Source organism: Scyliorhinus canicula, chromosome 31 (assembly GCF_902713615.1).
Source record: "Scyliorhinus canicula chromosome 31, sScyCan1.1, whole genome shotgun sequence".
Lineage (NCBI taxonomy): Eukaryota > Metazoa > Chordata > Chondrichthyes > Carcharhiniformes > Scyliorhinidae > Scyliorhinus > Scyliorhinus canicula.
The window spans coordinates 6,161,970-6,289,975 of record NC_052176.1 but is presented as its reverse complement, the minus strand read 5'-3'; the positions used below and the strand labels follow the sequence as shown (position 1 = coordinate 6,289,975).

At 52.2% G+C, this 128,006-nt stretch overlaps 1 protein-coding gene across 3 annotated transcripts; it reads left to right on the top strand.

Moving 5' to 3' along the window:
* Nucleotides 1-15,278: 15,278 nt before the first annotated feature.
* nxf1b (nuclear RNA export factor 1b) lies at nt 15,279-96,722 on the top strand. 3 transcript variants are annotated; one of them, XM_038787530.1, is made up of 21 exons: nt 15,279-15,391; nt 23,940-24,135; nt 45,174-45,318; nt 49,706-49,789; nt 54,911-55,015; nt 56,004-56,084; nt 58,720-58,789; nt 59,810-59,898; nt 60,224-60,331; nt 64,619-64,728; nt 69,269-69,305; nt 71,836-71,904; nt 74,790-74,845; nt 76,942-77,049; nt 77,816-77,874; nt 85,044-85,159; nt 89,223-89,265; nt 89,365-89,437; nt 90,243-90,425; nt 94,650-94,710; nt 96,552-96,722. In XM_038787530.1, exons 2-21 carry the CDS (start codon nt 24,011-24,013, stop codon nt 96,594-96,596), a joined length of 1,767 nt encoding a protein of 588 aa, XP_038643458.1. In that variant the 5' UTR covers nt 15,279-15,391; nt 23,940-24,010; the 3' UTR covers nt 96,597-96,722. The 3 variants fall into 3 exon arrangements, with proteins under 3 accessions (XP_038643458.1, XP_038643457.1, XP_038643459.1); XM_038787529.1 differs by lacking the exon at nt 96,552-96,722 and having other exon boundaries at nt 94,650-95,819; XM_038787531.1 differs by lacking the exons at nt 15,279-15,391; nt 23,940-24,135; nt 96,552-96,722 and adding an exon at nt 32,706-33,165 and having other exon boundaries at nt 94,650-95,819.
* The last annotated feature ends 31,284 nt before the right edge of the window (nt 96,723-128,006 follow it).

Genomic DNA, 128,006 nt, shown 5'->3' with positions numbered 1-128,006 from the left:
GCAACTTCAAACAAAAGGAAAGAACAGAAACAAAGAAAAAGAAAAAAAACAAAAAAGAGAGAGATAGCACCCTCCACAAACCCATGTGCACAGTTCTCCCTCCCCCCAATCCTTACCCCCCTCCCCCCCTCGGGCTGCTGCTGCTATCGGCCTATTTCCCTACCTTTCCGCCAGGAAGTCCAGAAAAGGCTGCCACCGCCTGAAAAACCCTTGTACTGATCCCCTCAGGGCAAATTTCACCCTCTCCAATTTAATGAACCCCGCCATATCAGAGATCCAGGCCTCCACGCTTGGGGGCCTCGCATCCTTCCATTGGAGCAAGATCCTCCGCCGGGCTACTAGGGACGCAAAGGCCAGAACACCGGCCTCTATCGCCTCCTGCACTCCCGGCTCCACTGCAACCCCAAAAATTGCGAGTCCCCAGCCTGGCTCGACCCTGGATCCCACCACCCTCGACACCGTCCTTGCTACCCCCTTCCAAAACTCCCCCAGCGCTGGGCACGCCCAAAACATATGGGCGTGGTTCGCTGGGCTCCCTGAGCACCTAGCACACCTGTCCTCGCCCCTGAAAAACCTACTCATCCTCGACCCAGTCATGTGGGCCCTATGCAGCACCTTAAACTGTATGAGACTAAGCCTCGCACAGGAAGAGGAGGAATTCACTCTCTCCAGGGCGACCGCCCACGTCCCCTCCTCAATCTCTTCACCCAGCTCCTCTTCCCATTTCCCCTTCAGTTCCTCCACCGAGGCCTCGTCTACCTCCTGCATCACCCGGTATATGTCTGAAATCCTCCCTCCTCCAACCCACACCCCCGAGAGGACCCTATCCCGCACCCCCCGTGGGGGCAGCAAGGGGAACCCCTCCACCCCTATTTCCCTACCTTTCCGCCAGGAAGTCCAGAAAAGGCTGCCACCGCCTGAAAAACCCTGCTGCCTGGCAAACGCCCTCACCTGCATGTACCTAAACATGTTCCTCGGGGGGAGCCCAAACTTCCCCTCTAACTCCGCCAAGCTCGCGAACCTCCACTCCACAAACAGGTCCCTCAACCTCCTAACCCCTGCCCTGTGCCAGCCCAGAAATCCGGCATCAATGCTCCCTGGGACAAACCGATGGTTCCCCCGTATTGGGGCCTCCATCGAGCCCCCCATTTCTCCCCTGTGCCGTCTCCATTGCCCCCAAATTTTGAGGGTAGCCGCCACCACCGGGCTCGTGGTGTACCTCGTTGGAGGGAGCGGCAATGGCGCTGTGACTAGCGCCTCCAAGCTCGTGCCCACACAAGACGCCGCCTCCATCCTCATCCATGCTGCCCCTTCCTCGTCCATTACCCACTTACGCAGCATCGCTGCGTTGGCAGCCCAATAGTACCCACAGAGGTTGGGCAACGCCATCCCCCCCTTATCCCTGCCTCGTTCCAGGAACACTCTTTGAACCCTCGGAGTCCCATGCTCCCACACAAATCCCGTGATACTCCTGTTGACCCTCCTAAAAAAGGCCTTCGGGATAAGGATGGGGAGGCACTGGAACAGGAACAAAAACCTCGGGAGCACCGTTATCTTAACGGACTGCACCCTCCCTGCCAGTGATAGCGGTAACATATCCCACCTCTTAAACTCCTCTTCCATCTGCTCCACCAACCTTGTGAGGTTGAGCTTGTGCAGGGCCCCCCAGCTCCCCGCCACCTGGACCCCTAGGTACCTGAAGCTCTTCCCTGCCTGTTTCAATGGTAGCCTACCAATCCCCTCCTCTTGATCCCCTGGATGCACCACAAACACCTCACTCTTGCCCAGGTTCAACTTATACCCCGAGAAACCCCCGAATTCCCTAAGAATCATCATCACCTCCGGCATTCCCCCCACCGGGTCCGCCACATACAGCAACAGGTCGTCCGCGTACAGCGACACTCGATGCTCCTCCCCACCCCGCACCAGGCCCCTCCAGTTCCCTGACTCCCTCAGTGCCATGGCCAGGGGCTCAATCGCCAACGCGAAGAGCAAGGGGGACAGGGGGCACCCTTGTCTCGTCCCCCGGTACAGCCGAAAGTACTCCAACCTCCTCCTATTTGTGGCTACACTTGCCATCGGGGCCTCGTAGAGCAGCCTCACCCACCGGATAAACCCCTCCCCAAACCCAAACCTCTCCAACAAGTACTCCCACTCAACCCTATCAAAGGCCTTCTCCGCATCTAATGCCACCACTATCTCTGCCTCCCCTTCCACAGCCGGCATCATAATGACATTGAGGAGCCTTCGTACATTTGTGTTCAGCTGCCTTCCCTTCACAAACCCCGTCTGGTCCTCATGTATGACCCCAGGCACACAATCCTCTATTCTAGTGGCCAGGATCTTTGCCAGCAGCTTAGCATCGGCGTTCAGCAGCGAAATCGGCCTATATGACCCACACTGCAGAGGGTCCTTGTCCCACTTCAGGATCAAGGAAATCAGCGCCCGTGACATAGTTGGGGGCAGAGCCCCCCCCCCCCCCCCCTCCTCCCTTGCGTTAAAGGGGCCCGGACCAACAGGGGGCCCAACAGGTCCAAATACTTTTTATAGAATTCAGCCGGAAACCTGTCTGGCCCTGGCGCCTTCCCCGACTGCATGCTCCCTATCCCTTTGACCACCTCCTCCAGCTCGATCGGTGCCCCTAGTCCCTCCACCTGCTCCTCTTCCACCCTCGGGAATCGCAACTTGTCCAAGAAGCGCCCCATTCTACCCCCCTCCACCGGGGGTTCAGACCGGTACAGTTCCCCATAGAAGTCCCTGAAGACCCCATTAACATCTACCCCCCTCCGCACCACCTTCCCAGCTCTATCCATCACTCCCCCAATCTCCCTGGCCGCATCTCGCTTCCGGAGCTGGTGCGCCAGCATCCTGCTCGCCTTCTCCCCGTATTCATACACCGCCCCCTGTGCTTTCCTCCACTGAGCTTCCGCCTTTCTGGTCGTCAGTAGGTCAAATCTGGCCTGAAGGCTACGCCTCTCCCCCAGCAATCCCTCCTCTGGGGCCTCCGCATATCTCCTATCCACCTGCACCATCTCCCCTATCAGTCTTTCCCTTTCCCTCTGCTCCCCCCTCTCCCTATGGGTTCGGATGGAGATCAATTCCCCCCTCATCACCGCCTTCAATGCCTCCCAGACCGTCCCCACCCGAACCTCCCCGTTATCATTGGCCTCGAGGTATCTCTCGATGCACCCCCGGACCCTCCCGGCCACCTCCTCATCTGCCAGCAGCCCCACCTCCATGCACCAGAGCGGACATTGGTCCCTCTCTTCCTCCAGCCTGAGGTCCATCCAGTGCGGGGCATGATCCAAAATGGCAATGGCGGAGTATTCCACTTCCTCCACCCTCGACACCAGCCCCCTGCTCAGGACAAAAAAAATCAATCCTCAAGTAGGCCTTATGTACATGGGAGAAAAACGAGTATTCCCTGGCCCTTGGCCTCGCAAACCTCCAAGGGTCCACCCCCCCCCAATCTGGTCCATGAATCCCCTCAACACCTTAGCCGCCGCCGACCTCCTACCCATCCGGGGCTTGGATCGATCCAATGGGGGATCCAGTACGGTGTTAAAGTCCCCCCCCCATGATCAGGCCCCCCCGCCTCCAGGTCCGGAATGCGGCCCATAAACCCCGCATCGTCCCAATTTGGGGCATAAACATTCACCAACACTACCCGCTCCCCCTGCAGCTTGCCACTCACCATCACGTACCTCCCGCCACTGTCAGCCACCACCTTGAACGCCTCAAACGACACCTTCTTCCCCACCAGGATCGCCACTCCCTTACTTTTCTCATCCAGCCCTGAGTGGAATACTTGGCCCACCCACCCTTTCTCAGCCGGACCTGGTCCACCACTCTCAGGTGTGTCTCCTGGAGCATGGCCACATCCGCCTTCAGTCCCTTCAGGTGCGCAAATACTTGGGCCCTTTTGACCGGCCCATTCAGCCCCCTCACATTCCAAGTTATCAGCCGGATCCGAGGGCTCCCTGCCCCCTTCCCCTGCCGATTAGCCATACCCCATCCCTTGCCCACCCCCGGCCAGCGTCCCACGCTCTGCCAGTTTCCCACGGCTGCAACTCTTCTCTCTTCCCCCCCCCCCCCCCCCCCCCCCCGCCCCCCTCCTCCAGCACCCCAGGCGTCCTGCAGCTCCTTCCTGACCGTTTCAGCAGCAACCCGGTACCCACCCCCACCCCCAAGGCTAGGACCCCTCCTAGCTGCGCCCCCTCCTCTACAGCACTTCCGTGAGCCAGCTAACTTCTGCTGACCCTGCCCTACTTTCGGCTCCTCCCAACGTGGGACTGCCCCATCTCCATTGTGCCCGTCAACCAGTCCACCCTCCCCCGCTCCTACGCGGGAAAAGAAAACACGCCCCCTCCCTCTCCCAGCGCAGGAACCCCGCAGAAAGCCCGCGCTTTCGCCCTGCCGGGCCCCGCTTCCTCCAGGGCCACTCCCATTGTCAGTCCCCCCCCACCAGCTCCCCGAACACCCCGTTTACCCCTCTGCCCGAACCCATCCACCCAACCCCTGCTTGAAGACCCATAAAGAAAAAACCCGTACGACATCACCCCACCCACCCTAAAACCACCCCACATCTTACCCTAAACCCAACAAATACAAATACAGTATAAATAAATACAGTATTATACAGCATCCCCCATCAGGGGGACCCTCAGTTTGAGTCCAACTTCTCGGCTTGCACGGAGGCCCACGCCTCCTCCGGGGACTCAAAATAGTGGTGTCGATCCTTATAGGTGACCCACAGACGCGCCGGCTGCAACATTCCAAACTTCACCTTCCGTCTGTGGAGCACCGCCTTTGTCCGGTTAAACCCGGCCCTCCGCCTCGCCACTTCCGCACTCCAGTCCTGGAAGATCCGCACCTCCGTGTTCTCCCATTTGCTGCTCCGCTCCTTCTTGGCCCACCGGAGCACACACTCACGATCCACGAACCGGTGGAACCTCACCAACACCGCCCGCGGCGGCTCGTTCAGCTTGGGCCTCCTAGCCAGAATTCTGTGGGCCCCCTCCAACTCCAGGGGCCCCTGGAAGGACCCAGCCCCCATCAGCGAGTTTAGCATCATCACCACATAGGCCGCTAGGTCCGACCCCTCCAGCCCCTCCGTGAGGCCCAGGATCCGTAGATTCTTCCTCCTCGACCGGTTGTCCAGCTCCTCGAACCGCTCCTGCCATCTTTTATTGAGCGCCTCGTGCATCTCCACCTTCCCCGCCACGGCCACGACCTCGTCTTGCCTTTCGGCGGCCTGCTGCTGCAGCTCCCGGATCGCAGCCCCCTGGGCTGTCTGGGTCTCCATCAGTTTCCTGTTGGTTACCTTCAGGGACTCCAGCAGCTCCAACTTCAGCTCCTGGAAGCAGCGCAGCAGAGTCGTCTGCTGCTCCTGGACCCACTTCCTCGGCTCCTCAAAGCTTTCGCCGGCCGCCATTTTGTTTTCCTGGCCCCGATTTTTCCTGGGTGTTTTTGTCGATTTTCTCACTGCCCCACTCCTGGTCCGGACCATGGGACCACTGGGGCGACTCCTGGCCTCTTTCCCCCATCGGGATTTGCCTCCTCAGCTCCTTTGGGGGCCCTTAAAAAAGCTTCGAAGTCCGTTGATTGCGGGAGCCGCCGAATGTGCGGCTCAACTGCGCATTGCCGCCACCGGAAGTCCGCATCAGATCTTGTTTGATAACATTCCTGTACAATGGCCTGGGATGTTTTTTAATTGTGTGAAAGGCACTATACAAATGCAATGTCATGGGCTGGCTAATAACGTGAGAGAGAAAGCTGGTTGGTTAAGTGCTTTCTGTTGTGTTGGGTGGGGTTACTGGGTTGTGGGGATAGGGTGGAGGTGTTGACCTTGGGTAGGGTGCTCTTTCCAAGAGCCGGTGCAGACTCTATGGGCCGAATGGCCTCCTTCTGCAGTGTAAATTCTATGATCTATGATGCAAGCTTCAGATCAGTTTGGTTGCATATGTTGGTGCAAGATGAGAAGGATAAACTGAGGTCAGAGAGAAAGAGCTTCATTCTAAACTGGGTCGGAGTGGGCTCTATTTTTCCAGCTATGTGGAAGTTCTACGTCATGTATCGCTGGTATTTGTCCTTCTTGCCTGCAGTGTTCACACTCCAGTAAGCGACCAGTATCATCAATACCCTTGTGTTAAAAATTTATAAGGCACTGCAAAACTGTTCATTGCACTACAGCGCTTCCTGCAGTTGACTTAAACATCAGAGCTTGGCACCCTATAGAAGTCCTCCACTGAGGACAGTGTCATCTCTGCCCCGCTTGGCAAACCTCTGCAGGTTATACAAAAAACGATCGCCCAGCTTCACTGACGTTTCGTAGGCATTTTGTCAAATGTTCACGTTCATTACCTCCGCTGTAAACATTTTGTCTCCTCTCTCTCTTTCAACCTCGATTTATATAATAATTCATTGCCCACTCTTTGTACCACAACGCAAACATTTTGAAGCTTCCTGAGGTAAATAATTCCTGTAAACTACAGGATATAGTAACCTAAAGGTCATGTCACTGGGTGAATAATCCAGGGGCCTGAGCTAAAGACCCAGAGACACGAGTTCAAATCCCATGGAAGCTGGGGAATTTAAATTTCGTTAGTTGAACAGATCTGCAATAAAAGTTAGTAACCTCCGTAATACTAGGGAGGTGATGGCGGAGTGGTATTGGCACTCGACTAGTTAGCCAGGATAATGCTCCGGGGAACGAGGTTCAAAACCCACCATGAAAACGAAATGAAAATCGCTTATTGTCACGAGTAGGCTTCAAACGAAGTTACTGTGAAAGGCCCCTAGTCGCCACATTCCGGCGCCTGTTCGGGGAGGCCGGTACGGGAATTGAACCCTGCTGCTGGCCTGCTTTGGTCTGCTTTCAAAGCCAGCGATTTAGCCCAGTGTGCTAAACCAGCCCCTTCACCACTGCAGATGGTGAAATTTGGATTCAATAAAATACCTGGAAGTAAAAGTCTAACAATGACCATGAAACCATTGTCGATTGTCGTAAAAACCCATCTGGTCCACTAATATCCTTTAGGGAAGGAAATCTGCTGTTCTTACCCGGTCTGGCCTACATGTGACTCCAGACCCACAGTGGTTGACTCTGAACTGTCCCCTCAAGGGCAGTTAGGGGTGGGCATCAGCCTGCGACCCCCACCTCACATGAATGAATAAAAAAAAGAGGTTTCCGCATCCTGTGAATATGGAAAAATATGGGGGCTGGTTTGTGCTAGTCAGCCCTGGGGAGACGGTGCAGGTATTACATTTTTTAATTTTTAAATAAATTTAGAGTACCCAATTGTTATTTTTTTTCCAATTAAGGGGCAAGTTAGCGTCACCAATCCATCTAACCTGCACATCTTTGGGTTGTGGGGGTGAAACCCACGCAGACACGGGGAGAATGTGCAAACTCCACACGGACAGGGGGAGAATGTGAAAACTCCACACGGACAGTGACCCAGAGCCGGGATCGAACCCGGGTCCTCAGCGCCGCAGTCCCAGTGCTAACCACTGCGCCACATGCCGCCCCGAGACGGTGCAGTGTTGACAAGTGGGTTTAGGATAGGGGCAGTTACGTTCCCCAACCTTGCAGTTTCCGTAATCCTCGAGAAAAATTGGTTGTGTGATTGAATAAAGGGAAGAAAGCTATCGACTGCAGGAGATATCAACTGGACTAGTCTGCTAGGTGTTTTATAGGGCCTGCTCTTGTATTCTAATCATTGGTTAATAACTTCAAGGATAGTATCTTGTATGACTTCGTAACCATCTTACCGATCTCTGGTCACGTGCATCTGGAACTTTCTGTTCCTCTAGACTTTCCAAAATCCTTCCATTTATTGTGTATTCCCTTGCCTTGTTTGCCTTCCCCAAATGTGTTTGAATCCATAGAATTTGCAGTGCAGAAGGAGGCCATTCGGCCCATCGAGTCTGCACCGGCCCTTGGAAAGAGCACCCTACTTAAGCCCACGCCCCCCCATAACCCAGTAACCTCACCTAACATTTTGGACACCAAGGGGCAATTTAGTACGGCCAATTCACCTAACCGGCACATCTGCGGGGAGGAAACCGGAGTACCCGGTGGAAACCCACGCAGATACAAGGGAGAAAGTGTAAACTCCGCACAGACAGTCACCTGAGGCCGGAATTGAACCCGGTTCCCTGGCGCTGTGAGGCAACGGTGCTAGCCACTGTGCCACCGTGCCACCCTGTGTTACCTCCCACCTCTCCAGAAGGAACTCAATTTGTCACTGTTCTGCCCACCTGACCCCTCCAGTTGATATATCCCTGCAGTCTATACAGCTTATTTCCTCATTGTCAAATCACACAATCAATTTTTATTTAATCTGCAACTTCTTAACTGTGCCTCCTACCTTTAAGTCTGCATCACTGATATCGAAGCACAAAAGCAAGGGACCTTGTACTGAGTTCTAGAAACCCCACTGGAAACAGCCTCCAGTCACGCACACCTTTGTCTCCTGCCACTGAGCCAATACCAGGAATATTGGACCCAAGCAACTCTCCCTGGCATCCAATGGACTTTTAACCTTTCTCACCAGGCTGCTATGTGGGACCTTGTCAAAAAGCCTTGCTAAAATCCATGAAGAGTACACCAGACATGTCATGCTCATTGACCCTCCATGTTCATCCTCAAAAAGTACAGGCATGACGTTTCCCTTAAGTCCAAGCTGACTGTCCCTGATAATCAATGCCTTTCTAAGGAACGATTTGCGCCGTCCCTCGCTGGGATTGCAGCATTGGGGATCGGCTGACCTGCCTGTAATTATTCGTTCTATCCCTTTCTCCCTTTCTAAGCAGTACAGTGTTGGCAGTCCTCTCGTACCACGTCTGTAGCCAGGGAAGATTGGAACAAGGTGGTCAGAGCTGTTCCCTTCTCTGAGTACTCCGCAGTATATTTCGTACAGGTCTGGCGATTTATCCACTTTAATGAGAATAATGTCGCTTCCAAGTTCCACGCCATCCATAAGACCAAAAGACATAAGCGCAGAATTAGGCCACTCGGCCCATTGAGTCTGCTCTGCCATTCAATCCTGGCTGATATTTTTCTCATCCCCAGTCTCCTACCTTCTCCTCATAACCCCTGACCCCCTTATTAGTCAGGAACCTCTCTATCTCTGTCTTCAAGACACTCAGTGACTTGGCCTGTCATCTATTCATTCACGTTGGGTCAAACATCTTGAAATGACAGAGTCGAGTGGAAATACCTCTTTGAAGTACTGGAGCGGTTTGGGCTAGGAGCAGGGTTCATCTCCTGGGTGCAAATTCTGTACAACGCTCCCAAGGCGAGCGTTCGAACCAACACCACCAGCTCTGAACACTTCCAGCTGCACAGAGGCACACAGCCGGGATGCCCACTGTCCCCTCTCCTGTTTGCCCTAGCAATCGAACCTCTGGGCATCGCACTGCAATACGCAAAAAGCTGGAAGGGTATCCAAAGGGGAAGCAGAGAGCACAGAGTCTCACTCTATGCTGACCTCCTCTACGTCTCGGAACCACAGGAAGGCTTGCGAGCAATCGTGCAGCTCCTGAAAGAGTTCGGATCCTTCTTGGGTTACAAACGTAACCTGGGCAAGAGCGAGGCAATCCCGGTGAACCCAGACGGAGGAGGGACCGAGCTGGAGGGACTCCCATTCAAACTAGCCAAAAACAAATTCCGCTACCTGGGGATCCAGATAGCCGGGCACTGGACACGGATCCACAAGTGGAATCTGACCAGCCTGGCGGAGGAAGTCGAAAAGGACCCACAGAGATGGGACACGCTCCTGCTCTCCGTGGCAGAGAGGGTGTAGACGATGGAGCAAGGGAACGACCCTCCGGGCCCTCGCCACAGCAGCGCTCCCATCAAATACACATCCTGCCCAGTGCTGGTAGCCACACTAAAGACATGGAACCAGATGAGGCAACAGTTTGGTCTGACCGAGATGTCCCCCATGGCTCCCATCTTTGGAACCACAAATTCCCACCAGCCATGCTCGACGCCACTTTCAAATCATGGTGATAGGACAGGGGGGGGATGGGTGTGGCTGCTGACAGTTAGGGACTTCTACATGGCGGGGGGGGGGGGGGGGGCTGCTGACAGTTAGGGACTTCTACATGGGAGACAGGCGGGCGACACTGAGCGAGCTGATGGAAGACGCAGAACTACCAACAGGACAGGAACTTGGGCACCTTCAGGTAAAGCACTTTCTCCGCAAGGAGACGGTAGGATGCCCCGGGAACCACATTACTAGAGGACCTGATAAACACGGACAGGAAGGAAGGAAGGGTTAACTGCGGGAAAATCTACGGACAGCTACTGGACAGAGTAAGGCGAACACTGGATGAAGCCAGACGAAATGGGGCGGGGGGGGGGGGGGGGGGGGGGGGGGGGGGGGGATGAACTGGGGGCAGAAGTGGGGTGGGGACTGTGTAGCGAAGCACTGAGCAGGGGCACAGAGCACACCTAACCAGAACCCAAATGAACAGGTTCTTAATGGAGGTGGAAGATAAATGTGATCGGTGCCAGCGGGGCCAGGCCAGGCCAACCACACCCACATGTTTTGGGCTTGCCCCAGACTTGTAGGGTTCTGGGCAGCCGCCTTCGAGGCGATGTCCAAGGTTGTGGGTGTGAGGGTGGAGCTGTGCCCGAGAGTGGCAATCTTCGGGGTTTCCGAACAGTCAGAGCGACACATGGGGAACGGAGCAGACGCCCTCGCTTTCGCTTCCCTGACCGCACTCCGGAGAATCCTGCTCGGCTGGCGATCAACAGCAGCACCCACAGCTGCAGACTGGCTGGCAGATCTGGCAGAATTTCTCCATCTGGAAGAAGACCATCCGAGGGTCGGAAGAAGGCTTCCTCAAAGCATGGGGGCAATTTGTCGGCCTGTTCCAAGACCTGTTCGAAGCCAACAGCGACTAGGGAAAGAGGGAGAGATGGGGAAACAGCAGACAATGCTAAGAGGTACGAAAATGGAAGGGGGGAGGAAATGAGGAGGAAACTGAGGGGAACTACAAGAAGAACATGGAGGGAGGGGGGGGGGTCGAATGTGGCAGGAAGGCCTCCCCTCCCTCTCCAGCCTGTGCTGTCATTCAATGAAATCTGCCACCAAACTCCACACCCTAGCCGCTACCCCATGCCCTCTGAGACCTTTAATGAATTAAATCAGTGATTGATAAATTTTTGTTTATAATTTTTTGAGCTCATACCACTTTAAAGAGAGTTCCAAACTACCTTTGTGTGCGGAAAGGGCAGCACGGTGGCACAGTGGGTTAGCATTGCTGCCTCACGCCGTCGAGGTCCCAGGTTCGATCCCGGCTCTGGGTCTCTGTCGTGTGGAGTTTGCACATGATGGGTGAGATTAATTTGTTCTTAATCTGGGACAAAAGTTCGGCACAACATCGTGAGCCGAAGGGCCTGTTCTGTGCTGTATTTTTCTATGTTCCATGTTCTATTCTCCCCGTGTTTGCGTGGATTTTGCCCCCACAACCCAAAGATGTGCAGGGTAGGTGGATTGGCCACGCTAAATTGCCCCTTAATTGGAAAAAAATGAATTGGGTACTCTAAATTTCAAAAGAAAACCTGTGTGTGTGGAAGTGTTTCCTGGTATCACCCCTTGAAAGGCTTGGCGGTAATTTTTGACTGCCCTCCTTGTCCTAGACTCCCCAGTCTGTGCAAATAGTTTCTCTATATCTACCTTATCTGTTCACATAATATCTGAGAAACTTTAACCAAATCATCCTGTAACTGCCAAAATTCCAGGGATTTCATTGAATCATTGAATTTACAGTGCAGAAGGAGGCTATTCGGCCCATCGGGCCCTTGAAAAGAGCACCCTACTTAAGCCCACACATCCACCCTATCCCCATAACCCCAGCTAACCTTTTGGAAACTAAGGGGCAACTGAACACAGCCAATCCACCTAACCTGCACATCTTTGGACACTAAGGGGCAATTTAGCACGGCCAATCCACCGAACCTGCACATCTTTGGACTGTGGGAGGAAACCGGAGCACCCGGACGAAACCCACGCAGACACGGGGGAGATCGTGCAGACTCCCCACAGACAGGGCTGGAATTGAACCCGGGGTTCCTGGAGATGTGCGGCAGCAGTGCTAACTCACCGTGCCGCACGTTTTGAAAAAGTTTATTCTTCTTAAATAAGGGGTAATTTAGCGTGGCCAGTCCACCTACCCTGCACACCTTTTGGGTTGTGGGGGGGAGACCCACGCAGACACGGGGAGAATGTGCAAACTCCGCACGGGCAGTGACCCAGAGCCGGCTTTGGACCCAGGTCTTCAGCGGCTAATGTTGCTAATGTTTACAGTGGTAAACACTACTACCTCTGTCATTGCCAGAAGGACTAGCAGTTTGAAAAGAAGGGCTTACTTCCACTTTGAGGCACATGGGGAATAGACAATAAAGGATTTTTATCTGTTAGTCATATTCCAACCGTTTATTTTTATGGTCTGTAAACATTAGCAACCTGAGAGGCTTGAGAATAAACTGCTGTCTTGTATATAAGCTGTAGAATAAGTTAACAGATAAATATTGGAAAATTATATGAACTGCAGTGATTCCCTCCTCCCAGTTGAGGGGTATAGATTATAAGAGCTCCAAACAATGCTCAGGAGGCGTCTTTTAAGCCTGCGTACTGAATTGCAGCATGAATTTGCTGGTATGGGGAAATATTGGACGAATCATCTAGCACTAAAGCCTTTTCCCGTTCAAGCTGCCATGTGGACTGGAAGCAATATTGGATTACGCGTGGGATTAAAATAATCTAGCGCTTGTAATTTAAGACATTGGAGGAGTAGGGTCTGGAAAGAGACCCAGAATTGAACTTGTACTCTTTTCCAAAGAAATGTGTTGCTTAGGATCTGCATGCGCGTTCCACGGAGATCAGGGATGAAATCTAGGAGTTTCCATGTCTGTGTGCCAACTCCGTTGGACCAACCCCGTGCTTCATTTTATGAATTATAGATGTCAGAAATGGACCAAGGTAAATTGAAGGTTCCTTTTATCGAGCCTAGATATTGAAACATAGTTTGGGAAATGATAGGAGGTTGCTGGCAGAATCTGCTGATGTTTTGAGGGCAGTTGACCTCTTCCCAGATCTGGTTTCATGTACGTTATGCCATTCCTGTATTTCACGTAAACTCACGGTTGAGAAGTTCTCCATGAGAGTCGATAGTTCCGTTTTCCTCCATGTGCACACTCTAAGTAACCCAGATAAATGCTGGGATGGCTCAGCAGGTCGGCCAGCATCTGTAGAGAGAGTAACTAATGTTTCGAGTCCAATACAGAATTGAGGGGCAGCAGGGTAGCATGGTGGTTAGCATAAATGCTTCACAGCTCCAGGGTCCCAGGTTCGATTCCCGGCTGGGTCACTGTCTGTGTGGAGTCTGCACGTCCTCCCCCTGTGTGCGTGGGTTTCCTCCGGGTGCTCCGGTTTCCTCCCACAGTCCAAAGATGTGCGGATTAGGTGGATTGGCCATGCTAAATTGCCCGTAGTGTCCTAATAAAAGTAGGGTTAAGGGGGAGGTTGTTGGGTTACGGGTATAGGGTGGATACGTGGGTTTGAGTAGGGTGATCATGGCTCGGCACAACATTGAGGGCCGAAGGGCCTGTTCTGTGCTGTACTGTTCTATGTTCTATGTTCTAATACGAGACTTCCTCCCCACTGATGTACCTACGCTTTGGTGTGAGATGGAAGCCTAATCCTTGGGGGCAGGGACCTTTAGGTATACATATGGCTGCCACTAGAATTTAGCCAGTTAAATGATAAATATAGGCTGGTCGCACAAACCATTGATCAGCTTCTTTGATCCTATCTTACTATCAGAGAGAGGATGAACGTTCTCCTGACATTCACCATCTTACGGCATTGAGGTTCCATGTTGCTGCAGCTTTAGAGTTTGGGAGATAATGTCAGCCTTGTGTACTTTTCAACTTTTATACTACATCTGGCCCTACTGTACTCAGTAGCAGGGTCTCTCTAGTTGCGTTTTGTTCGGAGAGTTGCTGATTTAGCTCCAATTTCTTCACAGAGGTAAGGGTTCTGTGCTGCAGTGGGAGAGCGTGACCCCCTGGTCTCAATTGTGCTCAGACACCAACCCGAGGCGACATGGGGAGGTGGGTGGGGGGGATCAGTCCATTTTCTTTTTCCTCTCTTTCCCATGGATAACTGGCAGTCTGCAGTTTTGGATCGATGTTTAGCTGTTGACCTAAGCCTGTCTTTCCTTTAAGGCTACGGTGGGAGGTGCCTGCGTGGGGTTAATAGCTGTAGAAGCGTCTAAAAGGGCAGCTGCTTTCCTGCAAAGAAACTTACCTGTTCAAGGTGGAGGGAAGCAGGAAGAGGCTGGACAGGGTGATTTGGTGTTTCAGACGGTGTGTGCTGGACCCATTAACTACAAGATGTAGAGATTAAATGTTCCAGAATGGGAGTGCAAACACTTATTAGGCAGCTAGATACTCCCCTCCTTGCTATGCTCCCTTGGTAGTTATTTTATTTTCATATACTCAGCTTGACCGGTTCCATGTGTTTGTTCAAAGCAGGATTTTCTATGTCTGATTGAACGAATAGAGAAAGCTGACAAAGGAAGCTGTTTCTGCTGTTCCTAATTTATATTGGGAGATTTCGCTGCAGCTTGTTGTGGACACTAGGTGATGACATTTGTGGAGACGTGTTCCATTGCCCAGCACTGACATCCTGCAGTTCATTGGAGGAACGTTGGCTATGTGAGAATTGCACATTTTCATTTTATTTCCAAGAATGGTCAGCGGGATAGTATGGAAATGAAATGAAAATCGCTTATTGTCACAAGTAGGCTTCAAATGAAGTTACTGTGAAAAGCCCCTAGTCGCCACATTCCGGCGCCTGTTCGGGGAGGCTGCTTGCGGCCATAGAGAAGAATCTTTCCCTTTACTAAGCTGATTCAAAGGTTTTTACCGTGCCCCGATCTTTTACGTTTCTGCGTGGGGAAATCATTGTGCGTCACGTTGGATTCTAATCTCGTCCGAGTTGGTCTGAAGTGGGGTTCGTTGTAACGTGTGTCCACAGAGGTGACATTGTAAGGCGCAATGTAACCACTGCAACAATCTCCCTCATAGCCTGTCATTCAAAGTTAAAGGTGGTTATTTCTACACACACATCTCCGCTCCAGGTCAGATAGTTTATTTTAAAATTAGCGCCGGGGGACCGCATTAAAGCCATCCTTCATTAATCAAGAACCCCATTCAAGCCTGAAAGCAAAGCTGAATTATTTGACACTAAATTGCTTCCCTGACTCTGTTCAGCCCCCCAGAGATCAGGGATCGTGCATAATGGTGGATTCCGGGGGGAAGGACGAAAGCCAGCAAGACGGCGGCCGCGAAAAAGAGACAAAAATAAAGGTAAGAGGGAGAGAGAGAGGCAGAAAAACGACGTGAAAGCCGGTTCGGCGGGGTTGTCAACCCTGTACGTTTCCACCACTTGCCTGCCACCTCTAGCTCTAATTCTTCACTTGAGGGTTGAACTGTGAGGCTGCAGAATTCCAGTGTCTGGCAGGAAAGAACGGCGCGGCCACTCCCTGAGAGCTGCGATGCACTTCCTTCTCAGCTCCAAACTTTACCTACATCTTAACTCTGCTTTAATGGTGCGCCTCTTACTTCAAAGCCAGCCTATCTGCCAAACCTGCTCTCATCTTGTCTACACTAAATGTGTATTTAATTTTGCGCACCGATTCCTTCAAGACGCCTTTTCTGTCCAAGGAACCTTGATTACTTTTTTTTAAACAAGTTCTTCTCGGCAAGGGGCACAAAGCCTTTACGATGGTGCGGTGTGATTAACACCGATTGCCGCGCAATCTTGCATGCCGCTGGATTCAGCCTGAAGCGGTTTTAAACTCGGCGGGGCTCTGTCCGCGATCTTGCTCCTGCTTGTTGCTGATGAACTGTACCGTTGGCTCTCTTCCTGCCCCTCCGGCAAGCACTCCTGGCACCTTGCCAAAGTTTGTGTCTCGACTTTGGGAATGTTCCTCTCCAGCCCCAGTTCCGGCTGATGCGGAAAGGGACCGACCTTTCCGGTTCACCGTTCTCTAATTTTGATCTCCATGTTGAAGCATGAAATTAAATGGCCTCCTTCCAAACCTGGTCTTGGTCCAGAGCTTCCTTCTGTGGCTTGGTTCTATCTGGCCAGGATTATTTTATTATTCCTGCCAAGTTTGTTGGGTCCCGCTGGACGTCCCTAGTGGTACTTCTTCCCAGTACCACCTTTCCTTCTCGGATAACAGCTCACTCTCATCCATGCCTGAACAGGGCAATCCCTCTCTACATCTCGGCTCCTTTGCCCTATTGCCTTTAGATGTGTAGTTCTCAAGTCGTGGAAGCTTCTGTCAACTCTTGCGTTAACCATCACCTTGAAAGCTGCAACGTAATCCATGATTGGCGATACCCATACCTCACTGCCAGTTGTGTTGTGCAGCTCTAGCATTTTGGTCACGAGACAGCAGCACCAATCTCTCCCACATCTTTGATCTGATCCTACTCTTTCTACTATCTTATGGGCTCTCCCATTTCTAGTCTGCATTTCCCTTTACTTGCTCGGTCTGTTTTAAAAAAAAAAAACAAAACGTTTTTATAAATGACCTGGAGGAGGGCGTAGAAGCATGGGTGAGTAAATTTGCAGATGACACTAAAGTCGGTGGAGTTGTGGACAGTGCAGAAGGATGTTACAGGTTACAGAGGGACATAGATAAGCTGCAGAGCTGGGCTGACAGGTGGCAAATGGAGTTTAAGGCAGAAAAGTGTGAGGTGATTCATTTTGGAAGGAGTAACAGGAAGACAGAGTACTGGGCTAATGGGAAGATTCTTGGTAGTGTGGATGAGCAGAGAGGTCTCGGTGTCCATGTACATAGATCCCTGAAAGTTGCCACCCAGGTTGAGAGGGTTGTTAAGAAGGCGTACGGTGTGTTAGCTTTTATTGGTAGAGGGATTGAGTTTCGGAGCCATGAGGTCATGTTGCAGCTGTACAAAACTCTGGTGCGGCTGCATTTGGAGTATTGCGTGCAATTCTGGTCGCCGCATTATAGGAAGGAAGTGGAAGCATTGGAAAGGGTGCAGAGGAGATTTACCAGGATGTTGCCTGGTATGGAGGGAAGATCAGATGAGGAAAGGCTGAAGGACTTGAGGCTGTTTTCGTTAGACAGAAGAAGGTTAAGAGGTGACTTAATTGAGGCATACAAGATGATCAGAGGATTAGATAGGGTGGACAGTGAGAGCCTTCTCCCGCGGATGGTGATGTCCAGCACGAGGGGACATAGCTTTAAATTGAGGGGAGATAGATATAGGACAGATGTCAGAGGTAAGTTCTTTACTCAGAGTAGTAAGGGTGTGGAATGCCCTGACTGCAACAGTAGTGGACTCGCCAACGTTAAGGGCATTCAAATGGTCATTGGATAGACATATGGATGATAAGGGAATAGTGTAGATGGGCTTTAGAGGGGTTTCACAGGACGGCGCAACATCGAGGGCCGAAGGGCCTGTACTGCGCTGTAATGTTCTATGTTCTAATAATCTTTTTTTCTGCGCATGCACACGTATTCCTCTGAATCATATCCTTCGATGCTCTCAAATTACAAGTGCACTACCGCCCTTTCTAAATGCCGATGTCTCACTGCACTTTCCCAGCTGGCATTAAAATCTCGATGGTGGCCAGGCTTCAGCGGCTTGTAAAACCTAAGCTTTGATTCCTCTTGGTGACTTCTGGCTGATCTGCTGTTTCTGGACATACAGATCAGGAATGGATAAACAGGATGGCTCTTTTTTTTCCCCCCCTTGGGAGGGTGAAAGGAAGGCTGAGGGGTGACCTATTTGAAATTGTGGAAGAGTTTGGGGCCAGATTGCCTGTTTCAGGGCTGTATTGGGCAGCACGGTGGCACATTGGTCAGCACCGCTGCCTCATTCTGCCAGGGACCCGGGTTCGATTCCGACCGTGGGTGACCGTCTGTGTGGAGTTTGCACTTTCTCCCCCCCGTGTCTGCGTGGGTTTCCTCCGGGGTGCTCTGGTTTCCTCTCACAGTCCAGAGAGGTGCAGGTTAGGTGGATTAGCCGTGCTAAATTGCCCCTTAGTGTCCAAAGATGTGCAGGTTCGGTGAAGTGGCCGTGCTAAATTGCCCCTTAGGGTGGAGTTGCAGGAATAGAGTGGAAGATGGGGCCTTTCGATAAGGTGGTCTTTCGAAGGGTCAGTGCAGACTCGATGGGCCAAATGGATTCCTACACTGTTGGGATTCTGTGATTCTATATATCCTGTGTAAAAACATTGGTGCCTTCCACTTCCACACAGTGTGTGTATGTGAAGCTGAGGGGCGTGTGATTGTTCTAGCAAAGAGCTGGCACCGGCCTAATGGGCTGTTTCTGTGCTCAGCTTCGATGATGAAAATTCTTGCAGCGGTGATCCAACAGTTGCTGATCCATCATATAGTATTAAACTAACTCTCGTTACCATTGGCAGCGCACAGAATTTGGCCGTCCGCGGCCCAGTTGTTGCAGGTGGCATGTAACCAGGTCATAGATTGCAAAAGTTCCCTGGTTATAGGTTAAAAGATGAAAGCAATGTGCCTGATTCCACCCAGCAATCTCTACTGGAAAGTTATATTTCTGGATGTTGTGGGGGGGGGGGGGGGCGCAGCACGATGACATCCCCAGCACCAACCTGCACTTCTGCAGTGCTTTTCATGGGAGTATGGTTCACGAGCAATTATCAAGCTAAGTTTGACACTCGATCCTGAGATGATCTTAGGGCTGCTGCTCAGAAACCTGGTCTAAAGGCAGCACGGTGGCACAGTGGGTTAGCCCTGCTGCCTCACGCCGCCGAGGTCCCAGGTTCGATCCCGGCTCTGGGTCACTGTCCTTGTGGAGTTTGTACATTCTCCCCGTGTTTCGTCCCCAGAGATGTGCAGGGTAGGTGGATTGGACGCGCTAAATCGCCCCTTAATTGGAAAAAATAATTGGGTATTCTAAATTTTTTTAAAAACCTGGTCGAAGAAGGAAGGGCTGGTGTAAAAGACAGAGATATATAGGCAGGGGACTCCAGAACTTAGGGTCCCAGGCAGCTAAATTCACTGCCGCCAACTGTTTAGTGATTAAAATTGGGGGGCGCAAGAGGCCAGTTAGGAGTTGCGCAGAGATCTGAGGTTTGGGGGGGGCTGGAGAAGGTTACAGAGATCGGGAGTGATGTTGGAAGTGTGGTCATGTGAGGGAATGCAAAACGACTGTGAAACTGTATCCCAGCCAAGCAGGAGAGAGAGGAAAACTGGCCAGAATACCAAACAATGCTTAAAGCTCAAATTCTAATCAAACCACAGCTCCCAGCTGTACGTAAATACTTGTGTATATATTTGGGCATCTGTGCTTGAAACAAAACTTTAAACAAATACAACCATTGGCAGAATTGGCACAGCAGGCGAAAGGTTGTTGCTCTCAAACTGAGGAGCATGCTTTTTCTGTCCAGAGTAATTCAGCTTTCTAAATACCGGGCCCGGGCCCAGCTTTAGTGTTTTTTTTAATTGCCTCTTAAGAATAACTCTGTGTGTATATGTTTGAGCACCTTCTGGCTCCTTTTCTATGACACCAGAGTTTGTTTTGCTTCAGTTTTGTCCCTTGCTCCATCTCTTTCTGGCATGCTGAGGCATGCTGAATGCTCCTTAGGCCCTGGCAAGCCTCATGAGTTTAGACAGCAGCTGTTGACTAGTTATCACCTGTGTTTGGGGTGGAGGGGGGGGGCGGGAGGGGACACGCATCTCACAAATGTGCCAACTGTGCCGCAGACACCCTTCCAATATGGTCCGATGGGCGGTAAGAGGATCGCTCGCCATTCTGTCCTTTCACCATGAAGTTGATCCAGGAATTCGTGCAGTGCAGAAGGAGGCCACTCGGCCAACCGAGTCTGTACCTACCCTCCCAAAGCTCATCCGCCTAGGCCCCCCCCAAGCAATCCCATGCATTGATCACGGTCAGTCCACCTAACCTGCCCAGATTCGTCCGTCTGCAAAAAATTATATGGGGCACAGACAGCGTGGATAGTCAGAGACTTTTCCCCAGGGTAGAGGGGTCAATTACCAGGGGGCATAGGTTTAAGGTGCGAGGGGCAAGGTTTGGAGGAGATCTACGAGGCAAGTTATTTTACACAGAGGGTAGTGGGTGCCTGGAACTCGCTGCCGGAGGAGGTAGTGGAAGCAGGGACGATAGTGACGTTTAAGGGGCTTCTTGACAAATACATGAATAGGATGGGAATAGAGGGATACGGACCCAGGAAGTGTAGAAGATTTTAGTTTAGACGGGCAGCATGGTCGGCGCAGGCTTGGAGGGCTGAAGGGCCTGTTCCTGTGCTGTACTTTTCTTTGTTCTTTGTTGTTATTTGGACACTAAGGGGCAATTTATCGCGGCCAATCCACCTAACCTGCACATTTTGGCCTTAGTAAATGTGGCATTAAAAGCCAATAAGAATGTTTTGTAATTGACCAGACTGCAGTTCATTCCTACATTATCCAGCTGTTTCTGTTGCAATTCTTCTTGTTCTTCTTTCACCTTCAAGGAATTGCTGCCACTGTCACTATCTTGCAAATTGTAGTTATTCCTCATTGTCCCACTTGATGCAGGCAGTGCGGATTGGATTGGATTTGTTTATTGTCACATGTAACGTGGTACAGTGAAAAGTATTTTTCTGCGAGCAGCTCAAACAGGTCGCCAGGTCACAGAGTAAAAGGGGTGGCGCAGTGGTTAGCATTGATCCCGGTCCCGAGTCACTGTCCGTGTGGAATTTGCACATTCTCCCTGTGTCTGTGTGGGTCTCACCCCCACAACCCAAAAAGATGTGCAGGGTAGGTGGATTGGACATGCTAAATTGTCCCTTAATTGGGGGGGGAAAAAAGAATTGGGTACTCTAAATTTATTTATTTTTTAAATAGAGCACAAAAGTTCCCTGACTGAATTTTCTATCATGTCTACTTGGCTGAGCCACGAAGCACTGGTTACCAGTTAGGGAAGGAAGAGCTGCTCCTGATTCCATCTTGCCATCTCTGCTGGAAAGCTGCATTTCTGGATGTTACGAGCTCAGAACCGAGTGTCGCTGTGCTGTGTCCACAGCTCTACAGCAGGCATTCACTTTTCTTTTTAAACGCATTTTATTCAAACTTGTTTCAAAGTAGGTTACAGCAAATAAACACCCTGGGAAACATTCTTCCCAGCAATCAACTATACAGTTTGTACAGATTTTTCCCCTTTTTCGCCCCCCACCCCACCCCACCCTGCGACGAACAGCTCCTCAAATATGGTCACAAACATCCCCCACCTTTTCTCAAACTCCCCTGCTGAGCCCCTTAACTCATACTTTATCTTCTCTAACCGCAGGAAGCCGTACAGGTCATCCAGCCATGCCGCAACCCCCGGGGCGATGCCGACCGCCACTCCAGCAGAATTCGTCGCTGTGCAATCAAAGGCCAAGCCATCGGCCTTCCTCCTCTCCATGAGCTCCGGCTTCTCTGAAACCCCAAATATCGCCACCAAAGGGTCCGGGTCCACTCCATCCTCCAGTATCCTGGCTAAGACCGCGAACACTCCCGCCCAGAATCTTCCCAATTTTTCACAACCCCAAAACAAATGCGTGTGATTCGCTGGCCCCCGCCCAAACCTCTCTCACTCATCTGCTACCCCCTGAAAGAACCCACTCATTCTCGCCCGAGTCATGCACACCCTGTGCACCACCTTAAACTGTATCAGGCTCATCCTTGCACACGAGGAGGTCCTGTTTACCCTTCGCAGTGCCTCACTCCATACTCCCCAACTGATCTCCATTCCCATACAGCAGGCATTCACAAGAACTACCTGCAGTTGTTGAGTGATAATTTAGCTGTTTCGAAGCAGCAGACCTGAGGAATCTATGTACTGAAAATCCTTTAGTAAAGAAAGGATAAGATTATAGTTGTGTGGCTCCTTTTATGCGCTCCGTTCAGACCAAAGTACTTACAGCTATCAGTACTGCGTTGTGGGGAAATGCGCCAACCAATTTGTGCAATACAATGAATTGACATGTCAGTGATAGAACATAGAACATAGAACAGTACAGCACAGAACAGGCCCTTCGGCCCTTAATGTTGTGCCGAGCCATGATCACCCTACTCAAACCCACGTATCCACCCTATACCTGTAACCCAACAACCTCCCCCTTAACCTTACTTTTATTAGGACACTACGGGCAATTTAGCATGGCCAATCCACCTAACCCGCACATCTTTGGACTGTGGGAGGAAACCGGAGCACCCGGAGGAAACCCACACACACAGGGGGAGGACGTGCAGACTCCACACAGACAGTGACCCAGCCGGGAATCGAACCTGGGACCCTGGAGCTGTGAAGCATTTATGCTAACCACCATGCTACCCTGCTGCCACAGGGTATGTGGTGGCGGAATGAATATTGACTGGAACACGAATAGCTAGTATTATGGGCTCTTTGGGAGTACCCAATTATTTATTTTTTCCAATTAAAGGACAATTTAGCATGGCCAATCTACCTAACATGCACATCTTTGGGATGTGGGGGGTGAAACCCACGCAGACATGGTATGGGCTCTTTAATGTCGACCTGATGAAGATAAAAGCCACGGCTTTGATTTAACATCTCACTTGATTGGCAAGTGGCACTCCCAGGAGTGCAGCACTCCCTCAGTGCTGCCCAGGTCACGTGTTTCTATCTCCGGAGTGGGCCCTCATCCCGCAGATGGATATTGAGTGTTCCGGCGGAACCCTGGCTGACTAGACGAACAGTCCGTTGACGGACTCTAATCTTGCGAATGTGTGTCTTGAAAGGAATGGTATGGTTTTAATTTTGAGGATGGACTTTAATAGTGTGAATGGAGGTAATCAACTGGGCTTAATTTGAAAGCTCAGCATTTATAGCAGGTGAAAAATGTTGCAAGATATTTCAACGCCAGCAGTTCTCTTCAAGCAGAATTTTTTTACCATGACACCAGATGATAAATGTCACCTTTTGATAATCTGATACCTTTTGATAAATGGTAGTTCCCATAAATATAAAATACTGACTCTAAATATATGGTTTGCCTCTCGACCTATCCCCTGAGAGAATAGTCTGGATCCACCCGATTAACCGTGGCACTTTTTTCAGACTCTTTCCAGCTGCTAGTCTCGACATTTCTTTCTTTTTAAGTTGCACCAGATCCAGGTGTTGACGGTTGCTGGCACTATCTCCTTCGCTCAGCTTGGAAGCAGTTTCGAACGGGCTGTTGCTGGAGTGCACAAGAGGTGCTTGGAGACACTGGCCTCTGCAGCACTGGGATCTCAAAACCGACTGTGCGCCTCAGCCCCCCCCCCCCCCCTCTGTTGAGGTCATTACAGCTCGGCCCCTTCCCGTTCCCTCGCCATGGCGATGCGAAATGTATTTTCTAGCAGTCGGGTATAACAGGCCAAGAGCAGTGGTCTGCCTGATTTTCCTTCTCCTCCTCCTCAACTTAGAAGCGAGTGCAGCTTCCAGCTGTAGAACCTGCTACACAGCTCCTAGCTGAGATGTGCTATTGAGCGCTCAGTAAATTGCTCAAGCAGAGACCCAGCACAGATGCAATGGGCCAAATGGCCTTCTGTGCTACAATCATTCTGCGATTCGGAGTACAGGTAGAAACTAAGTCCCTGACTTGTCTGGCCTACACTCAAGGGGCCATTGTGGAATCTGCAAGTAAATGGTTTTTAATCAGTGAAGGTCCTGAAATTCTAACGTTTCCTTTTTGAAGCGTTTTCGGAGAAGTTCTATTGATTTAGAAACGCCCAAATAGCTGCTCTTAAAGTGACTTAATTAGAAATCAATAACAACTGAACCCTTCCTGTGACACCGTTTCATGGTTAGTTGCACTTCAAAAAATGAACTTTTTCTTCCCCCCTCCCCATCCCAGAACACGATGACCGAGTTGGGGCTGGTTTTCCGGTTCGGAGAAAGAAAGGACGCGGCCCTTTTCGGGGGAAGATGTACAGCGAGGGGAATCAGAAACCGCGGAATCGAGGCGGCGGAGGATCCAATCTACGGGCGCGGTTCGAGGATGACGATGGCGACGTGACTATGAATGACCACGAGGCGCCAAGATCACGTTTGTGAGTAGCAGCCTGCATTGCCACACTGAATAAGAGGAATTCCCTCCACTCGCCGTGACCGCCAGAAATGTTTCGGCGTGCAAAATTTAACGTGTGTTGTTTTCTTTTCCTCTTCACCTGAAAGCTAAGAAGCTGTGTTTTATTTTTGGTGATTTATCTTTGTAGTCGGTTAGAGTCAGTCATGGAGTCAGAAAGCTTAACAGCACCGAGGGAGAGGCCCTTTGGCCCATGTTATCGGTTTGAGTAATCATTCCGAGGAGACCACCGTCACAACGTCTGTAATAAAACAAGATTGGAGATCAAATTCCAAATCTCCCCCCCCCCCCCCCCACTCGTTCATTTACTCTAACTCTCCTACTATCCATTATCCTATACGCATGCATTACAATTCCATTTACTTCTTTCCCCCCGGTTGTCTTCCTGTCTTTTCTCTCCCGTTGGGTGCTCACTCTCGCTCGGCTATGCAGCACAAGTTCTCCCGTTTCTCACCAGAATAGCTCAAATGGGTTAAGGATGGAGGATCCAAATCAAGCCCAATCCAGACTGATGTTGTTACTTCCATAGATGGGGTGGGGGGGGGGGGGGGGGGGGCAGTTAATGTGGTAGCATAGTGATTAGCACAGTTGCTTCACAGCTCCAGGGTCCCGGGTTCGATTCCCGGCTTGGGTCACTGGCTGTGCGGAGTCTGCACGTTCTCCCTCCTCCTTCCCCCCCCCCTCCGGGTGCTCCAGTTTCCTCCCACAAATCCAAACATGTGCGGGTTAGGTGGATTGGCCGTGATAAATTGACCTTGGTGTCCAAAAAGGTTAAGTGGGGATCACGGGGATATGGTAGAGATGTTGGCTTGAGTAGGGTGCTCTTTGCGAGGGGCTGGTGCAGACTCGATGGGCCGAATGGCCTTCTTCTGCACGGTTGATTCTATGAATATCCTCCGATTGACATAGTCGGGAGAGAAAACTTCGTGACCATCCTTCGGCCGGGGAAGGCGGGGGGGGGGGGGGGGGGGGGGGGGGGGGGGGGGGGGGGCGACAGTGTCGGTAGAATCCCTTTACATTTGTGGATCTCAAATCAGATGGCAAGAGTTGCCTTGCTGTCACCAAATGCAAGCTGCCATCGATGCCGTAGCCAGATAGGAAATGTAGCATCAAGTCTCCGGGTCATTTTCGCATGGGTTGTCCAGCTAAATGCCAACTCTTCAATTATTCAGTCTTATTGATAGTTTTGCCCAAGTTGCATTTATTTATTTATTTATTTATTTATATAAATTTAGGGTGCTCAATTAATTTTTTCCAATTAAGGGGCAATTTAGCGTGGCCAATCCACCTACCCTGCACATCTTTGGTTTGGGGGGGGGGGGGGGGGGGGCGTAACCCACGCAAACACTGGGAGAATGTGCAAAGTCCACACGGACAGTGACCCAGAGCCGGAATCGAACCTGGGACCTCAGTGCCGTGAGGCAGCAGGGCTAACCCACTGCGGCCACCGTGCTGCCCTCCCAAGTCGCATTTATAATGGAAGTGCACACTGGTGTGCAAGGGCAATCCGATTCCAAAATCTTCCTGGCTTCCAGGCTGTTGCGTTAATAATACTTTGGAATGATGACCGATTTTTAATAGCGCAGGATTGTCGGTAAGGAGCTGCTCATGTGAAGAGATAGATTCTTGGATAAGCTGATAAATTGAGAAGATTGGGTGAGCGAGGAGCGGGTCACAAGTGACACACCAGCGCAGCGCATCTTTGGAGATTACTGATTTGGTGGGAAACATGGACAATTTAACAGCAGCTGGACTGTAAGCGATATAATGCTGCTGCTTTGCCACATCAGTGACTGCTAATACACTGGCTGCGAATGCTTGGGGATGGCCTGAGGTACTGTGTGCAGCTGACACAACAATTGGTGGTGTGATGAATAACGAGGAGGAAAGCCTTCGATTACAGGACGATATAGACGGACAGAACAGTGGCAAATGGAATTTAACCCTGAAAAGTGTGAGATAATGCATTTTGGGAGGACTAACAATGCATGGGAATGCACAATGGGCTGTGGAATGCGCAAGGGGCTGTTTAGCACTGGGCTAAATCGCTGGCTTTGAAAGCAGACCAAGGTAGGCCAGCAGCACGGTTCAATTCCCGTACCGGCCTCCCCGGACAGGCGCCGGAATGTGGCGACCAGGAGCTTTTCACAGTAACTTCAGTTGAGGCCTACTTGTGACAATAAGCCATTTTCATTTTCATTCATTTTCATTTCATTTCACAATGAATGGTGGGGCCCCAGTAAGCACAGAGGATCAGAGGGACCTTGGGGTGCATGTCCATAGATACCTGAAAACAGAAGGAAAGGTAGATAAGAAAGCAATATGGGACATTGTCCTTGATAGGTGCCGTGGGTAGCACGGTAGCACAGTGGGTAGCACTGTTGCTTCACAGCTCCTGGATCCCAGGGCAGATTCTTGGCTTGGGTCACTGTCTGTGCGGAGTCTGCACATTCTCCCCGTGTCTGCGTGGGTTTCCTCCGGATGCTCCGGTTTCCTCCCACAAGTCCCGAAAGACATGCGTGTTAGGTGAATTGGACATCCCTGAACTCTTTCGCCGCGTACTAGAACAGGTGCCGGAGTGTGACGACTAGGGGCTTTTCACAGTAACTTCGTTTGTGTTAATGCAAGCCAACTGTGACAATAAAGATTGTTATTATTAGATAGGAAGGAACTTTTTCCCCTTAGTAGAAGGTCAATAACCGGGGGCACCGATTTAAGGTAAGGAGATGTAGAGGGGATGTGGGGAGAAACCTTTGCACCCAGAAGGTGGTGGGAGTCTGGAACACACTGCCTGAAAGGGGAGAGGAGGCTGGAACTCAATAACATTTAAAAAGCTTATGGAAACTGGACTGGACACGAGGCTGTTTTACAACCTGTATTGTGACAGCCTACTCGCCAGTTTTAATCTAAAATGTTATCGCCACCGTTGGAAAGTGTTTTGGGTGGCTTTACACATTGCAGTTGCTTTGTTGGTGTCTAGCGTGGTCAGTGGTGTGTTACCATCTTTTCAGTGAGGTTAGGGTGACTGACGTTGTGGAGCATCTGCTGAATTCAATTAGGCTCAATGTTGGTGTCCAGGCTCTGTGTCATCTGCAAGCTGGAACCGTTCTGTTTTGCAAATCATCTCGTCCCCAACTACCAAATCATTCTAGTAGACGTAGCTGGCCGATGAGAATTGTCATCTTTCGCTTCAAGACGAAGCAACTGTCCAGAGAGCTAGGCCGTGATGTTTACCACAAGGTCTTTCATCTACAAAAGATCTGAGATTCCCTTGGTTCTAAGCATGCAGCTCTTCAGTTTACTTCAGTTAAACTCTCTCGACCCTCACACCCAGGCAGGAACCCTCGCAGCATTAGAGCTTGAAACGCCGCAGCATACAAGGCTAGGGACCAAGTGCTGTAGAATGGGGTTGGAATGGATAGGTGCTTGATTGCCAGCACATGCACCACTTGCTTGTAAAACTCTGGCTGCACGAGTTGAAGTAGCTTGGAGTGCACAAGCCTGGAAAAGTTGGCAGGAATTTGACGACTTGAGAATCATTTGCTCTGCTTTTCCCAATAGGCTTGTCCCCATGTTAGACCATCAGACATAAGAGCAGAATTAGGCCACTCGGTCCATCCAGTCTGTTCTGCCATTCAATCATGGCTGATATTTTTCTCATCCCCATTCTCCTGCCTTCTCCCCATAATCAAGAACCTATCTATCTCTGCCTTAAAGGTACTCTGATTTGGCCCCCACAGCCTTCTGCGGCAAAGAGTTCCACAGATTCACCACCCTCTGGCTGAAGAAATTCCTCCTCATCTCTGTTTTAAAGGATCGTCCCTTTAGTCTGAGATTGTGCCCTCGGATTCTAGTTTTTCCGACAAATAGAAACATTCTCTCCACATCCACTCTATCCAGGCCTCGTATCCTGGAAGTTTCAATAAGATCCCCTCCTCAACCGTTCCTCATACGACAAGCTCTTCATTCCAGGGATCATTCTTGTGAACCTCCTCTGGACCCTCTCCAAGGCCCCAGCACATCCTTCCTTAGATACGGGGTCCAAAACTGCTCACAATACTCCAAATGGGGTCTGACCAGAGCCTTATACAGCCTCAGAAGTACATCCCTGCTCTTGTATTCTAGCCCTCTCGACATGAATGCGAACATTGCATTTGCCTTCCTAACTGCCGACTGAACCTGCACGCTAACTTTAAGAGAATCTTGGGGCGGCACGGTGGCGCAGTGGTTAGCACTGCTCCCTACGGCGCTGAGGACCTGGGTTCGATCCCAGCCCAAAGATGTACAGGTAGGTGGACTGGCCATGCTAAATTGTTCCTTAATTGGGGGGGAAAAAATTGGATACTTTACATTTATAAAAATAAACCTTGGGACTCCCAAGTCCCTTTGTACTTCTGATTTTCGAAGCATTTCCCCATTTAGAAAATAGTCTATGCCTAAATTCCTCCTTCCAAAGTGCATAACCTCACACTGTTCCACATTGTATTCCATCTGCCACTTCATTGCCCACTCTCCTAGCCTGTCCAAGTCCTTCTGCAGCCCCCTTGCTTCCTCAATACTGTCCCTCTACAGATCTTTGTATCATCTGCAAACTTAGCAACAGTGCCTTCAGTTCCTTCTTCCAAATCGTTAATGTGAAAAGTTGTGGTCCCAACACCGACCCCTGAGGCACACCAGTAGTTATCGGCTGCCATCCTGAAAAAGACCGCTTTATCCCCACTCCCTGCCTTCTGTCAATCAGCCAATCCTCTACCCATGTCAGGATCTTGCCCTTAACACCATGGGCTCTTAACCTATTTAACAGTCTCCTATGTGGTACCTTGTGAAAGGCCTTCTGGAAATCTAAATAAATCACGTCCACTGGTTCTCCTTTGTCTAACTTCCTTGTTACCTCCTCAAAGAACTCCGACGTGACCTCCCCTTGACGAAGATGTGCTGACTCAGTCCCAATTTATCATGCCCTTCCAAGTACTCCGCAATCTCATCTTTAATAATGGACTCTCAAATCTTACCAAGGACCAAAGTCAGGCTAACCGGCCTATAATTTCCCATCTTCTGCCTCCCTCTTTTCTTGAACAGCGGTGTTACATTAGCCACTTTCCAATTCTCTGGGACCCCTCCCTGCCTCCAGTGATTCCTGAAAGATCACCATCAATGCCTCCACAATCTCCTCAGCTATCTCTTTTAGCACCCTGGGGTGTAGTCCATCCGGTCCAGGTGACTTATCCACCTTCAGACCTTTCAGTTTCCCCAGAACCTTCTCCTTAGTGATGGCCACTACACTCACCTCTGCCCCCTGGTTCTCCTGGAGCTCTGGCATCCCACTGGTGTCTTCTGCCGTGAAAACTGATGCAAAGTAACTATTCAGTTCCTCTGCCATTTTTGTTTCTTAGTATTACTTCTCCAGCCTCACTTTCCAGTGGTCCAATGTCTATTTTTGCCTCTCTCTTACCTTTTATATATTGAAAAAAACTCTTCCTATCTTTTTTTATATTACTAGCTACGGGCAGCACGGTGGCGCAGTGGGTTAGCACTGCAGCCTCACGGCGCCGAGGTCCCAGATTCGATCCCGGCTCTGGGTCACTGTCCGTGTGGACTTTGCACATTCTCCCTGTGTTTGCGTGGGTTTCGCCCCCACAACCCAAAGATGTGCAGGCTAGGTGGATTGGCCACGCTAAATTGCCCCTTCATTGGAAAACAATGAATTGGGTACACTAAATATATTTAAAAAAAATATTACTAGCTAGCTCACACTTTTATTTCATCTTCTCCCCTCCTTATTGCTTTTTTAGTTGTCCTCTGCTCGCTTTTAAAGGCTTCCCAATCCTCTGGCTTCCCACTAATCCTCGCCACTTTGTATACTTTTTCTTTTGCTTTTTAAAAAATATTTTTATTCTCCTCCTTTTTCACATTTTCTCCCAAGTTTACACCCACCAACAATAAACAATAATCAGTAACAAATATGTCAATCCCCATATCGATAACAACGATCCCATCCTCCCACCAACTCCCAAACATTAGCCCACATGTTCACACAAACAAATGACAAAAAGGAATTAGGGATCACCCAGAGTCGCCATTAACACACACAGCACCCCCCCCCCCCCCCCCCCCCACCCCCCCACCCAACCCGCCCCAACTAATGTTCGATGTTATCCAGTTCTTGAAAGTGCATGGTGAATAATGCCCATGAATTGTAGAACCCCTCTATCCTTCCCCTCAGTTCAAACTTAATCTTCTCAAGGGTCAAGAATTCCAGCAGGTCCCCCCGCCACGCCAGGGCGGAGAGGCTGCTCTCCATCCCAACAGGATCCGCCTTCGGGTGATCAACGAGGCGAAGGCTCCAACATCTGTCTCCGCACCCGTTTCCAACCCTGGCTGGCCCGACACCCCAGATACGGCCTCCCGGGGGCCCGGGTCCAGTTCCACGTGCACCACTTTAGAGATTACCCTAAACACCTCCTTCCAGTTCCCCCAAACAACGCTCACACACATCTTCAACTCCTTCAAGGACTCGGCTCATCCTCGCCCTTGTGAGGTGTGTTCTGTATACCATCTTCAGCTGCAACAGCCCCAACCTCGCGCATGAGGTGGAGGCATTCACTCTCCGGAGCACCTCACACCAGAACCCCCCCTCCATATCCTCTCCCAACTCTTCCTTCCACTTTGCTTTGATCCCTTCCAGTGGTGCCTTCTCCTCTTCCAAAATAGCTCCATAAGTCGCCGACACTACCCCCTTCTCCAGTCTCCCTGCCGTCAGCACCTCCTCCAGCAACGTGGAGGCCGGCTCCTCCGGGAAGCTCTGTATCTCCTTTCTGGCAAAATCTCGAACCTGCATGTATCTAAACATTTCCCCCTGCTCCAGCCCATACTTTGCTTCCAGCTCCTTCAATCCTGCAAACCAACCCCTAAGAAACAAAACTTTTAGTGTCTTAATCCCCATCTCCTCCCATTTCCGAAAATTTCCATCCCACCTCCCCGGCTCAAATCTGTGGTTCCCCCGAATCGGCATTTCCCTTGACCCTGCCCCCAACCCCGAAGTGTTGGCGAAACTGCCTCCAAATTCTCAATGAAGCTATTATTACCGGACTCCCTGAGTATTTCCCCGGAGCCATCAGGAGCGGCGCTGTTGCTAGTGCTTTCAATCCTGACCCTCCGCACAAACTCTCCTCCATTCTGACCCACTGGGAATCAACCCCTCTGACCCAGCTCCGCACCGTCTCCACATTCGCCGCCCAGTAGTAATACATCAGGTTTGGATGACCCTGTCTGCCTTTCCCTCTATAGCAGCATCTTTCTAACTCTGGCCACCTTCCCTCCCCATATGAATGAGGTAACCCTTCCCTCAATCTCTGAAAAAGCCTTTGGCAGGAAAATCGGCAGGCATTGAAAAATAAACAGAAATCGCTGCAACAGGTTCATTTTAACCACCTGTACCCGACCCGCCAGTGACAGAGGGAGACCATCCCACCTTGCCAGATCAGCTTTCACTCTCCCCACCAAACTAGAAATGTTGTACCTGCGGAGCCTCCCCCCACTCCCGGGCAACCTGCACCCCCAGGTACCTAAAGTGAGTCCCTGCCCTACGGAATGGCAGCCCCACCACACCCCTGCCCCCACCCCCACCCCCGGCCGAGACAATTAGCTCGTGGCTCAGGTAGTAACCTAGAGATTATTACCTGTTTTGGTTCTGCTTTTTAATTTATCCCCTAGCTGTTCATACTCACTTAGCAGAACCTCTGTTCCTGTTCTACCTGTGTCGGTGGTACCAAGGTGGACCACGGCAACTGGATCTCGACCCTCCCACTCTCAAGTTCCCCTGCAACCCGTATGAGATATCCCGAACCCGAGCACCAGGCAGGCAACACAACCTTTGTGATTCACAGAGAACTGTGTCAGTGCCCCTAACTACACTACCCCCAATTACGACTACACTTTTTTCTCTTCCTTCCCCCCCCCCCCCCCCCCCCCCCAAACTTAGACGCTCCCTGTACCACGGTGCCGTGGTCAATTTGCTCATCCTCCCTGCAGTCCCCGTTCTCCACCTGCCTCACTCGCAGCCGCAGGCTCCTGTCCCTGACCACTGGCCAAATTCAAGGTATTTAATCTAAGGGGTGTGACTGCCTCCTGGAACACAGCGCCCAGGTATCTCTTTCCCCCCCCCTCCCAGGTGTGTCACAGTGTTCGAAGCTCAGAATCCAGCTCATCAACTCCGAGCCAGAGTTCCACAAGCAACCTGCACTTACTGCAGATGTGCTCACTGGGAACTATAATGGGGTCCACCAGCTCCCACATCATGCAGGAACAGCACATCACCTGACCCTCCATCTTTACTTTAGTTTTTAACTTGGTTTTCAATTTAAACTTTTAAAAATATATATCTCCTTATGACCTCAGTCTCAACGCAATTTCTAACCAATAATTTAAGGGGTATTCAAATGTGGCACAGTTCCCTATTAGCCAGTCAAAACACGGCCCTCTGTGACATCACACTGAAGTTTATTTTAAGTCTGAATTTGCTGTGAGAATCGAGAATAGCCACTGCCTGCCCTCAATGAAGCTCTCTGCTTCTCCTGGTCACTTACCTCCCCTTCACGCAGCTCTCTGATTCTCCTGCTGACTTACCTCCCCTTCACGCAGCTCTCTGATTCTCCTGCTGACTTACCTCCCCTCCACGCAGCTCTCTGCTTCTCCTGCTGACTTACCTCCCCTCCACGCAGCTCTCTGCTTCTCCTGATCACTTACCTCCCCTCCACGCAGCTCTCTGCTTCTCCTGCTCACTTACCTCCCCTCCACGCAGCTCTCTGCTTCTCCTGCTCACTTACCTCCCCTCCACGCAGCTCTCTGCTTCTCCTGCTCACTTACCTCCCCTCCACGCAGCTCTCTGCTTCTCCTGCTCACTGCCTCCCCTCCACGCAGCTCTCTGCTTCTCCTGCTCACTTACCTCCCCTCCACGCAGCTCTCTGCTTCTCCTGGTCACAGCTCCTGAAATGAGGTAGGTCTTTATATCACTTACGAAGATAGATAAATCCCCAGGATCTGATTAAATGTATCCCAGGGCATTGTGGGAGGCTAGGGAGGAAATTGCCAGGCCCCCTAGCTGAGATATTTGAATCATCGACAGCCCCAGGAGAGGTGCGTGAACATTGGAGGATAGCAAATGTTGTGCCCTTGTTTAAGAAAGGCTGTAGGGATAAGCCTGGGAACTACAGACCGATGAGCCTCACATCTGTAGTGGGTAAGTTGTTGGAAGGTATTCTGAGGGACAGGATCGACAGGCATTTAGACAGGCAAGGGCTAATTAGGGAAATTCAGCATGGCTTTGTGAGGGGAAAGTCATGTCTCACAAATTTGTGTTTTTTTGAAGGGGTAACCAAGAAGGTAGATGAGGGCAGTGCGGTCGACATTGTCCAGATGGACTTTAGCAAGGCCTTTGACAAGGTACCGCATGGTAGGTTGTTGCAAAAGGTTCAATCTTACTGAATCCAAGGTGAGGTAGCCAATTGGATACAAAATTGGCTTGGCGACTGAAGCCAAAGGGTGGTTGTGGAGGGCTGTTTTTCAAACTGGATGCCTGTGACCAGCAGCGTGCCTCAGGGATCGGTGCTGGGTCCGCTGTTTGTTTTTGTGTGGAAAGTGAAGAAGGTTATATAAGATTGCAACAGGATCTTGACCAATTGGGCCAGTGGGCTGATGAGTGGAAAAGGAGTATAATTTGGATATATGTGAGGTGATGCATTTTGATAGATCAAATCAGGGCAGGACCTACTCAGTTAATGGTAGGGAGTTGGGGAGAGTAACAACAAAGCGATCTAAGGGTACAGATTCATAGCTCCTTGAAGGTGGAATGGCAGGTGGACAGGGTGATGAAGAAGGCATTCAGCAATGCTGGGTTCTATTGGTCAGAGTATTGAATCCAGGAGTTGGGACGTCTTGTTGAAGTTGTACAAGACATTGATGAGACCACACATGGAATACTGTGTTCAGTTCTGGGCACCCTATTATAGGAAGTTAAACTAGAAAGCGGGCAGAAGAGATTTACGAGGATGCTACCAGGACTTGATGGTCTGAGTTATAAGAAGAGGCTGGATAGGCTGGGACTTTCTTCCCTGGAGCGTAGGAGACTTAGGGTGATTTTATTGAGGTCTATAAAATAATCAGGAGCACAGATAAGGTAGATAGGCAACATCTTCCCAAAGGTAGAGGAGTCCAGAACTAGAGGTTGAAGGTTAGAAGGGAGAGATACAAAAGAGACCAGAGGGGAAATGTCTTCACACAGAGGGTGGGGAGTGTTTGGAACGGGCTGCCAGAGGCAGAGGTAGAGGCGGGTACAATTTTGTCTTTTAAAAAGCAGTTAGTCAGTTACATACAATAATAATCTTTATTGTCACAAGTTGGCTTACATTAACACTGCAATGAAGTTGTGAAAAGCCCCTCGGTGCCACATTCCGGCGCCTGTTGGGGCACACAGAGGGAGAATTCAGAATTACCTAACAGCACGTCTTTCGGGACTTGTGGGAGGAAACCGGAGCACCCGGAGGGAACCCACGCAGACACGGGGGAGTACGTGCAGACTTCGCACAGACGGTGACCCAAGCCCGGGAATCGAACCTGGGATCCTTGGAGCTGTGAAGCCACAGTGCTCCCCGCTGTGCTACCATGCTGCCCAGTGGGCAGGGTGGGTATAGAGGGATGTGGGCAAGTGCAACTACCTTGGTGATAGAAACTGGGCAGCATGGACAAACTGAGCCAAAGGGCTTGTTTCTGTGTTGCAAACATCTGTGACTCTATGACCGTCCCAGGATGCTGTCTGGATCTCTCCCTGCAGATTAACGGTTACAAAGCAAGAAGAAAGAAAACCTTCCTTCAGAGCAGCTGCATCGTCCGCTAATGGATTACAATTCAAAGACGTTTTCTTTCTTGCACCTAAATTCCATGTGGTCTAAATTGTCCCTTGCTAATGTCACTGTGCTGTTAGCCCTGCCCACTCGCAGTCGACCTATTCAACACGAACTGGAATTGAATGTGGGGCCTTTGTTGTCTGGATCAGCTCCTTATCCAGGGGCTGGTTTAGCACAGTGGGCTAGACAGCTGGCTTGTAATGCAGAACAAGGCCAGCAGCGCGGGTTCAATTCCCGTACCGGCCTCCCCGAACAGGCGCCGGAATGTGGCGACTAGGGGCTTTTCACAGTAACTTCATTGAAGCCTACTTGTGACAATAAGTTATTATTATCGGAGCCGTCCATGGAGCCAGAATTCCCGATTACTGTGCTCCATATGTGCTTCGGCAATATAGTCATTCATCACTCCGCGAATGAACTGCTAAGACACTAAAGTCGATGTGGTTAACTCCGTGCTAATTAGAATCACGGGCTCAAAGAAAAGAATGTATGGTGGCCATGGATTACTGCAGGGTGCATTTCGACCGGCTTTGTTTAACTCTTTGTGTTTGCCAGATATCAAATGTTATTTGGTCACTTTTTTATCATAGAACATAGAACGATACAGTTGCAGTACAGGCCCTTCGGCCCTCGATGTTGCACCGACATGGAAAAAAAAACTAAAGGCCATCTAACCTACACTATGCCCTTATCATCCATATGCTTATCCAATAAACTTTTAAATGCCCTCAATGTTGGCGAGTTCACTACTGTTGCAGGTAGGGCATTCCAAGGCCTCACCACTCTTTGCGTAAAAAACCCACCTCTGACCTCTGTCCTATATCTATTATCCCTCAATTTAAGGCTATGTCCCCTCGTGCTAGCCACCTCCATCCGCGGGAGAAGGCTCTCGCTGTCCACCCTATCTAACCCTCTGATCATTTTGTATGCCTCTATTAAGTCACCTCTTAACCTTCTTCTCTCTAACGAAAAAAACCTCAAGTCCATCAGCCTTTCCTCATAAGATTTTCCCTCCATACCAGGCAACATCCTGGTAAATCTCCTCTGCACCCGTTCCAAAGCTTCCACGTCCTTCCTATAATGAGGCGACCAGAACTGTACGCAATACTCCAAATGTGGCCGTACTAGAGTTTTGTACAACTGCAACATGACCTCATGGCTCCGGAACTCAATCCCTCTACCAATAAAGGCCAACACACCATAGGCCTTCTTCACAACCCTATCAACCTGGGTGGCAACTTTCAGGAATCTATGTACATGGACACCGAGATCCCTCTGCTCATCCACACTACCAAGAATTTTACCATTAGCCAAATATCCCGCATTCCTGTTCTTTCCAAAGTGAATCACCTCACACTTCTCCACATTAAACTCCATTTGCCACCTCTCAGCCCAGCTCTGCAGCTTATCTATGTCCCTCTGTAACCTGCAACATCCTTCCGCACTGTCTACAACTCTACCGACTTTAGTGTCGTCTGCAAATTTACTCACCCATCCTTCTGCGCCCTCCTCTAGGTCATTTATAAAAATGACAAACAGCAACGGCCCCAGAACAGATCCCTGTGGTACGCCACTCGTAACCGAACTCCATTCTGAACATTTCCCATCAACTACCACTCTCTGTCTTCTTTCAACTAGCCAATTTATTTTTATTTTTTATTTTTATAAATTTAGAGTACCCAATTATTTTTTTCCAATTAAGGGGCAATTTAGTGTGGCCAATCCACCTATCTTGCACATCTTTGGGTTGTGGGGGTGAAACCCACGCAGACACGGGGAGAATGTGCAAACTCCTCACGGACAGTGACCCAGAGCCGGGATTCGAACCCGGGTCCTCAGCGCCGCAGGCAGCAATGCTAACCACTGTGCCACCGTGCTACCCAACTAGCCAATTTCTGATCCACATCTCTAAATCACCCTCAATCCCCAGCTTCCGTATTTTCTGCAATAGCCGACCGTGGGGAACCTTATCAAACGCTTTACTGAAATCCTTTCACTTTTAACGCTTGTAGTTAATGCGAAGCCCAGGAAATAGTTTTAATTTCCTCATCGGCAGAACACGGCATTTCAGTTGCCTGGAATTTTTTTTAATGCAAAAGAGCGATTCCCAGCTCATTGTTCACACACCACTTCGGACGAATGATCACTGGGGTCGTGGTTTTTGTGTACAATATGAACTGTGAGCCCTCCTGACGTCTTGGCCAACCTTCAGCCAGTGAACTAAAGGGTTGTTTTAACTCGTCATTTGCCCCGTTTATTGTTTATGGGGTTTTCCTGGGCAGGATGGTTGCAGTGTTTTCTCGCAAAGCGGAGGCTGCTTCTCGACAATAGCTGTGTGCCTACGTGCCGTTTGTGAAGCGTATTACTATAGGTTTTTAAAATTCGCTTGTTCAAGGAATCCCGCCGTTACCAGGGGGAAGGATGAGGGAGTGGGACGAGCTGACCTTACATGGACTCGAATGGCCACCTTCCTGCAGTGTCACCATTCTATGATCCTATGACAGATTTCAAGAAGAGTGTCACAGCACCTGATGGCCAATATAAACTACCATGGGTTCAGGAGACTTGGGGGCTCAGCAGTTTAATGGGAACAGGGTAGATAGGCTGGGTCTCATGGACAAGGGGAGGTGGGAGGTGCAATTCTTTTAATTGTCCAATTAAGGGGCAATTTAGCGTGGCCAATCCACCTACCCTGCACATCTTTTGGTTGTGGGGGCGGGGGGGGGAAGCCCACGCAGACACGGGGAGAATGTGCAAACTCCACACGGACCCAGGTAGGGGATTGACCCAGGTCCTCTGCACCGCGAGGCAGCAGTGACTCCACTTGTGCCCCCGTGCTGCCCATAGAAAGACGCGATCCTGAATGTTTGAAGCATATTATTCTCTTTGAGGATCTTTTGTTTCCGTTGCTGAATGAATTGTCATTTTTCTTTGTAATGGTTCACAGTTCCAGATCAGGATACCGATAAGTCACCCAATGATTCAAGACCAATATTCTTGTAGATGAGATTTTTATCAAGCTCACAGTTTACGTACAAAGTAAAGTGAAAGGCAAAACCAATCACTGATATTAGAACATAGAACAGTACAGCACAGAACAGGCCCTCCGGCCCTCAATGTTGTGCCGAACCATGATCACCCTACTCAAACCCACGTATCCACCCTATACCCGTAACCCAACAACCCCCCCTTCACCTTACTTTTTAGGACACTACGGGCAATTTAGCATGGCCAATCACCTAACCCGCACATCTTTGGACTGTGGGAGGAAACCGGAGCACCTGGAGGAAACCCACGCACGCAGGGGGAGGACGTGCAGACTCCACACAGACAGTGACCCAGCTGGGAATCGAACCTGGGACCCTGGAGCTGTGAAGCATTTATGCTAACCACCATGCTACCCTGCTGCCCCTATTGGAAAACCTTAATGTAATTGAACTATTGATCAGATGGATGGATGCTATTTGACTCATAAAGTTATCTGGTATAAACCCACAGTGCTGCCCCTGCCAAAGTCTGCAAAGTTCCTCTTTTATCAAGCACTTCCCGTGGTTTGTAGCAGAACCTTAATTCCGCGTTATAATCAGCCTTGAACGGGCGGCGCAGTGGTTAGCACTGCTGCATCACGGCGGCTGAGGCCCCGGGTTCGAGTGGGTGTGTTCCTGCACAAGACATGCGCAGTTCATATCAAACAGCTGCTCCCCTGGATCTCTTGGTAACCTGGTTTGGAGACCAGGCATGGTTCTGCAAGCTTGGTGACATTGAAGCTTTTGAAGTTGTGGTTGGATAAGGAAGAATCCAGTGAGTGGGACGTACCCTCTCTCCTTTGCCCTCTCCCTCCCACCATGGACTTGGGTCCATGATTATGCTTGGCACAGTGCTGCAGTGCGTTTGCCATTGCCTTCCGTTGTAAGGCTGACCAGGAAACTTTCCGCACTTACCCAGGCTGCTGATCAATCTGTTTGTCCACATCATGAACCATAGAATCATAGAATTTACAGTGCAGAAGGAGGCCATTTGGCCCATCGAGTCCCACCGGCTCTTGGAAAGAGCACCCTACTTAAGCCCACACCTCCACCCTATCCCCGTCGTAACCCAGTAACCCCACCTCACGTTTTTGGATGCTAAGGGCAATTAAGCACGGCCTACCACACAAACCTGCACATCTTTGGACTGTGGGAGGAAACCGGAGCACCCGGAGGAAACCCACGCAGACACGGGGAGAACGTGCAGACTCCGCACAGACAGTCACCCGAGGCCGGAATCGAACCTGGGACCCTGGAGCTGTGAAGCAACCGTGCTAACCACTGTGCTACCGTCAAGCCCTCAAATGGAAGTGTAACCTGCAGCTTCTGCTCAGACAGGGATGCTATTCACTGCGCCACAAGGCCAGAATGTTGCCTTTTGTGCAAAAATGCCAGCTCCCGGGCGAAATTCCAAGACTTCCATACCCAAAAATGCAACTGTTCCCATGTGCAAAGTTCCCAGTTTCCTATTGCCCCAATTACCCCACTTCACCCGCTGTCACGCCTCGGCTCAGTGGGTAGAATTCTTGTCTCTTGAAGGTTGTGGGTTTAAGTGCCATCAGTTACATAGAATTTACAGTGCAGAAGGAGGCCATTCGGCCCATCGAGTCTGCACCGGCTCTTGGAAAGAGCACCCTACCCAAGGTCAACACCTCCACCCAATCCCCATAACCCAGTAACCCCACCTGACACTAAGGGAATTTATCATGGCCAATCCACCTAACCTGCACATCTTTGGACTGTGGGAGGAAACCGGAGCACCCGGAGGAAACCCACGCACACACGGGGAGGACTTGCAGACTCCGCACTGACAGTGACCCAAGCCGGAATCGAACCTGGGACCCTGGAGCTGTGAAGCAATTATGCTATCCACAATGCTACCGTGCTGCCCTGGGAGACTGGAGTGGAGAAATGTAGACTGGCACTTCAATGCAGTGCTCAGAAACCTCTGCAATGTTGGATGAGACGTTAACATCAGGAGCAGGAGTAGACCGTGTGCCCCCCTCGAGCCTGCTCCTCCATTCAACACCTTTGTGGCTGATTTCTGGCTTCAACTTCACTTGATGACTGACCTCGTGAGACCAAGAATTTGACTACCTCAGTCCTGCATATACAAAGAACAACAAAGAAAGAAAAGTACAGCACAGGAACAGGCCCTTCGGCCCTCCAAGCCTGTGCCGACCATGCTGCCCAACTAAACTAAAATCTTCTACACTTCCTGGGTCCGTATCCCTCTATTCTCATCCTATTCATGTATTTGTTAAGATGCCCCTTAAACGTCACTATCATCCCTGCTTCCACCACCTCCTCCGGCAGCGAGTTCCAGGCACCCACTACCCTCTGTGTAAAAAAACTTGCCTCGTCCATCTCCTCCAAACCTTGCCCCTCGAACCTTAAACCTATGCCCCCTGGTAATTGACCCCTCTACCCTGCTCCACAATGGAGCATCCATTACCCTCTGGGTTAGAGAATTTCAAAGATTCACAAGCCTTTGAGTGAAGAAATTATAATCCTTATTACTGGCATAAGTAGACACACATTCACAATGAAGTTACTGTGAAAAGCCCCTAGCCACCACACTCCGGCGCCTGTTCGGATACACGGAGGGAGAATTCAGAATGCCCAATTCACCTAACAGCACGTCTTTCGGGACTTGTGGGAGAAAACTCCGCGGAGCACCTGGAGGAAACCCACGCAGACACTGGGAGAACGTGCAGTCCTTAATGATCAGCTCCTTACCCTGAGACTGTGTCCCCAGCCAGGGGCAACAGCTTTTCAGCATCTACCCTATCAGTCCCCATCAGAATCTTGTATGTTTCAATGAGATCTCATTCTTCTAAACTATGTAGACCCAGTTTACTCAGCCCTCATCCGAGGCAAAAACCCTGTTATCTCGGAGATCATTCTAATGAACCTCTGTTCTACTTTCTCCAGGGCAAGTATATCTTCATTTACTATGGAGACCAACGCTATACACAGTGTTCTTGTGTTTGTTTTTAAATATTCTGCTGAAAATGTTAAGCCACGGCCCCATCTGTCCTCTCGAGGCAGACGTAAAAGATCCCATTGTACTGTTGGGAGCTGACATGGGGAGCCTGTTGCGGAGTCCTGGGACGACTCTTCAGCACCGCACACAGATGATCTGGTCATTATCACATTGCTTGGAGCTTGCTGTGTGAAAACTGGCTGTCACGTTTCCTCAATACACGTCGGAAGTACTTAATCGGCTCTCAGGCATTTGTTTGGGGATAGCGAGATAGTGAAAGGCGCTATAAAAATGTACGTCGATCTTATTCTTCGGCTAATGCCACCGCAAACAGTTTGCCTGGTTATTTATCTCAATTGTATTTGAAATGATTGGCAGCTTTACCACAGATGACAATGCTCCAGAAACAACAGTTCACACCTTGTGGAGCGCATAGGGCTGTTTTGAAGACGTCCAGTGGTGCTAAATACAGTAAATCCCTTCTTGTCTCTGTGTTTAACAACGCTGCAGCTCAATAAGATTCTGCGAAGTGGCATGTGCAGTTTTACACTCTGAGGCCGAATGATCTGAGCTGCAAATGAAGTCGGTCACTGACCGAGAGTAATTATAACTGTCCTCTCCCACTCAGCCTGCTATAAACAGGCAAATCCAGGTAATTGTGGCTATTTAAAGCAGTGGCTTTACGAGCGCAGGTCAGGTTTTACATAGAATTTACAGTGCAGAAGGAGGCCATTTGGCCCATCGAGCCTGCACCGGCCCTTGGAAAGAGCACCCCATTTAAGCCCAGAACTCCGCCCAATACACGCAACCCCTTTGGACACGAAGGGCAATTTAACATGGCCAATCCACCTAACCCGCACATCTTTGGACTGTGGGAGGAAACCGGAGCACCCGGAGGAAACCCACGCACACACTGGGAGGACGTGCAGACTCCGCACAGACAGTGACCCAAGCCGGGAATCGAACCTGGGACCTAGCAGTTAAACATCGCAGCCACGTGGGGGTTAACCATAATCCAGACCCGCTGATCCACGTGTTTACAGGCACAGGAGGCGCGTGCAGGTCGGCAGGTTTGTGAAATGCTTTCCTTTTGGAAGGCAGGAAGTGTCTTCACGGCTGATCTCACCACGCTAGCTGTGATCATTGCAAGTGCGAAGAGCTAAGGCCCCAGAAAATACCCCCCCCCCCCCCCCCCCCCAGCAGTATGGACATAAACCCCGAGGTATTTTACAAAGTGTAGTTGGGGGTGGGTGGGGTGGAAATCGATCCAAAAGGGAAGTGAGTAAAAGCTAGGTTTTTAAGAGTCTTAAAAGGAGGAAGAGGTGGCGAGGCAAAGAGGAAGCTCCACATGAGGCTTGGGCTGATGTGTGGCTGAAATGTTACTTCCCACTTGTGGGTGAGGCAATGAAGGGGCAGCACGGTGGCGCAGTGGTTAGCACTGCCGTCTCACGACGCCGAGGTCCCAGGTTCGATCCCGGCTCTGGGTCACTGTCCGTGTGGAGTTTGCACATTCTCCCCGTGTCTGCGTGGGCTTCACCCCTACAACCCAAAGATGTGCAGGGTAGGTGGATTGGCCACGCTAAATTGCCCCTTAATTGGGAAAAATGAATTGGGTCCTCCAAATTTATTTTTAAAAAAGAGTGAGGCAATGACTATCTCCCAAAGGAGAGAATCTAACCAACTCCCTGGACATTCAGTAGCATTCCCATTGCTGAACCCCCATCATCAGGAGATTGATGGAATATTCTCCACTTGCCTGGCTGAGTGCAGCTTTATCAAGAAGCTCAACATCAACTTAAGACCAGGAGCCTTCTTGATTGGCACCCCATCCACAAACATTCACTCCCTCCACTCCCGACGCACAGCGGCAGCCGTGCACACCGTCTACAAGACGCCCCGCAGCCACTCGCTCCTTCGACAGCACCTTCCAAACCCGCCACCTCTACCGTCTAGAAGGATGGGGGCAGCAGCAGACGCACGGGGAACACCACCACCTGCAAGCCCCCCCTCCCCCCCCCCCCGAGCCGCTCGCCATCCCGACTCTGAAATATATCGGCCGTTCCTTCACTGTGGCTGGGGTCAAAATCCTGGGAACTCCCTCCCTAACAGCACAGTGGGTGTACCTACACCACACCCGACTGCAGTGGGTTCAAGATGGCGGCTCACCCACCACCTTCTGAATGGAAACTAGGAATGGGCAATGATGGTGTCCTTTCCAGTGTTGCTCACATCCCATGAATGAATGAATGAGAGCTGCAGTCAGCGTGGATGTTTGAACAGCTTGGACTGATGTGGCAACAGAACTGCTGGTGCAGATTGAATGCAAGACTTTGTGCCTAGAAATCTGAATACCTTAAATCCATTTAATGGCCACATATTTGTCCCAAATACATATCAATTTCTCCCCCACTGTACCTAAATAACTTCTGTTGAATGTGGCCCACATTATGTGCTCGGATGTCAATCAGGCCGCCCCACAGAAATTGCGTTTGACGCCTGGTTTTAACTTCTCATCAAAAAGACAATGCAGCACTCCCTCAGTGCAGCGCATGGCTTGTTGGCCTGAATTATAAACTCGGATCATTGGTGTAGCACTTGAACTACAATCTTCTGACTCTAGGGCGCAAGTGTGGCAGATGAGGTCCCTCCATAAGAGGTTAATGGACCAAATTAAAGCACACTGGATAGGGAGCAATGTATTGTTCCGGATCGAAAACTGGTTGACCGACAGGAAACAGAGTGGGAATAAACAGGTCTTTTTCCGAGTGGCAGGCAGTGAGTAGTGGGAGGGATCGGTGTTTGGGCCCCGGCTGTTCGCGATATATATAAATGACCTGGATGAGGGAACCAAACAGAACGTTACCAAGTTTGCTCACAGCATAAAGCTGGACAGAATTGGGAGTTGTGAGGAGGATGCGAGGAGGCTTCAAGGTGATTTAGACAATTTGAGTGAGTGAGCAAACACATGGTGGATGCAGTACGGCGCGGCTCGCTGTGAAGTTATCCACTTCGGTGTGAAAAACAGAAGGGTAGAGTATCATCTAAATGGTGATATGAAAAATGAAAATCGCTTATTGTCACGAGTAGGCTTCAATGAAGTTACTGTGAAAAGCCACATTCGCCACATTCCGGCGCCTGTCCGGGGAGGCTGGTACGGGAATCGAACCGTGCTGCTGGCCTGCTTGGTCTGCTTTAAAAGCCAGCGATTTAGCCTGGTGAGCTAAACCCGCCCCTGGTTATTGGGAAGTGTGGATGTACAGAGGGATCTGGGTGTCCTTGTGTCACTGAGAGTGGAGAGGCTGATGCAGGAAGGCAAATGGTATTGCAAGAAGGATTTGAGTTCTGAAGTAGAGCTGGCTTACTGCAGTTATACAGGGCCTTGGGGAGACCACGCCAGCAGTTATTGTGTGCAGTTTTGGTCTCCCGGCCTCAGAAAGGGAGTGCAGCGGAGGTTCCCTTGTCGTAGAGGGAGTGCAGCGGAGGTTCCCTTGTAGAGGGAGTGCAGCGGAGGTTCCCTTGTCGTAGAGGGAGTGCAGCGGAGGTTCACTAGGCCGAGACCAAGGTTGGTGTTATGAGGAGAGATTGATTCGACTGGGCCTGGATTCACCAGAGTTTAGAATGATGAGAGGAGACCTGACTGAAACATATAAAATTCTCACAGAGCCAGGCAGACATCACTGAATGTATTCAAATAAGAGAATTCTTAAGATTATACTGGTATCATTCCCACTGGTAAGTGGGAATATGGCACTGAGATCGAGAAGCAGCCATGATCGTATTGAACAGCAGAGCAGCAGTGATGGGCCAAATGGCCAACTCCTGCTCCTTGTTTCTGAATGGAGAGGAGACCCCATTAACTGTACACGCTGTTCCAGTTTCAGCAGCTGCCTGCCAGTGTTCTAATCCTTACCTGTGTTATCTGCTGTGTAATTGAAATATAATCCAAGCAGCTCAGAGCTCTGCTCAATTTGCGTTCTCTATTCATGTAACGGCATTGCGATGCGGCTAGCAGTCTCCGAAGTTTATTTTAAATGTTTAATCCTGCGTGTTGTGGTTTTTCAATCTTATAAATCCCTCTTTTAATCCTCAGCACACCCTATGGTTCAAGACCTGCTCGTCGCCCAGACAGCTGGCACGATCGTGACGGAGGGCCATCGAGCATCCAAGTTACTGTGAAACCAAACTCTGAGAGAAGTGCAAGTACCAGTCCGCGACGCACCTGGTTTAAGATCACTGTACGTCCTTGTTTTGGGAGTTTCCTGTCCTTCTCTGTTGTACACATTTGATTGTTGACCGCCACACGGGATAGGTGTCTCCAAATATGTGAATCAAGGCAAAGTGATACCTTTCAGTTGCAAATCTCCTTCCTTTGAGAGGGTGGAACTATTTTTATCTTACTTCCTCCATGAATCTTCTTCTAGCCACAATTTTTAAAAAAAGTATTTGTTCAGGGCAGCATTGCAGCATAGCGGTTAGCACTGTTGCTTCACCACGCCAGGGTCCCGGGTTTGATTCCCGGCTTGGGTCACTGTCTGTGCGGAGTCTGCACGTTCTCCCCCGTGTCTGCGTGCGTTTCCTCCGGACGCTCCGGTTGCCTCCCACAAGTCCCCGAAAAGCGTGCTTGTTGGGTGGATTGGACATTCTGAATTAGAACATAGAACAGTACAGCACAGAACAGGCCCTTCGGCCCTCGATGTTGTGCCGAGCAATGATCACCCTACTTAAACCCACGTAACCCGTATACCCGTAACTCAACAATCCCCCCATTAACCTTACACTACGGGCAATTTATCCTGGCCAATCCACCTAACCCGCACATCTTTGGACTGTGGGAGGAAACCGGAGCACCCGGAGGAAACCCACGCACACACGGGGAGGACGTGCAGACTCCACACAGACAGTGACCCAGCCGGGAATCGAACCTGGGACCCTGGAGCTGTGAAGCATTGATGCTAACCACCATGCTACCGTGAGGCCCCTAATTCTCCTGAACAGGCGCCGGAGTGTGGCGATGAGGGGATTTTCACAGTAACTTAATTGCAGTAAGCCTACTTGTGACAATAATAAAGATTATGGGACGTGGGCGTCGCAGGCTGTGCCAGCATTTATTGCCCGTCCCTAATTGCCCTTGAGGGGGCAGTTAAGAGTGAACAACATTGTTGTGGGTCTGGAGTCACATGTAGGCCAGACAGGTAAGGACGGCAGATTTCCTTCCCTAAAGGACATTAGTGAACCAGATGGGTTTTTATGCCAATTGACAATTTTTTCACGGTGATCATTCGCCTTTTAATTCCAGATCGTTATTGAATTCCAATTTCACCATCTGCGGTGGCGGGATTTGAACCTGGGCCCCCAGAGCATTACTCTGGCTCTCTCTGGTTTACTAGTTCAGCGATAATACCACTCCACCACTGCCTCCCCATAATGCTGCAACTGTTTACATCAGATTAGCATGGTCATCTCTCCCTGCTGCCCCTCCCACTCTCGCCAAAGATGGCTCCCCCTCCTCCCCCACCCTGCTAGCCACCTTTCCCACGCGGCCCGACTCGGGCCAGCATGGCTCAGTCCTTCATCTCCTAATTAATGGGCATGTACTGAGAAGCCAGCGCTACTGGACCTGCTGAATTGTATCAAAATATGGGTGAGGGCGGCAGTGTTTGGCGCTGCTGCCTCACGCCGCCAAGAGCCCGGGTCACCATCCGGGTGGAGTTTGCAAGCCCCCCCCCCCCCCCCCCCCCCCCCCCCCCCCCCCCCCCCCGTGTCTGAGTGGGTCCCATCCCCACAAACCCAAAGATGTACAGGTTAGGTGAGTTGACCACGCTAAATTGTCTATTAATTGGGGGGGGGAAAAAGAATTGGGTGGGTGCTCTAAATTTTATAAAACAAATCTGGGTGGTAACTTCTCAATCTCATTCCCTCCTTTCCTCAAGGAATTGTGACTTGCTTTTAGGGTGGTGGGTGGTTCTGCGGTGATTCTGTTACTGGGGTGTAGTAATCCTGAGGCCTGCGCTAATAGTCCAGAGAACGTGAGCACAACTCCCATCCCGGCAGCTTGCGAATTAGAATTCAATTTTTAAAAATCTGGAAGTCAAAAGGCTGGCATCAAGAAAAGTGACCATAAAGCTGTTCTACATCCAGGCTACTTTGGCATTAAATGGCTGTCTTGTCCATGATGCCCGGATCCTGAGAATTAATTGAAATGACATGCAGGCCCAGTCAGTAGCTTTATTGGAGCCTGATTATGCTCTGGCTCCACAGTCGCACTTGGGCGGCTTGAAGTACAGGCCACTCGCCGACGATCAGGAACGGGGGAGGATGCTGCACGATGTCCCCTCCAACCACCCCAAGAAACTTGTGATCCATTGGGGCCACCTTGTGCTGTGTCCAACTTAGAACATAGAACATAGAACAGTACAGCACAGAACAGGCCCTTCGGCCCTCGATGTTGTGCCGAGCAATGATCACCCTACTTAAACCCACGTAACCCGTATACCCGTAACCCAACAATCCCCCCATTAACCTTACACTACGGGCAATTTATCACGGCCAATCCACCTAACCCGCACATCTTTGGACTGTGGGAGGAAACCGGAGCACCCGGAGGAAACCCACGCACACAGGGGGAGGACGTGCAGACTCCACACAGACAGCGACCCAGCCGGGAATCGAACCTGGGACCCTGGAGCTGTGAAGCATTGATGCTAACCACCATGCTATCGTGAGGCCCCCATAATGCAGCACAGACCAGGGACGAAACTGGGCACCTTTGTGCATTATCATTACAGCATGCATGGACCCATTCAGCCAGCAGAAGTCTGCCTCATTCCCTTTCTGTGTTCATTCTGCATTGAAATACAGGTACTGGACTGTGTAGCTGGGAGCTCGGGACCGCACTTGTACCAGATACGGTGATTTACTGGATGATTGGGGGGGGGGGGGTCTGTCAATTATTTTTTTTAAACAAACTCGCTGTTTTTGAGTACAGTTAGAACAAAGAACAAAGAAAAGTACAGCACAGGAACAGGCCCTTCGGCCCTCCAAACCTGCGCCGATCGTGCTGCCCGTCTAAAACTAAAGTCTTCTACACTTCCTGGGTCCGTATCCCTCTGTTCCCATCCTATTCATGTATTTGTCAAGATGCCCCTTAAACGTCACTATCGTCTCTGCTTCCACCACCTCCTCCGGCAGCGAGTTCCAGGCACCCACTACCCTCTGTGTAAAAACATTTGCCTCGTACATCTCCTCTAAACCTTGCCCCTCGCACCTTAAACCTATGCCCCCTAGTAATTGACCCCTCTACCCTGGGGGAAAGCTTCTGACTATCCACTTGGTCTATGCCCCTCATAATTTTGTCGCCCCTCAACCTCCTTCGTTCCAGTGAGAACAAACCGAGTTTATTAACCGCTCCTCACAACTAATGCCCTCCACACCAGGCAACATCCTGGTAATCTCTTCTGCACCCTTTCTAAATCCTCCACATCCTTCTGATAGTGTGGCGACCAGAATTGAACACTATACTCCAAGTGTGGCCTAACTAAGGTTCTATACAGCTGCAACATGACTTGCCAATTTTTATACTCAATGCCCCGGCCAATGAAGGCAAGCATGCCGTCTGCCTTCTTGACTACCTTCTCCACCTGTGTTGCCCCTTTCAGTGACCTGTGGACCTGTACACCTAGATCTCTCTGACTGTCAATACTCTTGAGGGTTCTACCATTCACTGTATATTCCCTACCTGCATTAGACCGTCCAAATTTATTTAGGTAATTTAACATGCTCTCCCCTCGCTGCTCATCATTTTTTCTCGTTTTTTTTCCAGCTGCGTTTTTCCCCCATAAATTTAAAGTACCCAATTTTTTTTTTCCAATTAAGGGGCAATTTAGCATGGCCAATCCACCTAACCACATCTTTGGGTTGTGAGGGTGAGACCTACGCAGACATGAGGAAAATGTGCAAACTCCACACGGATAGTGAGCCAGGGCTGGGACTCGAGCCCAAGTCTTCAGTGCCGTAGGCAGCAGTGCTAACCACTGTGCCAGGTGCCGCCCCTATTCCAGCTGTGTTAATACAAAGCAAGATCATCGGTTTCTGACACTGGACTCGGTGTCTAAGTCTTTTTTTGGATTTTGGGTCGCAAGATCAGGGTTCTGATACGTGTAGTTCATAGAATCGTAGAATTTACAGTGCAGAAGGAGGGCATTCGGCCCATCGAGTGTGTACCGGCCCTTGGAAAGAGCACCCTACTTAAGCCCACACCTCCACCCTATCTCCGTAACCCCACCTCACCTTTTTGGACACTAAGTGGCAATTTAACATGGCCAAACCACCTAACCTGCACAGCTTTGGACTGTGGGAGGAAACCGGAGCACCTGGAGGAAACCCACGCACACACGGGGAGGATGTGCAGACTCTGCACAGACAGTGACCCAAGCCGGGAATCGAACCTGGGCCCTGGTGCTGTGAGACAGCGGCGCTAACTACCGTGCCGCTCGCTGATGTCTTCCATCTTACAAGTGTATATTTGGGAGTAAATGCTGATAAAGTAGGCTTTTGAAATTGAACATTTTAAAATGAAATGTTGGTTGTGACTAATGGCCAAGTATTGTTTTGTTCTCTCACCAGATTCCCTTTGGAAAGAAATACGACAAGTCCTGGCTTATGTCAAACTTGCATAGTATGTGCAGCGTTCCCTTTACTCCTGTTCAGGTAGGACTGGCAGCATCTGTAATTGTGTACAGTAAGAAGTCTTACAACACCAGGTTAAAGTCCAACAGGTTTGTTTCAAACACCAGCTTTCGGAGCACTGCTCCTTCCTCAGGTGACTCCACCTGAGGAAGGAGCTGCGCTCCGAAAGCTCGTGTTTGAAACAAATCTGTTGGACTTTAACCTGGTGTTGTAAGACTTCTTACTGTGCTCACCCCAGTCCAACGCCGGCATCTCCACATCGTGTAATTGTGTAGGACTGGCTGGAATCTCACGAAAATAGTGCCAGCAGAATTATATTTTTCTCCGATTCAATTTGCCACGTTTTAAAAGGTGGACGTTTTTTAAATAACGGGAGGGTGTGGTTTCTGCTTCCCAATCGTTATAGAACATAGAACAGTACAGCACAGAACAGGCCCTTCGGCCCTCAATGTTGTGCCGAACCATGATCACCCTACTCAAACCCACGTATCCACCCTATACCCGTAACCCAACAGCCCCCCCTTAACCTTACTTTTATTAGGACACTACGGGCAATTTAGCATGGCCAATCCACCTAACCTGCACATCTTTGGACTGTGGGAGGAAACCAGAGCACCCGGAGGAAACCCACGCACACACGGGGAGGACGTGCAGACTCTGCACAGACAGTGACCCAGCCGGGAATCGAACCTGGGACTCTTCAGTGATTGTTGTCACAAGTGGATTTGGGGCAGAATGTAGCTTGAATGGCCCTGATTCTGAAGCCAGGTGAGCAGACTGGTGGAATCCTCCTAGCAACAGAGAAAGGGTGGAAGACATGTTGTCCTGGGTTTGATGTAGTGTGAGTGGCGCGGCGTGGATTGCTTGCCAGGTGAATAATTTGTGTGGCATCAACTAGTTAACACTTGTCACTGTCAGAGTGCGTGAGAGCGAATCAGCTGAATTTTGCCTCGATCCACATCCCACCCCTGTGCTGACATAAGTGGAAGGATAAAACAGCGCCACACAATGCAGTAACCCTCTGGGGGAAACCTAATTGGATAGCAGCAAATTGAATGACTTAAAAATAGCTACGAGCTCTACCTTCTTTCCGACAAACAATGGGGGTGGGTTTGGCAAGCAGGGGCACAGAACTTGAGTTCCTCCTGAAGATATTCTCGAGTCGACGAACCACCTATCCCCTGAAGTCAACATGAATGAGTGGTGATCTCATTGGGGCATATAAAATTAATCAAGGGACACGATAGATTTTAAGGATCGATGCTGGGAGACTGTTTTTCGTTTTGGAGAGAATCTAGAATCAGGTTTTGGGGTGGTGGGTGGTCACAATCTCAGGATAAGGGTTCGGTACTGAGATGAGGAGAAATTTCTTCACTTGAGGATTGTTAATCTTTGCAGTTTTGATTTAATGGCGGAGCAGACTTGAGGGACTGAATAACCTACTCCAGCTCCTGTTTCTTTTGGAAAAAATACATTTTGAGTACCCAATGCCCCCCCCCCCCCCCCAATTAAGGAGCTATTTAGCGTGGCCGGGAACGAACCCATGTCCTCGGTGCCGTGAGGCAGCAGTGCTAACCACTGCGCCACTGTGCTGCCCCCACTCCCCACCCCAGCTCCTATTTCTTACGTTCCTGTAAAAGGGGTAGGGTGAAGGCTGGAAATAAGACGAGCCAAGTGTTGATGAGCTAGTACCAACATGTGGACTGAGTGGCCTCCTCTCGCATAATTTCCACGATTTCTACAAGGTCTGTACGTCTGTCGATCAGCATTGTGGGCAGGAGGGTGCGGGAATACTAACTGAACACGCGGCAAAAATATTTGCTTTGGGGCGTTGAATGCTTTAATCTAATATGGTGATGCAAGCTTTTCCAACATGTTTGGTGTGTCTTTGGTTTACTTAACCTGTGTCTCCATAGCTGCTGGCTATTTTTAAAAATGTCTTATTTGCAGCGCCCAATATTTTCCTGTCGGATCGCATTAATGCGGGGATAAAAGGCAAATCATTATTTATGGAGTGTGGGCGTCGCTGGCCTGTTGTTGCCCCTGAGGGAGCATTTCCCGTAACAGCCTCCCCGAACAGGCGCCGGAATGTGGCGACTAGGGGCTTTTCACAGCAACTTCATTTGAAGCCTACTTGTGACAATAAGCCATTTTCGTTTCATTTCATTTCATTGAGAGCCAACCACATTGCTGCGTGTGGGTCTGGAGTCACATGTAGGCCACACCGGGCAGATTTCCTACCCTGAAGGACTGTGATTATCATAGAATTTACAGTGCAGAAGGAGGCCATTCGGCCCATCGAGTCTGCACCGGCTCTTGGAAAGAGCACCCTACCCAAGGTCAACACCTCCTCCCTATCCCCATAACCCAGTAACCCCACCCAACACTAAGGGCAATTTTGGACACTAAGGGCAATTTATCATGGCCAATCCACCCTAACCTGCACATCTTTGGACTGTGGGAGGAAACCGGAGTACCCGGAGGAAACCCACGCACACACGGGGAGGATGTGCAGACTCCGCACAGACAGTGACCCAAGCCGGGAATCGAACCTGGGACCCTGGAGCTGTGAAGCAATTGCGCTATCCACAATGCTACCGTGCTGCCCGTGATGAACCAGATGGTTTTTTTTAACGACAGACTGGTTTCATTGTCATCATTAGGCTTTGCATTCCAGATTCTTTTGTTTCGTTATTGAATTCAAATTCCATCACCTGCCGTAGCGGGTCCTGAACCCAGGTTCCCCAGGGCGTGAGGCAGCGATAACCCCGCCATGTCGCCACATCCCCCATGCTGAGTTTCAAATGAGGACCCTGAGGAGCAGCGCTCCGAAAGCTAATGATTCGAAAACAAACCTGTTGGACTCTAACCTGGTGTTGTAAGACCCCTTACTGAGTTTCAAATGATTCTGTCAAAGGAATACCCCACTGTGCTCTAAATGAACTGGGTTGGGTGGTATAACTAGACTGTTGCTGGAGGTTCTGGTACTGGGAACAGGGTGGTTACGACCATTGATTCTAATATAGCCGAGATGGTGAGTTAGTCTGAACGTTCTTTTCTCACCATGAGAAACAATAGTTGAAAATATTGCCTCAACCTATCTTAAAAGTCAGCCTTTGTTTTGAAGACTACTGACCAAATTCAAGTTTAAAAAAAAAAACCCAACGAGTGTTAATTCCGAATGAGGTCCAATTATTTAAAAAAAAAAAAATTTAGTGCACCCAATTCATTTTTTCCAATTAAGGGCCAATTTAGCGTGGCCAATCCACCTACCCTGCACATAGAACATAGAAAAATACAGCACAGAACCGTCGGCCCACGATGTTGTGCCGAAACTTTGTCCTGGATTAATCATAAGCCGGGCAGCACAAGTGGGTAGCACTGTGGCTTCACAGCTCCAGGGTCCCAGGTTCGATTCCCCGCTGGGTCACTGTCTGTGCGGAGTCTGCACGTTCTCCCCGTGTCTGCGTGGGTTTCCTCCGGGTGCTCCGGTTTCCTCCCACAGTCCAAAGACGCGCAGGTTAGGTGGATTGGCCGTGATTAATTGCCCTTAGTGACCAAAAAGGTTAGATGGGGTTATGGGGATAGGGTGGAAGTGAGGGCTTAAGTGGGTCTGTGCAGACTTGATGGTCCCAATGGCCTCCTTCTGTACTGTATGTTCTATGTCTATTATCATAGAATTTACAGTGCAGAAGGAGGCCATTCGGCCCATCGAGTCTGCACCGGCTCTTGGAAAGAGCACCCGACCCAAGGTCAACACCTCAACCGTATCCCCATAACCCAGTAACCCCACCCAAGGGCAATTTTGGACACTAAGGGCAATTTATCATGGCCAATCCACCTAACCTGCACATCTTTGGGTTGTGGGGGGCAAAACCCACGCAAACACAGGGAGAATGGGCAAACTCCACATGGACAGTGACCCAGAGCCGGGATTCGAACCTGGGACATCAGCACCGTGAGGCAGCAGGGCTAACCCACTGCGCCACCGTGCTGCCCCATTAGGTCCAATTTTAAGTTTTTATTTTGGTAAATTCGATATGTAAATTCAATATTTTATTTATTCGATATGCAAATTGTGCATCTTACCAGGCACACTTGCCCATTTGCCAAGGAATTTGGTTGGGAATTTCCAACTTTCCGCCTCGCAGCTTTTCTGTAGGTTTTGTTTTCTTAAAAAGGCCCTTCAAGCGTGGCTGCTAAACCCTGACCTGATACTTCCACGAAAAATACTATCAATATTATTTTTGCTGCTCGGGCAGCACGGTAGCATGGTGGTTAGCATAAATGCTTCACAGCTCCAGGGTCCCAGGTTCGATTCCCGGCTGGGTCACTGTCTGTGCGGAGTCTGCACGTCCTCCCCGTGTGTGCGTGGGTTTCCTCCGGGTGCTCCGGTTTCCTCCCACAGTCCAAAGATGTGCGGGTTAGGTGGATTGGCCGTGCTAAATTGCCCTTAGTGTCCTAAAAAGTAAGGTTAAGGGGGGGGGGTTGTTGGGTTACGGGTATAGGGTGGATACGTGGGTTTGAGTAGGGTGATCATTGCTCGGCACAACATCGAGGGCCGAAGGGCCTGTTCTGTGCTGTACTGTTCTATGTTCTAGAACATATGTTCTAATGTTCTAATACTTGTTCTAATGTTCTAATACTTTGTTTCTGATCTGTCAGGATCAAGAATAATAACCTGACTTCAGGAGTTCAGTTACGAGGCGAGGGCCGGCACGCGGCCCAGTGGTTAGCACTGGGACTATGGCGCTGAGGACCCGGGTTCGAATCCTGACCCTGGGTCACTCTCCGTGTGGAGATTCCACATTCTCCCCCTGTCCGCGTGGGTTTCACCCCCCACAACCCAAAGATGTGCAGTGTAGGTGGATTGGCCACTCTCAGCTGCCCCTTAATTTGGAAAAAAAGAATTTGGCACCCTAAACTTAGATCAAAATAAATACAGACTTGAAAAGAGAAATTTGCAGGGCTGTGGGCTAAGAGGTGCGGAGGAAGAGCAGGAACCGACACAAGGAGCCAAATAGCTTCATTCGGTGCTGTATGTTTATGAATCATTAACTTTTTATTTCCTTCACTTGAGGAATAGAGCCATCTTTGCATTCGATCACTAGCAGATGGTAATGGAATCATTTCTTTCCACAGTTCCATTATGACGGCAATAGGGCAGTGTTCTATGTCGAAGATAATCGGACTGCATATGCCTTAAAGCAGACAACAAGAAAAATTGTTGACAAAGATTTGTACCGGGTATTTGGCTTTATTTATTTCTGACCGTAATAATCTCAGGATAAGGGGGGGGGGGGGGGGGGGGGGGCTGATTGTTTAGGACTAAGATGAGGAATTTCTTCACTAATGAAAGGAGTCGGGCATCCGAGATGAGGAGAAATCACTTGTGGAAGGAGTCAGCCATTTTGGATCTGAGATGAGAAATCTTGGGGAAGGAGTCGGCCATTTTGGGGATTCAGATGAGGAGAAATGTCTTCACTCGGGGAAGGAATCGGCCATTTTGGGATTGAGATAAGAAATTTCTTCACTCGGGGAAGGAGTCAGCCATTTTGGGACTGAGATAAGGAGAAATGAATTCACTCGGAGAAGGAGTCGGACATTTTGGGACTGAGATGAGGAGAAATTTCTTCACTCGGGGAAGGAGTCAGCCATTTTGGGGACTGAAATTAGTAATTTCTTCACTCAAAGGTTTGCGAATCTTTGGAATTCTCTACCTTAAATACATGAATAAGATGGGAAATGAGGGACAGGGACCCCGAAAGTGTAGAAGATTTTAGGTTAGAGGGGCAGCATGGTCTTGGACTTGAAGGGCATGTTCCTGTGCTGTAATTTTCTTTGCTCAGAGGATTGTGGGTGCTCCATCGTTGACTATGTTTTTACGGCTGTGGGATAGACAAGATTTTTGGCATCTTGAGGGTGGGGAAAATGGAGATAAGCCCACGATCAGCTACGATCGTATTGAATGGTAGAGCAGCCTCGATAGGCCAAATGGTCTGCAACCTGTTCCTATTTCATGTGTTGCTGAAGACATTTGCAGCTCCTCGCTGCTGAGCTGCGCTTGCTCAGCAGTCTGTAGACTGAAACTGGTTCTTCCCTGTCTGTCTCAGCGTTGCATCAAGTAATTTGTTTTTGATCCTGTATTTTCCATTTACTTTGCCAATGCAAGCCTGCATTGCCCTCCAAACCCTTAAAATTGATTGATGTGATGAAATATTTTCTTTTCCCGCAGGTGGCAATCACAATAAACTCCTCGCTGCCGCCGTCTTCCGTTTCAACTGAGCTCAAATTGGAGGAGATTGAACATGTAAAGGTACGGGTATGCGGAGGAACCCGTACATAATTTGCAGTGCATCGCCAGGTGACATTATCAACAAACGGGGAGATATGTAATTGGCATGTTAAAGAAGTTCGGCTAAACCGTGAGAGATCACCGGTTAGGCCTCCCCGCTAGGGCTCTCCGGCGAATCCTGGGCACTGCACTTCAGGAAGGGTCTCGAGGCCCTTGGAATAGGGTGCAGAGGGGAGTTGTTGGAATGGTACCAGGTGTGTGGAAGTTCAGTTACAGAGAGACTGTGGAGGCTGGGGTTGCTCGCCTTAGAGCAGCGAAGTTTAAGGGGGAGATTAAATCGAGGAATTTTGACCAGATGGAAACTTTCTATTCACAAGAGGTAGGTAACCAGAGAATCATAGAATTTCCAGTGGTGAAGGAGGCCATTCAGCCCGTCGAGTCTGCACCAGCCCCTGGAAAGAGCACCCTACTTAAGCCCACGCCTCCACCATAACCCACTAAGGGGCGCGGCCAATCCACCTAACCTGCACATCTTTGGACTGTGGATGGAAACCGGAGCACCCGGAGGAAACCCACGCAGACACGGGGGGGGAGAACGTGCAGACTCCGCACCAAAGCCGGGAATCAAACCCGGGACCCTGGAGCTGTGAAGGAACAGTGCTAACCACTGCCACCATGCTGCCCGAGGAGTCCCGTTTAAAGAGAATTTGCAACAACAAAAAAGAATTGGCAATGATCTAATTGCGGAATTGGGGCATTGATTGTCTCGCGCTAATTTCTATGAAATTGAATGATGTCATTGAAAGGTGAAATTCCTTAGGCCACTGTTTAAAAATACATTGCAGCAGTTGCCAGAAACTAGCCAAGTTCGTGCTGGTGAATGCAAATTTACAAAAAAAAACACAGCAACCTTTAGAACTTTTATTTGAACTGCAGCTGTAACGTGCAATGAGGTGATAGATGCAGTCGTAACAAGGACGAGACCAGGAGGAGTTGTCAGCTTCTGATATAGCAGAAAGTATCATAGAATAGAATTTACAGTGCAGAAGGAGGCCATTCGGCCTATCGAGTCTGCACCGGCCTTTGGAAAGAGTGCCCACACCGCCACCCTTTTTCCCCACAACCCCACCTAGCCTAAGAGGTAATTCAGCATGGCCAGTCCACCCAACCTGCACATCTTTGGACTGTGGGAGGAAACCGGAGCACCCGGAGGAAACCCACGCAGACACTGGGAGAACGTGCAGTGACCCGAAGCATCAAACCCGGGACCCTGGAAGCAACTAACTACTGTGCTACCATGCCGCTCAGTAACAAAGGATTGCTGAAAAAGATGCTTGTATAACATCTTTAGCGAATGTCGAAGCACTCCATAACCAGTGCGTTATTTGCCAGGTTTTATGGACAATCGTGGCAGCTAATTTGTGCGTAAATAACAGCAGTGGAGGTTGATTACGGTGTGGGGGGGGGGGAATGACAAATCTGTATTTGGTTGATGGAAGCATACCGGCAGGACAGCACCTGGCCTATTCATTATGGCAGAGCATCTGCCAATATCTTTGAGAAGAAAGATGGGGTTTAGCGTCTCATCCAGAAAAACTGCCTCTTCCAATACCCGAAGTGCCGTAACCTGCGAGGTTATGGACCAGGTGCTAGTAAATGGGATTGAAATGAGCGGCTAGTGGCTTTTCTCCCTATTTTGGCCAGCGGCGACGTGATGGGCTGAATGGTGGGCGGCACGGTGGCGCAGCGGTTAGCACTGCTGCCTCACTCCACCGAGGACCCGGGTTCGATCCCGGCCCCGGGTCACTGTCCGTGTGGAGTTTACACATTCTCCCCGTGTCTGTGTGGGTCTCGCCCCCACAACCCAAATAAAGATGTGCAGGTTAGGTGGATTGGCCACACTAAATTGCCACTTTACTTAATTGGGGGGGGGGGGGGGGGGGGGGGAGGGAAATAATTGGGTGCTCCTAAATTTATTTTTTAAATTATGAGCTGATTGGCCTCTTCATGCCCCACAATCATTCTATGGTTCTAATCCTGCATTAGAGTGTCACTTTAGATATTGATTCAGTCCCGACTGTCGCATGAACCTATTGCAATCTGATTCAGAGGCAGGAGCAGTGTCGCTCCAACCTTTGGAGGAATCAAAAACTGTTGCGTTGCTTTCCGACCCAGTCCAAGCTGAAAAGCGACACTTCAAGTCGGAAAAACTCAGAGCCAGGACAAAAGCTATCACTTGACAAGATGTGTTTGGGCAGCACGGTAGCATTGTGGTTAGCACAATCGCTTCACAGCTCCAGGGTCCCAGGTTTGATTCCCGCCTTGGGTCACTGTCTGTGCGGAGTCTGCACATCCTCCCCCTGTGTCTGCGTGGGTTTCCTCCGGGTGATCCGGTTTCCTCCCACAGTCCAAAGATGTGCAGGTTAGGGTGAATTGGCTGCGATAAATTGCCCTTAGTGTCCAAAATTGCCGTCAGTGTTGGGTGGGGTTACTGGGTTATGGGGATAGGGTGGAGGTTTTGACCTCGGGTAGGGTGCTCTTTCCAAGAGCCGGTGCAGACTCGATGGGCCGAATGGCCTCCTTCTGCACTGTAAATTCTATGATAATCTATGACAGTTTTTTCATTTCACTAAATCTATCCCTCTCTATTTTCCAGCAATGTATGAGTAAGCGTTATGATGGATCACAGCATGCCCTTGACTTAAACAGCATACGCAGTGACCCAGGTATGGTTTTGGGTTTTGTTCGGCTTGACCTGTTTGGTTTCGCATTTGGTGACTTCACACTTATTTTAGATAATTAGGAAAAAAAGTACATAAATTACTGTTGAAAGCCACTCGGTTTCCTTCCCCTGCCTCTCGCCTTCCGCTCTCCACCCAGCCCTGACATTTTCCGGCTGCAGTTGCTTCTTACGTGAAACTAGGTACCTGGGGTAGGGTTACTTTGCCCCCCATTAAAAAAAGTAAGGTGGGATGTTAACATTTAAAAAAAAATCTTAAAACCTGACTCCAACTTGATTTTTAAAATAATTTACCGTCCCGATTATTTTTTCCCAATTAAGGGGCAATTTAGTGTGACCATTCCACCTAACCTGCATATCTTTGGGTTGTCTCCCACCCAGACACGGGGAGAATGTGCAAACTCCACACAGACAGTGACTCAGGGCCAGGATCGAACCCGGGCCCTCAGTGCTGTCAGCAGCAGTGCTAACAAGGCCCCACCGTGCGGCCCCGAGCTTGCCCAGTTTAATGGGCGGCGACCAACCAACTTTCTCCCCGGTGACTATTTGACCATTGGGGCTTTGTGCTTCATACTTAACCTATATCCCAGGTTTATCTCTGCCCGGCTGGCTTTTCTAGGCCTTGGGGAAACCCAGCGAAAGGGAGTCCGGGACTATTTCTTGGAAAAGGTTAAGTGCCTTGACAGCACTGCTTGTGGGCCAAGCGGAGACGGGGGGTGCTTCCTCCCAGCCCACCAAGCTTGCCCGTCTTCCTGCCTGCCATCAGAGCCGCCTTGCGCCCAGCACCCAGAGGAAACTAAGAGCCACTTGTTGAACCGTTGTGGAGACTGAGATGGGTTAACACAGCACAGACCAGGAAATAGGGCAGCACGGTGTGACCGAGCGGTTCACAGGCCGAGTGCTCCCAGTTAAACTGGAGGCTCGATTTGCCATATCGCACACTGACCATAGATTAGTAATAATTACTGCTGCTGATTCTTAGCATCTCTTCTGTTTGGTTGTTTAGACCTGGTCTCCCAGAATATCGAAGTGGTGTTAAACAGAAGGAATACCATGAACACAGTCGTCAAAATAATAGAAGAAAACATTCCAGAGGTATGTATGGTGTGGAAAGTGTGTACACCACGAGAGGGGAGTTGCTTCATAATTTCTAATAGCCAGGTTCTGCCATTTGCAGGAGCTCTTTGCAGATTTGTGTACCTTGGAAGCATAGCAGTAATTTGTACCTATTTAACAAGAAGGTCAGGCACCCTTGCGGTGTCTTTTCCAGAACCAACAGGCCACTGCTGGTCATTTCATTAAAACGACATCTTACAAGTGATGCAGAGGTCTGTCAGCCCTCCAATCAAAATGCTGCTAGTGTCCAATTGTCTCTCGGGCGTTTGTTAACTGGCGATATAACTCGCATTGTGTTTTCCAGTTGCTCTCTCTCAACCTGGGCAATAACCGGCTGTACCGGCTGGATGACCTGACGGACCTCGTCACCAAAGCTCCCAGTTTAAAAATTTTGAATCTTTCCAGAAATGAGGTGAGTGCCTGTTTGCTGTAATGGCGAAGATCTGAGTCACATATCTTATTCTGGGCGATATCAGTTGTTGTTTGTAGACTAGCGGGAACACCTACTGCTTGACTGTTCGAACCCCCACCCCCTTTGAATAGACCGGAAGGATTTTATTATAGTCATAGTTCATGACAGGAAACAATGTAAAATAGCACAGCATCACTGTCCTACTGCTAAGTAAACTTAAATGTAAACGGTGGCTTGATGACTCATTTGCCTCCATGTGTCGGGTGAGCCTGTTTGCCGTTGGTGCATATTTTGCCGAATCTGTTTGATTCGGGCGAGCCTCGGCCACCCTTTAGGTTCAAGGGCCCTCACGCGCGTTTTTGCTCCAAGTCCTCAAGAGAAGGACAACTGCGCAACAGGGAGGCAGAGGGAGGGAGCAGGTATCATGACAGCGCTTTGAGACAATCCGCACACATCTGTTTGAATCGAGAGCTGAGATTGGTCAAGCGGCCTGCCCGACCGTGAAGCTTATCCTCAGATGGGTCGGCCCGCGATGTCAATCAAATTGAACCTTTTACCACAGAGAAAACTGATTTCAACCGTAACCAGAGTCCTCCCAAGTTACTAGCCCCTCTTTCGGGAGTCAAAGGTTTTGTGCGAATCAGACTCTCTGGCATCCAGTGGTGCGTCTCAAAAGTTTAAAGCTGACATTTCAGAGTCCATATGGCAGAGCAATAAATGTCATGAATGTGGCGCACATCTATCCAGCCAGCGAAAGATTCTTTAGGGCAAAACTGTACTGCTCGTCAGCCGGGAAAATATTAACCTTTCCTTGTGAGCCTTGAACTGAAAGCTGACTTGAGCTTGTCGAGTCTGTCTGCCAGTTTGCCCGGCGAAAGCTTGGCAACTACGTTTTCGGAGCTTTGTTTACTCGAATCAACAGCGCCGACCTCAAATCCAAAAGAATCCAATTTCTTCCAATGAAGGAGCAATTTAGCATGGCCAACCTGCCCAGCGCATCTTTGGGTTGTGGGGGGCGAAACCCACGCAAACACGGGGAGAACGTGCAAACTCCACACGGACAGTGACCCAGAGCCGGGTCGAACCCAGGCCCTCGGCGCCGTGCTAACCACTGCCCCGAGACTGCAGAAGTCTTAAATTCAGAATGAAACCTAGGTTAATGTTGCTCTCAGTATATAATTTTGCACACGTTGGCCCATCCTAGTCATCGCGTGGGGGGGGGATTTTAAATTAACCCTTACATGTTGCTTGGTGCAGTTGACGCAGTCTTAATTGAAACTGCGTAAGGCAACACAACTGCGGGCCGCAAGAGGTTATTGATGAGATTAAATGATCAAAGTTGCCCCGGAAGGCCGTGGTAGCAGCTGGGTAAGGAACCTGTTGCACAGCAGAACGGGCAAAGGAGTCCGGGGTGGGGTGGGGGGGGGGGGGAACGGCGGCAACAGTTAGAAGGAAAACGAGAAGTATAAAAGTGGAAAAGCAACTTAAATCGGGCCACCATACCCTTCGGTATTTCAGAACCTGAATGTTGCAGCCACAGACTACACTTTGTAACTCCCGCAGGTCTTGGGAAGTTGCGTATCCAAAAGTGACTCGGCCAACAGAGCTCCTCTCCTCAATCAGTAACTCAAACCAAAGGTCAGCACGGTGGCACTGCGAGTAAGCACTGCTGCCTTACGACGCCGAGGACTCGGGTTCGATCCTGACCCGGGGTCACTCACCTGTGGGGTTTGCACATTCTCGGGGCAGTGGTTAGCACTGCACCGGGTTCCCAGGTTCGATCCCGGCTCTGGGTCACTGTCCGTGTGGAGTTTGCACATTCTCCCCTTGTTTGTGTGGGTTTCGCCCCCCCCCCACAACCCAAAGATGTGCTGGGCAGGTTGGCCATGCTAAATTGCCCCTTCATTGGAAAAAATTGGATTCTTTTGGATTTGAGGTCGGCGCTGTCGATTCGAGTAAACAAAGCTCCGAAAATGTAGTTGCCAACCCTGTGGATCTGACGCCCACGACCCGAGATGTGCCGGTGAGGTGGATTGGCCCCTTAATTGGGGGAAAAAAAAAAGTGTACTCCAAATTTATTTTTAAAAATAATAATTAAAACCATTAACAAAGGTTGGTGGCGCAGTGGTTAGCACTGATGCCTCACGGCGGCGAGGTCCCAGGTTCGATCCTGGCTCTGGGTCACTGTGTGGAGTTTGCACATTCTCCCCCGTGTCTGTGTGGGTTTCGCCCCCCACAACCCAAAAGATGTGCAGTGCAGGTAGATTGGCCATGCTAAATTGTCCCTTAATTGGAAAAAATGAATTGGGTACTCTAAATTTATTTAAAAAAAACATTAACAAAGTACTTTGTAAAGCACAGGGCAGAACAAAGATGCTCATGATAATTGAAGTTACTTGTGACAAAGCTTTACGCTGACTGTCTGCTTTAACTTTTACCAAAATGTCAGGATCATGACAGTTAAATGTCAGCAATTAGAAAATCCAGGCTTTATAAATACATCGAATACAAGTTCTTCAGTCTTAAATTGCTGGTATATCACATTATAAAGACTTGTTTTACGGTTATTGTCTAACTGCTATGGATTTGAGTACTGACTCAGCTATAGTCAGCCGTGCCAACTCACACACTCAAGCTGTTTGATGGCTGCTCAATAGGAGGAGGCACACCGAGGATATGATGCTGGAGGCTGGGTGGGCTTATGAGCTTCTCTGTTATCTCAGCCCCCTAGCACCCCCTCTCCCCCACGCCCTGAAGTGGGCGCCCAGCCCAGCTCGATGAGGCACGTGCTCGCTGCGTCGCCGGCTGAAGTGAGCTATGCAGCACAGCTGCTTGCTGAAGGCTAGTGCAGGCCCGTAACCGACCCACACTGACAGCAAAATGGCGGCTTTGCCTTCCAGTCTATGGAGTTAGCTGATGGTAGCAATCTCTGACAGCAATCGGGTGTGTGTGTGGCTGGTTGTGATGACTAACAGAATAGCCTGTGAGGAGTGACCACTTGGGCTATGCAAGCTTGGATTGCCAACGCTGGAGATATATCCCAATGTGAGTCGAAGTAACGGATGGGGAAGGAGTAAGTCTCCTTTGCAGAGAATGTTTCCAGCATGATTTAGGTAGCATGGTGGTTAGCATAAATGCTTCACAGCTCCAGGGTTCCAGGTTCGATTCCCGGCTGGGTCACTGTCTGTGTGGAGTCTGCACGTCCCCGTGTGTGCGTGGGTTTCCTCCGGGTGCTCCGGTTTCCTCCCACAGTCCAAAGATGTGCGGGTTAGGTGGATTGGCCATGCTAAATTGCCCGTAGTGTCCTAAAATGTAAGGTTAAGGGAGGGTTACGGGTATAGGGTGGATACGTGGGTTGAGTAGGGTGATCATTTGCTCGGCACAACATCGAGGGCCGAAGGGCCTGTTCTGTGCTGTACTGTTCTATGTTCTATGATAGGCTAAAATAAAATGCATGCACTTGAATTTGTAGTCAAGCAGCATCAGACTTGAGCTGCAACGTTACACTCTGTCAGCCTTCTGTATCCGCTTAATTTGCTGCTTTCTCAATTCTTGAGCCTCAAACATACCCTGATTAGTTTTGAAGTTAAGTAGTTACTGCTGCTTTTTAAAAAAATTTTTTTTTTAATAAATTTAGATTAGCCAATTATTTTTTGTAATTAAGGGGCAATTTAGCGTGGCCAATCCACCTACTCTGCACATTTTTGGGTTGTGGGGGCGAAACCCACGCAGACACGGGGAGAATGTGCAAACTCCACACGGACAGTGACCCAGAGCCGGGATCGAACCTGGGACCTCAGCGCCGTGAGGCGGTTATGCTAACCACTAGGCCACCGTGCTGCCCTGTTACTGCTGCTTTTAACCGTTGCCTTTAATTTGCAGTTTTAATGACTTGGATTGCTGAATCTCCAGAGACTGATAGAAAAAGAAAGTGGGAAGTTAATCTAAATGTGCACTACAAGATATGCACTGTTATTCCTGAATGCTGTTGTTCAGTTATCATACACTGCATTTACAGCAGCATTTATTGATGTATTCATGTTGTTGTGCATTGGGGAATAATAGTTGTACACCTCGAGAAAGGATTTCTGATTGAGAAACATGCATTACCTGTTCCTCCGTATAACAGATGTATTTATTCTCAGAAAATCCTCTCAAATTGGAGAAATTTCGAGCACGGAGGCGTTTGAGTGCCGTGCTTAGAAGCAGAGGTAGTGTTTTCTTTTAATATAGAATTAAACCATTGTGGTCACCTTAAGGAACAATGCAAAATAAATCTCTATTTAGCTCAAATCCGAAAGAGATCTGGACAAAATAAAAGGCTTCAAGCTGGAAGAACTGTGGTTGGATGGGAACCCTCTTTGTGACGGCTTCCGGGATCAGGCGACGTACGTCAGGTCAGTGGAAGGACCCCTTGTACTGCTTTCATCCCAGGGAGCCTCACAAATGGCACGCAATGTATTCTCTCTCTCTCGCGCTCTCTCGCGCTCTCTCGCGCTCTCTCGCTCTCGCTCGCTCTCTCTCGCTCTCTCTCGCTCTCGCTCTCTCTCTCGCTCTCTCTCTCGCTCTCTCTCGCTCGCTCTCTCTCGCTCTCGCTCGCTCTCTCTCGCTCTCTCTCGCTCTCTCTCGCTCTCGCTCTCTCTCGCTCTCTCGCTCTCGCTCTCTCTCTCTCTCTCGCGCTCTCTCTCGCTCTCTCTCGCTCTCTCTCTCTCTCGCGCTCTCTCTCTCGCTCTCTCTCACTCTCGCTCTCTCTCTCTCTCTCTCGCTCTCTCTCGCTCTCTCTCTCGCTCTCTCTCGCGCTCTCTCTCTCTCTCTTGCGCTCTCTCTCGCTCTCGCTCTCTCTCTCGCTCTTTCTCTCACTCTCTCTCTCGCTCTTTCTCGCTCTCTCTCTCTCTCTCTCTCTCGCGCGCTCTCTCGCGCTCTCTCGCGCTCTCTCGCTCTCGCTCGCTCTCTCTCGCTCTCTCTCGCTCTCGCTCTCTCTCTCGCTCTCTCTCTCGCTCTCGCTCGCTCGCTCTCTCTCGCTCTCGCTCGCTCTCTCTCGCTCTCTCTCGCTCTCTCTCGCTCTCGCTCTCTCGCTCTCGCTCTCTCTCTCTCTCTCGCGCTCTCTCTCTCGCTCTCTCTCTCGCTCTCTCTCACTCTCGCTCTCTCTCTCTCTCGCGCTCTCTCTCTCGCTCTCTCTCACTCTCGCTCTCTCTCTCTCTCTCCGCTCTCTCTCGCTCTCTCTCTCGCTCTCTCTCGCTCTCGCTCTCTCGCTCTCTCTCGCTCTCTCGCTCTCTCGCTCTCTCTCGCTCTCTCTCGCTCTCTCTCGCTCTCTCTCGCTCTCTCGCGCTCTCTCGCGCTCTCTCGCGCTCTCTCGCGCTCTCTCGCGCTCTCTCGCTCGCTCTCTCGCTCTCTCTCGCTCGCTCTCTCGCTCTCTCTCGCTCTCGCTCTCTCTCTCTCTCTCGCTCTCTCTCTCTCTCTCGCTCTCTCTCTCTCTCTCTCTGTCTCTCTCTTGCGCTCTCTCTCGCTCTCTCTCTCGCTCTCGCTCTCTTTCGCTCTCTCTCTCGCTCTCTCTCTCGCTCTTTCTCGCTCTCTCTCGCTCTCTCTCTCTCTTTCCCCCCCCCCCCCCCAGTATATTCCCAAGCTTCCATTTAAAAGTAGTCTAATTTTCTCACTAATTCCTTTACGTGGAATTTCAGTCATATTGTGAGATGTCTGCACGTGTAGCATTCATTAATTTAGTTGTGGCATTGGTGTTTTGTGTGTAAAAACATGGCTTTAAGTGCTTCTGTACCCTAAATGAATGTTTTTCCCAGTCGATCTGGTGTTCAAGCTGTTAAAGAACCTCTTTCCTTCTACTGTTTTCCATTTTTCACAACTTTTCCAAAATCTTGTAGACCTGAACCCTGTCAGTGGTGATGGATTGTATCTCGAATAGTTTACCTTTTGGTGCTCAATGTGCGAGGACTGCAGTCCAAAGGCACCCGCCCTGTGTGCGTGTTTTTTTCCCAGTTCCAATTTGGACAGGGTAAATTGAAGTTTTTAAAAATTAATGTTGATGACAGGTTGCAAAATGCAGTGTCAGATCGAAACTCGTGAAGCTGTTGTTCGCCCGAAAGTCTCTCGGTAAATATCTTGCACTCCTACGAAGCCTCGAACTAGCTCAAAAAAGCCAACGGTCACACCAACTCTTCCGCAACTTGGCCGCAAAAGAGGTTTTGAGTTGGCAGCGGTCGTCTGTCGACAAGTTTGAAGAAAAGGAGCCTCGCGTCGTCGCCCGTGTCAGTCCTTGGGTCTGTGAAGTGGGTCCGTGTTGCTTTCCTCCGCCCCCCCCCCCCCCCCCTCTCTCTGTCGGCCGGTGAAGAAGGCTGGTTAGCCAGTGACGGGTAAGATCCCTCAGGAGAAGGACAACCTAAGACAGGCACAGTCGTGCATTGGCCTTCAGAATTGGGGCGTGTGGCTTTGGCAGATCCCTGGCTTTCGCATCCGACTTTGGGGGAAACAGGTTGACGAGCTCCGTCTGGCAATGCAGCTTGATGGGGAGGAAAATTTGTGCAGTTCATACATTGCATTGAACACCGTCGACTTGACAGAGCCAAGGGCCAATTCCGTGTGCCTGCTTAAACATAGTCTTTTGGAGACGGCTTTCAAACAAATTTGCCTTGGAGCAGTAAGAAGAACTCGCTGAGGCGTACCACAAATAATTTGGCACAAACCATCAGTTGCTTGTATAATAAAACATTTAAATATAATTTAACACGGCTATGGCCAATGTTAAAATGGGTATTTATTTAACTAGATGTTCTTTGGACAGCAGTCTTTCGTTCTGCTCACACCCTCCTTTCAGACTGTTTTCCTCCTTCTCTCACTCTCTCTGTTCCTGCTCTCTCACTCTTTACTGTTATCTTTTTCCTCGTGCTGTTTTGAGGTCTTTTTCGTGCGTCTTCCTTAAAATCTGGATCAGCCAACCGATTATTCAGTTTTAATTGTTCACTCCCGATCATTTGGTCAAAGTTGGCAACTAAGTACCTCCGCGATGTCACTTTGGTTTAACCCTTCTCCCCACCCATTCCCAATTAACCAGCGTGTTGGTATCTCTTTCCCCAACATTGATCCTGTTAAATGTCGCCGCTGTACAGGTGAGTGCTAGCTTGGTAAGTAAACGGCAACCTGACTATGCGGGAGATTGAGGGCAGTATTGCTTTTAGTTGGCCCAATAAGGCTGTGTTTCAAACATCTTTTTTATAAAAAAAAAACTTTGGGCCTGAGACTGACTACAATCGAAGCTGATGACTCCCGGGGCACGTTTGTCGTGCCTTTGTTTAGCAAGTGAATGAATTTCGGGCCCTTTGTCAGGCAACTGGAATGGGGTTTGTCATTGCAGGCAGAATTGCTGCAAATTGCCCAGCGTTTAAAATTGGTTCTGCCGTTGATTTACTCCTTGCAAGTTCTCTATTGAAGAAAAAAACAGGGAGTCACACACTACTTAGCCAGAGCCAAATGAAAACTGTGGGATTAAATGTAGCGAACCATGCGTTGCACAGTGAAACCAAAAGGTTAATTCACTAAGTTTTCAAGTATGTGTGTGTGTGTGTCCCCAGGAATAATTTACGTCGACAACCGCCTGGCAAATTCATGCGTTTGCATGTATCTTTGACATGGCCTCAATAAGGCCAACAAAAAGCGTTACTGCCGCATGGCTACGAAAACAATTCATGCGTGATGCTTCCAGCACTTCTGATTTTAATAGATGGTGCGTTGAAGAGAACTACATACGATCACGCTGGGCGCCCGAGCCACGGGATCGCTTCCCCTAGATCCCGCTGACTCCCCCTCTGAAACATAGACCCTGAGCTCCATCACGTGCGCGCAGCAGTAAAATCAGCGTCCTGACCGGGTAGAACATAAGAACTAGGAGCAGGAGTCGGCCATCTGGCCCCTCGAGCCTGCTCCGCCATTGAATGAGATCATGGCTGATCTTTTGTGGACTCAGCTCCACTTTCCGGCCCGAACACCATAACCCTTAATCCCTTTATTCTTCAAAAAACTATCTATAAGAACGGTAGCTTGTGAGAACAATCCAGACTCCACACGCGGGTGTACACACGTCCCATGGCAGCAAAGGAGAATTGCACTGTTGCTCCAATTTATTGTAAAATATAAAATAGTGACTCCAAAACAGTACTTCAAAGAAAAAATCCACCGGCTAAATGTTGCCGGGGGTTGTTGGGGGTTGTGGGGGGGGGGGGGGGGGGGGGGGAAGAATAGACGTGTATAAACTAAAAGCTGCCTGGGATCTGCTGTTTGGAAGTCTTTGACAGACTTTTGTTCCAGTTCTAAACAGTTGACCAGCGTGTTCCCCTTACAGAGCGACAAGCGAGGACAAAGCCGATATGAAAGTAGAGAGTGACTTTTAGGTTTTGAATCGCAAGAGACTGGCAACAATTTAAATGGCCTCTTATTTTAACTGCAATAAGCAGCTACCTCACAAAATCCGATCTCTCTTGGGTTTCCGAGGCAAAGTTTTAAAATCTTAGTTTGCCAGCCCCTGTTTCAGAGTGAGTGGGTGGGCCCAGCATTATCTGGACAGATTCAAATCAATTCAATTGACTGAAGGGGCATTCTCGATGTGTCTCGCTGCCCCTTCCTGTACTGTTTCATATTGGGCATAGCTAGGCGTGACTTGGTTATGGAACTGGTTGGGAAGAAATCTCTCCTCCCGGCTGGGAAAGGGACCGTTATGGCCTGGTAGGTTAGTTCAGTGGAGGTTTGATAAACGTGCCGGGTTTCGTTGCAGGCGTCTGGGTGTGCGCGGCTGGTGGGGATGGAGGGGAAGGGTTCGGCTGCGGCGGGGGGGAGACGCGGTCACGCTTATCGGTCACCCGTCCGTGGAAGTTTTCTCACGCTGTTACCTTTTGTTTGTTTCACCTCTCTCTCCCTCTTTGCAATGTTTGACAGTGCTGTCAGGGAGAAATTTCCAAAGTTACTCAGGCTGGTAAGTACATCACTCAGGGGTTACTCGACTTAGGCGGGGTTTACTGCGTTCCCGAGAGTCGGGTGCAAATCGGATTGGGGGAGAGGCGTGTGCTGGTGGTTTGGGGAGAGGGGGGGGAGAGGCGTGTGCTGGTGGTTTGGGGGGAGAGGCGTGTGCTGGTGGTTTTGGGGGGGGGGAAGAGGCGTGTGCTGGTGGTTTGGGGGGGGAGGGAGAGGCGTGTGCTGGTGGTTTGGGGGAGGGGGAGAGGCGTGTGCTGGTGGTTTGGGGGAGGGGGGGAGAGGCGTGTGCTGGTGGTTTGGGGGAGGGGGAGAGGCGTGTGCTGGTGGTTTGGGGGAGGGGGTAGAGGCGTGTGCTGGTGGTTTGGGGGGGAGGGGGAGAGGCGTGTGCTGGTGGTTTGGGGGGAGGGGGAGAGGCGTGTGCTGGTGGTTTGGGGGGGAGGGGGAGAGGCGTGTGCTGGTGGTTTTGGGGGGGGGGGGAAGAGGCGTGTGCTGGTGGTTTGGGGAGGGGGAGAGGCGTGTGCTGGTGGTTGGGGGGGGGGCGAGGCGTGTGCTGGTGGTTTGGGGGGAGGGGGAGAGGCGTGTGCTGGTGGTTGGGGGGGGGGGAGAGGCGTGTGCTGGTGGTTTGGGGGAGGGGGAGAGGCGTGTGCTGGTGGTTTGGGGGAGGGGGTAGAGGCGTGTGCTGGTGGTTTGGGGGAGGGGGAGAGGCGTGTGCTGGTGGTTTGGGGGAGGGGGGAGAGGCGTGTGCTGGTGGTTTGGGGGGAGGGGGAGAGGCGTGTGCTGGTGGTTTGGGGGAGGGGGAGAGGCGTGTGCTGGTGGTTTGGGGGAGGGGGAGAGGCGTGTGCTGGTGGTTTGGGGGAGGGGGTAGAGGCGTGTGCTGGTGGTTTGGGGGGGGAGGGGGAGAGGCGTGTGCTGGTGGTTTGGGGGGAGGGGGAGAGGCGTGTGCTGGTGGTTTGGGGGGGAGGGGGAGAGGCGTGTGCTGGTGGTTTTGGGGGGGGAAGAGGCGTGTGCTGGTGGTTTGGGGAGGGGGAGAGGCGTGTGCTGGTGGTTGGGGGGGGGGCGAGGCGTGTGCTGGTGGTTTGGGGGGAGGGGGAGAGGCGTGTGCTGGTGGTTGGGGGGGGAGAGGCGTGTGCTGGTGGTTTGGGGGAGGGGGAGAGGCGTGTGCTGGTGGTTTGGGGGGGAGGGGGGAGAGGCGTGTGCTGGTGGTTTGGGGGAGGGGGGAGAGGCGTGTGCTGGTGGTTTGGGGGGGGGGGAGAGGCGTGTGCTGGTGGTTTGGGGAGAGGGGGAGAGGCGTGTGCTGGTGGTTTGGGGAGAGGGGGAGAGGCGTGTGCTGGTGGTTTGGGGGGAGGGGGGAGAGGCGTGTGCTGGTGGTTTGGGGAGAGGGGGAGAGGCGTGTGCTGGTGGTTTGGGGGAGGGGGGAGAGGCGTGTGCTGGTGGTTTGGGGGGTGGGGGGAGAGGCGTGTGCTGGTGGTTTGGGGGGGAGGGGGAGAGGTGTGTGCTGGTGGTTTGGGGAGAGGGGGAGAGGTGTGTGCTGGTGGTTTGGGGAGGGGGAGAGGCGTGTGCTGGTGGTTTGGGGGAGGGGGAGAGGCGTGTGCTGGTGGTTTGGGGGAGGGGGAGAGGCGTGTGCTGGTGGTTTGAGGGGAGGGGGAGAGGCATGTGCTGGTGGTTTGGGGAGAGGGGGAGAGGCGTGTGCTGGTGGTTTGGGGAGAGGGTGGAGAGGCGTGTGCTGGTGGTTTGGGGGAGGGGGAGAGGCGTGTGCTGGTGGTTTGGGGGAGGGGGAGAGGTGTGTGCTGGTGGTTTGGGGGAGGGGGAGAGGCGTGTGCTGGTGGTTTGGGGAGAGGGGGAGAGGCGTGTGCTGGTGGTTTGGGGGAGGGGGAGAGGCGTGTGCTGGTGGTTTGGGGGAGGGGGAGAGGCATGTGCTGGTGGTTTGGGGGAGAGGCGTGTGCTGGTGGTTTGGGGGAGGGGGAGAGGCGTGTGCTGGTGGTTTGGGGGGAGGGGGAGAGGCATGTGCTGGTGGTTTGGGGGGAGAGGGAGAGGCGTGTGCTGGTGGTTTGGGGGAGGGGGGGAGAGGCGTGTGCTGGTGGTTTTGGGGGGAGAGGGAGAGGCGTGTGCTGGTGGTTTGGGGAGAGGGGGAGAGGCGTGTGCTGGTGGTTTGGGGAGAGGGGGAGAGGTGTGTGCTGGTGGTTTGGGGGAGGGGGATTTGTGGGGGGGTTTGTCGGTGACAGGTAGCTAGTAAAGTCATTCTTTGAAGGATTTTGCTGTAAAGTAATGGGCTGAGCTTTTAATGCGGATATTTTTATATTGAGCCGCATGCACCATTGATTCCAATTTTAAAATGTTGGACTGTAATTAAACTTTAAATTCACTGATTATCGGTTGCATAGAAACCATCTTCAGTCCAGCTTACAAAGCCGTTAATTTATTTTGTTTAGTTTTGGTTGAGTTACAATGAAAGGGGATATTTGAAGCACACGGTGCTGGGTGGTACTGCTCAATCTGATCAACCTGATTCTTGCCTGGCTTTCTACCCACAGGACGGGCATGAACTGCCTCCTCCAATTTCCTTCGATGTTGAGACGCCAACCACTCTTCCTTCGTGCAAGGTACGGCTGTGAACAGACCGCTTTGACAGAGACACACGATGCATGTTACTCATCGTCTTCTGCTGTGTTGTGGAGGATCAGCAGAGGCTGGTTTACAGCGGTGGAGGCATTGGGCCAGATCAGAGGGCAATGAATCCTCGCCCCCTGGTGGAAACCAGTTGTGATGACCACGGCATGAGTGCGGAAGTGCTTGCGGAGGGTTTGGGGAAGCTTAATATAAGCGCAGATCGGGGTACCTTTAAAGATGGATTTTTTTTACTACAGTGGATTGATGGTTTGATCCCAGATTTGTATTGGATTCAAATCTCAATATCTGCTGTTGTGGGATTCGAACACTGGACCCCTGAGCATTACCCTGGGTCTCTGGATTGCTAGTCTAGTGGCAATACCACTACGCCATCACCTCCACTCGTCCAGCACCTCTATCTTTTACCTGGAGCTCTGCAGTTCTTTTCTCTACATATGCTTATCCAATTCCCTTTTGAAATCCACGTTTGAATGCTCTTCCACCACGCTCTCAGGCAGTGCGTTCCAGGTCCTAGCCATTCCTTACGCCTCTGTTAAATCTGCTTCCACCACGCTCTCAGGCAGTGCGTTCCAGGTCCTAGCCATTCCTTACGCCTCTGTTAATTCCTTCACCAATCATCTTATAATTAGTGTCCCATCGTCCTTGATCCATCCACCAATCCGAACAGTTTCCTTCTCCCTACCCAGAGAGGTCCTTCATATTTTGAATACCTGTATCGAAGCCCCTACCTTGGTGCTTTCTTCAGGGAGAACCACCCCAGTTTCTCTCCTCTCCCCATGCGACTGAGGTCCCTCATCCCTGGAACCATTCTTGTAAACCTTGTCTAGAATTTTCACATCCTCCCTAAAGGTCCCAGCATTTATTGTCCATCCCTATTTGTCCGTGAGCGCTTGGTGGCGAGCCATCTACATCTGAGCATCTCGCTCGGCCACTTCAAATTGCATCGAGAGTCAACCACATTTCTGTGGGTCTGGAGTCACATGTGGGCCCCACCAGGCAAGGACGGCCCCTCCAGGGACATGAGTGAACCAGATGGGTTTTTACAACAAAATGAAATGAAAATCGCTTATTGTCACGAGTAGGCTTCAAATGAAGTTACTGTGAAAAGCCCCTAGTCGCCACATTCCGGCGCCTGTTCGGGGAGGCCGGTACGGGAATTGAACCTGTGCTGCTGGCCTGCCTTGGTCTGCGTTCAAAGCCAGCGATTTAGCCCAGCGTGCTAAAGCCCTTGGATTCATTTTCACCATTATTGAGGCGAGCATTTTTCCCTGAACCCCTTATTAATCAGGAACCTATCTTATCTCTGTCTTAAAGACTCTCAGTGACTTGGCCTCCACAGCCTTCTTGGACCCCAGAGCTGATGGTTGGGGCAGAAACTCAGCAGTTAAGATTGGATTGGTTGGCTGGGATTAGGGGGTTAGGGTGGAGGTGTAGGGATAGGGTGGGGCTGTGGGCTTAGGTAGGGTGCTCTTTGAAAGGGCCGGTGCATACTCGATGGGCCGAATGGCCTCCGGCACTGTAAATTCTATGATCATTCCCAGAGCGGGAGGGGGAGGGAGTTATTCCCTCGCGGGAGGGGGGGAGCTATTCCCTCAGTGCAGGTCGGGGGGGAAATGGGGACGAGGACGGGGTCAGTTATTCCCTCCAACTGGGGGGGAGGATCTATTCCCTCAGCACGGTGGGGGGAGCTATTCCCTCCGCCTGGGAGGGGGGGGGGGGGGGGGGGAGCTATTCCCTGGCCATTGTTTATCCCTTAACCAACTTCACCGACAAACAGATGATGTGGTGATGACCTCATTGCTGCTTGTGGGGAGTTGCTTTGTGCACATTGGCTGCCATATTTCCCACACAAATTTCCTCCATTGGCTGAAAAATGCACCGAGGCCATCCTAAGGATATAAAAGGCACTGTCAAAATAAGCCGTTTCTTTTTATGGATTTCTAAAAATAATGACATGTTAAGTTTACAGCGTCCTCGTTTGCTTATTTTCTCCAATAAACTCCCCTCCTGTTGCCAAAAGTAGTTCCCCCCCCGTTCATACACCGGATGTGGGGGTCGCTTTCTAGGCTCAGCATTCATTCCCAATCCCTAATTGCCCCTGGAGAAGGTGGCGGGTGAGCCGCCATCTTGAACCCGCCGCCGTCCCCGTGTGGTGTAGGTACACCCACCGTGCTGTTAGGGAGGGAGTTCCCAGGATTTTCGCCACAGTGAAGGAACGGCCGATATATTTCCCAGTCGGGATGGCGAGCGGCTCGGAGGGGGGGGGGGGGGGAATGTGCAGGGTGGGGGTGTTCCTCGTACGTCTGCTGCTGCCCTCGTCCTTCTGGATGGAAGAGGTTGTATATTGAAGCTCAGCCTGATCTGTGGCACCTCTGAATCAGAAGGCTGCGTGTTCAAGTCCCATTCTGGAGGCTCAAGCGGATAGTCGAAGCTGGTACTGCTGGTGGAATTCCCTCGGAGCATTGCCATGTTTGGGACAGTCCTGAGGGGAGGGGCTGCTGTTGGATCAGTCTTTTCACATAACACGTCTGCAATCCCAAATAGACGACGGTTTTCCAAGTGTCCTGGACAACTCTTCCCTGAAACAATGCCAGGGAAAGCAAATGAACTGATCATTTATTGTCTGTGTGATCGTACTGTGTGCACGATGGTTACCTTATTTACTGACACAACTGTGTCCTTCAGGAGTAACGTGTGGGTTTAAAGCATTTTGGAACTTGCTGCAAATATGAAGCGCTATGTTGTTGCAAGTCCTTTTCCCTTGAGCAAGGAGTCAGTTATGTCCGAGTCTCGGTGATTGTTAATGGCAGGGCGAGTAGATGTGGTCATTCAGCTACTGTTTATTTTCCTTTAACAGGCGAGTTACTTTGGCACAGATGAAATCAAGGTGCTTGTATCACGGTTCATTCAACAGTAAGTACCCGTGGCCTCGGATACGTGGTCATCTTTGGTGTGCGCTAATATCTGGAAACATTTATCAAAAGGTGCCAAATAGATTTACCGTTCTCAATCAAAACAGGAGATGCTGAAAAACCTCAGCAGATCTGGCAGCATCTGTGGAGAGAGAAAGCGAGTTTCGACTCCTCTTCTGAGCTGTTTAAAGTTCTGTTTTTACCAGTTTCAGGCCACTCGTTGCTTGAGCAGTGCATCTCTGATTTGAACTGGGTGGGGTTGTGCGCTGAAAGTTGGATTGAAACTGGCCCACTTTGTTCTTCGAATAAAGTTTGCAAACAAGCCAGGGGAAGTTCTGATTTTTGTAAACAAAAAAGCTCTTTTAGAATCTGAAATTTAAAGTTAACTGATTAACAAATGTTTGTTTTTTGTGCAAAGCGTTTAGTCCATCTGACTCTGTCACGTTACCTATTATCTGAACAAAAGCCCATTGCGGTGACGTGCTCTGGGTGTCGCTGACCCAGGTACGGGCCACCAGCTTGTGCAGAGAGATTTCCCTCCTTCAGCTAAGGTTTCCGAGTTACCGGCCTGCACAGCCCAGATTGCACTTTAGCACCAAGGTGGCAGCGACTGAGTCAGCGTTTGCTGCGCTCTGCCCAGTCCCTGCCCAATTCCACCTCGGTGACGGCGCCCATGCCTCAATACAGCTGCGGCTGAAACGCTCATCTCTGATCTCCACCACCTCTTAGACTTAACCTATTCCAGCACTTTGCGAGTTGGCCTCCCCACCTTTCCAAAGACTTGATCTCACCCAAAGTTCTTCTGTCTGCCACCCTGTTCACTCCCAACTCCCATCAAACTTTCGCCCCATGACCGCGTTGGCTCTTGGCCTGACACCGCCCCCACTTTAAAATTGTTTTTGGATCCTCGTGGGACCGTGCTGCCTCCTACTGAGATCTCTTGCCTCCCTTCAATCCTGGTAGCATGTGCCGTCCTCATTTTAATTACTTTACCCATGGTCCTACGGTTGCCAACTTGCGATTGAACATATTTCTAGAAGTTTCACCGCATGACTTTCCCCATACGCTCCGACCATGAGTTGGCCAACACGTCCATGCTTGTGGTGCGCAGCAAAATTTACAATAAAAACACAATTTTTTAAAATGTCGCGCTGATTTATTGCCAGGGATGCACACAGCAGTGTCCTGGGCGAGTGAACTTCAATTCCCGAACACTCGGGAGTTGGTGGTCACGCCGTTGTTCCCTGCACTGTAAGCTGTGAAATCCCCTTGCTGAAACTCTCCACCTATCTATCTCGCACCTTTCTTTCCTCCTTCAAGAGACTCCTTACGATCTTCTTTGTCCACGCCTTTGGTCATCTGTCCTAATGTCTCCCCATACGCCACAGTGTCCAAATCTGCTTTCCAATGCAGCCTGTGGGCCGCTTTTCCAACGTTGAAGGCGCAGTATACTTGCAAGTTCGTTCTGCAAAAACGAGGGGAGTGACGGACCCTTTTTATTAAAAAAAACGGAAAAGCACCATATATACGGAGTGATCAAAAACATGGCTTCCGGTCTGGAGAATTACCGAGCAGCTGCCAACCTGGAGCAACCATGGTCGGTTCGCCCTCAAGAAAGGTTTTAAACTAGTTACGGGTCACCTGCGTGAGAGAAAAGACTTGAGCTGACGGTCTGTCCTCTACTCTCGTGGGGACAAATGCGTTAAAGGGGGATTTACATGTTCCCAGAAGCAAGGAAAGCGTCTTCTGAAATCGGCACATTCGATTTACACAACCTTCTAGTCGATGAAGGTGGTTTGAAGTCGACCAAAGAAGTTCCCGCGCTTCAGAGTTTGGCGCAGTTGGTTAGTCTTGTCGGTTTAACGAACCTCGCCAGGCTCCTGGGTGGAAAGGAGTCTGCAGAAAAGAGAGCCTCGTGTTTCACATTCCTCTGCCACCTCATTTTAAACCAAGAAGCGGGCGAGGCAGCAAATCGGGTGAACCGTCCATGGTTGCTTCAGGTTGTCGGCCTCGTTCCTAACCCACACCTTCACCCTTCCCGACCCGCGCGGACTGACCCGTGTTGCCTCCCTGACTTTGTTCCTCTTGCCTTTGCAGGTACTATTTAGTTTATGATTCGACAGACAGGCAAGGGCTGCTGGATGCCTACCACGATATGGCCTGCTGCTCGCTGAGTATTCCCTTTTCGCCGCAGAACCCTGCCAGGTTCGTTACCTTCAGGCAAAGTATTCATCTCACGAGAGTGATATGGGGTTGAACTTAATGCACAATGTGCTGGCCCAAGCTATGGGGCAGGAGAGAGAGGGTCTGCGTGGGACTGTCACCCACTCATCGAGTTCCCCCAATCTCAGTTACACAATCCCAAGGCATCTCCCGACACGAGGATGAAAGCAATTTACTGCGGATGCTGGAATCTGAAACGAAAGAGAAAATGCTGGAAAATCTCAGCAAGTCTGGCAGCATCGGTAGGGAGAGAAAAGAGCTCCCGTTTTGACAGAGTCATCGGGCTCGAAACGTTACCTCTTTTCTCTCCCTCCAGATGCTGCCAGACTTGCTGAGATTTTCCAGCATTTTCTCTTTCCTGATGTGAGGAAGTGGGGTGGCGAAAGAGTGATAGCGAGGCCGTGGAGGGGAAAGGGGAGCAATAGTACTTATTGGGAGGGAGAAGGAGGTCATTAAACTCCACATGAGGAGAGAAGGGGGACGGTTCCCACCTCCCTGTGGGGCAGGCTGCGGAGGGTGAAAGGGAACAAGCGCTTCCACATGTGAAAAGAAGGGGGAAGGGCCCCTATCCGGGTAATGGGAAGTGGCACGGGCTTTCACCGCGGGCCGAGGGGGGGGGGGGAACGTATTTATAAAAGCCTTTTGCCGCACATTTCCACTCTGGTTCTGTGCATGGGGGTAACCACTTTCTCAGTTTTGCATGAGCTGCGGTTGAGTGTCCTCACATGACGATGTTGTCTCCAAACAGGAGCAGCCTGGGAGAGTATTTCAAAGAGAGCAGGAATGTCCGGAAACTGAAGGACCCAAGTAAGTGAAATGCCCGTTTCTCTTGTGCCTCAAACACACTGCTGCCTGTGCTAGGTGCTCCATCCCGGCTGCTGTGAGAGGGGGAACGCCAGTTAGAACATAGAACAGTACAGCACAGAACAGGCCCTTCGGCCCTTGATGTTGTGCCGAGCCATGATCACCCTACTCAAACCCACGTATCCACCCTATACCTGTAACCCAACAACCCCCCACCCCTTAACCTTACTTTTTAGGACACTACGGGAAATTTAGCATGGCCAATCCACCTAACCTGCACATCTTTGGACACTAAGGGGCAATTTAGCACGGCCAATCCACCTAACCCGCACATCTTTGGACTGTGGGAGGAAACCGGAGCACCCGGAGGAAACCCACGCAGACACGGGGAGGATGTGCAGACTCCGCACAGACAGTGACCCAGCCGGGAACCGAACCTGGGACTGTGAAGCATTTATGCTAACCACCATGCTACCGTGCTGCCCCCTTTGTTGCTTCCTTTCCAAAGAATTCCTCCGCTTTCAACCCATTTCAGTTGCCGATTTTAAATAGCGGGAAGCTCCCGTCGCAGCAGACCCAGATGACACGAGCGATAGGGGCCGAACAATGGCTCTTTTTGAACAGGGCACGGAAGTCCAGGTTTAAACTGATCATGTGGCTCACCGAGGAACTGAGTTGTAAACAAAATCAGAGTTCGAGAAAGGTCTCCTCACAATGTTTGATTTCAATGTATGAGTCATTCGACTTCAAAGCACCGAGATTATCAGAGTGGCACGTGATAGAGTCCAGCACAAGGATGCAAATGCCTATTGTATGGCATGTCCGTCCGCTTGTAGCGACTGGGCTTCATATTAACTGCTGTATCTGCCACCACTTTCCAAAGGCAGCCTCTGTGTGTTTTTGAAACGCTGCATTGTTTTTGCTGCAGTCCGTGCCTTGGTTATACCAGGATATATTTGTCCTCTATTAACAGCAATCTTATCTGCCTGTACTGCCCCATGATTAGAATAATCTGTCCTTTGATAAGGGAGATCCCCCCCCCCCACCCACCCCCTTCACTCTGGCTCCCTGGGAAACGCTGACTCGGTCCTGGGATCTGGCTCGAGTGGCCGTCCCTGTGTGAATGTTCTGGGCGGGGGGGGGGGGGGGGGGGGGAGAGAGAGAGAGAGGGGGGGTCTCTGACCGTGTTATGTAAACGGGAGCTCCGGTGACTCGTTACTGTGGAGGCAGTGAGGCCCATAGTAGCACCCCTGGACAGGAATATAGAACATACAGTGCAGAAGGAGGCCATTCGGCCCATTGAGTCTGCACCGACCCACTTAAGCCCTCACTTCCACCCTATCCCCGTAACTCAATAACCCCATCTAACCTTTTTTGGTTACTAAGGGCAATTTATCATGGCCACTCGCTAACTCCGCACAGTCCAGGCTCGCAGCCCCTCCCGCGCAGTCTGCATTATTGAAAGCTGCACCATCGAGGCACTTGATTTTGTTATTTGCAGGGCGGCACGTTGGCGCAGTGGTTGGCACTGCTGCCTCATGCGCCGAGGACCCGGGTTCGATCCTGGCCCCGGGTCACAACCGTGTCGAGTTTTCACATTGGCCTAGTTTCCCCAAGCGAGCTGCGTGTGTGTGTGTGTGTGTGTGTGTGTGTGGGGGGGATAAATGTAGGATCGGCTTCCCACTCTCATCCCCCTGCACAGCTGACTCGCCTGCAGCAACTTGCGCTTGCTTGCTGCCTTCAATATTCAGAGTTTAACCAGTGCACTTAACAAATTAGGGGTGAGAGAACGGGAATATTGAACCTGGGACAGAGAGAGTTTAGGAGTTATCCGATAGCCTGAGTTGAAAGAAGAGATTTAAAGTTTTTGAAGAGGGTGGAGAGAGGAGGGGAGGCAGAGGGGTTCAGAAAGGGAGTCCTTCAGGGCAGGTGACTGGATATTCTGCCAAGAATTGCAGGGGACAGAGGTTCCCCAAGAAGCCAGAATGAGAAGACCAAAGGATGGGGTAAAAGCAGCCAGGCTGGAAAGGCATCATTATAGAGAGAGTAGAAGGAAATGAAAATGAAAATCACTTATTGGTCTGCTTTAAAAGCCAGCGATTTAGCCCAGTGAGCTAAACCAGCCCCGAAGCTAAACCAACGGGGGGGGCGGGGGGGGTTTATAAATTGACTGCACTGACCGAGGGACATGACAGTGGAATAGCAGGCAAATAGCAGTGCCACTCAAGCTACCTCTGAGCGAGAACTCAATGACATTATGCCAGAACAGGGAAGACCTTTCACTGCTTGTCACTCCGCCCAGGGCCCTTCGCCCCTCTGGCAGCCGCTCCACCCAGGTCCCCTTGCCCCTCTGGCAGCCGCTCCACCCAGGGCCCCTCGCTCCTCTGGCAGCAGCTCCGCCCAGGGCCCCTCGCCCCTCTGGCAGCCGCTCCACCCAGGTCCCCTTGCCCCTCTGGCAGCCGCTCCACCCAGGGCCCCTCGCTCGCTGGCAGCCGCTCCGCCCAGGGCCCCTTGCCCCTCTGGCAGCCGCTCCGCCCAGGGCCCCTTGCCCCTCTGGCAGCCGCTCCGCCCAGGGCCCCTTGCTCCTCTGGCAGCCGCTCCACCCAGGGCCCCTTGCTCCTCTGGCAGCCGCTCCGCCCAGGGCCCCTCGCTCCTCTGGCAGCCGCTCCGCCCAGGGCCCCTCGCTCCTCTGGCAGCAGCTCCACCCAGGGCCCCTCGCTCCTCTGGCAGCCGCTCCACCCAGGGCCCCTCTGGCAGCCGCTCCGCCCAGGGCCCCTCTGGCAGCCACTCCGCCCAGGGCCCCTCTGGCAGCCGCTCCACCCAGGGCCCCTCGCTCCTCTGGCAGCAGCTCCGCCCAGGGCCCCTCGCCCCTCTGGCAGCCGCTCCGCCCAGGGCCCCTCGCTCCTCTGGCAGCCGCTCCACCCAGGGCCCCTCTGGCAGCCGCTCCGCCCAGGGCCCCTCTGGCAGCCACTCCGCCCAGGGCCCCTCTGGCAGCCACTCCGCCCAGGGCCCCTCGCTCCTCTGGCAGCAGCTCCGCCCAGGGCCCCTCGCCCCTCTGGCAGCAGCTCCACCCAGGGCCCCTCGCCCCTCTGGCAGCAGCTCCGCCCAGGGCCCCTCGCCCCTCTGGCAGCCGCTCCGCCCAGGGCCTCTGGCAGCCGCTCCACCTAGTGCCCCTCGCCCCTCTGGCAGCCCCTCAGCCCAGAGCCCCCCTGGCAGCCGCTCTGCCCAGGGCCCCTCGCCCCTCTGGCAGCCGCTCCGCCCAGGGCCCCTCGCCCCTCTGGCAGCCGCTCTGCCCAGGGCCCCTCGCCCCTCTGGCAGCCGCTCCACCCAGAGCCACTCGCCCCTCTGGCAGCCGCTCCGCCCAGGGCCCCTCGCTCCTCTGGCAGCCGCTCCGCCCAGGGCCCCTCGCTCATCTGGCAGCCGCTCCGCCCAGAGCCCCTCGCTCCTCTGGCAGCCGCTCCGCCCAGGGCCCCTCGCCCCTCTGGCAGCCGCTCCGCCCAGAGCCCCTCGCTCATCTGGCAGCCGCTCCGCCCAGAGCCCCTCGCTCCTCTGGCAGCCGCTCCGCCCAGGGCCCCTCGCCCCTCTGGCAGCCGCTCCACCCAGGGCCCCTCTGGCAGCCGCTCCGCCCAGGGCCCCTCTGGCAGCCGCTCCGCCCAGGGCCCCTCGCCCCTTTGACAGCCGCTCCGCCCAGGGCCCCTCGCCCCTCTGGCAGCCGCTCCGCCCAGGGCCCCTCGCCCCTCTGGCAGCCGCTCCGCCCAGGGCCCCTCACTTAGGGCAGCAGGGTAGCATGGTGGTTAGCATAAATGCTTCACAGCTCCAGGGTCCCAGGTTCGATTCCCGGCTGGGTCACTGTCTGTGTGGAGTCTGCACGTCCTCCCCCTGTTTGCGTGGGTTTCCTCCGGGTGCTCCGGTTTCCTCCCACAGTCCAAAGATGTGCGGGTTAGGTGGATTGGCCATGATAAATTGCCTGTAGTGTCCTAATAAAAGTAAGGTTAAGGGGGGGGGTTGTTGGGTTACGGGTATAGGGTGGATACGTGGGTTTGAGTAGGGTGATCATGGCTCGGCACAACATTGAGGGCCGAAGGGCCTGTTCTGTGCTGTACTGTTCTATGTTCTATGTTCTATGTCCTCTGGCAGCCGCTCCGCCCAGGGCCCCTCGCCCCTCTGGCAGCCGCTCCACCCAGGGCCTCTGGCAGCCGCTCTGCCCAGGGCCCCTCGCCCCTCTGGCAGCCGCTCCGCCCAGGGCCTCTGGCAGCCGCTCCACCTAGTGCCCCTCGCCCCTCTGGCAGCCCCTCAGCCCAGAGCCCCTCGCCCCTCTGGCAGCCGCTCCGCCCAGGGCCCCTCGCCCCTCTGGCAGCCGCTCCGCCCAGAGCCCCTCGCTCCTCTGTCAGCCGCTCCGCACAGGGCCCCTCGCTCCTCTGGCAGCCGCTCCGCCCAGGGCCCCTCTGGCAGCCGCTCCGCCCAGGGCCCCTCTGGCAGCCGCTCCGCCCAGGGCCTCTCTGGCAGCCGCTCCGCCCAGAGCCCCTCGCCCCTCTGGCAGCCGCTCCGCCCAGGGCCCCTCGCCCCTCTGGCAGCCGCTCCGCCCAGAGCCCCTCGCTCCTCTGTCAGCCGCTCCGCACAGGGCCCCTCGCTCCTCTGGCAGCCGCTCCGCCCAGGGCCCCTCTGGCAGCCGCTCCGCCCAGGGCCCCTCTGGCAGCCGCTCCGCCCAGGGCCTCTCTGGCAGCCGCTCCGCCCAGAGCCCCTCGCCCCTCTGGCAGCCGCTCCGCCCAGGGCCCCTCGCCCCTCTGGCAGCCGCTCCGCCCAGAGCCCCTCTGGCAGCCGCTCCACCCAGGGCCCCTCACCCCTCTGGCAGCCCTTCCACCCAGGGCCTCTGGCAGCCGCTCCACCCAGGGCCCCTCACTCCTCTGGCAGCCGCTCCACCCAGGGCCCCTCGCCCCTCTGACAGCTGCTCCGCCCAGGGCCCCTTGCCCCTCTGGCAGCCGCTCCGCCCAGGGCCCCTCGCCCCTCTGGGCAAAGACTAAAACAGTGGCAGCTAGAAGGAAAACATTAGAAGAAACTCGAGTGACGATTGAAGCGGATGTGGTCTCGCTGAAATGAGCAGATAGGTTTGTATATTTAGGTCAGATGATTAGATGGCAGATGTGATGCAGAGGTTAGAAGGATAGAGTTAGCCAGTAGTAATTTGGTGACGGCGAAGGATGTGTTAACAAGAAATAAAGCTTCAAACAAGGAAAAGAAAAACCTCTGCCACATTCTGCCCACTTCCCTGTCTGCCGCAGGAACGCACAGATCTATGGGAAAAGCAAATGGAGGCAATTGAAACGTGGATGCAAAACATTTCCACATCCAGGACAATAAGCCAAATGAGGTGCTCAAAATGGCCAGAGCAAACAAAATCTCGAAAGTGAGAGATCCCAGAACAGTCGTCAGTATTTCCAGCCATTTGATCAGAGCCGAAACGCTGCAGAGATCTCCCCGAGAGAGCCAAGTGGAGGCAGCAGAAAGCGGGGTCGGCCCAGGTGGGAGAGGGATGAGGGCCGGTTGCTGTCGAGCTGCAGTGGATGTGGGAGGATGATGCGAGACGAGTGTGGCAGAGCTGGCAAGAGGAGCTAAAAGCCGCAGTTGGTGAAAGGGATGGTCACAGAGCAGTCGAACTAATACTCAGCTGACCGAACTCTGAAGCTAAAGAGCACGTATTCCCGGGAGAAGGGAATGCTGAAGGGACATATGATTAAGACCCTTCAAGGAAGCAACCAAAATGAGCCCCTATAATAATTAGTTTCTAGAGCCAGGTGCCCTGGGTTTCGACTTGGATGTGGGAAGGTACACAGACAGCTTAGATTTAAATGCTTCATGTATGTAGTGGATGATGAATGTGTGGGATGGGCTGTTAGCGTGAGAAACGGTTTAACATAGAACGTAGAACAGCACAGAACAGGCCCTTCGGCCCTCAATGTTGTGCCGAGCCATGATCACCCTACTCAAACCCACGTATCCACCCTATACCCGTAACCGAACAAACCCCCCTTAACCTTACTTTTTTAGGACACTACGGGCAATTTAGCATGGCCAATCCACCTAACCCGCACATCTTTGGACTGTGGGAGGAAACCGGAGCACCCGGAGGAAACCCACGCACACAGGGGGAGGACGTGCAGACTCCGCACAGACAGTGACCCAAGCCGGAATCGAACCTGGGACCCTGGAGCTGTGAAGCATTTATGCTAACCACCATGCTACCCTGCTGCCCTGGTTTAACGGAGAGTTGGATATATATCTGAAGGAGTGGAAGATTGGGGCGAGCACTTGTTTGGAGCAGCTGGGTCTGTCCTACCCTGTGGAGTGTTTTCATACAAGATAGCCGAGCTGCTGTGTCCACACACCTCGTCGTGCAAGAGCCGTCATTGAAAGGTGCTGGCTGAGGTGTTCCCTCCCATTAAGCAAGATGTTGTATATCACCTAGCGGACCGCACTGTCACGGCCGCGGAAGCCCTTTTCACACTTTGAAAGGCTCTCCTCACAGCAGCGCAGAGCAGTGAGGTGCAGAGTGGGAGGTAATTGCCCCCCCCCCCCCCCCCCCCCCCCCCCCGATGTGGTGATGCAGCCTCCGATCCTGTCTCCTGTCTGAATTATCTGACGGAGCGATCTGCAGTCGATCGACCTTGATTGGAAAGCACACTCCATATGTGGAAAACTGCACTGAGCCGAGGCGTGCTGTTATTCCCCCCCCCCCCCCCCCCCCCCCCCCCGTGTACCGGAATCCCGCTTGGAGTCATTGTCAGCTTGGGGGCAAAGAGTCTATCTCACTGGGCGTGACAACATGGTGAGGTATGAGGGGGAAGCTACCAGCAAGAGGCTTTGATAAAGTGTTGTTTTAAAACGCAGAACGATACTACTGCAATAATGACTGTGTGAATGGTGTTTTCAGTGACCTTTTACAGAAGTTCACTGTAGTCACTGACACGAGCAGTACTCGGGTCTTTCTTGATACAGAACTGTAATTCCAAACTTTGGAGGCACAGTGCCTGCACAGAATATACCGTAGACCAAATGTGCCCTGGATAACTCCGGAATTAGTGCCGGTTATTCTGCTCTCCTCACTGCAGGCTCTCCTCCTTTTCTGGATTGAACTTTCAATTAACTTTCTCTCCGCTCCGTCTCTTTGCTCCTAGCACTCCGGGCAAAGTTGCTGAAGCACACCCGATTAAATGTTGTGGCCTTTCTCAACGACCTCCCAAAGACGCAGCACGACATAGCCTCCTTTGTGGTGGATGTAAGCACACAAACGGTAAGTGAAGAGCTGCGTGTTCTGCATGGTGTCCTGCCAGTTCAGTTCCATCACCTCCCCCTCCCCTCCTCCCCAGAGGTGTTCTGTCCTCCTGCAGTAAGGTCGCACGGTGTTGGGTGGCGATGTTGTATACGTCGGTTCAGATAGTGTCAGCCAGCTGTTTGACTCCTTGGTGCCCCTGTTCCGAACCTTGTCTCACGCGCGCGCGCACATGAGATTTCCAGCAATGCTCACGGGTTGGTGGCGGAGTGTGAGCTCTTTTTTTTTTTCTCTACCAGAAAAAAACCTGACTCAGCGCAAACCCTTACAAGCTGACCACTGTTTAGACTTGTTATCGATAACACAGATCTACATCTCTTTTTAAAAATCAGTTCTTGGGAGGTGAGCATTCCTGCAAAGGCTGACATTGTTACCTACCCTGGGGTGGATAGACCTCAGGATCGACACCACAGCCCACTTTAAACATTCCACCACTTGACAGCCGCGTCAGCCATCGACAGGATGCACTGGAGGAACCCACGCAGGCTCCTCCGACAGCACTTGCCACCTAGAGGGGCGAGGCATCAGCCTGGGGAAGGTGGTTTGACGGTGCTGTTTTAGCAGCGAGTTCCAGCCCACTGATAATGAGGAGCTACTATGTGATAGAAGGGTAGCGCCCACTCTGAATCCTTTTGGGGTTTCTCGCTTTTCGGCTTCCTCTGCACATCTCTCTACTTGCCTCTCCCTCATCTCTGCAAGTTTAACTTCTTTAGACGTGTTGTCTGCCATCTGCTTAAGTTTTTGATGAGCTGTTCTGTGTACGTTGCCAGTGAGGTTATTTTACAAACTACCTGTTCTCATTTTCCAGCCCCAACATCACCCTTCCCTCACTCCCAGCCTGCGGATCTTTCTTTTTAAATCTGGAATACCCAGTTCATTTTTTTTTTTTTTTAATTAAGGGGCCAATTTAGCGTGGCCAATGCACCTACGCTGCACATCTTTGGGTTGTGGGGGTGAGACCCACGCAGCCACGGGGAGAATGTGCAAACTCCACACAGACAGTGACCCAGAGCTGGGATTGAACCTGGATCCTCGGCGCATGTGGCAGCAGTGCTAACCACTGTGCCGCCCTCGCCTGGGGATCTTCCTAGTGGAGTGTCTCCGTCCCACCTGGGAATCTTGGCTCGTTTTTAATCATTTATTTGTGGGGTGGGAGTGTCGCTGGCAACGCTAGCCTTCGTTGTCCATCCCAAGATTTTTTAGAAGCGACGGTGAAGGAACAACAATTATTTTTCCAATTCCGGATGGTGTTCAACTCGGAAGGGAGCTTGCAGGTGGTGGAATTCCTGTAGTGTCCGCTGCCTTTGTTTTACTAGTTGGTAGAGGGGTTGGAAGGGTGCTGTCAAAGGAAGTGATGCTATTCAATATCAAGGGTAGGTGGTTAGATTTTTTCATTAGGAATGGTCATTGACGGGCAGCACGGTGGCGCAGCGGGTTAGCCCTGCTGCCTCACGGCGCTGAGGTCCCGGGTTCGATCCCGGCTCTGGGTCACTGTCCGTGTGGAGTTTGCCCATTCTCCCCGTGTTTGCCTGGGTTTCACCCCCCACAACCCAAAAGATGTACAGGGTAGGTGGATTTTGGGGCAGCACGGTAGCATGGTGGTTAGCATAAATGCTTCACAGCTCCAGGGTCCCAGGTTCGATTCCCGGCTGGGTCACTGTCTGTGTGGAGTCTGCACGTCCTCCCCCTGTGTGCGTGGGTTTCCTCCGGGTGCTCCGGTTTCCTCCCACAGTCCAAAGATGTGCGGGTTAGGTGGATTGGCCATGCTAAATTGCCCGTAGTGTCCTAATAAAAGTAAGGTTAAGGGGGGTTTGTTCGGTTACGGGTATAGGGTGGATACGTGGGTTTGAGTAGGGTGATCATGGCTCGGCACAACATTGAGGGCCGAAGGGCCTGTTCTGTGCTGTACTGTTCTATGGATTGGCCGTGCTAAATTGCTCCTTAAATGGAAAAAGTTAATTGGGTACTGTAAATTTTTTTTAAAAATGAATGGTCATTGCCTGGCGCATGTTAGAATAGATAGAACAGTACAGCACAGAACAGGCCCTTCGGCCCTCGATGTTGTGCCGAGCGATGATTACCCTACTCAAACCCACGTATCCACCCTATACCCATAACCCAACAACAACCCCCCCCCCCCCCCAACCTTACTTTTTAGGACACTACGGGCAATTTAGCATGGCCAATCCACCTAACCCACACATCTTTGGACTGTGGGAGGAAACCGGAGCACCCGGAGGAAACCCACGCACACACGGGGAGGACGTGCAGACTCCGCACAGACAGTGACCCAGCCGGGAATCGAACCTGGGACCCTGGAGCTGTGAAGCATTTATGCTAACCACCATGCTACCGTGCTGCCCTAAATGTGGCCTAAATGTTGCCATTTCTCATGCGAATCCTGAATGTTGTTCAGTGCACGACGCAATCATCAGCGCATATCCCCATTTCTGACCCCCGTTGGAGGGGAGGCCATTATGAAGCAGCAGTAGGACCTAGGACACTACTCTGAGGAACTCCTGCAGGAGCTGAGGTGATTGACCTCCAACCACCACAGCCATCTTCCTTTGTACTAGGTTTGATTCCAACCAGTGGAGAGTTCCCCCCCCCCCTGATTCCCATTGACTTCAATTTTGCGAGGGCTCCATCGTGTCTAATGGTGTCAAGGGCAGCCGCTCTCACCCAACCTGTGGAATTCAGCTTATTTGTCCCTGTTTGAACAAAGGCTGTAATGAGGTTAGGAACCCAAACTGAACGTCAGTGAGCAAGTTACTGCAGAGCAAGTGCCACTCGATAGCACTGTGACTCACACCTCCTCACTTTCTCTATGACTGAGAGGAGACTAATGGGTCGGCAATTGGCTGGGTTGGGTTTGACATGCTTTTTGTGAATAGGACTTGCCTGGGCAAGTTCCTGTGGAAGGTAGATGCCAGTGTTTGTAGCTGTACTGGAATAATTAAGGAGATGACTAGGTCTGGAGCGCAAGTGTTTTATGATATTGCCAGAATGTTGTCAGGGTCCAGTGTCAGCTATGTCTTGACATCAGGTGGAGTGAAAGGGATGGGCTGAAGACGGTGGCTCCTGTCCTTGGGCAGGTAACACCCACGACAGGTAGATCTCTCACGACCTCTGCAAACCCATCATAGAATCCCTATAGCGCAGAAGGAGGCCATTCGGCCCATTGAGTCTGCACTGACCCTCCCAAAGAGCACCCTACCCAGGCTCACGCTGATGTGCTGACTCCCACACAGGCAGTGGCCCAAGGTCAGAATTGATTCTGGATTCCTGCCGCTATGAGGCAGCTGTGCTAACCACCCTGCCGCCCCTGATATGAGAATTCACGTTATTCAATACTCTTTTTAAAAATAGAGTATCCAATTCATTTTTTCCAATTAAGGGGCAATTTAGCGGGGCCAATCCACCTACCCGGCACATCTTTGGGTTGTGGGGGGGGCGAAACCCACGCAGACACGGGGAGAATGTGCAAACTCCACACGGACAGTGACCCAGAGCCGGGATCGAACCTGGGACCTCGACGCCGTGAGGCATCAGTGCTAACCCACTGCCCCGCCGTGCTGCCCTTTCAATACTCTTTAAATGTTGTGCAAAGAAGGAAAGACTCTGATTTAGACAGCAACTTCCAAAATATCGCTGAACATCTTCCGAAGTGGAGCAATGTTGGAAACAAGTCGCCAATATGTGCACAGCAAGCTCCCACTGCCAGCATTGTGACAATGGCCAGCTAATCTATTTTACTGATGTGTGTTGAGGGATAAATATTGGCCCCAGTGCACCAGGAAGAAGCCCCCATTGCTCTTCCAGTAGTGGTCATGGCCTATCTTTACATCCACCTGCGAGGGGCCTCCGTCTAACATCCCATCAGCAAGACGGCACTGCAGCACTCCCTCAGTGTGGGTGCCGTGAATCTCGGAACGAGACCTGAACCCCTAACTCTGCTGCGATTGCTGCCACTGAGCCCGGGCTGGCCCGCCATATGTAACATGATAACCTGTTTCTGTTTCAGAACACATTACTCTGTTTTACAGTGCATGGAGTCTTCAAAGAAGGTGCGTGAAACGGAATGAATTTGCGGCTTAAATTTTCAAAGTTAACTTTTTATTCAGTTTCCCCGAGAGTAACGCTAACGAACCTTGATCTTCCCTCAGTGGACAGTAAATCCAGGGAATCTGTGAGGGCTTTCTCAAGAGTGTTCATTGCCGTGCCTGCTGGGAATGCAGGGTAAGTTGTTGTGTTTTTTTTTCCTTCCCCGTGCGCAGTTATGTCCTCCAGGCTAGCATGCATTTACTCGTTTCTCTGCTCGCTTCGGCTCAAAAGGGCAACTGCGATACTGGAATAAAACCAGAACCGTCAAGAAGGCGGAGATGGGTAGATTTCAGGACATTAATCATAGAACCGTAGAATTTACAGTGCAGAAGGAGGCCATTCGGCCCACCCAGTCTGCACCGTTCTTTGGAAAGTGCACCCCACTTAAGCCCACGCTTCCACCGTAACCCAGTAACCCCACCCAACCTTTTAGGACACTTGAGGGCAATTTAGCGCGGCCCATCGACCTATCCTGCACATCTTTGGACTGTGAGAAGAAACCGGAGCACCCGGAGGAAACCCACGTGCACACTGAGAACTTGCAGACTCCGCACAGACAGTGACCCAAGCCGGGACCCTGGAGCCATGAAGCAACTGTGCTAACCAATGTGCTGCCCTTAATGACATGGGATTTGGGGACAGCGCAGGAAAGTGGCACTGTGGGAGAGGATCAGCCATAACTGAATGGCGCTGCAGGCTCGATGGGATGAAATGGCCGACTCCTGTATTTCCTCCGGAGCTTTTGGGAGAGAATAAATGTGCGTTTGTGTCGCCGGGGCACGGGATTGCGGGGCTGGAGGGCTGTTCCTGCTGCTTATGTTGATTTCCCCCCGTTTTCAGTCCTGGTATTTTTAATCGGGGAGCAAATGCAGATGGCGAGTAACCGCTCTCTTGCCCTGACGCTACGTTGGACTGTTCTTCCCCTCTCCCTTTTACACAGGCTCTGCATTGTGAATGACCAGCTGTTCATCAGGAACGCCACCACCGAGGAGATCCGCAAAGCCTTTGTGACACCAGCGCCCACGCCATCAAGCAGCCCGGTGCCCACACTCACCGCCCCTCAGCAGGAAATGCTGCAGGCTTTCTCACAGCAGTCGGGCATGAACATCGAATGGTCGCAAAAGTGAGTATTAAACAAAATCGAGAGGAAACTCCGGATTCTTCCATCTGCAAAAATTATGAGGGGCATAGACAGAGTGGATAGTCAGAGGCCTTTTCCCAGGGTAGAGGGGTCAATTACTAGGGGGCATAGGTTTAAGGTGCGAGGGGCAAGGTTTAGAGGAGATGTACGAGGCAAGTTTTTTTACACAGAGGGTAGCGGGTGCCTGGAACCACTGGAGGAGGTGGTGGAAGCAGGGACGACAGTGACATTTCAGGGGCATTGTGACAAATACATGAATAGGATGGGAATAGAGGGATACGGACCCCGGAAGTGTAGAAGATTTTAGTTTCGGGCAGCATGGTTGGCACGGGCTTGGAGGGCCGAAGGGCCTTTTTCCTCTGCTCTACTGTTCTTTGTTATTTGTACTTTGCTTCGTTCGACCTTTCGCTCCTACCTTTCTCCATTTACCCAAAAAAAAAGTACATGATCGTGATCTGTTTCCTCGTGAGCCGCTTTAAACCATTTACTCTGCATCGCGAAGCTGTCGATGGGTGTGCGTCCGCCGTGTCCTACGGTTATGCCCCTCGGCTGGAGTATTGTGCTCGATCCTGGCACCGCACTTTAGGAAGGCCTAACAGGAGAGGGTGCAGAGGAGTTTGCTGGAGGACTTGTGGAGAGACTGGAGAAGCTGGGATTGTTTTCCAAGCGCAGCAGGTTGAGGGGGAATTTTAACAGAGGTATTCAAAATCATAAGGAGTTTTCATAGAGCAAGAATGGAGAAACTGTGGCGTTGTATCCTTTTCGCAGATAGAACATAGAACAGTACAGCACAGAACAGGCCCTTCGGCCCTCGATGTTGTGCCGAGCAATGATCACCCTACTTAAACCCACGTAACCCGTATACCCGTAACCCAACAATCCCCCCATTAACCTTACACCACGGGCAATTTAGCATGGCCAATCCACCTAACCCGCACATCTTTGGACTGTGGGAGGAAACCGGAGCACCCGGAGGAAACCCACGCACACACGGGGAGGACGTGCAGACTCCACACAGACAGTGACCCAGCCGGGAATCGAACCTGGGACCCTGGAGCTGTGAAGCATTGATGCTAACCACCATGCTACCGTGAGGCCCCCTCATTTCTACTCATTGCCTACCAGCTGCCCTCTGGAGTTGAAATTTGCTTAACTCAACACAGTACTCTGATGAAGTCAGTGAACTGAAATTATAACTCTCTCTATAATAACCTTTATTAGTGTCGCAAGTAGGCTTACATTAACACTGCAATGAAGTTACTGTGAAAATCCCCTAGTTGCCACACTTGGCACCTGTTCGGGTACACGGAGGGAGAATTCAGAATGTCCAATTCACCCAACAAGCACGTCTTTCGGGACTTGTGGGAGGAAACCGGAGCACCCGGAGGGAACCCACGCAGACACTGCACAGCGAACCAAACTGGGAATCGAACCGGGTCGTTGGCGCTGTGAAGCAACAGTGCTACCCACTGTGCTACCGTGCCGCCCCCCCCCCCCCCCCCCCCCCCTCTCTCTCTGCCTTGCCTGCTGAGAGTTTCTGTTTTTATTTCTAATTTCCAGTTTTAGTCCCTCGTGACATTTTGCTGCAGTGACAGCCAGCTAAAATGAGGCCTCCGGTTATCATCCTCTGCAATGCTGTTGTTTGCACATCCTGTTTCCGTAGCAGACAGGGATAATCCCTTGGAGTACTGCTTTGCAGAGGTGTAAATTGCACCATTTAGGACAAATTGCACCTCCAGCCCCCAGTACACTTGACTGATTCAGGAGACTGAAGCCCTGTGAATGACGACTGCTGGATTAAGTTTAGTCTGGAGTCAAGAGCGGCTAGCACAGCGACCACAATGTTAGAAATAGCTCTTTTCGATCAGATAGGAGAAGAGGGAAACGCGTTTTAAATTGAAATACCTCCGCGCTCTGTGGGATTCTGGTGCCTTGGCGGTTCCTTGCCACAGGGAAAGCAGAATACACGCTTACTGTCTCTGATTTAACTAGGCATTCATTGACAAATGATGAGGTAACCGTGCGGAACCTCCAGGTCCGTAACCATGAATTAGATTCAATTTGATACTGAACTGGTTTTTGGAGCAGGCGATGAAATGGATTAAGGGCCTGCTCCGTCCACCCTGGACATGGATTCTAATTTGAAGAAAGGAATTTTTTAAAATGTTGCAAAAAATAAAATAAAATTCAGGCAGTGGTGCCTCATGGCGTCGAGGACCCGGGTTCGATTCCAGCCCCGGGTCACTGTCCGTGTGGAGTTTGCACATTCTCTTTTTTCCTTTGTTTAAAAAAAAAAAAAATTTTGAGTACCAAAATCATTTTTTTTTCCAATTAAGGGACAATTTAGCGTGGCCAATCCACCTACCCTGAACATCTTTTGGGTTTTTGGGGCGAAACCCACGCAGACACGGGGGGGGGGGAATGTGCAAACTCCACACGGACAGTGACCCAGAGCCGGGATCGAAACCCGGGACCTCAGCGCCGTGAGGCAGCAGTGCTAACCCACTGCGCTACCATGCTGCCCAACATGCACATTCTCCCCCTTTCTGCGTGGGTCTGACGCCAACAACCCAATAAGGTGTGCAGGGTAGGTGAATTGGCCACGTTGAATTGTCCCTCAATTGAAAAACTAAAAGAATTGGGTACTCTTTTTAAAAGAGATTTTTTTTAATTTCAAGCAAAACTAGGGGCTGGTTTAGCACAGTGGGCTAAATGCCTGGCTTGTAATGCAGAACGAGGCCGGCAGCACGTGTTCACTTCCCGTACCGGCCTCCCCGAACAGGCGCCGGAATGTGGCGGCTAGGGCTTTTCACAGTAACTTCATTGAAGCCGACTTGTGACAATAAGCGATTATTATTAACTAGCCAGGGAGGGAGAAACCTTCTGGGACTGGCTTTTAAGTTTTAATAATCTTTATTGTCACAACTAGGCTGACATTAACACCGCAATGAAGTTAATGTGAAAATCCCCTAGTCGCCAAATTCCGGCGCTTTTTCGGGTACACGGGAGGGAGAATTCAGAATGTCCAATTCACCTAACAGCACGTCTTTCGGGGACTTGTGGTGGCCTAATCGTCACTGTCGTAAATCTGCAGGGAATGATCCATCTGCTGCCTGGCCCTTTGCCCCTCACTTTCCTTAGTAGTGGAAGTAGAACATAGAACAGTACAGCACAGAACAGGCCCTTCGGCCCTCAATGTTGTGCCGAGCCATGATCACCCTACTCAAACCTATACCTGTCCACCCTATACCTGTAACCCAACAATTCAGATTCGGCACCTGTGTGAATGAAAGCCGACTCGGTGATATCTCTGCAGCAGATAGATACTGGGTTTCATGTTGGCTGCTGCTTACTTAAACTGATCACCCGCGTGATACGCGTAGGCTCCTGTATGACAAGGGGAGGGAGCGATCTCAGTGGGTCGCCGTTCTTGCTGGTCATCAACCCAATGCACTGAGGTCAGCTTAATGTCAGCGTGCAAACCATTGACTCTCCAGCAGCCATGGAGTTGTTGTAGGTCCAGGGTGGAATTGGGCCACGATGGTCATGGGTTTAGGCCTGGAATACTGGAAGCCAGAGCGGGATTGACAGAGTGGAGCAGGGGCAGGCCCGTGCCCAAAAAGGCCAGGGTGCGCAGGAAGTGGCGAGAGGTTGAGACAGCCCAACACGGCGGCATAGTGGTTAGCACCGCTGCCTCACAGCGCCAGGAACCCGGGGTCAATTCCGGCCTTAGGTGACTGTGTGGAATTTGCCTGTTCTCCCCGTATCCGTGTGGGTTTCCTCCCACAGTCCAAAGATGTGCAGGTTAGGTGGATTGGCCGTGCTAAATTGCCCCTTAGTGGCCAAAGATGTGCAGGTTAGGTGGATTGGCCGTGCTAAATTGCCCCTTAGTGTCCAAAGATGTGCAGGTTAGGTGGATTGGCCGTGCTAAATTGCCCCTTAGTGTCCAAAGATGTGCAGGTTGGGTGGATTGGCCGTGCTAAATTGCCCCTTAGTGTCCAAAGATGTGCAGGTTAGGTGGATTGGCCGTGCTAAATTGCCCCTTAGTGTCCGCCGGTTAGGTGTGGTTATGTGGATAGGATGGAGCGATCACTTGCCGTATGTCCTGTATATCTCGCCAGTACCTGTGTCTTGAAGTGTTTTCTCCAGCCCTGCTCCCTCATCTTTTCCCGAACTGGGCTCTCAAATCTCTCCCTTTTCCTCCAGGTGTCTACTGGACAACGACTGGGACTTCAATAAAGCTGCCCAAATCTTCACACAGCTCAAGGTTAGTTTATTGCAATGTTTCGAGTGTGCAGAATTGGGAGACCAAAAAAGACCTTGAAAAGACCCCGGTGTCCAGTGGGGTAGTCCAGTTGAGCCATTTTGAAGGTCAAGCCCAGAGGTCAGTTTAATTGCCCCAGCCCCCATTGGCCTGGTAAATGTCTTACCGCGTAAAGAATTTGCCAGAACGCTACCTTTGCTTTGGGCGGAAAAAAATGAAAATGGCTTATTGTCACGAGTCGGCTTCAATGAAGTTACTGTGAAAAGCCCCTAGTCGCCACATTCCGGCGCCTGTTTGGGGAGGCTGGTACGGGAATCGAACCGTGCTGCTGGCCTGCCTTGGTCTGCTTTAAAAGCCAGCGATTTAGCCCAGTGAGCTAAACCAGCGAGATCACCCCTTTCTCTTTGTCTTCGACTCCACCTGTGTGGAGCGGGAATAATCTCACCCTTGCGGCCCTTCTGGGCTCCTGATTCTTTGAGACCGTGCATCGTAGGCCGGGGAACCGCTGCTTCCTTGGTGTCAAATCCACCGCGCTCTCCAGCAAGCCACGCAGTCGACTGTGACTGCCGCACGGTGCATCATCTGTTGGGCAATGGGGATGTCGGTCTGCCAGGCGACCTTTGAGCCCTCGTATAACGGCGAACGGAAGAGTGAACCTCCGGCATGTGTGTGGGCGGCTGTCGTCTTTGTCATTCGCCACGTCGGCTCTGCTCTGCTCTATGGGCGTATCTGAAACTCCCACGCATCCTCACAGCCGGTATCGCCTGCTTGACCCGTTGCATGCGGGTGTATGGTACCAGTGAGTGAATTATCCATGTGCAGTGAAATGCTGAGGCTGATTACTGATGTAAGTATTGTCTGTTGTGGCTAAAGGGGGCTTGAGGGGATCAATTTATACAGAGTATGCAAAAAGGCATGTTTCTCAAGGCTGTTAAGAAAGTCCTCTTAATTGACAAATCGATTTATACATCACGATCTGTAGGCGTCAGCAAGGCAGACGATTACTGACCGTAAGATGTAGGAGGAGGGGGAGGCCATTCAATGAGATCGTGGCTGATCTTCTCCTCGACTTTAGTTTCTTATCCCCAGTGCCCTCGATTCCCTCATCGATTAAAAATCCGTCTCTCTCTCTCTCAGCCTTGAACACACTTAACGACCCGGCCTCTAGAGCTCTCTGCGGTAAATAATTCCACAGATTCGGGCAGCACGGTGGCACAGTGGTTAGCAGTGCTGCCTACGGCGCTGAGGACCTGGGTTCGAATCCCGGCCCTGGGTCACAGTCCGTGTGGAGTTTGCACATTCTCCCCGTGTCTGCGTGGGTTTCACCCCCAGAACCCAAAAAAGATGTGCTTGTTAGGTGGATTGGTCACGCTAAACTGTCCCTTAATTGGGAAAAAAATTATTGGGTACTCTAAATTTACAGCAACAAAAAAAATTCCACAGATTCACCCCTCTGAGAGAAGAAATTCCTCCTCACCTCTGTCTTAAATGGGGCCACTCCCTCACTCTGAGATTACTCCCTCTGGTCCCAGACTCTCCCACAAGAGGAAACATCCCCTGTCCAGAGAGACCACCCCCCGAGAATCCTCTGTCTCCATAAGGTCGCCGCTCATTCTCCTAAACTCCCAATGAGTACAGGCCTCGGCTTACTCAACTTCTCCTCCTGTCTGAGGAGAAAGAAGGCGTAGGGACGCGCCAGAGAGCAACGGGAGAGGAAAGAGCTGATTATTTGTTTTGAGACGCGGTGTGATTTTGACCCTGTTTCTGAGCTGTGGTACTGTAAGCAGAGCTTCCTTCGATCCGTTACCTTTTTTTTTGTGGTTTTAACTGTGTTTTCTTTCCAGGGCGAGGGAAAAATTCCTGAAATAGCGTTTGTGAAGCAGCTGTGAAGAAGCGTTACACTACTCCTTCAGACCCAAGGCTTCAAGGCCTAAGGAGCCGGGTCTCTGGATTTATTTTTTAAAAAAAAGAGCGAAACGCTGGTATAAATGAGAATACGTTATGTATAATGTGAACTTTTCTTGCCATGATTTTTTAAAACTAATGCACTGCAGTTCGCGTTTCTTAAGTCATACCCGAGATGTTATCAAAGTCTGGTGTAGCGTTTTGATCAGTGTGTATCGTCTGTGTCGCGCCAGTGTTTTTGAAATGGAATTTTTTTAGCGGGGGTGGGAGGGGGGAGATGGGGGGGGGGGGGGGGGGGGGGGATGGGGAAAGAAATGGGGTTGTTTTGTTAAACTTTGTGAGTAAAACGGAAGGGTGCGTCTTTTTCACCCGGCTGATAATCCGGGGGGGGGGGGGTTTTGGTTCGTTCTGGAGGCTGAGCTTGCCGTGTTCCGGCGGCTCCGGCCTTCCTTTTCTCCCGCGTCCTGACCCAAAACGGAGCTCGGGCCCTTTCACCCCGCTCCCCAGTGGACTTTTTTTTATTATATAAACGTTTGCCAAAAAGGCAGCCGCTGGGGAGATCCGCCCTCTCTTTGCCCAGTTTGAAAATCAAGGGGGTGGCATCGCTTTCAATGACTGAGCCGTCTCCAGTCAGCCTGAACTGGTGACGATGAAAGTTGCCACAATTTCTGGGGGTGGGAGGGCTTTTTTATTTTGAAACTCCCTTTCATCACAACGATGCAAAAGGTTTTCGGACCCAGGCTCACCTTTACGAAGGGGTATCCTCGTTCCCGATACCTGGCCAGGAATGGTTCAAATCTCCAGCATTTAGTCATGCCCCCCCCCCGACTGTAGAGGCGATGGGGGTGGCGAAGGGGAGAGATTCCCGTGAAATTTGGGTGCGTGCCTTTTCAAACAAAACCACGCACTCAAGTTGCTGCAGATTGGACGTGGTTTCTCTCCTCCCAGCCCCTGTCCTGCAGGCCACGTCCAGCGCTTTCCTTGTCCTCCACCACCTTTACTCGTCTTAGGCTATCACCTCAGAGTGGCTTATGGCCTATTGCACCGCCAAGCGATTGTGCCCCTCCAGAGCACTTTCCTGAACCCACAGACAAATTGTTCTCCCTGTTCATTGATTTGGTTCTCCCCCCCCCCCCCCCCCCCCAGTTTTACAGGGCGTGATAATTCCAGAGCGACAGTGGCAAAATTAGCTGAACGGGCATCTGTCGGAGTGGTGTGGGCCTGCAGATCCACTCGGGTGAATCTGCGTGGGGTCGGGTGCCATTTTTGTCCAATGCTGGAGGCCGACGAGGGTTTTTTTTTAAGAGCCTCTCGATTTCCCCACTTGGGATCCCTGTGCATCTGAGCAGAGCCGCCCGCACGCGGTGTTTCCTGATTGGGGAGCCAGCTGGTGTGTTTTTACTTTGCGTTGTGCCCCCTCCCAATAGCCTGAGTGATAGAAACAGCACCTGATGTCACACCGAGTCAAATGGACCGGGAAGGGGGGGGGGGGGGGGGGGGGGGGGGGGAATCCCTGCTTTCTGTGGCGTTTAGCTGATTTCAGCCAGTGCAGGCGTGCTGTACATGGCCTCTTTGCCCCGGGCTGGCGAGAATCGGCCAGGGCCCTCGTGGCTGCTCGCCAGTCGCCGTGGGCGCCAGTTGAGGGCAGGGCCAGGCCTGGCCTATGCAGTGCTCCCACCCACTGCCAGAGATTGAATAGACTGCTGATATTCAGCAGCCAGGGATTGGAGGCATTTGTTCCAGCCGTTGGTACCAGTCCGAATCTGTGAGATTTAACCTCATCAGTACCAGTTAAGGAAGGGTGGGAGGGGGCGGGTACATGTAGGGGGGGAGGGGGGTCGCAGAGAACCCGCAAACAAAAGCAATGGGGTTTTGAATGAAAAATCTAATCTCGGCAACATTGAACTTCACCTCGAGGTGGAGGGAGCACAAGCTCGCAGGGTCTTCAGGCAACCGGTGTATCGTCAAACAGCGAGCCCATAGCTATTGTTCCAAGACCATGGGGGGGGGGTTCTGTAGTTCTCATTATTTCTATCGCGTGATTGGTGGGATTGTGGAATTTATTGTGTGTGTGTGCGCGCGCGCGTGTGTGTGTGAGAGAGATTGAGTGCCAGCCGGTGTCATGTGGGGCTGCCGAAGAGGACTGTGGGACTGTTTCATTTGTAACCACCTTTCCATGCTGGGGAGGGGAATGTAGAAAGCACCCCCCACCCCCACCCTGGGTGTGCAGCGCATTGCTTTTCTGTCCCCTTCCCAGGCTCCGCTGAATGTTGCTGGGTCAGTGGAACAGTCCCCCTCAAAACCTCAATGATTTGGTTCGGTTGGAGGTTTGTTTGTGAACCCTAAGACTTTGACACTTATCCCCGTAGTGTGTATGCTCTCCTTAATGAACTGTTTCTGGAGCAAGGCACACTTGCTGTAGTGACACCTAATACTTTTCATAACCTGCCCCAAGAGGGGAAAAAAAAAGAATGTTTTACATGTACCATATATCTCCCAACGGGTTACTTATCTGCGGGGGGAGGAAAACGAAAGAGCTCGCCCAGGTACAGGTCGCAGCGATGGCAACTGGTTCTCCTGTTTGGGCACAGACATTTAACGGCTCCCCTCCAGCGCCTACTTGGTTCTGCTCTGACACCGTGGTCAACCTTCTCTCGCAACTAGAATCCCAAAACCTGCTGCTGCTGCTGCTGCTTGCTCCGATCTCAACCCCGCAGTGAAGATGAGTTTTTTATCAGCGTGTGGTCCTCTACCTGCCGGGGAGTGCGTTGTTAAAACTGAAGAAACGGGAAGAGGAGAACCATAGGTTTCAGACTGTACCTGGCCGGGCCGAGGACAACTTTGCCTCGTCCGACGCTCCTCCACTCCGCCAGGGCTCACTGCGTCGTGTACCCAGCTCAGAGCCTTGCCATGGCAATCGGTGGTTGGCACAGCCCAGTTTCTGTTGAGTTCTGCAGAGCCCGACACAGTCTCTGGTGCTTTAAGAAAAATGTATACCAAAAAAAAAAAAAGTCAAAGTCTCCCTGTGCCTGAGCTCCTCATTTATGAAATGAAAATTTGGGAAGCGCTCGGTCCATGACATTTCCAGTTTTGAGTGTATTGTGAGATTGACAAACCTTTGGCTGTGTTGATGCGTGAATAAGTTGTGTGCCTTTCCCTCCTGTCGGCCTAACAGTTAATTGTATTGACGATTGGCAGGTCAGAAGGGGCCCAGATTCAAACCAGCCCATCCGCCCGTTGCCACGTAGGTATTTGCCCGCAGGACTGCTGAATGACCTGATTGACCACTTCCTTTCCACGCTTGTGGCTGTGAAGAACAAAAGGCTTTTTTATTTAAAAAAAAAAAGACATCCCGTTGCTTCATGCCATTCATCACACGTTGGCCAAATAAGGCAGTGCCCCTCCTCACGCTGTAGCTGTCTTGCCAAGGGGAGTCATCTGCCTCTTTCTATACTAATGTGTCTTCAGATGGTTTGCCACTTCGATGGTTGAAGGAAGACATTAACCTCGGCTGTTAAGATTCTGTTCTTGTGCCTCAAAGATCAAGATGTTTGCCTTTGCCGTTGATTTGCGGGTGCAGCACAATCACCTTGCAGAGAATCCTCTTTCAGGTGTAGTCTTCACCATTGCCATGTGTAATACCCACTGGAGGCCATGGAAAGTCGAGGAGATGTTCTGGGGACTGGACTCTCCCTTGGTCACAGCCACAGTGCTCAAGCCCAATACAACAGGAAGTGGCACTGCATTCTCCAAGCAGTCAGTTGTTTTTCCCCCGTCCTTCGCATGGAGTCTCCCACGAGGGGACCAGTGCGACACCCGTAGACCTTCTGGCAGCAGCCTTCCGTGCTAGGCCGCCTGTCACTTTAGCCACCTGGCCCTCGCCGGCAGGCATTAGATGGCCCGCCGTGAGGTGGCCTCCTGTTCCTGCTCAAAGGCACGTCGGCACCGGCCCTTCCGCGCCGTGTGCCGACTTTGCCATCGCCAAAGCCGAGCAGCGGGGAAAGGTGCTGGTCTCTTCCCCCCCCCCCCCCCCCCCCCAACCACCATCACCCCCCTCACCGCAAGACTGGCAGATTCCTGGGAGCAGGGTTCGTGCCATTGCACAGGGAGGTGCGTCACCAGATGGGGTAACTTTGGAAAGAAGGATATTTAAATTGGCGGGAAGGGAGAAGAAACTCGAAGGAAAAGAGAACACTTTAGGTATCTGCTAGCCGGCAGAACGGAATGGTTAATCCCTGTTATTGTGTACTGTGTAAGTGACATACGTTGGACTGTTGTGTGGTTTATTAATTTACCCATGGAGTCGGGTGGGGTGGGTGGAGGTGATGTTGGGATTAAGTTCCCAACTTCCTTTTCTTCCGTTTGGACTTGACACCCTGCAGTTTGGAGGCGAGCACCAGGTTGCTAACCCGTGCCACGCCGAGGCACCGACCGACTGCTTGAAGCTGTTGGGGGACTGATCCAGCCATGGATCCGCCACCTCCTACTATCCCTTACCCGCACCGGGAGACGCCATGGCCTCCGCCCTGGGGTCTCGCTCTGTGAGCTGGTCCGTTTTGGGAGCTGAATGGAGGATGGTTTCGGCATGCTTTGCCCCCCCCCCCCCCCCCCTTCTTTGCCCCATTCCCTATGTGTTTCCCTGGGTTGTGCCATTTAATCGTTTACCAGAGTTTTTCCACTCAGAAAAGATTTGCCTCAAATGGGTAATGGCTTGAAGGACACCAACTGACATTTGACCTCCCAGCGGGCAGAAGGTTGCTGTCGCGAGTCTTGTCATAACAGTCGATGGGCCGAATGGCTTCCTTCTGCGCCGTGGGGATTGTATGGAGTTGGGTGTTGCTCATATTTTGACTCCTCTGTTCAATACTTTCCTCCATGCACCCCCTGCCCCCCTCACCACCCGCAATATTAAAAGATTTGTTGCGATCTTTATTATGGAAGGTGGCAGTCAGTGGCAGTAAAGGCTGGAATCACATCTGCGGGAGTACGAAAGATAGGAAATGCTCGGCGTCTCCTGCATGCGTAGGCGGAGGAGTAGAGCCGTGTGCAAGTTACCCCTTAACTCGGGAGGTGACCAGTTTCATCAACCTCCAGATTGAGCTGATTGAGTCGGATCCTGTCCAGTACCTTCAAGGAGAAGATTGAGTTGGTGGCGTGTGTGTTATCAACTATTGGGGGAGCCTTTGCATTTGGACCTTTATTCCTCCCCAGTCGCGGACTCTTGTTCCGCCCGAAGCTGTCCCTCCGACGAGGTCCTGGTTGGCGTGGCAACGTTTGGAGTTGCTCGAGTAGTGGTTCCTGGCGCAACCAGGCTGCGCCACCCGTAACACCCTCCTGAACGAAGCCGCCTCCGTTCTGTGATGTCCGGCCGTCAGCTTGCCACTGTCCACCTTCCATCTCCATCCCGTTTGCTGCTGTCCCCCCCCTCCCACAGCCCCCGTGTCAGAGACTGAGCCAGTTTCACACCACTGCGAGAGAACTTTGCCGAAATATCGCAGACTCTTTTAGTTGGCAGGCTGAAAATGCAGCCTTTAAACGTTACAGTCCAGTGTGTGTCCTTACTTTTATTTTGGAGAGTTTGCCTGTGTTTCACCTCTTGTTAGTATTTCAGTTGTTCCATCAATGACCCACTTCCCCTCAACTTTTTTACGACATTGTAAATTCCATTTGAATTTGGAACGATGAGTGATTAATCAGCGTGTAAATAAAAGTTTGTTTCTGACATTACCTCGAACTGGATTTCTATTTGTGCGTTATCGGGGTGTCTGGGGGTTATGGCCTGTAAGGAATTTGCTCCCTAATAGTAGGGTTAATAGCAAAGACCTGCAGCACGGGAAACTGGTGGTGTTGGACTGCGTATTGGGCTGGGCAGTCCCGTCGGGCTGGATACAGCACAGTTCCATCGAGCTGTGACTGTGTATCGGGCTGGGTACAGCACAGTCCTGTCGGGCTGGGACTGTGTATCGGGCTGGGTACAGCACAGTCCTATCGGGCTGGGACTGTGTATCGGGCTGGGTACAGCACAGTCCTATCGGGCTGGGACTGTGTATCGGGCTGGGTACAGCACAGTCCTATCGGGCTGGGACTGTGTATCGGGCTGGGTGCAGCACAGTCCTGTCGGGCTGGGACTGTGTATCGGGCTGGGTGCAGCACAGTCCTGTCGGGCTGGGACTGTGTATCGGGCTGGGTACAGCAGTCCTGTCGGGCTGGGACTGTGTATCGGGCTGGGTACAGCACAGTCCTATCGGTCTGGGACTGTGTATCGGGCTGGGTACAGCACAGTCCCATCGAGCTGGGACTGTGTATCGGGCTGGGTACAGCACAGTCCTCAAGCGAGTGCCATTCTCCCTCCTCCTCCTCGCAACCCTGCACATTCTTTCTTTTCCGACACCTTGATCTCCCCATCCACTCCGTCCAGCCCCCTCGGGATTTTGAACATCTCATCAAATCTCCACTCGTCTTTTTTTAACCCAATTTAAGGGGCGGTTTCGCGCGGCCAATTCACCTACCCAGCACATACACATCTTTTAGGTTGTGGGGGTGAGACCCACGCAGACACGGGGAGAATGTGCAAACTCCACACGGTCAGTGACCCAGGGCCGGGATCGAACCCGGGTCCTCAGTGCCGTGAGGCAGCAGTGCTAACCACCGTGCCGCCCCCTATTCTCCACTCTTCTCTGAAGAAAGTAGTCCCAATTTATCCTCTTCACTGAAGTTCTTGTGAATCTTGCTTTCCACACCAACGTCATTCCTATCGTGTGGCACCCAGAACTGTACTCAATACTGCAGCCAAGGCTGGACGCCTATCCTCCCTGCGGTCGTACTCTATGCCCCTATGAATAAAGCAAAGGATACCGAATGCCTCATGAAGATTTTTATCCCATCATGCCATTCTCTCCCACTGAAGGCCCACTCGTCTGGGTCCACCCTTCCCTTCAAATCCCAGCCCTCTGCTCTGTTGTCCCATCTCATTAACATCTAACTGCAGTCCCAACGGTCTGTGATCCATAGAACATAGAACGATACAGCGCAGTACAGGCCCTTCGGCCCTCGATGTTGCACCGACATGGAAAAAAAAACTAAAGGCCATCTAACCTACACTATGCCCTTATCATCCATATGCTTATCCAATAAACTTTTAAATGCCCTCAATGTTGGCGAGTTCACTACTGTTGCAGGTAGGGCATTCCACGGCCTCACCACTCTTTGCGTAAAAAACCCACCTCTGACCTCTGTCCTATATCTATTACCCCTCAATTTAAGGCTATGTCCCCTCGTGCTAGCCACCCCCATCCGCGGGAGAAGGCTCTCGCTGTCCACCCTATCTAACCCTCTGATCATTTTGTATGCCTCTATTAAGTCACCTCTTAACCTTCTTCTCTCTAACGAAAACAACCTCAAGTCCATCAGCCTTTCCTCATAAGATTTTCCCTCCATACCAGGCAACATCCTGGTAAATCTCCTCTGCACCCGTTCCAAAGCTTCCACGTCCTTCCTATAATGAGGCGACCAGAACTGTACGCAATACTCCAAATGCGGCCATACTAGAGTTTTGTACAACTGCAACATGACCTCATGGCTCCGGAACTCAATCCCTCTACCAATAAAGGCCAACACGCCATAGGCCTTCTTCACAACCCTATCAACCTGGGTGGCAACTTTCAGGGATCTATGTACATGGACACCGAGATCCCTCTGCTCATCCACACTACCAAGAATTTTACCATTAGCCAAATATTCCGCATTCCTGTTATTCTTTCCAAAGTGAATCACCTCACACTTCTCCACGTTAAACTCCATTTGCCACCTCTCAGCCCAGCTCTGCAGCTTATCTATGTCCCTCTGTAACCTGCAACATCCTTCCGCACTGTCTACAACTCCACCGACTTTAGTGTCGTCTGCAAATTTACTCACCCATCCTTCTGCGCCCTCCTCTAGGTCATTTATAAAAATGACAAACAGCAACGGCCCCAGAACAGATCCTTGTGGTACGCCACTCGTAACTGAACTCCATTCTGAACATTTCCCATCAACTACCACTCTCTGTCTTCTTTCAACTAGCCAATTTCTGATCCACATCTCTAAATCACCCTCAATCCCCATCCTCCGTATTTTCTGCAATAGCCGACCGTGGGGAACCTTATCAAACGCTTTACTGAAATCCATATACACCACGTCAACTGCTCTACCCTCGTCTACCTGTTCAGTCACCTTCTCAAAGAACTCAATAAGGTTTGTGAGGCATGACCTACCCTTCACAAAACCATGCTGACTATCCCTAATCATATTATTCCCATCTAGATGATTATAAATCGTATCTTTTATAATCCTCTCCAAGACCTTACCCACCACAGACGTTAGGCTCACCGGCCTATAGTTACCGGGGTTATCTCTACTCCCATTCTTGAACAAAGGGACCACATTTGCTATCCTCCAGTCCTCTGGCACTATTCCTGTAGCCAATGATGACCTAAAAATCAAAGCCAAAGGCTCAGCAATCTCTTCCCTGGCTTCCCAGAGAATCCTAGGATAAATCCCATCCGGCCCCGGGGACTTATCTATTTTCACCTTGTCCAGAATTGCCAACACTTCTTCCCTACGCACCTCAATGCCATCTATTCTAATAGCCTGGGTCTCAGCATTCTCCTCCACAATATTATCTTTTTCTTGAGTGAATACTGACAAAAAGTATTCATTTAGTATCTCGCTTATCTCCTCAGCCTCCACACACAACTTCCCACCACTGTCCTTGACTGGCCCTACTCTTACCCTAGTCATTCTTTTATTCCTGACATACCTATAGAAAGCTTTTGGGTTTTCCTTGATCCTACCTGCCAAAGACTTCTCATGTCCCCTCCTTGCTCGTCTCAGCTCTCTCTTTAGATCCTTCCTCGCTTCCTTGTAACTATCAAGCGCCCCAACTGAAACTTCATGCCTCATCTTCACATAGGTCTCCTTCTTCCTCTTAACAAGAGATTCCACTTCTTTGGTAAACCACGGTTCCCTCGCTCGACCCCTTCCTCCCTGCCTGACTGGTACGTACTTATCAAGAACATGCAATAGCTGTTCCTTGAACAAGCTCCACATATCCAGTGTGCCCAACCCTTGCAGCCTACTTCTCCAACCTACACATCCTATGTCATGTCTAATGGCATCATAATTGCCCTTCCCCCAGCTATAACTCTTGCCCTGCGGGGTATACTTATCCCTTTCCATCACTAACGTAAAGGTCACCGAATTGTGGTCACTGTTTCCAAAGTGCTCACCTACCTCCAGATCTAACACCTGGCCTGGTTCATTACCCAAAACCAAATCCAATGTGGCCTCGCCTCTTGTTGGCCTGTCAACATATTGTGTCAGGAAACCCTCCTGCACACATTGTACAAAGAACGACCCATCTAATGTACTCGAACTATATATTTTCCAGTCAATATTTGGAAAATTAAAGTCTCCCATAACAACTACCCTGTTACTTTCGCTCTTTTCCAGAATCATCTTCGCCATCCTTTCCTCTACATCCCTAGAACTATTAGGTGGCCTATAGAAAACTCCCAACAGGGTGACCTCTCCTTTCCTGTTTCTAACCTCAGCCCATACTACCTCAGAAGAAGAGTCCCCATCTAGCATCCTTTCCGCCACCGTAATACTGTTCTTGACTAGCAGCGCCACACCTCCCCCTCTTTTGCCCCCTTCTCTGAGCTTACTAAAACACCTAAACCCCGGAACCTGCAACAACCATTCCTGTCCCTGCTCTATCCATGTCTCTGAAATGGCCACAACGTCGAAGTCCCAGGTACCCACCCATGCTGCCAGTTCCCCTACCTTATTTCGTATACTCCTGGCATTGAAGTAGACACACTTCAAACCACCTACCTGAACACTGGCACCCTCCTGCGAAGTCAAATCTGTGCTCCTGACCTCTATACTCTCAATCTCCCGTACCCCAAAACTGCAATCCAGGTTCCCATGCCCCTGCTGAATTAGTTTAAACCCCCCCCAAAGAGCACTAACAAATCTCCCCCCCAGGATATTGGTGCCCCTCAGGTTCAGATGTAGACCATCCTGTCTATAGAGGTCCCACCTTCCCCAGAAAGAGCCCCAGTTATCCAGAAATCTGAATCCCTCCCGCCTGCACCATCCCTGTAGCCACGTGTTTAATTGCTCTCTCTCCCTATTCCTCATCTCACTATCACGTGGCACGGGCAACAACCCAGAGATAACAACTCTGTTTGTTCTCGCTCTGAGCTTCCATCCTAGCTCCCTAAAGGCCTGCCTGACATCCTTGTCCCCTTTCCTACCTATGTCGTTCGTGCCAATGTGGACTACGACTTGGGGCTGCTCCCCCTCCCCCTTAAGGACCCGGAAAACACGATCCGAGACATCACTTACCCTTGCACCTGGGAGGCAACATACCAAACGTGAGTCTCTCTCGCTCCCACAAAATCTCCTATATGTGCCCCTGACTATTGAGTCCCCAATTACTAATGTTCTACTCCTTTCCCCCCTTCCCTTCTGAGCAACAGGGACAGACTCCGTGCCAGAGGCCCGTACCCCATGGCTTACCCCTGGTAAGTCGTCCCCCCCACAAGTATCCAAAACGGTATACTTGTTACTCAGGGGAACGACCGCAGGGGGTCCCTGCACTGACTGCTTCTTCCCAGTCCCTCTTACAGTTACCCATCTATCTCCAGTCTTTGGTGTAACTACTTCCCTGAAGCTCCTATCTATGACCCCCTCTGCCTCCCGAATGATCCGAAGTTCATCCAGCTCAAGCTCCAGGTCCCTAACACGGTTTTTGAGGAGCTGGAGTTGGGTGCACTTCCCACAGATGAAATCAGCAAGGACACTGACGGCGTCCCTCACCTCAAACATTCTGCAGGAGGAGCATCGTACTGCCTTCCCTGACATCACCTCTAGATTAAAAAAAAAACAAGAAAAAGAAAGGAAGAGCTTACCTGATATTACCTCAAACCCTGCTCCCGCTGAAAGTTAAGCAAATTTAAAGGCACTCACTCACCTTCACGACAGGCCCCTGCTCCCGCTTCCCAACCACCGTGGGGTGAGGGGGTTGGTTAGAGGAGGAGGTAGGGTGGGAAACACTCACGAAGTGTTTCGGGTTTAACTGTCACTTGCCAACAGCCCTTCCACAAACCACCTTCAACTTAGGCTGACCGCGGCAGCACGGTGGCACAATGGTTAGCATTGATGCCTACGGCGCTGAGGACCGAGGTTCGAATCCCGGCCCTGGGTCACTGTCCGTGTGGAGTTTGCACATTCTCCCCGTGTTTGCGTGGGTTTCACCCCCACAACCCAAAGATGTGCAGGGTAGGTAGATTGGCCACACTAAATTGCCCCTTAATTGGAAAAATAATTGGGTACTCTAAATTTATTAAAAAAAAACTTAGGCTGACCGCACTGCACGTATGCAAATTCCCCCAGAACAGCTGATCAGTAGCTTTGCTCTTCTGCCCTCTGCTGGATTCAATACTGCCTCCTTGGCCAAACCAGGCTAGAGTGCTGGTGGGAAGGGGGGGTCAGGTTGACTCGGCATGCCCGTCTACGTGGGTTACCTGGTCAAAGGCTCCCGCCGAGGGAGTTTGGCTCCCAACTTGAACAGCCTTGCCGAACCGTGTGGGGGGGGGAGGACTTGGTCAGCCCACGGCAGACCCAGAGTGATGGACGAACCCCGAATAGGTGCCCCCCCCCCGAGTGCGAGAAGGCCACCCAGGGCTTCCCACGCCTGCTTGAATGGACGAAAGCCCTTTACAGCCAATAAATGACTTGCTGAAGTGAAAGCGGTGACGGGGAAGATGTGGTGGAGATTCTGTGCACAGCGAGACCAGGCACACAGCCACGACCAGATCATCTGGTTGGTCGCGGGGTAGAGTGGATCCAGGACTCCAGGTATAGGCTCCCCTGCTGTTCTTCCATCGTGGCTGATCTTCAGAGAGGTTAGAGGGGTCCGTCATCTATAGTCCCATTGAAAGATGGCAGCGCCGACAGTATAGCATTCCCTCAGTACTGACCCTCTGACAGTGCAGCACTCCCTCAGTACTGACCCTCTGACAGTGCAGCACTCCTTCAGTACTGACCCTCTGACAGTGCGGCGCTCCCTCAGTACTGACCCTCTGACAGTGCACTCCCTCAGTACTGACCCTCTGACAGTGCGGCGCTCCCTCAGTACTGACCCTCTGACAGTGCACTCCCTCAGTACTGACCCTCTGACAGTGCAGCACTCCCTCAGTACTGACCCTCTGACAGTGCAGCACTCCCTCAGTACTGACCCTCTGACAGTGCAGCGCTCCCTCAGTACTGACCCTCTGACAGTGCGGCACTCCCTCAGTACTGACCCTCTGACAGTGCAGCACTCCCTCAGTACTGACCCTCTGACAGTGCAGCACTCCCTCAGTACTGACCCTCTGACAGTGCGGCACTCCCTCAGTACTGACCCTCTGACAGTGCAGCACTCCCTCAGTACTGACCCTCTGACAGTGCGGCACTCCCTCAGTACTGACCCTCTGACAGTGCAGCGCTCCCTCAGTACTGACCCTCTGACAGTGCACTCCCTCAGTACTGACCCTCTGACAGTGCAGCACTCCCTCAGCACTAACCCTCTGACAGTGCAGCACTCCCTCAGCACTAACCCTCTGACAGTGCAGCACTCCCTCAGTACTGACCCTCTGACAGTGCCGCACTCCCTCAGTACTGACCCTCTGACAGTGCAGCACTCCCTCAGTACTGACCCTCTGACAGTGCAGCACTCCCTCAGTACTGACCCTCTAACAGTGCAGCACTCCCTCAGTACTGACCCTCTGACAGTGCAGCACTCCCTCAGTACTGACCCTCTGACAGTGCAGCACTCCCTCAGTACTGACCCTCTGACAGTGCGGCACTCCCTCAGTACTGACCCTCTGACAGTGCAGCGCTCCCTCAGTACTGACCCTCTGACAGTGCAGCACTCCCTCAGTACTGACCCTCTGACAGTGCAGCACTCCCTCAGTACTGACCCTCTGACAGTGCAGCACTCCCTCAGCACTAACCCTCTGACAGTGCGGCACTCCCTCAGTACTGACCCTCTGACAGTGCGGCACTCCCTCAGTACTGACCCTCTGATCCGGAGGTCCGAGGACATTAATAGTGGATTAGGGGAGAGGGCCTAAATAAAATTAATGCCAGCAAAATGGCGATACTCAGGAAATGATTGGACTAAAGAGTGACAAATAATAACAATCTTTATTAGTGTCACAAGTAGGCTTACATTAACGCTGCAAAGAAGTTACTGTGAAAATCCCCTCGTCGCCACATTCCGGCGCCTGTTCGGGTACACAGAGGGAGAATTCAGAATGTCCACATTACCTAACCGCATGTCTTTCGGGACTTGTGGGAGGAAACTGGAGGCGGGTGACTGTCTGTGTGGAGTTTGCACATTATCCCCGTGGGTTTCACCCCCACAATTTAAAGATGTGCAGGTTAGGTGGATTGGCCACGCTAAATTGCGTATTAGAAATTTTTTTTAACATGTGTTTGCAGGAGAAGTTCGTCGGTCAGACCAACCTAAAGCTTGGTCGAACAGGTTGGTGTTGAGGAGGTTCTTGAAGGAGTAAAGAGAGAGGGGCGGAGAGGTTTAGGGTGGAAATTTCCAGAGGTTTTGGGGGGGGGGGGGGGGGGCAGACAGCTGGACCCCCCTAACCGCAGGAAGTCGTACAGGTCACCCAACCAAGCTGCTACCCCCCCCCGGTGGCGATGCCGACCGCCACTCCGGCAAAATTGGCCGCCGTGCAATCAGAGAGGCGAAGGCCAAGCCATCGGCCTTCCTCCTCTCCGTGAGCTCCGGCTTCTCTGAAACCCCAAATATTGCCACCAAAGGTCCACTCCCTCCTCCACTATCCTGGCTAAGACACTCCGCCCAGAATCTTCCCAATTTTTCATAACCCCAAAACATGTGCGCGTGATTCGCTGGCCCCCACCCAAACCTCTCTCACTCATCTGCTACCCCCTGAAAGAACCCACTCATTCTCGCCCGAGTCATATGCACCCTGTGCACCACCTTAAACTGTATCAGGCTCATCCTTGCACAAGAGTAGGTCCCGTTTACCCTTCGCAGTGCCTCACTCCCCAACTGATCTCCATTCCCAACTCCGCTTCCCATTTTTCCTTGATCTTCACCACCCGCTTGCCTCCCTGTTCCCCAGCCACTAATATATATCCCCAATTCTTCCCTCCCCTTCCACATCCGGAAGCAGCAGTCGCTCCAGCAGGGTGTATCCCGGCAATCTAGGGAACCCCTTCCAGACCTTTCGTGCAAAGTCCCTAACCTGTAGATACCTGTAAGAAGTCTTACAACACCAGGTTAAAGTCCAACAGGTTTGTTTCAAACACGAGCTTTCGGAGCACGGCTCCTTCTTCAGGTGAATACCTGTATTAAAAGATACAGATACCTGAACTCGTTACCCCTCGGCAGCTCTACCCTCTCCCTTAGCTCCTCCAGACCTGCAAACCCTTCCTCCAAATACAGATCCCTCACCTTGACCAGCCCCACTTCCCTCCACCTCCTGTATCCACTATCCATCCACCTACCCCGGCTCAAACCCATAATTCCCGCACAGCGGCGTAAGCACCGACATCCCTTCCACCCTAAAATGGCTCCTCAGCTGATTCCATATCTTCACCGTGGACTGCACCACTGGGCTCCCTGAATACCTACTCGGAGCCATTGGCAATGCTGCCGTCCCCATAGCCCTCAAACTAGACCCCTTACAAGATTCCTCCTCCATCCTAACCCACCCTACCCCTTCTCCTTCCCACCACGGGGCAGCACGGTAGCATAGTGGTTAGCATCAATGCTTCACAGCTCCAGGGTCCCAGGTTCGATTCCCGGCTTGGGTCACTGTCTGTGCGGAGTCTGCACGTCCTCCCCGTGTGTGCGTGGGTTTCCTCCGGGTGCTCCGGTTTCCTCCCACAGTCCAAAGATGTGCGGGTTAGGTGGATTGGCCGTGCTAAATTGCCCGTAGTGTCCTAAAAAGTAAGGTTAAGGGGGGGTTGTTGGGTTGCGGGTATAGGGTGGATACGTGGGTTTGAGTAGGGTGATCATTGCTCGGCACAACATTGAGGGCCGAAGGGCCTGTTCTGTGCTGTATTGTTCTAAATCTAAACCACCGCCGCACCTTGTCCACATTCGCCGCCCAATAATAATGAAGCAAGTTCGGCAACGCCAACCCCCCCCCCCCCCCCCCCTGCCCTGCTGCCTCGTGGACCTCCCGAGTGTTGGACGAGGTGGCAGAGCAAGGGGAGGGATTTGCAAAACAGGTTGAGAATTCTCCGGGGATGGGGAGGAGGGATGGTTGCTATTTTGGACAGGGGTGGCAGACTTGGCGGACGCCCAAGGGCAAGAACTCTGAAGACGAATCACACTGGACTAAGAACCATCATTCTCTCCTCAGATTGCCCCTCAGTGTCCAACGGTTAGGTGGGATTAGGGAATAGGGTGGGGGGGGGGAGGTGTTAGGGTGCTGTTTCGGATGGTCGGTGCAGACCCGATGGGCTGAATGGCCTCCTCCAGCACTGTCGGGAATCCAATGATTCTGTCCAAGGCAGGCTGATTTGGGTGCCTCCTCTAATCATTAACTGATGTAATTAGCAGTATGTTAGCAGCCAGGGATGTCGACATTTGCATCTACATTGGGTTTTATCCCTCGGTTGCTTCTGTCCATTGTTCTCCTCAGACTGTGTGTTTTGACGGCCCATTAGCACCTCCCTGTATTCTGGAGACTTGTTTACACTGGGAGCTGGTACACTCCCGGAGCCTTCACTTTCTGATCTACGCTGTAGTGCAGTTGACTTTTTCAAAGACGGTTTGACAGGGCGCTTCAGCAGTACAAGGACAAGTCTGTTCATGTCTACCCCTGTTTTCTCCCCTACATCTCGGGACTGCGAACACGTCTTTGCTGCCTCCAAGACTTAATAATATACAGAATGCCATCTTTATTGTTGTCACCAGTAGGCTTAACACTGCAATGAAGTAGGGCGGAACGGTGGCGCAGTGGGTTAGCCCTGCTGCCTCACGGCGCCGAGGTCCCAGGTTCGATTCCCGGCTCTGGGTCACTGTCCGTGCGGAGTTTGCACATTCTCCCCCGTGTCTGCGTGGGTTTCACCCCCACAGCCCAAAGATGTGCAGAGTAGGTGGATTGGCCACGCTAAATTGCCCCTTCATTGGAAATTAATTGAACATACGTATGAACATAGAACATACAGTGCAGAAGGAGGCCATTCGGCCCATCGAGTCTGCACCTGACCCACATAAGCCCTCACTTCCACCCTATCCCCGTAACCCAATAACCCCTGACCTTTTGGTCACTAACGGGGCAATTTATCACGGCCAATCCACCTAACCTGCACATCTTTGGACTGTGGGAGGAAACCGGAGCACCCGGAGGAAACCCACGCAGACACGGGGAGGAACGTGCAGACTCCACACAGACAGTGACCCAAGCCGGGAATCGAACCTGGGACCCTGGAGCTGTGAAGCCACAGTGCTATCCTCTTGTGCTGCCCACAATTTGGTACTCTAAATTTAAAAAAAAAACACTGCAATGAAGTTACTGTGAAAAGCCCCTAGTCGCCACATTCCGGCACCTGTTCGGGTACACGGAGGGAGAATTCAGAATGTCCAATTCACCTAACAGCACGTCTTTCGGGGACTTGTGGGGGGAAACCGGAGCACCCGGAGGGAACCCACGCCGACACGGGGGGGACGTGCAGATTCCGCACAGACAGTGACCCAAGCCGGGAATCGAACCCGGGTCCCTGGCGCTGTGAAGCAACAGTGCTAACCACTGTGTTCCTGTTTGCGGGCTCATTTTTGGAATCTGTTTCTCTGAGGCAGTTGCAAGTTGGGAGAGTTCTCTTTCCCCCCCCCACCCCCTCCAACCCCCGACACTAAAACTGATTAGAACCCCTTATCAGGGAGGCCCACCAGCCTGCCTTATCTCACGCCCCATTGTAGTCAGATTGCCCATATTGTTACCTTCCCTCAGCGGCAGATACAAAACCTTTGCTCCCACACATTGTATTCGTGCAGCCCCTCCCCCCCCCCCCCCCTCCCCTCACAAGGTGACCTCTGTAACAGCCGGCACAGAACACCCCCACCCACCCCACCACCTTTCCACCCCGTCTCCCCTCTCTTTCGTTAATCTTTCTGCGGCGGAGTGCTCAGCATCATAGAATCATAGAGCTGACAGTGAAGAAGGAGGCCATTCGGCCCATCGAGTCTTCACCGGCTCTTGGAAAGAGCACCCTACCCAAGGTCAACACCTCCACCCTATCCCCCTAACCCAGTAACCCCACCCAACACTAAGGGCAATTTTGGACACTAAGGGGGAATTTATCACGGCCAATCCACCCACCCTGCACATCTTTGGACTGTGGGAGGAAAGCGGAGCACCCGGAGGAAACCCACGCAGGCACGGGGAGGACGTGCAGACTCCGCACAGACAGTGACCCAAGCCGGGAATCGAACCTGGGACCCTGGAGCTGTGAAGCAATTATGCTAACCACCATGCTACCGTGCTGCCCATGATCAATCCAGTTCACCCCATTCCACCCCTCCCCCCCCCCAAACTCCACTCTTCCCCCCCCCCACGCCTCCCCCTCGACATGTATGAGCACCTTCGTAAAGGCTAGGGGGTGGACAGAGGCAAACACCAAGGCGGAGACGACCATAAGATGTAGGAGCAGAATTAGGCCGCTCGGCCCATCGCATCTGCTCCGCCATTCAAACATGGCTGATATTTTGTCTCATTCTCCCCATAACCCCATATCCCCTTATTAATCAAGCCCCTATCTCTCTCTGTCTTGAAGACACTCGGTGATTTGGCCTCCACGGCCTTCTGCGGCAAAGAGTTCCACAGATTCACCCACCCTCTGGCTGAGGAAATCCCTCCTCATGATGGAGATGGAGATGCTGAGAGGATGTTTCCTCTTGTGGGAGAGTCTGGGACCAGAGGGGAGAAATCTCTGAGTGAGGGAGTCGCCCCATTTCAGGCAGAGATGAAGAGGAATTTCTTCTCTCAGAGGGGAGTGATTCTGTGGAATTCTTTACCGCAGAGAGCTGTAGAGGCCGGGGCGTTAAGTGTGTTCAAGGCCGAGAGGGACGGATTTTTAATCGCTGAGGGGATCGAGGGTTACGCGGATAAGGCGGGAAAGTGGAGTCGAGGATTATCACCTCAGATATTGAATGGCGGAGCAGACTCGATGGGCCGAATGGCCTACTTCTCCATTCGGTCCTATTTATTCTTCCACGGGACGTGTGCGTCGCTGGCTATAGGCCCAGTATCTTGTCCATCCCTAATTGCCCCTTGTGAGGGTGGCAGTGTGCCGGCCGCCATTTTGAACCCGCTGCAGTCTCGTGTGGTATTTGTAGCAGGTTGGCACAACTTAAGAGGCTTTGCCAGGCCCGTTTCAGAGGGGCGGCTGTGTGTGTGGGTCTGGAGCAACTGTAGGCAGAAACCAGGCCACATTATGATGATAGTTGCAGTGGTCACCATTACTAGTAACCGCTTTCAATTGTCCATATCTTGCTCCCTCTCTCATCCCCCCTCTGTCTTTTCCTTCCCCCCTCTCTCTCTCTCTCTCCCCCCTCCTCTGTCTTTACCTACCCCTTCTCTCTTTCTCTCTCTTCCCCCGTCTTTTCCTTCCCCCGTCTCTCTCACCTCCTTCCTACTCTTCTTCCCTCTCTCTCCTTCCTTCCCTCTGTCTCCCTCTCCCTCTGCCTGTCTCTCTCTCCTTCCTTCTCTGTCTTTCTCTCCCTCTCTCTGTCTCTCTCCCTTCACTCTGACTTTGTCTACCTGTCTCTCTCCTTCCTTCCTTCACTGTCTTCCTCTCTCCCTCCTTCCTTCTCTGTCTTCTTCTCCCTCTGCCTGTCTCTCTCCTTCCTTCCTTCACTGTCTTCCTCTCCCCCTCTCCCTCCTTCCTTCACTGTCTTTCTCTCCCTCTCTCCTTCCTTCTCTGTCTTCTTCTCCCCCCCTGTCTCTCTCTCTCCTTCCTTCCTTCTCTCAGTCTTCCTCTCCCTCTGCCACTCTTTCTCTCGCCCTGGCTCTCGTGGCCTGTCTCTCCCTCTATCTCAGTCTGTCTGCCACTCTCTCTCTCTCCCTCCCTGTCTCTCACCCCTGATCTCTATTGGGATTCCTCCCTCCCCCTCCCCGTGACCTTTCCCCTCTTCCTGCTGATGGCTCAGCGGGGCCAGAGTTTCACAGAATTGTTACAGCCCGGGGGCGGGAGTCCATTCAGCCCACCTGGGAGCCGTCAGTTCGATCCCCTCGCTGCCAGCACTGAAGGCATGTGTCCAATGTAAACAGGTTGGCGGGGTGGGTCACAGATCACAAAATAGGCCTTTCAGCCCATCAAGCCCGTGCTAGCTCATTAGTCCCACTCTTCCCCCCCCCCCCCCCCCGATCCCTGTCATTTGCTCCACCTTCCAATAAGACTCCAAATCCCTCCTTTTTGAAAGTTGGGCAGCACGGTAGCACAAGTGGCTAGCACTGTGGCTTCACAGCTCCAGGGTCCCAGGTTCGATTCCCCGCTGGGTCACTGTCTGTGCGGATGTCTGCACGTTCTCCCTGTGTCTGCGTGGGTTTCCTCCGGGTGCTCCGGTTTCCTCCCACAGTCCAAAGATGTGCAGGTTAGGTGGATTGGCCGTGCTAAATTGCCCCTTAGTGTTCAAAGATGTGCAGGTTAGGTGGATTGGCCGTGCTAAATTGTCCCTTAGTGTCCAAAGATGTGCAGGTTAGGTGGATTGGCCGTGCTAAATTGCCCCTTAGTGTCCAAAGATGTGCGGGTTAGGTGGATTGGCCGTGCTAAATTGCCCCTTAGTGTCCAAAGATGTGCGGGTTAGGTGGATTGGCCGTGCTAAATTGCCCCTTAGTGTCCAAAGATGTGCGGGTTAGGTGGATTGGCCGTGCTAAATTGCCCCTTAGTGTCCAAAGATGTGCGGGTTAGGTGGATTGGCCGTGCTAAATTGCCCCTTAGTGTCCAAAGATGTGCGGGTTAGGTGGATTGGCCGTGCTAAATTGTCCCTTCAGTGTCCAAAAAGGTTAGGAGGGGTTATTGGGTTACGGGGGTAGGGTGGAAGTGAGAGCTTAAGTGGGTCTGTGCAGACTCGATGGGCCGAATGGCCTCCTTCTGCACTGTATGTTCTATGTTTCTATTGAATCTGCTTCTGCCGCCCTTTCAGACAGCGCCTCCCAGATCTCAAAAACTCGCTGCGTTCAAAACAAACCTCCTCCGTCCCTAAACCTCCGGTTCTTTTCCTGATTCTCCTCAAACTGCCCCTTCCCCCCTTCTGGTTACCCATCCTCCCGACAACCGGGAAACACTTTCTCCTCACGTCTTCCATCAAAACCCCCCCCCCCTTATGATCTCGAACACCTCGATTCAATCCCCTCTTTTTTTTAAATATAAATTTACAGTACCCAATTAATTTTTTCCAATTAAGGGGCAATTTAGCGTGGCCAACCCACCTACCCTGCACATCTTTGGGTTGTGGGGGCGAAACCCACGCCGACACGGGGAGAATGTGCAAACTCCACACGGACAGTGACCCAGAGCCGGGATCGAACCCGGGACCTCGGCGCCGTGAGGCAGCAGGGGATTCAATCCCCTCTTAACCTCCTCATGTGAGGGGAACAATCCTAACTTCTACCCAGTCTCCCCTCATGAACTGCAGTTCCCCCCTCGTCCCTACTCCCCCCCCCCCCTCTAGTAAATTTTGGGGAGGCGGTGGTTAGCGCTGTTGCTTCACGGCGTCAGGGACCCGGGTGCGATTCCCCGCTGGGTGTCTGTGCGGAGTCTGCACGTTCTCTCCCCCCCCGTGTGTGCGTGGGTTTCCTCCGGGTGCTCCGGTTTCCTCCCGCAGTCTGTGGGGAGAGAAGGGACCGAGCGTACCGAGTCCGGATGGCTCTTATTTTTTTTTCGTTTCGGATTCCACATCCGCAGTGATTTGCTTTTGTTTTTCTTGCCCTCTGTCTGCTGTGGGGTGGGGGGCGGGGGGGGATAGTTTTGGCTGACTGTGGATTAGACCCGGGGAAGGTGTGATAAAGGGGAGGGGACAAACGGGTCGTCGAGTTCTGGCTTGTTGGGAAGCTCTGTCATCGACTTATAAAGAAGGAACCTTGCTGGGTGCTCTGTAACAGGTGAAAAGGGGTGAGTGAGCCGCAGAGGAGAGACGCAGACAGGCAAGACCTTGCCCCCTCCCCACGCAGCACAGATGGCTCTGCAGTCACTAAGGTTCCCTGACCCTCTCCAGAACAGTGACACCAGCCAAGAGATCGCACTAATGGGTGAGTTGCCACCAGCCTTTCCGTGGCTGCTGATGTTTTTGGTTTTGAAGTTGAAGTGTGCGGAATTGTACCCCCCCCCCCCCCCCCCCGTCCTCCTCAAGCAACTGCATTTCTGGGGGGGGGGGGGCAGGCAGGGTTAAGGTTTGACTGTTCTTGGGTTAGTTTGGGATTCTGATGGCTGTTTCCTCAGGATTTTGTGTACCTCTTCCTCTCTGTGCATTCTCTGTATCTCTCTCTCCCCCTCAATCTCCTGCTGTCTCCCTCTTTCTCTATCTCTCTCCCCCTCACTCTCCCTCCCCTCTTCCACTTTCTGCATCTTCCTGCCCCACCTCTCTCTCCCTTTCTCTCCACTCACCCTGTCTCTCTGTCTCTCTTTCCAAGACCCTGTCTCTCTTTCCCCCACTCCTTGGCCATCTCTCTCTCTCCACTCACCCTGTCTCTCTTTCCAAGACCCTGTCTCTCTTCCCCCCCCCCCCCCCCCTCCTTGGCCATCTCTCTCTCTCCACTCACCCTGTCTCTCTTTCCAAGACCCTGTCTCTCTTTCCCCCCCACTCCTTCGCCATCTCTCTCTCTCTCTCTCCCCACTCACCCCTGTCTCTCTTCCCCCCCCCCCCATCGCCATCTCTCTCTCCACTCACCGTCTCTCTCTCCCTCTTTCCAAGACCCTGTCTCTCTTTCCCTCCCTGCTTCGCCATCTGTCTCTCTCTCTCTGACTCTCTTTCTCTATCTGCCTCTCTCATAGAATTTATAGGGCAGAAGGAGGCCAATCTTCGATAAATTGCCCCTTAGTGTCCCAAGATGTGCAGGTTAGGTGGATTGGCCGTGCTAAATTGTCCCTTAGTGTCCAAAGATTCATAGAATTTACAGTGCAGAAGGAGGCCACTCGGCCCATCGAGTCTGCACCGGCTCTTGGAAAGAGTGCCCTACCCAAGGTCAACACCTCCACCTGATCCCCGTAACCCAGTAACCCCACCCAACACTAAGGGCAATTTTGGACACTAAGGGACAATTTAGCATGGCCAATCCACCTAACCTGCACATCTTTGGACTGTGGGAGGAAACCGGAGCACCCGGAGGAAACCCACGCAGACACGGGGAGGATGTGCAGACTCCGCACAGACAGTGACCCAAACCGGAATTGGCTGGGACCCTGGAGCTGTGAAGCAGTTGTGCTAACCACTATGCTACCGTGCTGCCCCTAACCCTGTCTCTCTTTCCACTGTCCACACTCTCTCTCCCTCTCACTCCATCCCTCTGTCTCTCTTCACTCCCCGCCCCCCTTCGCCATGTCTCCCTCTCTCTCCCCTCATCCTGTCTGTACCTCTGTCCCTTCTCACACCCTCTCAGGATGGTGTGGGGATGGTCGTTGGATATCTGGGAAAGGTATAATTGGGAGTGGTGGGGTGTTTATGGAGTGTCTGGGATTGGGAGGGGGGATTATGGAGAGTGGGATCGGGAGGGGGGTTTATGGAGAGTCTGGGATCGGGAGGGGGTTTATGGAGAGTGGGATTGGGAGGGGGTTAATGGAGAGTCTGGGATTGGGAGGGGGTTAATGGAGAGTGGGATTGGGAGGGGGTTAATGGAGTGTCTGGGATTGGGAGGGGGGTTTATGGAGTGTCTGGGATTGGGAGGGGGTTTATGGAGAGTGGGATTGGGGGGGTTTATGGAGTGTCTGGGATCGGGAGGGGGCTTATGGAGAGTGGGATTGGGAGGGGGGTTTATGGAGAGTCTGGGATTGGGAGGGGGGATTATGGAGAGTCTGGGATCGGGAGGGGGTTTATGGAGAGTCTGGGATTGGGAGGGGGTTTATGGAGAGTCTGGGATTGGGAGGGGGGTTATGGAGAGTGGGATTGAGAGGGGGTTTATGGAGTGTCTGGGATTGGGAGGGGGTTTATGGAGTGTCTGGGATTGGGAGGGGGTTTATGGAGAGTGGGATTGGGAGGGGGTTTATGGAGTGCCTGGGATCGGGAGGGGGCTTATGGAGAGTGGGATTGGGAGGGGGGGTTTATGGAGAGTGGGATTGGGAGGGGATTTATGGAGAGTGGGATTGGGAGGGGGGTTTATGGAGAGTGGGATTGGGAGGGGGTTTATGGAGAGTCTGGGATTGGGAGGGGGGTTATGGAGAGTCTGGAATCGGGAGGGGGTTTATGGAGAGTCTAGGATTGGGAGGGGGTTTATGGAGAGTGGGATTGGGAGGGGGGTTTATGGAGTGTGGGATTGGGAGGGGGTTTAACGGAGAGTCTGGGATTGGGAAGGGGTTTAATGGAGAGTGGGATTGGGAGGGTGTTTATGGAGTGTCTGGGATTGGGAGGGGGTTTATGGAGAGTCTGGGATTGGGAGAGGGGTTTATGGAGATTCTAGGATTGGGAGGGTGATTATGGAGAGTGGGATGGGGAGTGGGTTTATGGAGTGTCTGGGATGAGGAGGGGGTTTATGGAAAGTCTGGGATTGGGAGGGTGTTTATGGAGAGTGGGATTGGGAGGGGGTTTATGGAGCGTGGGATTGGGAGGGTGTTGATGGAGAGTCTGGGATTGGGAGGGGGGTTATGGAGAGTCTGGGATCGGGAGGGGGTTTATGGAGAGTCTGGGATTGGGAGGGGGTTTATGGAGAGTGGGATTGGGAGGGGGGTTTATGGAGTGTCTGGGATTGGGAGGGGGTTTATGGAGAGTCTGGGATTGGGAGGGGGGTTTATGGAGTGTCTGGGATTGGGAGGGGGGTTTATGGAGAGTCTGAGATTGGGAGGGGGGTTTATGGAGTGTCTGGGATTGGGAGGGGATTTATGGAGAGTGGGATCGGGAGGGGGTTTATGGAGAGTCTGGGATTGGGAGGGGGTTTATGGAGAGTCTGGGATTGGGAGGGAGTTTATGGAGAGCGGGATTGGGAGGGGGATTTATGGAGAGTTTGGGATTGGGAGGGGGGTTTATGGAGAGTCTGGGATTGGGAGGGAGGTTTATGGAGTGTCTGGGATCGGGAGGGGGTTTATGGAGAGTCTGGGATTGGGAGGGGGTTTATGGAGAGTCTGGGATTGGGAGGGGGTTGATGGAGAGCGGGATTGGGAGGGGGGTTTATGGAGAGTTTGGGATCGGGAGGGGGTTTATGGAGAGTCTGGGATTGGGAGGGGGTTTATGGAGAGTCTGGGATTGGGAGGGTGTTTATGGAGAGCGGGATTGGGAGGGGGTTTATGGAGAGTCTGGGATTGGGAGGGAGTTTATGGAGAGTGGGATTGAGAGGGGGTTTATGGAGAGTCTGGGATTGGGAGAGGGGTTTATGGAGATTCTGGGATTGGGAGGGTGATTATGGAGATGGGGAGGGGGTTTATGGAGTGTCTGGGATCAGGAGGGGGTTTATGGAGAGTCTGGGATTGGGAGGGGGTTTATGGAGCGTGGGATTGGGAGGGGGTTTATGGAGAGTCTGGGATTGGGAGGGGGTTTATGGAGAGTCTGGGATTGGGAGGGAGTTTATGGAGAGTGGGATTGGGAGGGTGTTGATGGAGAGTCTGGGATTGGGAGGGAGTTGATGGAGAGTCTGGGATCGGGAGGGGGTTTAATGGAATTTGACTGGTTGGGGTTTAGAAGGCTGAGGGGGGCTCTGATTGAAACTTACAGGATACTGCGAGGCCTGGATAGAGTGGACGTGGAGAGGATATTTCCACTCGGAAGAAAAACTAGAAACAGAGGGCACCGTCTCAGACTGAAGGGACGATCCTTTAAAACAGAGACGAGGAGGAAATTTCTTCAGCCAGAGGGTGGGTGAATCTGTGGAACTCTTTGCCGCAGAAGGCTGCGGAGGCCAAATCACTGAGTGTCTTTAAGTCAGAGATAGATTCTTGATTAATAAGGGGGTCGAGGGGTTATGGGGAGAAGGCAGGAGAATGGCGGAGGAGACTCGATGGGCCGAGTGGCCTAATTCACCCTCCTCGGTCTTGTCATGGATTGGGTTTAATGGAGTGTCTGGGATTGGGAGGGGTCATATTTTGGGTCCTATTTGAGATCCGCCCCTGCAATTACCCGTGGGCCACCCCTGACATTTGACCCCCTCTGATCTCTTCTCAGAGGCGGCCCTCATGGCGTCACCACAGGTCGCGGTGAACGGGCCACGCCGACGCAAGCGGACTAAGTACAACACCTGGCAGAAGAACCTGCTGGAGAAAGCCTACTCCGTGTGTAAATACCCCAACGTGTGGACACGCGAGACCCTGTCCAAGGCTCTCAACGTCGACGACGCTAGAATCATCGTAAGGAAACCTCTGGCCCTATTACGAGCGAGCGCGGTATGAAGTGATGATCGGGTTCTGACCGCTGACCTCTGACCCCTCACCTGACCCCTCACCTCCGAGCAGTGACCCTGGAGGTGGCCACTTCCGGGGCAGTGCCTTCGTGGCACCTCGGGAATAGTGGGCGCAGTTTTGGGTCAGGATATACTTGCATCGGGGGGGGGGGGGCGGCACAACGAAAGGTCACTGGTTTGACCCCTGGGATTTGGAGAGGTTGCCCCATGAGGAGAGGCTGGGGTTTATATTCTCTGGAGTTTGGAAGAATGTTTTAAAACATAAATTTAGAGTGCCCGATTCATTTTTCCCAATTAAGGGGCAATGTAGCGCGGCCAATCCACCTATCTTTTGGGTTGTGGGGGCGAAACCCACGCAAAGACGGGGAGAATGCGCAAACCCCACACGGACAGTGACCCAGAGTCGGGATCGAACCTGGGACCTCGGCGCAGTGAGGCTGCAGGGCTAACCCACTGCGCCACCGTGCTGCCCGTGGAGTTTGGAAGAATGAGAGGCGATCTCATTGTGACCTCCAGGATTCTGAAGGGGTTTTCATAGGGTGGGGGCTGAGAGATTGTCCCCCACAGGTCGGGGAATCTATAAACACGGGGGCTGACCATGAGGAGGAATTTCTGCACTCGGGGGAGGAGTCGGCCATTTTGGGGATCCAGACGAGGAGAAGTTTCTTCACTCGGGGAAGGAGTCGGCCATTTTGGGGACCAAGATGAGGAGAAAGTTCTTCACTCAGAAGGGTTTATGAATCTTTGGGATTGTCCTCTTGGGGGGAATTCAGGGATATGGGGAACGGACGGGGGAAAGTGGGGATTGCTGAGGGGTCCCAGCTCCTCTTCCCCCCCCCCCCCCTCCGGGCCCCGTTCACCCATCTCCGCCTGTCCCCGTGCTCCCTGACCTCTACTGGCTCCCGGTTAGCTAGCGCCTCGATTTGAAAATCCCCCGTCTCTGCTTTCAAATCCATCTCCGGCCTCATCTCCCCGTGACCCCCCCCCCCCCCCGGTAATCTCAGCCCCGAAAAACCTTCCGAGATCTCTGCATTCTTCCCCATGGGAAGGTTCAATGCTGGGGGGGGGGGGGGGGTGACACAGCGGTCATCGCCGCTGCCTGACGGCGCCAGGGACCCGGTTCGATTCCGGCCTCGGGGTGACTTGTCTGTTTGGAGTCTGCACGTTCTGCCCCCCCCCCCCCCCCCAACATCTGGGTGGGTTTCCTCCCACAGCTCAAAGATGTAGATTGGCCGTGATGAATTGTCCCTTAATTGGAAACAAATAAGAATTGGGTGCTCCAAGTGTATTTAACAAAAATAATTTGCAGGACTGTGTGGGGGTTAGGCTGTGGGGAAGGAGGTAGGCCGAACACAGACACGATGGGCCCAGAGGCCTCTGTTTCTGTTGCCGTGAATGTTTGAGGGGTCTGGGGGTGACGAAGGCAGGGGGAAGAGGGGTTTCGGCCTCCGGACGGGCTCAGGTTGGGCAGGGAGATGGGCGACGTTTGCCTCAATTTAACTCCAGGCCTCATGTCCATCTCGCCTTCTTGTTCCCAAACAGGTCTGGTTCCAGAACCGGAGAGCCCGTTACAGCCGGCAGTCCGCGGCCGGCCGCCAGCGCGGGAGACCCTCGGCGGGCGACGCTTTGGAGGCCCAGCTGCCCGCCCCGGGCACTGTGCACTACGCCAGCCCCATGCCCGCCCAGGGGCCCTGCGTCGGCGTCCGGTGCCCGCTGGCGGACGTGCTCCACGGGCCCAACGCTCTCCCGCCGGCCGGGTGCCCCCCTGCCCAGCCGGGCCTGAAGCTGGAATGGGACGCGGCGAGCTGCGCGGCGGGGCCCGGGACCAGCTCGGCCTACGGTCACTGGTACATTCAGGCGGGCGACCCGAGTGCCGGACCGTCCGCCCGCTACCCAGTGGACGAGATCGAGGTGGATTTCACCGTCGCCGATTTCAACATGGACCTGGGCAATCAGTACATGTTGGACCTCTCTCACACCCTGTAACTTTCCGGGGTCGGTTGGGGGGGGCGAAATCGGACCACTGTGTCGTTGGAAGGCCTGCTGAATAACCTCCTCACATTGAACAGCAAAGCAAGGACATTGTTCAACTCAGACATGGGGATGCCAGCTGCCTGCGACCTGCACCGCGATGGAACTGAGCCACACCTTTTCCTCCAAGTGGATCTGGCACTGGGCAGTTTACTTTGTGCATTGCTATTTGAGCAACCGGACTTCCCAGCATCATTCCGAAAGTATATCTGGGAGGGGAAAGGGCTTTCTTTGTTTATTTTGGAATGTAGAGGGAGCTTTACTCTGTATCTAACCCCGTGCTGTACCTGTCCTGGGAGTGTTTGATGGGGACAGTGTAGAGGGAGCTTTACTCTGTATCTAACCCCGTGCTGTACCTGCCCTGGGAGTGTTTGATGGGGACAGTGTAGAGGGAGCTTTACTCTGTATCTAACCCCGTGCTGTACCTGTCCTGGGAGTGTTTGATGGGGACAGTGTAGAGGGAGCTTTACTCTGTATCTAACCCCATGCTGTACCTGTCCTGGGAGTGTTTGATGGGGACAGTGTAGAGGGAGCTTTACTCTGTATCTAACCCCGTGCTGTACCTGTCCTGGGAGTGTTTGATGGGGACAGTGTAGAGGGAGCTTTACTCTGTATCTAACCCCGTGCTGTACCTGTCCTGGGAGTGTTTCATGGGGACAGTGTAGAGGGAGCTTTACTCTGTATCTAACCCCGTGCTGTACCTGCCCTGGGAGTGTTTGATGGGGACAGTGTAGAGGGAGCTTTACTCTGTATCTAACCCCGTGCTGTACCTGTCCTGGGAGTGTTTGATGGGGACAGTGTAGAGGGAGCTTTACTCTGTATCTAACCCCGTGCTGTACCTGTCCTGGGAGTGTTTGATGGGGATGGTGTAGAGGGAGCTTTACTCTGTATCTAACCCCGTGCTGTACCTGTCCTGGGAGTGTTTGATGGGGACAGTGTAGACGGAGCTTTACTCTGTATCTAACCCTGTGCTGTACCTGTCCTGGGAGTGTTTGACGGGGACAGAGCCACCAGGTGGAGTTTGGGAGATATACTTTCAAGACCCAAAAGGCAGGGTCCGGGACAGGCCTGAGCACTGAGAGTTGGGTTGGTGGTGGGTGAGTTAATGGGAGCATGAGGGGTGACTAAATCGTTAGTGGGGAGAAAGAATAGGCGCCCCTGGGTGGGGCAGCCCCAAAGGGTCCCTGTTGCCTAGGAGAATCTCATTCAGAGTCCCGAATTTGAAGAACTCGGATGATCCGGCTGCGTCTCTGAGCCGCCATTTTGGAATTAAAATGGCCGCCTGTCTGCCCACTGGTGGCCCGCAGTATTTATTTATTTAATATTTAATGATTTGTTTCTTTTTAGTGCCTGTGGTGGCGACATCTCGTTGGCTCCCCGGCCTCTGGGTCCCCACCCCCCCCCCCCCCCCCCCAACCCTCCCTCACTCCATCTTGACACATTTTGGTGAACATTGGTACCTGACTCGAGGAGGTGGGGGTGAGGTTATGCTTCTGCCTCGTGTACTGTCCAACCAGACCGTGCTCAGTTGCAGCATTTGGCCCCCTCGCTCCACCGACCCTCGAGAAGGCCAACTGTTCAAGTTAGAAACCTTCTTTTAAAAAAAAAATTAAAAAATAAAAATTATTGTGTGGGGATCACAGCTGTACTGCGCCCTGCTGCCGGCTGCATGTTCCTACCAATCATACAGCACCCCCACCCTCCCCACCGATTTTGGTCGTGTTGTTTTTAATTAAAGGGACAGAGCAGGGTGTGGCTTCAAGGTGCCTGGGCGCAATCTCCCCGATAGGAGAGGCCGCGTCCAAGCAGAGGGGTCCTCTGCCTCCTAATTCTCCGGGACCGACCAGTCCCTTAAAAATTCTGTGTATTCCTGATGGTTTGGGGGGGAGGAGGAGGAGGAGGAGGGGGGGGAGGAGAGGAGGAGGAGGAGGAGGAGGAGGAGGAGGGGGAGGAGGGGGGAGGAGAGGAGGAGGAGGGGGAGGAGAGGAGGAGGAGGGGGTGGAGGAGGGGGGAGGAGAGGAGGAGGGGGAGAGAGGGGGGAGGAGGAGGGAGGAGGAGGAGGAGGAGGAGGGGTGGGGGAGGAGGGGGTGGGGGAGGAGGAGGAGGGGGTGGGGGAGGAGGGGGTGGGGGAGGAGGAGGAGGGGGTGGGGGAGGAGGAGGGGGTGGGGGGAGGAGGAGGGGGTGGGGGAGGAGGAGGAGGGGGTGGGGGAGGAGGAGGAGGGGAGGGGGTGGAGGAGGGGAGGAGAGGAGGAGGGGGAGAGAGGGAGGAGGAGGAGGGGGGAGGGGGAGGAGGGGGGGAGAGGAGGAGGGGGAGAGAGGGAGGAGGAGGGAGGAGGAGAGGGGAGGAGGGGGAGGAGGAGGAGGGGGGAGGGGGGAGGAGGGGGGAGAGGAGGAGGGGGAGAGAGGGAGGAGGAGGGAGGAGGAGAGGGGAGGAGGGGGAGGAGGGGGAGGAGGAGGAGGAGGGGGGAGGAGGGAGGAGGAGGGGGGAGGAGGAGGAGGAGGAGGGGGGGAGGAGGAGGAGGATGGGAGGAGGAGGAGGAGGAGGGGGGAGGAGGAGGAGGGGGGAGGAGGGGGGAGGAGGAGGAGGAGGAGGGGGGAGGAGGGGGGAGGAGGAGGGGGGGAGGAGGAGGAGGATGGGAGGAGGAGGGAGGAGGAGGGGGGAGGAGGAGGAGGAGGAGGAGGGGGGGAGGAGGAGGAGGAGGAGGAGGGGGGGAGGAGGAGGGGGAGGAGATGGGGGGAGGAGGAGGAGGAGGAGGGGGGAGGAGGGGGGAGGAGGAGGGGGGGAGGAGGAGGAGGATGGGGGGAGGAGGATGGGAGGAGGAGGGAGGAGGAGGGGGGAGGAGGAGGAGGAGGAGGAGGGGGGGAGGAGGAGGAGGAGGAGGAGGAGGGGGGGAGGAGGAGGGGGAGGAGAGGGGGGAGGAGGAGAGGGAGGAGGAGGAGGAGGGGGGAGGAGGAGGGGGGAGGAGGAGGAGGATGGGGGGAGGAGGAGGAGGAGGATGGGGGGAGGAGGAGGAGGAGGATGGGGGGGAGGAGGATGGGGGGAGGAGGAGGAGGTTGGGAGGAGGAGGAGGGGGGAGGAGGAGGGGGAGGAGGAGGAGGATGGGAGGAGGAGGAGGGGGAGGAGATGGGGAGGAGGGGGAGGAGATGGGGGGAGGGAGGAGATGGGGGGAGGAGGGGGAGGAGATGGGGGGAGGAGGGGGAGGAGATGGGGGGAGGAGGGGGAGGAGATGGGGAGAGGAGATGGGGGAGGAGGGGGGAGGAGGAGGAGGGGGGAGAGGGGGAGGGGGAGGAGGAGGGAGGAGGAGGGGAGGAGGAGGAGGAGGAGGGGGGGAAGGAGAGAGGGGGAGGAGGAGGAGGGGGAGGGGGGAGGAGAGGGAGGAGGAGGGAGGAGGAGGGGAGGAGGGGGAGGAGAGAGGGGGAGGAGGAGGAGGGGGAGGGGGGAGGAGGGGGGGGGGGGAGGAGGGGGGAGGAGGGAGGAGGGGGGAGGAGGGGGGAGGAGGAGGAGGGGGGAGGAGGAGGAGGGGGAGGAGGGGGGGATGGGTGAGAAGGGGGTGAGGGTCTTTAGCTCGAGGATCCCGTGGGATTGGGAAAAGAGTGGGCAAGGGGGCGAGCCCAACTTACATTTGCTCCGGTGACACCCGGCGGTTAAGAGCGTGCACTGCTTGGGTGGGGAGGGGGAGACGGGCGGGGGGAGGGGGGGGAGGGGGGGGAGGTGGGAAGGATTGTGCGGCGATGCCTGCCGCA

Coding starts and splice junctions, on each gene's coding strand:
- nxf1b (XM_038787529.1), top strand. CDS start 24,011: ATGTACAGCGAGGGGAATCAGAAACCGCGGAATCGAGGCGGCGGAGGA. Junction 59,899..60,223: donor TAGAAGAAAACATTCCAGAG/GTATGTATGGTG, acceptor TGTGTTTTCCAG/TTGCTCTCTCTCAACCTGGG. Junction 77,875..85,043: donor CCGGAAACTGAAGGACCCAA/GTAAGTGAAATG, acceptor CTTTGCTCCTAG/CACTCCGGGCAAAGTTGCTG.